At 37.2% G+C, this 119,543-nt stretch overlaps 2 protein-coding genes across 2 annotated transcripts; one reads left to right on the forward strand and one right to left on the reverse strand.

Moving 5' to 3' along the window:
- The first annotated feature begins 51,861 nt into the window (after positions 1–51,861).
- Positions 51,862–105,285, forward strand: SLC49A3 (solute carrier family 49 member 3). The gene is made up of 10 exons (XM_051964441.1): positions 51,862–52,297; positions 67,242–67,400; positions 68,138–68,351; positions 81,376–81,452; positions 82,723–82,860; positions 84,516–84,632; positions 91,863–92,015; positions 103,097–103,254; positions 103,910–104,028; positions 104,645–105,285. The coding sequence occupies exons 1-10, from the start codon at positions 52,145–52,147 to the stop codon at positions 104,800–104,802; spliced, it is 1,446 nt and encodes a 481-aa protein (XP_051820401.1). The 5' UTR covers positions 51,862–52,144; the 3' UTR covers positions 104,803–105,285.
- Positions 105,286–106,720: 1,435 nt separating this feature from the next.
- MYL5 (myosin light chain 5) lies at positions 106,721–118,833 on the reverse strand. Its single transcript, XM_051964442.1, has 5 exons — positions 118,766–118,833; positions 115,957–116,061; positions 115,282–115,360; positions 114,660–114,708; positions 106,721–106,829 (listed from the first exon to the last, which is right to left on the reverse strand). Exons 1-5 carry the CDS (start codon positions 118,827–118,829, stop codon positions 106,728–106,730), a joined length of 399 nt encoding a protein of 132 aa, XP_051820402.1. The 5' UTR covers positions 118,830–118,833; the 3' UTR covers positions 106,721–106,727.
- Between the last annotated feature and the right edge of the window lie 710 nt (positions 118,834–119,543).

Consider the following 119,543-nt stretch of genomic DNA (forward strand, 5'->3'; position numbering starts at 1 on the left):
TTTTGAAAATTTGCTTGTGATGTTAAACTTTTTTAAAGGAAAAGCCTACTAGAGTAAAGAGCAATAAAATTCAAGCTTAGCCTGGCCTGGGCAATAAAAAGCTCTGGAGATAAGATGCTAATACCTATTAGAAGAAATGTGGCAGAAAAGAAAAGAAAAAAAACCTTAAAAACAGCTGTATTAGTTTGATTCAGTTTGTTACTTTCTGAAATATATTGAGTTATTTGTTAACATAAATTATACCTTAAATCCAGCTCTGCTGGACATGTGTGGGTTTTGTGGAGGTTTGGACTATTCACTATAGTGTGAATCTTACATGTTTTTGAAGGAAAAAGGAAAGAGAAATGCAGGTGATTTGGGAAGGACTGATTTGTAGGGGCAATTAGAGGTTTGCATGGTTTTAGGAAGGTGAAAGAAAGACTTTTGGGAGTAGGTGAAGAGGTGGGGGAGGGAGCCACCCATACCCACTGCCTTCTGCTACTTTACCAAAGGAGCATCTGGTAGGAAAGTTCTTTAAGGAGACTGTTCAAGTATGTAGTCAGGGAGAAAGAGAAAGTTGGAAATGGGTGGATTTGGGAAGAAATCTGATGTTGGGAAACTGATGGGCTAAATCTTGAAAAGGATTCCCATGTAGGAAATTGAGTGGGGAACCTAAGGGAAGTTTTTTCTAGGGGGCACGAGTGGGGGAAGGGTGGCTATGTGGAATCCTCTCCTCCCCTCACCCCCCTGAGTATGTTCCTGCCATTTTTTTTTCTTATCTATTACGGCCAGTGCAGCAAACTGTGATTTTTTTTTTTAAGGACATGCTTACTTTTAGGTTAATTGATTGAATATTTGTTTCTTGATACAAATGTTTTCTTAAGAGATATGGTCATAAATGTGATCCATATGGTGGTATGAATATTTCTAAAAGTTTAATTGCTATGCTAAAAATCTTCTTGAATTCTTTTATGTGGAATTGGGTCTTTTGTATAAGTTTAAATTGATTGTATTGGGTCATCCTGAGGTTATTTAAAAGGCCTCTGAACATAATAGTTTTTTTCTTTGTCCTTTTGAAAATATTTCTGTTATGGACAATATGCAACTTGGAATATTTTCTATGTATTGGGTATTTTAAAAGCAACATGATTTGTATGTATAATGTTCACTTTTGTAACATCTACCTAGATATGATAATTGTTCTAAGTTGTGAACTTACTGAGACAAAATTTCTTTCTGTTATTACTGTAAAGTTATGATAAATCTTTGTTTAGGAGTTATCAGAAATTTGATTAATGGAATTTGTTATTGGGGGAAAATTTCTTGGGCTTAGAGTTAATTAGTTAATGCTATTTGGGAGTTTTAAAGCTCCACCCTCTGACAGTTACTGGGACAATTGATAAGCAGTTAAAACTCAACTGCTTATGTTATGTTATTATGTTCTTGCATTTTTCCTTCTGTAACTGATCTCTATGATCAGAGCAATGGTCAATAGAACTGTTAATGCAATTCAGTTATGTCATGCCTTGCTATTTCCAGTCTGTTCATATGTAGTCATTGTATCCTAAATGCTTGGGCAACTGAGTATTTCGCCTGGTCATCTGTCTGTTACTGGATATTTGTGTTTTGTTTCTTTAAGGTTTCTACATGATAAGTGGACAATTAACAGGGGCTGGACTGGAGCTGTTTGCTTGGCCTCTAAAGCAAACTCATCTCTTTTTATAGGAAACTGATGGCCAATTTATTTTGGCCTCATATTTTGCAACAGTTTGGTGAACTGAGTCTTTCTATCTGAGACTGATCTAATCTTTATGTGTTAGATTTGTGTTTTTGTTCTAGATTTTGGTCAAATTACCGATATTGACTTGCTTCTGGAACCTGGATCAGCTTTGATCAGCTTTGATTGTCACCACGGCACACACCCAATCTGCAAGGAATGAGAGCCTCCTCTCACTTCACAGCCTGAAGCAGCAGTTTTAAAATGAGACCATGAATTGGACCCTGCATCTAGTGTACTTTGGACTGATATGAGGGACTTTGGGAATGGTTGATGACTGACTGTTAAACCTTGCCTGCATCATCTATTACTGTGTGTTTAAGATTTGGGATGGGATTTGTTAAAATTGTGTAATCGTTGCTGTTCTGTTTGAGGGCTTTTTAGGAAATGCTATTGTATTAGTCTGTTATGTATAGGGATTTTGATTCACTCTTGGGATTTATATGGGGAATGGTCATTTGATAATTCCTTTCCGTGAGAAAAAACAGGGAGGAAGAGATAGAACACTGGGGAAACTGGTATATTTTTTTCAAAATACCTGAAAGAATGGGAACCCCTAGCACCTATTCATTTTGCCTTAAGTACTTCTGCCCCACCCCTTATCTCACTAGTTCAGATTGAATTTGGATGTTTTAGCTTTAGAATCCCTTATTTTGTTAAAATTGCCCTGGCAGACTCAGTTTTTGGGATTATTATTTTTTTAGAAAAGTTTTAGAAACCAGATACCTGTCCTGACACTGGCAGTCTCTCTGATCTGTTTTTCCAGTCTTGTAACCCCAGTTCATTAAGTACCTCAGCATTTCAAAGGACCTTGTTTAATATCAGGCACCTAAAAAGTTCGGGGTTTGCCTGCCTCGATGGTCTAACTGTGCATAATCTGCTCAGAAATCTGTATTCTAATAGTAGCACTGTTTCGCTGGGCGGGGACTGGTGGAGCTACTACAGCCTCACCCTTCTCCCCTGTAGAGATCTGCCTCTCTGAATGGGCTTGAGCCTTTGGCCCTGCTTCTCTTGTAAGCAGAGACAGAGTTAAGTGCACAAATGACCACAGATCTAACTGTCCATCTCAAACTGGATTCTCTGGCTGAGATGATGCTCCAGAACTGTAGAGGACCTGACATGCTTGCAACAAGAGAGCCTTTGTATAGCTATTAACTCTGGGGTTATCAGGGAGAGACTTGCTCTTGCCATATGAGTCCTTATATTTTTCTAGTTTTATTTTGGGTTGGTCAAAATCATGGTGCTAAGACCTCCTGGGTACCTAGAGGAAGGTGCTAAGATTCAAAGATTTGAATATTTAGGGGAGAGAGTGTGGAATGTTATGCCACAGTTTTCTTTAACTGTCCTGACTTAATTTCCCTGTATGAGTTTCCCTTGTCTCAGTTTCCTTAACTGTTCTGTCTCAATCTCTTTAGTTGTAAATCCCCCTCTGACCCAGTAAGACTGAGGACTATTTGTTCAAAGGTTATAAATTAGCAAGATAAACAAGAGAGTAGACCTCCTGACTTTGTTCTGTCCTCAAGGATTTACAATATCCCTCTAAAATATTGATATCTTTACTTCTTTGTATTCAGACATCCTGTCTCTGGGTTTTCTAGGATTTATGGCCTCCCTATCCTGATAGAGGCTTTCCCTCACTTCTTACCCCTTCCTTTGTTTAGAGAAAAGGTATTTAAGAAGTTGGGGTTCCTCCATTCATTGCTGGAGGCTGGCGGCTGGCGGCTATATGTTGGACGTTGGATTCTTTGGGATGACAGTCTCCTCCAGCCCTGGGACCAACATGGATTCCTTGGTCCCAGTATATCTTTATCTCTGTCTGACTGGATAATTTGAGACGAGAGTCCTGTCCAGTCAATTTTACTCTCCCATTAATAAAATATTAAAACTCTCTAATCTCTCTCCTGCCTCAGTTTCTCCGGCATTACAATACCTCTACAAATCACATAGTGACTGACTCTAAAAGAACAGTTATATGGCAAAACTGTAAAGAAGTGGCTTTACCACTAATTTTCCCTAAGCTGGTGGGTGGGGGAAAGGATAATAGAAGGAATTCCATGTTTGGAACTCACAGAGATAGAGTCTGAAAACAGCTGGAGAAAAAAGATGAGGAGTGAAGACCAGGGATTTTGATCTATCTCCTGCCCACTCTCACCACTGATCAGAGTTCAATGGCAGTACTTAGTCCTGTTCAGTCCCATTCTGATTTGGTTTCCATCTGAAGGTCTGCTCCTATGCTCCTGTTTCTTTGCTGCTATATGTTTCAAGCTCTAGTTCTTTCCCCTCTGATTAGAGGATCAGAGTAGAATACTAAACTCCTCCCAAGCTTTCCTTTATAAGGATAGCATTTGATTTATTCTACATTGTATCTACATGTAACAAATCATGTGTTCTCTTTCTCTTTCCAGTTTCCTTTTGTATATTGTTTTTGTTTTTTTCCCCCAGTAGATAGTAAGCATCTTGAAGGAAGAAATTGAAAAGAGCAGCATGAAAAAGCTTGAAGTTTAGGACATTGCCTTCTTATCCCTAGGTGAGCAGAGGCCAACTTTAACACAATATTCAAGAAATATGCTGGGAAAATGAACAAACAACAACAACAACAACAACAACAACAACAAAGAAAATTTTTAACAAAAAAGCTACCACATAAAGTGACAGGAAAAACCAAGAAATAAAATCAGAAGACAACAAAATGAAAATATCCTCAAACAAAGCCTCAAAGAAAAATGTTAATTGGATCCAAGCCAAACAAAAATTCCTAAAAGAGTTAACAAAAGCAATAAAAATGGGTAGAGGAAAAATTGGGGAAAGAAATAAGAATGACGTAAGAAAATCATGAAAAGATGAATAAACAACTTGGTAAATGAGGCACCAAAAAATCCACTGAAGAAAAGAACTCTTCAGAAAGCAGAATAGGCCTATGGAAAAGAAGATAACAAAAATTCCCTGAAGAAAATAATTCCTTAACAGTTAGAATTGGTCAAGTAGAAGCTCTAAAGGCTCCATGAAACATCAATGAACTTAAATGTTTTTAAAGATAAAAAAAAATCAAAGAAAATGTGAAATATCTCATTGAACAAAACAATTGGCATGGAAAATAGAATGAGGAGAGATAGTTTTTTTAAAAAATTATTAAGCATTATATATTTCTCTAGTTACATATAAAAACAAATTTTAACTTTCATTTTAAAATCTTTGAGTTCTAAATTGCCTCTTCACCTCTTCCCTGCCTTTCTATTTAGAAGGGAGGAAATTTGATGTAAATTATACATGTCAAATCATGCAAAACATTTCCATATGTGAAAGAAAACAAAGACAAAAACACTCAAGAATAATAAGGAAAAATTTTAAAATATTCTTTGATATGTATTGAGACACCATCAGTTTTTTATCTGGAGATGGCTATAATTTTTCATTTTCAGTCCTTCAGAGTTGGATAATTGTATTGTTGAAAATAACTCAGTAATTCACAGTTAATCATCTTACAATATTACTGTTACTTTGTACATACTATGTTTTATTTTGCATCAGTTCATGAAAGCCTTTGCAAGTTTTTCTGAGATGTTTGTTGTTGTTTTTTTTCTCAATAGAATTTTATTTTTCCAAATACATGTAAAAATAGTTTTCAACATTCATTTTGGTAAGAGCTTGTATTCCAAATTTTTTTCTCTTCCTTCTTTATCTCCTCCCTCCCCAAGATAGCAAACAATCTAATATAGGGTTAAATATGTTTAATCCTTTAAACTCATTGCCATATTTGTCATGTTGTGCAAAAAAAAAATCAGTCCAAAAGGGGAAAAAACAATGAAAAAAACAGACAAGCAATAAAACAAAAAGGTGAAAATATTATTCTTTGATTCACATTCAGTCTCCATATTTCTCTCTGGATGTGGCTAGCATTTTCCATTCCAAGTCTTCAGTATTTCTTATATACAATAGTATTCCATCACAATTCCCTCCATAGTACAATTTGTTCAGACATTTCCCAAATGATGGGCATCCTCCCAATTTTTCATTCCCTGCCACCAGAAGAGAGCTGCTATAAATATTTCTTACATAAAAGGAGGAGAGATAATTTAAGAGTTATTCAGATATCTGAAAGCCAGGATGAAAAAAAAGAACCTAGACATTTCATTTCAAGAAATTATTAAAGAAAACTGCCTCAAAATTTTAGGTCTATAATATACAATAGAAATTTAAAAATCCACAGATTACCTTCTTCAAAGTGATTCCAAAATGGAAATTCCCAGGAATATTATAGCCAAATTCCAGTGCTACAGGTCAAAGGGATAATATTGCTTAGAAAAAAGCAATTCATATACCATGGAGCCAGTCAGGACCTCACAAGATTTAGCAGCTTCCACATTTAAAAAAAAAAAATAGAGTAGAAAGCTTAGAATATGATAGTCTGGAAGGCCAAATAGTTAGGATTACAATCAAGAATCACTTACCCAACAAAAATAAATATAATCCTTCATGGGGAAACAGAATATTTAATGAAATAAAGGACTTTCAACCATTCTTAATGAAAAGACTGGCGCTGAATAGAAAAAAAAATCTGATCTTCAAAGACGACTCAAGAGAAGTATAAAAAGGTAAATGCAAAAAAAAATCATAAGAGAATCAATAATATTAAACTGTCAACAATCCTTTATATAGGAAGATGATACATGTAACTCTTAAGACTTTTATCATTACTAAAGCACTTAGAAAGAGGGCATGAGTGTGAATTGATTATGCTGGGATGATCTAAAAAAACACAAACAACAACAAAAAAAAAGGAGTGAAAAAGAAGGATGCATAGGGAGAAGGAGGAAGGAAGAAATAAAATGGGAAAAATTAAAAGTTTTTATAGTGGTGGGGGGATGGGTGGGACAATGTTTTCATCAGTTAGTTTCAAAAAGGGAAGAATAAATGTAAATACTTATTTGAATATAGAAATCTATTTTACCCAAAAGAGAAGAAGGGAATACATCATGAGGGAAAGGATGTTAAAAAGGATGGTGAATCAAGAGAGAACATGGACATAATCAAAATAGACTATTGAGAAGGAAAAGAATAAAAAAGAAACGGAAGCTAATGATAAATGGTCAAAAAATATGAACAGGCAGTTTTCAGATAGAGAAATCAGTTACCTATAGTCATATAAAAATGCTATAAATCACTATTGATTAGAGAAATACATACTAAAACAACTCTGAGTTATTTACTATCCATCAGACTGAGTAATGTGACAGCAAAGAAAAAAAAAAAAAACAAAGTTTAGAGAAAAGGTGGAATAATTGGGACACTAACGCCCTACTGGTAGAGTTGTAAACTGATCCAACCATTTTGGAAAGCAATTTGGAAGTATACTCAAAGGGCAAACTGTATGTCTTTTGATCCAACAGTACCATTAGTAGGTCTGAATTCCAAAGAGGTCATAAAAAGGGGGAAAGACCTATTTATACAAAAATATTTTATATCAGCTCTTTTCATAGTGGCAAAGAATTGGAAATTGAGGAGATGCCTATCAATTGGGGAACAACTGAACAATAGTATGTGAAAGTAATGGAATACTATTGAGTTATAAGAGAGGACAAAGGAATTTCAGCAAAACTTGGAAAGATTTATATGATATAAATTAAAGTCAGGTGAGAGAACCAATGAAACAGAGCCTTCTCATCTCCTTTTCTTCTCCATGTTATTTTTCCTGAACATTTTAATAGACCATCATCCCTTTCAGTACAAACTAATAAACTTTTTATGGAATTGTGAACTGGTCCAACCATTCTGGAGAATAATTTGGAACTATACCCAAGGAGTTATTAAAGTGTGTATATTTTTTGACCCAGCAATGCTAGGTCTATATCCCAAAGAAATCAAATAAAAAGGAAAATGATCTACATGTATAAAAAGATTTGTGGTAGAAAAATTGGAAATTGAGGAAATGCTCATCAGTGGGGAATGGCTGTACAAGGTGTGGCATATAATTGTGATGAAGTGATATTGTGATAAGAAATGATGGCTCTAATTTTAGAAAAAAATATGAACTATATGAACTGATGCAAAGTAAAGTAAGAAAAATCAGATCATTGTGCACAATAATAGCAATGTTGGATTGTAAAGGATTGTAGCTACTCTGGAAAACATGAATTGATGCTGAGTGAAGTGAGCAGAACCAGGAGAACATTGAACATCGTAACAGCAAAATTATGTGATGATAATAAATTTATCTCTTAGCTGTGATTCAAGATAACTCCAATAGATTTGGGATGGAAAATGCCATACACATCCAGAGAGAGAACTATAGAGATTGAAACATATTATTTTCTTTTTTAAAAATAATAGTTTTTATTTTTCAAAATAGATGCAAAGATAGTTTTCAACATCCACCTGTCCAAAACCTTGTGTTCCAATTTTTTCTCCCTTCCTCTCTACCTCCCTCCTCCCTTAGACAGCAAATAAGCCAATATCATTTACACAGAGGAAACATAGTATTTTCACCTTTTTTTATTAGATTATTTTTCTTTCCTGTTTTTTCCCTTTTGTATTGAACTTTCTTGTACTACATGAGAATTTGTTCAAAATGATTGTACATCTATAACCTGTATCAGTTTGCTTGCTGTCTTGGGGAGGAAAAATTTGGAACACAAAATCTTATAAAAACAAATATTGGAAATTATCTTTACATGTATTTGGAAAAAAAATGATTGGGGGGAAGCATCTATTGAAATAAAAAATGAATATTGAAAACATTTTTTACTATCTAATTCATACTTTAATATATTTAACATCTACTGGCCATCCTGCCATCTAGAGGAGGGGTTAGGGGGAAGGAAGGGAAAAATTGGAACAAAAGGTTTGGCAATTGTCAATGCTGTAAAATTACCCATACATATAACTTGTAAATAAAAAGCTATTAAAATTAAAAAAAAAACCACTCTTTACATGTATTGGAAAAATAAATACTATTGAGGGAAAAAAAGATGTGGCTATTTTGATTAATACCATAACCCAAGACAGTTCCAAAGAACTCAAAATGAAAAAATGCTATCCAATTTCAGAGAAAGAACAAATGACTTCTGAGTACAAATTGAAGTATAATTTCCTAAATTTTTTTCTATGTGAGTGTTTATTATTTATTTTGTATGATTTCACATGTGTAATTAATTGCTATAATGTAGTTTGCCTTCTCAAAGAGAGGGAAGGAGAAAAAGGAAAGAAAAAACTCAAAATGTGTTTATTCATTTACTTATTTTTTTTTCTTTTTGGAACTCAAAATTTAGAAAGAAAAGAATGTTTAAAATAAATAATCTTTTAAGAAAGCTTAAAATAAAATAAAAGCCAAAGAGTGGAGGTGAGGAAGGAGAGAATTCCAAATCTGAGGAACAGACATGAAAACACATAGAGTGTTGTTCAGAGAACAGCCTCTTGGTCATTATCCCTAGATAGAAGAGGAGGTAGAGGAGAGTAAAGTGGAAGGTGGGAAAGGCAGGACAAGGCCAGATTAAGAAGGGCTTTAAATGCCAACTAGAAGACTTTTATATTTGATCCTGGAAGTACAGGAAGCCATGGAAGTTGATTGAGTTTAATGGTACATGTAATAGGGCAGACCTCCTCTTTAGAACTATCACTTTGATTTTGAGAGAAGATGAATTGGAATGTGGAGATCTGAGGCAGGCAAAGGACCCAGCAGCTTATTGCAGTTGTCAAGTTGTGAGGTGATGGGGGTCTGTAAAACCTCCAAATAGAGCAGACCAAATACTTAAGCAAAACAAATTCAGGAAAGAGATCCTATACTAAGTATTGGAGATGAAAAAAAGAGTTATTTTCTTTTTTTCTTTTCTTTTCTTTTCTTTTTTTTTTGCTGAGGCAATTGGGATTAAGTGACTTGCCCAGGGTCCCACAGCTAGGAAGTATTAAGTATCTTGAAACTAGATTCGAACTCAGGTCATCCTAACTTTAAGACTGGTGCTCTATACATTGTGCCATCTAGCTGCCCCAAGAATTATTTTCTAATTTGCTACTTTTTTTGGTATTTTGAAAAAAAGAAAAGAAAATACATAACCCACCCACGCTCCCCAAGAAAAATAAAGTGAAAAAAATGCTTCAATTTTCAGTTAGAGTTCATCAATTCCCTCTCTGGAGACTGATCTAGGCAAACAGATCAATACTGTTGTGTAAGGAATTGCCATCATTGTGGAGAGAGGAGCAAGAGGGAGAAATTACCCCCCTTCTTCACTGGGAGTTCAGGGAACACAGAGAGACCCATCGTAAAGAAAGCTAGGTAACCAATTGGCAAAGTGTTTCTACCCATCCTATCTCATGAAATCAAGGATTAAATCAATCGCAACCTGTTAAAAGTATCTGTACAAACAAAACACAAGTTCCTTAAAGTATCCGGGTCAAGGAATGGCTTGTTGGGCAAATAGAAGGCTAGAGATCGAGCACACATTTATAACATAATGCCTTCCACTTGCTATGCAAAGTGTACCTTAATTCTAAGAGTGACTATGACTCAGAAAATTGATAAGTTCTTCGGACAGATGTCATATGTATAATGGCTCCTAGAGGATCCTTTTATAAATCTGTGAGTGATAGCAATGCTGAAGAGAAACGGGGACTGCTATAAGAGCCCTAACAAGGGAGGAGAGATGGCTTCTGTCCATTTGAGAGGCAGCGTCTTTGTTGGGACACAGACAGGGTCAGCTCTCCCCTGGACTCCCAGCGAAGGAGAACCTTTGAGGTCACTTATGTAAAGGGCATAAGAGAAAGATGCAGTAACGACTCCTGATCCTATAACTCTTGTAAGGTAACAAGATGTTTTCTCCACAACTGTGTTGTAGCCTGCATGGCACATATATTATCCCTTGTCACAGATAAGGAAACAGAAAGGTGGCAACTTTTCCAGGGTCAGGCAGATAATAAATGTCAGAACCTGTTTCTTGGGGAAGGAAACTAAGAAAGAATAATGAAGGCATAGGAGAAAGATCAAGAAATTCCAAAAGCAAGGGGGAAATAGGAAGGATCTTATCATTAGAAAGGACTTCAGAGGTCGTGGAGTCCCATCTATATCTGAAAGATAAATCCTAGAATGTTAGTTTCTTCAAGGATAAGGACTTTATTCTCTCTTTTCCCTATTTTTTAAAATCCCCAGCACTTAGAATAGTATCTAGCATATAATAAATGCTTAATATGAATATCTTACCTTGTGCCATACTTTATTTATAAAGTATTTTACATATTTAATTTTTTTTGCTTTTTACACAACACTATTAGATTAGTGCTATTATTATGCCGTTTTACAGAGGAGGAAACTGAGGCTGAGGGGTTAAATCACATATCGAGTAATTATTTCAAATAGGATTTGAATTTCGGTCTTTCTGATTAAAGCATTCTCTATTAACTTCACCTGATTATTTAATAAATGCTTGTTGAATATATTTTTACCATGTTTAACATATATTGGACTACTTGCCATCTAGGGGATGGCATGGGAGAAAGGGGAAAAATTGGAACACAAGTTTTTGCAAGGACTAATGTTGAAGGATTGTCCACATATATGTTTTGAAAAATAAAAAGCTTTAATAAAATAAAGAAATGCTTATTGACTGACCAAGAAGCATTGTGTATGGATCATTATAGTAATCATTGGGAAGTTACAATACTTAAATGAGATATGATTGTTCCTGCCTACAGGGAACTCAGTTTATTTGAGGGGAAAGACAAAAATGTAGATAATTGCTGTATATTCTGGGAATGTTTCTTGTGACTCCTTAATAGGCACTAAATTCCCACCTAGCTAAGTTCTCCTTTCATCCTTGATACTTGCATTTAGTGACCAGCAGGATGAATACAGTGAGGACTGGTGAGACTTACATGAACTGATGCTAAGTGAAATGAGCAGAATCAGGAGATCATTATATACCTCAACAAAGATACTGTATGAGGATGTATTCTGATGGAAGTGGATGTCTTCGATAAAGAGAGCTAATTCAGTTTCAATTGATCAAGGATGGACAGAAGCAGCTACACCCAAAGAAAGAACACTGGGAAATGAATATAAACTGCTTGCATTTTTGTTTTTCTTCCTGGGTTATTTCTACCTTCTGAATCCAATTCTCCCTGTGCTACAAGAGAACTGTTTGGTTCTCCACACATATATTGTATCTAGGATATACTGTAACCTATTGCTGTAAAAAATTACCCTGGCATGGGTTCTGTCAATAAAAAGTTATTTAAAATAAATAAATAAATTAATTAAAAAAAAAGATATTTGCATTTAGAATTTCCTAGAAGTCTATCTCAGTCTATCCCTAGAAGAGATGCACAGAGGCATGTTTTGCTCTGTTTTTAGTAAATATAATTTTATAGCCCATACCATCTAGTATAACTACAGGCTGACATTTTAAAAAATTAATTAGGTTAGAAATAATCAAGTGGAACTTCAAATATGGGCATTAATTAGAATATCTGAAGATTTAATGATGAAAGGAATGGGATATAACCCTGCCTTCCTAAACTAAGAGATAGGTGGAAGATGAGAATCTAATCCTAAAGCTTAAGAAGAAAGTTCTCCTGTCCAATTAACTTCTTGATTTATAGAGTTTAAGGTTAGTGAACTGAAGGTTTATGTGGAGGCCCTGGCTGGCTGAAAATGTGTTGAAAATGATTGACCAGTCAAGGCTTGGATTTCCTTTGAACTTTTAATGTCATTCATTTGTTCATTCATTCATTTTTGTTCTGGACCTATAATTTAATCATTGTAGAAATTCTATCCAATTATGCAGATTGGCAATACGCTGACAATTTATAGTTTTTAGAGAACTGCCTGAGAAAACTGGGAGATTAAGGGAGAAAATTAGATGGCTAGTATGTGTCAAACTCAAGACTTACACTTGGGTCTTTCTGATTCCAAGATTAGCCCACCATCCACCATTTCTTATTTCTTCTCTAGGTTAAGAGAAGCTATTGTTTAAAAACAGAAAACAATTGCAATAATAATAAGTGGCATTTTATAGCATATTGAGATTTATAAGGCAGTTGCATATGTGAATTCATTTTCACAACAATCTCATGAAGTGAGTGCTTTCATTATTGCCATTTTACAGAGGAAGAAACTGAGTCACAATGAGATTAAGTGGCTTGTCAAGTCCAGTGTCAAACATACTAGGAAAATGGCTGGTGCTAGATTTGAACTCAGGTCTTCTTAATTGAACGTTTTGTCCTCTATCTACTGAACCGCCTAGCTGCTCCACTCTTAAAATATGGGATCACATCAAAAGATATGATCTACGTCATGCATGTCCTTTGACCTAACAATACCACTACTTGGCATGAATACCAAAAGAAATTTAAAAAAAAAAGGGAAAATGACCCATATATACAAAAAATATTCACAATAGCTCTCTTCTCAAGGAAAAAAAAAATTGGAAATCGAGGAATGATTCAATAAAGTGTGATGTGTGCTTATGATGCATTATTGTTCTATGGAAAATAATGAGCAGGATGCTCTCAGGAAGGAAAAAAAAAAACTGGAAAGTCCTCCATGAACTCAAGCAAAGTGAAATATACTGTATACAAGTAACAGCAAGATTCTGGGACAAGCAGCTGTGAATACTTTGCTTTTCTCAGTAGTACAATCATTTATGACTACTTTGGAGGACTTATGATAAAAAATCCTATCTATACTCAGAGAAGAAATAATTGTATCTGAATACAGACTGAAGCATTTTTCTCTCTTTCTCTCTCCCTCTCTCTCTAACTTAATTTTTCTTGAGGGTTTTTATTTTCTTTAGGGTGGGAGATCTATTTTTTTCACAACTTGACTTTTATGGAAATGTTTTGCATAATTTCACAAATGATTTCTTAATTATGGATGGGGATAAGGGAGAGAACTTAGAACTCAAAAATTTTAGAAACAAATGAAAAAAATGTTATGAATATAACTGGGGAAAATATCAAATAAATAAAATAAAACAAAATGGGATCACAGAATTAAAAATTTAGAATTGAAAGGAATTTGAAATGTCACTGAATTCAAGCCTTCATTCTGCAGATGAGGAAATTGAGGCACAGAGAGAGCATGAAACAATGAAAAGAGCTTTTCAATTAAAGGACCTGAGTCTAAATATTATCCCTGGGGTTTATTATCTGAGTGCTTGGACAACTCAACTACTATGAGTTACTTCATCTGTAAATTTAGGGATTGGACTAAATGGTCTCTGAGTTTCCTTCCAGCCCTAGCTCTGTCATCCTGAGGATATTCTGAAAACAATGAGAAAAATGAAAGATCTTATCATTGAAAAGGATTTCAGAGGTCATGGAGTCCTATCTATAAACAATAACTTCTTAATATAAATATCTTACATTTATGCCATACTTTATTGGCAAAGTATTCTCTGTATGTGTGTGTGTGTGTATATATATGTATATCTATCTATCTATCTGTCTGTCTTTTTGCTTCTTACAATAATACTATCATATAATTAACAAGAAGCTGAGACAAGATTCAAACACAGGTTTCTTCCTTACTACATGTAGTGTTCTTGTTGGTTTTCTGGAGGTCTTGGGGCAGCCTTCCTTTCAGCAGATTAATCACCACAAGAATAGCCAGGGATAAAGTCCAAATCCTTTATTGTCTCCTTCACCAGATGCTCAGCTGCCTTTCTCGTGGCCTTCGGAGGGGTCTTGGTGGAGAAAATGCAGGAGGACAGGCAATCACAGTTGTATGAGATGAAGTGAATGAATCTGTCTCTCAGTCCCCCAGGGGAGCCACCAGGAGCCTGACTGAAGATGGAATGAATCTCATCCAATCCTTGTTGGCTGTTATATACTCCGTTATCATAGGTGTGAATCTTGTGGAACTAATTAAGAACTAAGTACATGTACTGAACTAGAGAACTATAAGCACCATCCCAAACTAGATAACCATTGTCTTTATCAATTCCACTGACTTAACACCTTGTAAGTATCCTTGTTTCAGAGTTCTGGCCCATAACTCTACAAGTCAGTGTTTGATTCATCACATCTTTCTGTAGATCAAACAGGATATAAAGCAAGCCATTAGGATTCTTTGGATTAGCTGCTTCTGCAATATACTTACCACAGTAAGCCAAAAGACTCCAAATCAAAAGACTTTGAATGAGTCATTTTCCAGCACTGAATCTCGGTTTCTTCATATCTTCTGCTTTGCCTGTGCTCTTCTATTCTGACTGAAATTTAATAGTTCAAAATATCAAATCTCATGCCAGTTGACCAATAGGGTAGAATTATATAGATTTTTTGGATTTTCCCTGCTCACACTATCTGGGACCATAAGCCAAATTAGCCAAGTGAAAAGAAATAAGAAAGTATGACTTGTGAGCTGTATATTATTTTAAAAAATGCTATCTATTAGCACTTCTTTTTTTTAAAATTTCAATAGCATTTTATTTTTCTAATTACATGTAGAGTTTTCAAAATTCATTTTTAAAATTTCAATAGCTGCTTCTATTTTTTTCCTTAATAGTATTTTATTTTTTCAAATACACATAAAGTTAATTTTCAACATTCATTTTAGTAAGATTTTGAGTTCCAAATTTTTTATCCCTCCCTTCTTACCTCTCCCAAAGACAGCAAACAATCTAATATAGGTTATAAAAATGTACCATCATTTTAAATGTATTTCCATAGTCACATTGTGAAAGAAAAATCACAACAAAAGGGAAAAAATAGGAGTAGAAAAAACACAAATTTTTTAAAAGGTGAAAATACTATGCCTTAATCCACATTCAGTCTCCATGATTCTCTCTTTGATGCGCAAGGCATTTTCTTTCTTTCTTTCTTTTTTTTTTTTAAATAACTTTTTATTGACAGAACCCATGCCAGGGTAATTTTTTACAACATTATCCCTTGCACTCACTTCTGTTCCGATTTTTCCCCTCCCTCCCTCCTCCTCCTCCCCCAGATGGCAAGCAGCAAGGCATTTTCTATCCCAAGTCTATTGGAATAGATATCTTATTTCTAATGCTTTCCTCCTAGTGTGTCCTCCATGGTTATGTGCTGAGTTCCTATACTTTGGACTATGGCTCATAGAAATTACTTCTCCAGCTCCTGCCTTCCTTCTTGGATTTAGTTACTTGTGACTTCTGGTTAGACTGACACAACATTCTATTTATCATCCTTCAGGATTTGGATGAGTACTTTTCACCCAAGAAGTTTGTTCCCTTTGTTCCTGTTAGTTGCTTCTTATCGATGCCTCGCATAGATATCAACTAAAGGCTTTCAAATTGACCAATTCTATAACATTTCTGTCAAAGAGACATATATATATATATATATATAGTTTGTATATAACTGTAGGAAGTTATCCTTTTCTATATGATCAACTTCATTGCTGCAAGGGCAGAAAACAATATTTGTGTAGAGAAAAATGATAAAAAAATCAACTTAATAATAAACAATTACTCAAATAAAATATTATAGGGAATCACTATTTTGAGGATTAGATGGAGGATTTTTCCTCAGGTATGAAGATATTGAATAAACCTATTTGAAGACAGAGCAATGGCTGAGGTATGGATACCTGTAAGGTATTGTGGCCTATCATTTGCAAGTGACCTTTTTAGAGTTTTGAAGTTTATAAATGAAAAAATTGTTTTAGAATTATGGCAAGATTATACATAAAGACTGTTGGGCTCCTACTTAACAGAAAAATGAATTTCTTGAGATTTTTTTTTTTTTTCATGACAGAGGGTTCTGAACCTGAATCTACAGATCTCATCCAGGGTTTCATTGATAGATTTTAGAGGTTCCTAAAGTTGAATGGGAAAAATTACACCTTCATTTTTACTAACTTTAACTGAAATTTAGCTTTTTCTTCCATTATGAATTTTTTAAAAATTATTCTGAGAAGAGATGCATGGAAGTTGCAGAAAAGGTCAAAAACCCTTGTCATAAAGTAAAGATGAGTCATTAACCATTAGGAACTTCTGATTTAAGGCACTAGAAACTGTTAAAAAGCTAGTAGAAGAAGCTACAGGCGAATAATCTGAGCTAAGTGCAGGAGTCACAGAAAGACATGGACAGAAGACAGAGAATGAAGGCTTCCAACTGAGACAGCTGACTCCTCAGCTGCTTTTCTGAGAACCTGCTCACTGGAAGTGCTTTGTAGGCTGAGTGGGAAAAGACTAGAGCAGCTGCTGGAAGTTTCTTGGAAGAGAGCTGATCTTGAAGACATGGGAAGAACTATTCAAACTTATTGCTCTATATTGCCATCTCCTGTATGAGAAAAGGGAAATCTCTCAGGGTCCCTGAGTTAGATTCTACTATCCTCTCTGGTTTGAGGAGAATCAGAGAAAAAAAAAAGACAGATTTTGCAGTTGTGTGGTAAACTGTGCTTTGCTGTGACAAGAAGATTGGAGCTGATAAGCCAAAACAAAAGTCCCCGTTGTTGGCAAATCTTAGAAATATGATAGTTTTCCAGCTTAATGGAACTATTTGTCACTGAAAAAGCATAATGCTTTTTTCAGTGCCCTATTAAGAGTTGTTGTGAGCAAAAAGAATGGTATACTCTTATCGCTTCATCAGTCACAGAGCAGCAGAGGAGTTTGCTTTGCCCATTGGAAGAGTGATGAGGACTAAAAGGAGAGCAGCTAGCAAAGAAATGGTGTAGATTGTCCTGAAGTGACTAAGGACATCACAACCTGAAGTATAGAGTTTGAATTGTCCAGGGCATATAGGTTATAATTTAAACTTTTTTCAATTAGCAAAAATAGTTCCCACTATGAAAAGAAAAATAAAAGGTAAACCCTTATAACAAAAACAAAACAGGACCAGTATTTGTCTTGTCTGGAAATGAGCATCTCATTCTGAATATTACTTTACCCCTCAGGAGATGGGTAGCATATTTCATCATCAGCTCTCTGGAATTATGATTGGTGACTACATTCAATAGAGTTCCAAATTCTTTTTTTTTCTTGTTTTGTTTTGGTTTTTAAATACATATGAAAATAGTTTTCAACATCCATTTTTCTAAAATTTTGTGTTCCAAATTTTTCTCATCCATTCTCATCCATCATCTCATCCTCCCTTAACTTTACCTTCCTTAAGAGAGCAAGCAATTTGATATAGGTTAAACATATACAATCCTTTTAAACAAATTTCCACATTTGTCATGTTACACAAGAAAAATCAGAACAAAAGGGAAAAAAATGTGAGAAAGAAGAAGAAAGCAAACAAAAGTGAAAATGCTATGCTTTGATCCACATTCAGTCTCCGTAGTTCTCCCTCTGGATGTGGATGGCACTTTCTATCCCTAGTTTATTGGAATTTGTGGTGATCTTCTTCTTTTAAAATAAGTAGAATAGTTCTCTCTGGGGGAGAAGGTAGGTTTCTCGGGGGAGGTTTTCTGGAGGCAGCTTTAGTATCAGGTCAGATCAATAATTACCCCAAATGCAGCCAGCTGGTCAAAATACAAATGTTTATTTCTCCTTCCAAATCTTGTCTCTTTCCTTGGGCCCAGATAGCTGGATTCTTAGAGGTCTATCTCTCTGCTTGGTTCCAAGAGCTCTTGCCGCTTTGTCCTTTGCTTCTGCCTCTGCTTTCTTCAGCCTTCAATCCAGCTCCACTCTTCATGTAATTCCGTTGAAATCCGTCAGAGAGCATCTGTCTGTTTCTTTTATACGAGAGAGAGGAATTGTGGGATCCTTCAGCCTCTGCCTCTGCTTTCTTCAGCCTCCAGAACCAGCACCAAGTTGAATCTGTCTTGCCTCTGAGAGAGCCTTCTCAATCTTCACTGAATTCTCGACTCATAGCTTCTTCCTCTGAAAACTCTTCTTCCGCCACCAGCCAGCCAAGTGGAAAATATTCTAATGAATCACTCTTCACTGGCTTATATATGACTCTTCTGAGAGAATGGGATTATGAGTTTTCTCCCATAATGCTCTCTGGCCCTAATAGCTTCAAGGGAGGTGTGAATTCAGACATCTCATACTACACCCTGAAATTTCCCAAACGTGTGAACTCCAACGTGTGTAAAGGTGCAAACACAAGAATTGTATCAATTAGTTCTACTTAGTACTTTGTTTCAGGTTCTGGCCCAAAACATCTTCTTGTAAGAGCAGATCAATAATCTATCAACTCTAATGAGTTAGCAGTTTGTAAAGATTCCAACAGGAATTGTTCTGAATCATTGCGTTGCTGAGAAGAGTCAAGTCTATCACAATTGAACATCAAATATTCTTGCTCTTCTATTGGTTCTGTTCACTTTACCTGGCATTAGTTCACATAAGTCTTTCTAGGTTTTTCTAAAAATCAGCCTGTTCATCATTTTTTTAATAGAACAATAATATTCCATCACATTCATATATCTTAACTTATTCAGCCATTCCCCAACTGATCAGAATCCACTCAATTTCCAGTTGCTTATCACTACAAAAATTGCTGATATAAACATCTTTGTGTTTTTTCTTCTTTTATGATATCTTTGGAATACAGACCTAGTAGTGAGACTGCTGGACAAGAGGGTATGAACAACTTTATAACCCTTTGGGCATAGTTCCCTAATCACAGTCCATATAACATAATTTGTTCAGCCATTCTCTAATCGTTGGACACTTTTTTAGGTTACAGTTTTCGCCAATAAAAAAGAACTGCTACAAATAATTTTACATGAGTACTTTCTTTGGGCTTAGTAAGCTTAACAGTGATGTTTATAGATCAAAGGATATGCACAATTTATTAATTTTCTGGACAATATTCTAGACAATAGTCATATGTCCAGCAGAACATCAGGGAGGATTCAAAATATATAGCAACAAATACCAGTTCATGAAAGTATATATATTTGTAGAAGAAATCATATTCATAAATGTCCATCTTTTCTTTACTTCCTTGTAAATTGTTCTTTTGTCCTCTGCTGTGCACTTTTAAAATTTTATTCTTTTTTCTCCCTTTCAACCCTCCCTCTCCCTCCCCCCAACCTCCAAGCAGGTTATAGTTATGAAAGGATACATTTATATACAAATTTATTTATATATACATACACACGAGTACACTCACATATTCTCACATATTCCTACACATAGACACACACATATCTTTTCTATTGCTGCTGCCCCTTTGCTTTAATTTTGCTACTAATTTGTCTTGTTATTACTTAATCTCCTCCATCTATGGATTCCTCCCTTTTCTTCTTCCCTGTCCCTGCCCATCTCTCCTCCTTTATTATTATTGTTTTTTAATAATTATAACTTTTTATTGACAGAACCATGCCTTGGTAATTTTTTACAACATTATCCCTTGCACTCACTTCTGTTCCAATTTTTCCCCTCTCTCCCTTCACTCCCTCCCCCAGATGGCAAGCAGTCCTATACATGTTAAATAGGTTACAGTATATCCTAGCTACAATATATGTGTGCAGAATCGAACAGTTCTCTTGTTGCACAGGGAAAATTGGATTCAGAAGGTATAAATAACCCGGGAAGAAAAACAAAAATGCAAGCAGTTTACATTCATTTCCCAGTATTCTTTCTTTGGGTGTAGCTGCTTCTGTCCATCCTTGATCAATTGAAACTGAGTTAAATCTTCTCTTTGTCTAAGAAATCCACTTCCATCAGAATACATCCTCATACAGTATCATTGTTGAAGTATATAAAATGCTCTCCTGGTTCTGCTCATTTCATTTAGCATCAGTTCATGTAAGTCTCACCAGTCCTCTCTGTATTCATCCTGCTGGTCATTTCTTACAGAACAATAATATTCCATAACGTTCATATACCACAATTTACCCAGCCATTCTCCAATTGATGGCATCCATTCATTTTCCAGCTTCTAGCCAGAACAAACAGGGCTGCCACAAACATTTTGTCACATACAGGTCCCTTTCCCTTTTTTAGTACCTCTTTGGGATATAAACCTAGTAGGTAGCACTGCTGGATCAAAGGGTATGCACAGTTTGATAACTTTTTGGGCATAATTCCAGATTGCTCTCCAGAATGGTTGGATTCGTTCACAACTCCACCAACAATGCATCAGTGTCCCAGTTTTCCCACATCCCCTCCAACATTCCCCATTATCTTTCCCTGTCATTCTAGCCAATCTGACAGGTGTGTAGTGGTATCTCAGAATTGTCTTAATTTGCATTTCTCTGATCAATAATGATTTGGAATACTCTTTCATGTGAGTGTTTCAATTTCATCATCTGAAAATTGTCTGTTCATATCCTTTGACCATTTATCAATTGGAGAATGGCTTGATTTTTTATAAATTAGAGTCAATTCTCGATATATTTTGGAAATGAGGCCTTTATCAGAACCTTTAACTGTGAAAATGTTTTCCCAGTTTGTTGCTTCCCTTCTAATCTTATTTGCATTAGTTTTGTTTGTACAAAGGCTTTTTAATTTGATATAATCCAAATTTTCTATTTTGTGATTAATAATGATCTCTAGTTCATCTTTGGTCACAAATTGCTTCTTCCTCCACAAGTCTGAGAGGTAAACTATCCTATGTTCCTCTAATTTATTTATAATCTCGTTCTTTATGCCTAAATCATGGATCCATTTTGATCTTATCTTGATGTATGGTGTTAAGTGTGGGTCCATGCCTAATTTCTGCCATTCTAATTTCCAGTTTTCCCAGCAGTTTTTGTCAAATAATGAATTCTTATTCCAAAAGTTGGGATCTTTGGGTTTGTCAAACATTAGATTGCTATAGTTGAGTATTTTGTCTTATGAACCTAACCTTTTCCACTGATCAACAAATCTATTATATTAGAAATGCTAGCCTCCACAATAAGAGTCCAGAAAGAGATTAAAGGAATTAGAGTAGGTAATGAGGAAACCAAACTATCACTCTTAGCAGATGATATAATGATATATTTAGAGAACCCCAGAAATTCTACTAAAAAGCTATTAGAAATAATTCATAACTTTAGCAAAGTTGCAGGATACAAAATAAATCCCAATAAATCCTCAACATTTTTATATATCACCAACAAAATCCAACAGCAAGAGATACAAAGAGAAATTCCATTCAAAATAACTGTCGATAGCATAAAATATTTGGGAATCTATTTATCAAAAGAAAGTCATAAACTATATGAAGATAATTACAAAACACTTTCCACACAAATAAAGTCAGATTTAAATAATTGGAAAAAAATTAAGTGCTCTTGGATAGGCTGAGTGAATATAATAAAGATGACAATACTCCCTAAACTAATTTATTTATTTAATGCTACACTAATCAGACTCCCAAGAAAATATTTTAATGACCTAGAAAAAATAACAACAAAATTCATATGGAAGAACAAAAGGTCGAGGATCTCAAGGGAATTAATGAAAAAAAAATCAAATGAAGGTGGCCTAGCTGTTCCTGATCTCTCTTACTTTTTTTAAATAGATTGTGGAGGGTGCTATATCCTTCATAGTATATATATATATGTATATATATAATAGTGCCTATTTAACCTATTCCTGATGAGTAAATTTTCAGAACTACTAGCTCTCCTCTCCCTTCTAATGCCTCTGTGTCTATTCTTCCTCTGCACCTCAATTCTATGACATAATTACTGTTTTTACCTTAACTCTGCCCCAGTCTTTCTTTTGAGCTGTCATATTGTTGATGTTAATCTTAAACATATGCTTTAAATTTCCTATGTAAAAAAAAAATCATCCATGTTAAATTCTTGAAGCTCTCATATGTTAAATTTTCTATTGGGTTCTAGTTTGATTGATAGAAAGTCCTGAAAATCTGCAAGTTCATTGAATGTCCATTTTTTCCCCCTCATTCAACATTATAGATAATTTTGCTGGATAGAATAACAATATTCTTTTAAAAAAATAATGATAACATAAATGTGAAGATCATTTTCAACATTCACACATGTGAAATCTTGTGTTCCAAATTTTTCTACTTCCCTCTCTTTCTCCCTCCTTCCCTAGAGAGCAAGTAATTTAAACAATGTTCTAAACTGCTTTCTGTACAGCCTTCTGACAGGAACATGAATTTTCTAATAAGTTTCCATAGCTATGTATTCATTCTTCTCCATGGAAACCATAGACTATGATGTTTTGACTTTGCTTTTATCTTCTGATAAACAAATGTTATGATTATTACTAGTTCTGTTTGATCCTTTAGCAAATATTTTACATATGAGTTAATATGGGAGGGGGAAGAGCCAAGATTGTAGTGAGAATTAAGCATTTTTGCTCAGCTCTCTCAACTCAACCCTTTAAACAACTTAAAAAAAACTCAAATCAAATTCTGAGTGGGATGACAAAAAAGTCACACATGTCATTTTTCTAGCTTTGGAAGACATAAAGAGAAATCTGTAAATAATGGGATGGGGATTGGCTTAGAGTATTATGTAAAGGATCAACATCTGCTGTATAATCTAGGAGAAGCAGAAATAATGATAGATAGCAGTTTTTTGTCCATTAGTCAATTCTGGGTCACACTTCCAGGGCAGGGAAGAACAGAAGCCATACCTGGAGAAGGGGCTAGAGCACAAACTAAGATCATAGGGACTAGAATTCTCTTGATTCACATCACTTTGGAAGCACTGAAAATCTACATGCCTAGTCACAGAAGCTTAGGCTAGAAGTAAGCAGAGACCAATTTCAGTAAAAAGTCCAAAGTCAAGAAATAGGCTGAAAAAATGAACAAACAGCTACAATAAAAGTATTTGACAATAAAAACTTCTGTGATGATAGAGAAACTCAATATGCAAACTCAGAAAACAATGACTTGAAAATATCTACAAGCAAAACCTAAAAGAAAAAATGCAAATCGAATGCAAGCACAACAAGAATTTCTAGGAGAGTTAAAGAGAGTTTTTAAAAGGGCAAAAAAATTATTTTAAAAATAAAATAAGAGAGGCAGAGGAAAAATTGGTGAAAGAAATTAGAGCAATGCAAGAATATTACAAAAAGAGAATCACAACCTTAGTTTTATTTTATTTATTTATTTTTAATAGCTTTTTATTTACAAATTATATGGATGGGTAATTTTACAGCATTGACAATTGCCAAACCTTTTGTTCCAATTTTTCCCCCCTTCCCCCCACCTCCTCCCCTAGATGGCAGGATCACCAATACATGTTAAATATGTTAAAGTATAAATTAAATACAACATAAGTATACATGTCCAAATCATTATTTTGCTGTACAAAAAGAATCGGACTCTGAAATAGTGTACAATTAGCCTGTGAAGAAAATCAAAAATGCAGGCAGGCAAAAATATAGGGATTGGGAATTCTATGTAATAGTTCTTAGTCATCTCCCAGAGTTCTTTTTCTGGGTGTAGCTGGTTCAGTTCATTACTGCTCCATTGTAACGGATTTGGTTCATCTCTTTGCTGAAGATGGCCAGGTCCATCAAAATTGATCATCATATAGTATTGTTGTTGAAGTATATAATGATCTCCTGGTCCTGTTCATTTCACTCAGCATCAGTTCATGTAAGTCTCTCCAGGCCTTTCTGAAATCATCCTGTTGGTCATTTCTTGCCGAATAATAATATTCCATAATATTCATTTACCACAATTATTCAGCCATTCTCCAATTGATGGGCATCTACTCAGTTTCCATTTTCTGGCCACTACAAAGAGGGCTGTCACAAACATTCTTGCGCATACAGGTCCCTTTCCCTTCTTTAAGATCTCTTTGGGATATAAGCCCAATAGTAGCACTGCTGGGTCAAAGGGTATGCACAGTTTGATAGCTTTTTGAGCATAGTTCCAAATTGTTCTCCAGAATGACAATCTTAGTTTTAAAAAAAGAAAGGTACAAAACTTTGTTTAAGAAAATAACTTTAAAAATGGATATTCATCAAATGGTAGCTAATGATTCCATGATTCATCAAGAAGCAATCAAACAAAGCCAAAAATCTGAAAAGAGAGGAAAATGTGAAATATCTCATCAGAAAAAATAATTTTCCTGGAAAACAGATAAAAGAGAGATAATTTAAGAATGACTAGGCTACTTGAAAACCATAATAAAAAAACCTAGACAAAATTTCCCAAGAAATAATTAAGGAAAACTTTCCAGACATCATAGCACTGAAGAACAAAGAGAAATTAAAAGAATTTATTAATCACTTCTTGAAAGAGAGCCCAAAATGAAAACTTCCAAGAATTCCACAAGACCCAGGTCAAGAAGGAAACATTAGAAGCATCCAGAAGAGAAAAATAATTAAAATATTTTATAGCCACAGTCAGGATCACATATGATTTAGCATGTACCAGTATAAAGAAGTGGAAGGCTTGAAATATGATACTCTGGAAGACCAAGGAGCTAAGATTACTTCTAAGAATAACCAATCCAGCAACACTGAGCAAAATTCTTCAAAGGGGAAAAGAAAGAATGTTTAATGAAATAGAGGACTTTCAAGCTCTCCTGGTAGAGCTGAATAGAAAATTTGACATGCAAACACAAGACTCTAGAGAAGCATAAAAAGCAAAGATAAAAAAAGTCATAAGGGACTTAATAAAATTAAACTGTTTACATTCCTCTATGGGAAGATAATAAATGTAACTCCCAAATCTTTATCATCAGTTAAAAGGAGTCTATTTAGATAGAAGATATGAAGATACTAGTTTGAAATGATTTTTTTTTTTTAAATAGAAGAATTAGAAAAGGAGATGCATTGAGAGAAGGAGAAAAAGAGATGAAAAATGGGACAATTATCTTACATAAAAGAGGTGCTCATGGAAAAGTTTTTACGATAGAGGGGAAAAAGAGAAGGGAGAAAGTAACCCTTGAACTTCATTTTCATCTGAACTGATTCAAAAAGAGAACAAAACATAATATACACACAATACAGAAATGTATCTTGTCCTACAGATAACTAGGAGTGAGAAAAGCAAAGAGAAAGGGGCCCGGGAGAAAAGGTGGGTAGTAAGAGGGAAAGGACATTAAGGGAAATAGTGATCAAAAGGTAAATTAATTTTGGATGAAGTACAGGGTTTTTTTTTTTTTTAAAGAGGATAAATAGAAAAGAATAGGATAGAGGGAAATATACAATTAGAAGTCCTAATTGTGAATGTAAATGTAACCAATTTATTTGTAAAATGGAAGCAGAATGGATTAGAAAGCAAAATGCAATATGTTGTATACAATAGAAACACTCAAAACAGAAAAACACATATACAGTTTTAAATTTTAAAAAGGAGAAGAATATAGTATGCTTCAGCTGAAGCAAAAAAAAAAAAAAAAAAAAAAGGCACGAGTAGCAATAGTGATCTCAGACCAAACAAAAGCCAAAATAGACCTAATTTAAAATTTATTCAAAGAAACTACATTTTGCTAAATATAATATAGAAAATGAAATAATATTAATACTGAACATATAAGCACCAAATGACATAGTGTGCAAATTCTTTTGTTCTTTAAATGTTTGGTAGAATTCACATGTAAATTCATCTGGCTCTGGGGATTTTTTCTTAGGGAGTTGATTAATAGCTTGTTCTATTTCTTTTTCTAAAATGGGACTATATAAACAATTTATTTCTTCCTCTATTGATCTGGGCAAGCTATATTTTTGAAGGTATTCATCCATTTCATTTAAGTTATCAAATTTATTGGCATAAAGTTGGGCAAAGTAACTCCTAATTATTGCTCTAATTTCCTCTTCATTAGTGGAAACCTCTCCCTTTTCATTTTTAAGACTACCAATTTGATTTTCTTCTTTCTTTTTTCTAATCAAATGTACTAAGGGTTTATCTATTTTGTTGGGATTTTTTTAGTTTTATTTATTAATTCAATAGTTTTTTTTTTTTTACTTTCAATTTTATTAATCTCTCCTTTTATTTTTAGAATTTCAAATTTAGTGTTTGACTGGGGGTTTTTAATTTGCTCTTTTTCTAGCTTTTTTAGTTGCAAGCCTGATTCATTCATTTTCTCTTTTTCTATTTTATGCAATTAGGCCTCGAGAGATATAAAATTTCCCCTTATTACCGCTTTGGCTGTATCCCACACATTTTGATATGACATCTATTTACTGTCATTATCTTGGATGAAATTATTAATTGTGTCTATGATTTGCTGTTTCACCCAATCATTCTTTAGGATGAGTTTAATTAGTTTCCAATTATTTTTTGGTCTATTTTCCCCTGGCTTTTTATTGAATATAATTTTTATTGTGTCATGATCTGAAAAGGATGCATTTACTATTTCTGCCTTTCTACACTTGAATTTGAGGTCTTTATATCCTAATATATGGTCAATTTTTGTATAGGTTCCATGAACTGCCAAAAAGAAAGTGTACTCCTTTCTGTCTCCATTTAGTTTTCTCCGAAGATCTATCATACCTAACTTTTCTAGTGTGCTATTTACTTCTTTAACTTCTTTCTTATTTATTTTGTGGTTTGATTCATCTAGTTCTGATAGTGAAAGGTTGAGATCTCCCACTATTATAGTTTTGCTGTCTATTTCTTCTTGCAGCTCTCTTAACTTCTCCTTTAAGAATTTAAATGTTACACTACTTGGTGCATTTATGTTTAATATTGATATTGCTTCATTATCTATGCTATCCTTTAGCAAGATATAGTGCCCTTCCTTATCTCTTTTAATTAGATCAATTTTTGCTTTTGTTTGATCTGAGATCAGGATGGCTACCCCTACTTTTTTGACTTCACCTGAAGCACAGTAGATTCTGCTCCAACCTTTTACCTTTACTCTGTATGTATCGCCCTAATTCAAGTGTGTTTCCTGTAAACAACATATTGTAGGACTCTGACTTTTAATCCAGTCTGCTATATAGCATGCAAATTCTTGAAGGAAAAGTTAAATTATTTACAGAAGGAAATAGAGAGTAAAACTATATCGGTGGGGAATCTCAATTTACCCCCTCAGACCTAAATTTATCTAACAATAAAATAAATAAGAAAGAAGTCAAGGAGATGAGTAGCATTTTAGAAAAATTAGATACAATAGATCTCTAGAGAATAGTGAATGGTATAGAAAGGAGTATACTTTTTTCTCAGCTATATATGGCACCATCACAAAAATTGATGACATTTTAGGGCAGAAAAACCTTATAAACAAATACAAAAAAGCAGAAATATAAAATTCGCTTTTTTATATGATAATGTAATAAAACTTATGTTCAAAATAGATCCTTTCAAATTAATTGGAAACTAAATAATATAACCTAAAGAATGAATGGAGTAAAGACAAATCATAGAAAACAATTAAGAATCCCATCAAAGATAATGATAAAAGTGAAACAACATGCCCCCAAAATATTGGAATTTAGTCAAAGTAGTATATAGAAGAAAATGTATCTCTTTAAATGATGACATCAATTACAAAAAGAAAGACATGATCAATAAGTCTGGTATGCAAAAATAAATAGAAAAAGAACAAATTAAAATTTTCTAATTAAAATACCAAATTAGAAATCCTGAAAATCAAAGGAAAGGTTAATAAAATTGAAAATGAACAAATAAATAAATTTTAAAAAGAAGGATCTGGTTTAATAGAGAGGAAACCACGATAAAATAGATAAACCATTGGCTAACTTGATTTTTTTTTAAGAAAAAAAAAAACCAAATTAATAGTATCAGAAACAAAAAAGTTAAGTGTATAACCAATACAGATGAAATTAAATTTTTAAAAATTTATTTAGTTATTTATTTTAGTTATATATGTACATTTTTTTTTACACGTTTCCTTATGAATCATGCTGGGAGACAAAAATCAGGACAAAAGGGAAAAAAACACAAGAGAAAAATAAAACAGAAAAAAAGAAAAAAATGAATATAGCATGTGTTGATTTACTTTCAGTCTCCATAGTTCTCTTTCTGGATGAGGATGGCATTTTCTATCCAAAGCTTATCAGACTGCTTTGGATCATTAAATTGCTGAGAAGAATCAAGTCTATCATAGGTGATCATCACACAATGTTGCTGTTACCCTGTAATGACCGCATATTTAAAATCAGCCGGAGTCAGGAATTCAGGTTAAGGGAAAAATCTTCAATATTTATTGAAGTGAAGAGATGAATAAAGATTGCTATAGCAAATATAGGCAAGAAAGGTTGAGATAGCAATATGGACAGTTGCAACAGGAAGCCAGCTAACAGAGAGAGATGTGAGCTGAGCAAACCGTGGCAAGGCAATCCTCAAAAGTCTCTCCTTCCCCTTCCTTTTCCACTCCCCTGCCTCCACCCACCAAAATCGTCATTTCCTATACAACACATCAGGACTTGCACAAAGAGTGGGCAGGGGCCATTCTTTCTCCAAGCTTATATATTAATAGAGTATGGTCCAATTACTATTTAGCCTCATGTGCTTGGGACCTCAGTGCATCAACTCAAGCCTCAGCCCATTACATCTCCCGCTTTCTTTTGTTTTAGAACACAGGTGATCATGCCATCCCTGACTCCTCAGGGAGGTCAGAGCCCCCAAGGGGAGGTGATCACATCCTCCCTGATTTCTCAGGAAAGGAGGTGAAAGCACCGAAAAGGAGGTGATCATGACCCCCCTGACTTCTCAGGAAGGGAGGTGAAAGCACTAAAAAGGAGATAATCACGCCCTCCCTGACATCTCAGGAAGGGAGATGAAAAGCACCAGAGGGAAGTGGGGGTTGCTAGCAGGTTTCTGGGCTCAAGGGTCTTATTATGCACAAACCCATCAGCATGGGAACACATAGCACATAGCACATAGCAACAACGCAGGGGCTATTAATGATGACTCTCCCCACAGTCAGTGCATGCTTGATGTGGTGTAACAAACATGAATTATACACCCAAGTAACAGTATAACAAACAATATGAATCAACATTGTGTTGTAAAAGATTGCCAGAAGTCCTAGAAGGAGAGTATGTAAATAGCAGTCAACACATACACCTTCTTCAGCAGCCAAGAGATAGTCCAAAACCAATCTATTCTCCATTGCTTCACATATCAGGGAATCCAATCATCCCCCCAAGTTTTTGAAGTCCAGCAAAAGTCTTTTTATGTCCTAGGGAATCCAATGATTACAGCGGATTTTGAAGTCCTGTAACAGTCTTATCATTTCTCAGAAAATCCAATGATTCCTGAGGACTTTCAATTCTTATGTCTCAAAGAATCCGATGATTCCTGAGGGATTCAAAGTCCTACAACAATCTAATGTCTCAGAGAATCCAATGATTTCTGAGGGTTTTGAAGTCCAATGATTTTCTATGTCCATGAGTCAAACGCCATAACTGCCACACACTTTCAATGGTGAGCACAATCAGCAACAGAACCACCCGATGTTTCTTGGGTCTTCTCCTTCGTTTCAAGGGTCTGCTCCGTCTCTCTGTGATGGACAAGGCGAATACGGCTCGTTGGCACCCATCTGATTCCTTCTCCACCTGTAGAGATACAAGCAAACCCTCTTCCCCAAGCAGTTAGCCTATCTGGTCCCTTCCATTCACCACTTTCTGGGTCTCTCCATATCACCTGGCGATTATCTAAAAATAGTGGAGCTGCTCGCACTGGACATTGCCCTTCCGCTGGGTTATAAAACCTGTCTGCCGGAGCCAGTGCATCTTTGTCAAAAATCAAGAAGTTAATAGTATAAAGTGCTAGATTTAGTAGTTCTCTAAGGTTACCTGTGGTGGGGGGTTTGGGGTGGGGGATGGAGAATCTTTACCTAGGATCTGTCCCATTTCAGCCAAAAAGTTACTGCTTTAGTCTTTAAGAAAATAAGTTCCCTGTTTGTCTTATACTCACCTAAGTTCCTGGTCACTGGAGACTTCTTCAGTGAAAGTAGGGTCCTTGGGCCCCACATTGGATGCCAAATATAATGACCACATATTTAAAATCAGCCGGAGTCAGGAATTCAGGTTAAGGGAAAAATCTTCAATATTTATTGAAGTGAAGAGGTGAATAAAGATTGTGATAGCAAATATAGGCAAGAAAGGTTGAGATAGCAATATGGACAGTTGCGACAGGAAGCCAGCTAACAGAGAGAGATGTGAGCTGAGCAAACCGTGGCAAGGCAATCCCCAAAAGTCTCTCCTTCCCATTCCTTTTCCACTCCCCTGCCTCCACCCACCAAAATCGTCATTTCCTATACAACACATCAGGACTTGCACAAAGAGTGGGCAGGGGCCATTCTTTCTCCAAGCTTATATATTAATAGAGTATGGTCCAATTACTATTTAGCCTCATGTGCTTGGGACCTCAGTGCATCAACTCAAGCCTCAACCCATTACATCACCCTGTACAATGGTTTTCTGATTTTACTTGTTTTGTTCAGCATCAGTTTGTGTAAATCTTTCCAGGTCTTTCTAAAATCAAATTCTAAATCTAAATTCAAATTTAAAATTTAAATCAAATTCTAAAATCTAAAATTGTCCCATCATATAAACTAGAAGCATTCCCAGTAAGATCACTATTATCCACTAGTTTTCACTATAACCATTAGTATTCAACATTGTATTAGAAATGTTAATTTTAGCAATAAAAGAAGAAAAAGAATTTAAAAGAATTAGAGTAGGTAAAGAGGAAACAAAATTATCACTTTTTGCAGATAATAATGATAGTATATTTAGAGAAACCTAAAGAATCAATTAAAAACCAACTAGAAACAATTAACACCTTTAACAAAATTGCAGAATACAAAATAAATCCATATAAACCACCATAATTTCTATATGTTACCATCAAAGTCCAGCAACAAGAAATACAAAGAGAAATTCCATTTACAATAACTGTAGGTAATATAAAATATTTGGGAGTCTACCTGCCAAGATAAAGCCACAAACATATGAACATAATTACAAAATACTTTTCACACAATTAAAATTAGATCTAAACACCTGGAAGAATAATAAATGCTCATGGATAAGCTAATATAAAAATTACAATTCTATCTAAATTAATTTACTTATTCAGTGCCATACCAATCAAACTTCCAAGAAAATTTTACAGAACTAGAAAAAAATAATAAAATTCTTCTGGAAGAACAAAAGGTGAGGAATTTCCAGGGAATTATTGAAAAAGAAAAGAATGCAAATGAAGATGGCCTAGCTTACTAGACCTAAAACTATATTATAAAGCAGCAGTCATCAAAACCATTTGATACTGGTTAAGAAATAAAGTAGTTGATCAATGAAATAGGTTAGTTTCACAAGACACAATGATCAATGAATATAATAACCTAGTATTTGATAAACCTAAAGACTCTAACTTTTAGGATAAGAACTCACTTTTTGACAAAAATTGCTGGAAAAATTGGAAAATAGTATAGCAGAAACTAGGAATTGATCAACACCTAACACTCTATACCAAGATAAAGTTGAAATGGGTTTATGATGTAGACATAAAGGATGATACTATAAACAAATTAGAAAAACAAGGGATAGTCTACCTCTCAGATGTGTGGAGAAGAAAGGAATTTATGGCCAAAAAAGAACTAGAGAACATTATGAAATGCAAAACAGGCAACTTTGAATATATTAAATTAAAAAGATTGTGTACAAACAAAATCAATGCAGACAAGATTAAAAGGGAAACAGAACACTGGGCAGAAATTTTTTATATTCAAGAGTTCTGATAAAAACCTTATTTCTAAAATATATAGAGAATTGACTCAAATTTATAATTATACAAGCCATTCTCCAATTGATAAATGGTCAAAGGATATGAATAGACAATTTTCAGATAAAGAAATTAAAGCCATCTATAATATATGAAAAAAATTCTCTCAATCACTATTGATCAGAGAAATGCAAATTAAGACAACTCTCAGGTACCACTGCATATTTCTTATATTGGCTAAGATGACAGGAAAAGATAACAAATGTTGGAGGGAGTATAGGATAACTGGGACATTAATATATTGTTGATGAAGTTGTGAACTGATCCAACCATTCTGCAGAGCGATTTGCAACTACCTAAAGGGCTATCAAAATATGCATACTGTAATTCAGTAGTCTTTCTAGTGGACCTATATTATAAAGAGATCATAAAAAAGGAAAAGAACACACATGTGCAAAAATGTTTGTAGTAGCTCTTTTTATAGCAGCAAGGAATTGGAAACTGAGTGGATGTCCGTTATTTGGGGAATAGTTGAATAAGTTATGAATGCGATGGAATTATTATTGTTCTATAAGAAATGATCAGCAACAAGATGGCGGAGAGGAGGCTCACAGTTGCATAAGCTCCGCGCTTTCTCTCACTATCCACTTCATTACAAGCCTCTGAATCAATGCTTGACTGAAAAAAACCCACAAATAGTTACCAAGAGAAGCCATCCTTGAGATCCGCCAAGAAAGGTCTGTCTTTACTGGAGGGCTGGGGCGGTTTTAGATCGGGCGCAGGCGGCGGGCAGTGGCAGTGAGAGCACGGGAGCAGACTGGAGAGGGGGTGGGGAGTGATCGCAGCTGTCTCTGCGGGGAGAGCTTCGCTACAGGCTTGGAACCTGCAGCAAGTCAACAGCCCAGCAGAGAAGCTAAAAACACGGGGCTGAAGAACACAACCGCAAACAGCTGGAGTCTCTCAGGACCTGGCCGCCCCCCCCCTTCCCCCCCCTCAGTGACTCAGCACGCTCTGGGATCTCAGAGCGCAGGCGCAGCACAGTCCTGCTAGTGCCTCACTGCTGCCACCTGCAGTCTGTAGAGGAAGCTCGATAACACACCCAGCCCCCCCCCAAAGAAAGACTCCAGTTTTTTCTGTTTTTCTTTGGTAGTTTGTCTCTGATTAATAGACAGAATGAGCAAGAAGCTGAAGAGGACTTTAACCCTAGACAGCTTCTACACAGATAGAGAGCAGACTCTAAATCCTGAGGAGACTAAAAACAGGCAGTCCCCAGGTGATTCCCCAAAGGAGGAGATCGTCTGTTCCTCAGCACAGATGAACCTCATAGAAGTGATTAAAAAGGCTCTCACAAGGGAGCTAGAAGAAAAATGGGGAAAGCAGAGTGAGGCTTGGCAAAAGGAGAAGGAAGCTTGGGAAAAGGAGAGGGAGGCTTGGCAAAAGAGCCTGGAGAAGTCAGTTAAAGAGAGAGTGGATAAAGAAGTAAAACCCTTGAAAAATAGGATTAGTGAACTGGAAAACAAAATTGGCGAAATGGAAAAAAATTCCACAGAACAAAAGAACTCAATTGGACAATTAGAGAAAGATTTTAAAAAAGTGAGTGAAGAGAATACTTCACTGAAAATCAGAATTGAACAAGTGGAATTGAATGACTCGAGGAGACAAGAAGAATCAGTCAAGCAAATCCAAAAAAATCAAACAATGGAGAAAAATGTGAAATACCTTCTGGGGAAGACAACAGACCTGGAAAACAGATCCAGGAGAGACAATCTGAGAATCATTGGACTCCCAGAAAAACATGATGAAAAAAAGAGCCTGGACACTGTCTTCCAGGAAATTATCAAAGAGAACTGCCCAGAAGTCATAGGAACAGAGGAAAAAATAAACATTGAAAGGATTCATCGATCACCCACTGAAAGGGATCCTAAAATCAAAACACCAAGGAATATAGTGGCCAAATGCCAGAACCCTCAGATGAAAGAAAAAATATTGCAAGCGGCTAGAAAAACCCAATTCAAGTATCAAGGAGCCACAATAAGGATCACCCAGGATCTGGCAGCATCCACATTAAAAGATCGAAGGGCCTGGAATATGATATTCCGAAAGGCTAAGGAACTTGGTATGCAACCAAAAATAACTTACCCAGCGAGAATGAGCATCTTTTTCCAGGGAAGAAGATGGACATTCAACGAAGTAAGCGAATTTCATCTATTTCTGATGAAAAAACCAGAACTTAACAAAAAGTTTGATCTACAAATATAGAACTCAAGAGAAATCTAAAAAGGTAAAGATTAATCTTGGGAACTATATTTTGACTATATAGATGCATAAAGAATACATGTATACCTTGTTCTAGAAATTGATGTGGAAAGGACATTGTACCAGAAAAAGGGTAAAGTGGGGGTAGTACATCTCATGAAGAGGCATAGGAAACCTATTATATCTGAGAGAAAGAATGGAGGGGGATGAATATAGTGGGTATCTTACTGCCTTCAGAATTGGCTTTAAGTGAAAAATCTTAAGACATATTCAATCTATGGTGAAACTTCTCCCATCTCATTGAAAAGTGAGAAGGGAAAAGTGGAAAGGGAAGGAATAAGCTAAGCGGAAGGGAATACGGGAACTGGGAGGGAAAGGGGTAAGATAGGGGGAGGAACTCTAAGGCGGGGGGAGGGACACTAAAAAGGGAGGGCTGTGAGAAACAAGGGGTGCTCACAAGCTTAATACTTGGAAGGGGGGGAAAGGGGAAAGAAGGGAGGAAAGCATAAACCGGGGTTAACAAGATGGCAAGTAATACAGAATTGGTCATTCTAACCATAAATGTGAACGGGGTAAACTCCCCCATAAAGAGGAAGCGGTTAGCAGAATGGATTAAAAGCCAGAATCCTACAATATGTTGTTTACAGGAAACACACCTGAAGCGGGGAGATACATGCAGGTTAAAGGTAAAAGGTTGGAGCAAAATCTACTATGCTTCAGGTGAAGTCAAAAAAGCAGGGGTAGCCATCCTGATCTCAGATCAAGCTAAAGCAAAAATTGACCTAATTATAAGAGATAAGGAAGGACACTATATCTTGCTAAAGGGTAGCATGGATAATGAAGCACTATCTATATTAAACATATATGCACCAAGTGGGGTAGCATCTAAATTCTTAAAAGAGAAACTAAGAGAGCTGCAAGAAGAAATAGACAGTAAAACTATAATAGTGGGAGATCTTAACCTTGCACTCTCAGAATTAGATAAATCAAACCAGAAAATAAATAAGAAAGAAGTTAAAGAGGTAAACAGAATACTAGAAAAGCTAGATATGATAGATCTCTGGAGAAAATGTAATGGAGACAGAAAGGAATACACTTTCTTTTCAGCAGTTCATGGAACCTATACAAAAATTGACCATATATTAGGACATAAAAACCTCAAACTCAAATGTAGTAAGGCAGAAATAGTAAATGCATCCTTTTCAGACCACGATGCAATGAAAATTACATTCAACAAAAAAGCAGGGGAAGTAGACCAAAAAATAATTGGAAACTAAATAATCTCATACTAAAGAATGATTGGGTAAAACAGCAAATCATAGACATAATTAATAACTTCACCCAAGAAAACGATAATAATGAGACATCATACCAAAATGTATGGGATGCAGCCAAAGCGGTAATAAGGGGAAATTTCATATCTCTAGAGGCCTATTTGTATAAAATAGAGAAAGAGAAGGTCAATGAATTGGGTTTGCAATTAAAAATGCTAGAAAAGGAACAAATTAAAAACCCCCAGTCAAACACTAAACTTGAAATTCTAAAAGTAAAAGGTGAGATCAATAAAATTGAAAGTAAAAAAACTATTGAATTGATTAATAAAACTAAGAGTTGGTTCTATGAAAAAACCAACAAAATAGACAAACCCTTAGTAAATCTGATTAAAAAAAGGAAAGAGGAAAATCAAATTGTTAGTCTTAAAAATGAAAAGGGAGAACTCACCACTAACGAAGAGGAAATTAGAGCAATAATTAGGAGTTACTTTGCCCAACTTTATGCCAATAAATTCGACAACTTAAATGAAATAGAAAAATACCTCCAAAAATACAGCTTGCCCAAACTAACAGAGGAAGAAGTAAATATCCTAAACAGCCCCATCTCAGAAAAAGAAATAGAACAAACTATCAATCAACTCCCTAAGAAAAAATCCCCAGGACCAGATGGATTTACATGTGAATTCTACCAAACATTTAAAGAACAATTAACTCCAATGTTATATAAACTATTTGAAAAAATAGGGATTGAAGGAGTCCTACCAAACTCCTTTTATGACACAGATATGGTACTGATACCTAAACCAGGTAGGCTGAAAACAGAGAAAGAAAATTATAGACCAATCTCCCTAATGAATATTGATGCTAAAATCTTAAATAAAATATTAGCAAAAAGATTACAGAAAATTGTCACCAGGATAATACACTATGACCAAGTAGGATTTATACCAGGAATGCAGGGCTGGTTCAATATTAGGAAAACTATTAGCATAATTGACTATATCAATAACCAAACAAACAAAAACCACATGATCATCTCAATAGATGCAGAAAAAGCATTTGATAAAATCCAACATCCATTCCTAATAAAAACACTTGAGAGCATAGGAATAAATGGACTTTTCCTTAAAATAGTCAGGAGCATATATTTAAAACCATCAGTAAGCATCATATGCAATGGGGAAAAACTGGAACCTTTCCCAGTAAGATCTGGAGTGAAGCAAGGTTGCCCACTATCACCATTATTATTTAATATCGTATTAGAAACACTAGCCTCGGCAATAAGAGTCGAGAAAGATATAAAAGGAATTAGAGTAGGCAATGAGGAAACCAAACTATCACTCTTTGCAGATGATATGATGGTATACCTAGAGAACCCCAGAGATTCTACCAAAAAGCTATTGGAAATAATTCATAATTTTAGCAAAGTAGCTGGCTACAAAATAAATCCCCATAAATCCTCAGCATTTTTATACATCACCAACAAAACCCAACAGCAAGAGATACAAAGAGAAATTCCATTCAGAATAACTGTTGATACCATAAAATATTTGGGAATCTATCTACCAAAGGAAAGTCAGGAATTATATGAGCAAAATTATAAAAAAGTCTCCACACAAATAAAGTCAGACTTAAATAATTGGAAAAATATTAAGTGCTCTTGGATCGGCCGAGCGAACATAATAAAGATGACAATACTCCCTAAACTAATCTATTTATTTAGTGCTATACCAATCAGACTTCCAAGAAAATATTTTATTGATCTAGAAAAAATAACAACAAAATTCATATGGAACAATAAAAAGTCGAGAATCTCAAGGGAACTAATGAAAAAAAAATCAAATGAAGGTGGCCTAGCTGTACCTGATCTAAAATTATATTATAAAGCAGCAGTCACCAAAACCATTTGGTATTGGCTAAGAAATAGATTAGTGGATCAGTGGAAAAGGCTAGGCTCACAAGACAGAATAGTCAATTATAGCAATCTAGTGTTTGACAAACCCAAAGCCCCTAACTTCTGGGAAAAGAATTCAATATTTGATAAAAACTGCTGGGATAATTGGAAATTAGTATGGCAGAAATTAGGCATGGACCCACACTTAACACCATATACCAAGATAAGATCAAAATGGGTCTATGACCTAGGCATAAAGAACGAGATTATAAATAAATTAGAGGAACATAGAATAGTTTATCTCTCAGACTTGTGGAGGAGAAAGAAATTTGTGACCAAAGATGAACTAGAGACCATTACTGATCACAGAATAGAAAATTTCGATTACATCAAATTAAAAAGCCTTTGTACAAATAAAACTAATGCAAACAAGATTAGAAGGGAAGCAACAAACTGGGAAAACATTTTCACAGTTAAAGGTTCTGATAAAGGCCTCATTTCCAAAATATATAGAGAACTGACTCAAATTTATAAGAAATCAAGCCATTCTCCAATTGATAAATGGTCAAAGGATATGAACAGACAATTTTCAGAGGATGAGATTGAAACTATTACCACTCATATGAAAGAGTGTTCCAAATCATTATTGATCAGAGAAATGCAAATTAAGACAACTCTGAGATACCACTACACACCTGTCAGATTGGCTAAGATGACAGGAAAAAATAATGATGAATGTTGGAGGGGATGCGGGAAAACTGGGACACTAATGCATTGTTGGTGGAGTTGTGAACGAATCCAACCATTCTGGAGAGCAATCTGGAATTATGCCCAAAAAATTATCAAAATGTGCATATCCTTTGATCCAGCAGTGTTTCTATTGGGCTTATATCCCAAAGAAATACTAAAGAAGGGAAAGGGACCTGTATGTGCCAAAATGTTTGTAGCAGCCCTGTTTGTAGTGGCTAGAAACTGGAAAATGAATGGATGCCCATCCATTGGAGAATGGCTGGGTAAATTGTGGTATATGAATGTTATGGAATATTATTATTCTGTAAGAAATGACCAGCAGGATGAATACAGAGAGGCTTGGAGAGACCTTCATGAACTGATGCTAAGTGAAATGAGCAGAACCAGGAGATCATTATACACTTCGACAACGATATTGTATGAGGACATATTTTGATGGAAGTGGATTTCTTTGACAAAGAGACCTGAGTTTCAATTGATAAATGACGGACAAAAGCAGCTACACCCAAAGAAAGAACACTGGGAAACGAATGTGAACTATCTGCATTTTTGTTTTCCTTCCCGGATTATTTATACCTTCTGAATCCAATTCTCCCTACGCAACAAGAGAACTGTTCGGTTCTGCAAACATATATTGTATCTAGGATATACTGCAACATATCCAACATATAAAGGACTGCTTGCCATCTAGGGGAGGGGGTGGAGGGAGGGAGGGGAAAAAAATCGGAACAGAAATGAGTGTCAATATAATGTAATTATTAAATAAAAAAACTTAAAAAAAAAAAAAAAAAAAAAAAAAAGGAATTGCCTATCTGAATTAAACCAAAAAAAAAAAAAAGAAATGATCAGCAAGATGATTTCAGAGAGGCCTGGAGAGACTTATGTAAACTGATGCTAAATGAAGTGAGTAGGACTAAGAGAGGACTAATTGTACATGACAACAACAAGATTATGTGATGATCAATTCAGATTTTTAACAATGAAGTGATTCAGGGCAATTCCAATAGTTTTGTGATGGAGAGAGACATCTAAATCCAGAGAGAGGATTGGGGGATTGAATGTACATCACAACATAGTCTTTTCACCTTTTTTGTTGTTGTTTGTTTGTTTTTTTTCTTTCTCACTTCTTTTTCTTTTTGATCTGATTTTTTTCCTTTTTGATATGATTTTTCTTGTGCAATATGATAAATGTGGAATAGAAGAATTACACATGTTTAACATATATTTAAAATTATTTGCTGTCTAGGGGAAGGAGTGGGAGAAGGGAGGGAGAAAAATTTGGAACACAAAGTTTTGCAGACTATCTTTGCATGTATTTTGAAAACAAAAAAGTTATAATTGAAAGAGTAAAATAAAATGCAGATAACAATAAAAATAAAATTAGCTTATTCATAATTTTTTACAAAATAGAAATATTCCATTACATTCATATACCATAACTTATTTAGTCATTCCCCAACTGAAGAACATCTAATCATTTTCCAATTCTTTGTCACTACAAAAAGAGGTGCTTTAAACATTTTTGTATATGTGGGTCCTTTTTCCTCCTTTATGATTTCTTTGGGATACAGATCTAGTAATGGCACTGCTAGATCAAAGAGTATATACAGTTTTGATAGCCCTTTGAACATAGTTCCAAATTGCTCTCCAGAATAGTAGGATCATTTCACAACTCCATCAACAATGTATTAGTTTCCCCAAATTCCCTCCAACATTTTTCATTATCTTTTCTTGTCAAATTACCTAATATGAGAAATGTGAGTTTTAATTTGTATTTCTCTAATTAATAGTGATTTAGAGTACTTTTCATATGATTATAGATGGCTTTAATTTCAACTGAAAATTATCTGTTCATATCCTTTGACCATTTATTAATTGAGGAATGACTTGTATTCTCATAAATTTGACATCATTCTTTATATATTTTAGAAATGAAGCCTTTATAAGAAATATTGGCTGCAAAATTTTTTTGCCAATCGTCTAATCTTAGCTATGTTGGTTTTGTTTGTGCAAAAATAAGGATGAATTTTTTAAATTAATATTTTATTTTATTTATTTAATAATAACTTTATATTGACAGAATCCATGCCAGGGTAATTTTTTTTACAACATTATCCCTTGCACTCGTTTCTGTTCCGATTTTTCCCCTCCCTTCCTCCACCCCCTCCCCTAGATGGCAAGCAGTCCTATATATGTTAGATATGTTGCAGTATATAATAAGGATGAAATTTAAACAATTATTAGAAACTCTTTGCCCAATTACATAACAATAAAACTAATTATCTAAATGAAAATTTCTCAAATTAACAGTAGAGAAAATAGAATGTTTAATAACTCTATCCTGAAATTGAACCCCAACAGCAAGAGATAGAAAAAGAAACTCTATTTAAAATAATTTTCAGCAACATGAAATACTTGGAAGTCTACCTGCCAAAACCAATCCAGGAACTATATGAATACAATTACAAAACACTTCACACAAATAAAGTCAGATGTAAACAACAACAACAAACAATCAATTGCTTATGAGTAGATGGAGCCAATATAAGAAAAATTATGATTCTATTATTTAGTTCCATATCAATCAAACCACTAAAAATTTATTTGCTAGAGCATGAAAAATAATAATAAAATTCATTTGGAAGAACAAAAGGCCAAGGATATAAAGGAAATTTATGGGAAAAAATTTATGGGAAGGAAAGCAGCCTAGCTATACCAGATCTTAAACTGTTTTATAAAGAAGTAATCATTAAGACAATTTGGTACTGATTAAGAAACAGAGTGTATAATCAGGTGAATAGATTAGGTACACAATATACAATATTGACCATAAATGACCATAGTAATCTAGTGTTTGATAAACCTAAAGGCCTAAGCTTTTAATAATAATATTTTTATAATAATAATAAGTCACTATTTGACAAAAACTGCTGGGGAAATTTAATGGGGAAAACCACAATAAAATAGATGAACCATTGGCTAACGATTTTTTAAAAAACAAATTACCAGTCTCAAAAACAAAAGACATAAATGTATAACCAATAAGGATGAAATTTAAACAATTATTAGAGGTTCTTTGTCCAACTATATGCCAATAAAACTGATGATCTAAATGAAATGGAGGAATATTTTCCAAAAATAACAATAATTTATCATATCAATCACAAAAACCAACAAAAATCATTATTATAGCAATAGATGCAGAAATAGCTTTTGACAAAATGTTAACACTAATTCCTTTTTAAAAACCCCACTAGAAAGTATAGGAATAATTAAAGCTTTTCTAAAAATGGTAATTTGTATTTAACATCAAGAACAAGCATTATCTGTAATGGAAAGAAAGCAGAAATTTTTTCAATAAGATTAGGAATGAAATAAGGATGTACACTATCAGTGTTGCTCATTCAGTATTGTACCACAAATACTAGCTATAGCAATAAGACAAGAAAAGACACTGAAAGAATAAGTTTCAGCAACGAGAAAACAAAACTATCACTTATTGTAGATGATATGATCTGGTTACAGAATGCTAGAAAGTCAGCTAAAAATTAATTGAAATAAAACTTCAAGATATAAAATAAATCCACACAAATTATCAGAATTTTAGCATTCTTCCAGCAGAATCCAGCTGGAAGAGACAGAAAAAAAAATTCCATTTAAAATAATTGTAAACAGTATAAAACACATAAAAAGCTACCTGACAATTCATCACAGGATGAACACAATTACAAAATACTTTTCACACAAATAAAGACCAATCTAAATAAATGGAGAAATATTAAGTGTTCATGGGTAAGCCAAGCTAATATAATAAAAATGACCATATTATTTAAATTAATTTACTTATTCAATGACATACTAATTAAACTACCAAAGAATTATTGTACAGAGCTACAATGAATAATAACAAAATTGATCTGGAGGAACGAAAGGTCAAGAACATCAAGGGAATCAATGGGGGGAGTGGAGGCATAAATGAAAAAAAGACATTCTAGCAGTAGCATATTTCAAGCTCTTTTACAAAGCAGTAATCATGAAAACAATCTGGTACTAGATAAGAAATAGAATGGGTGAGCAATGGAATAGATTAGGCAAACAATATATCAAAATAAATGACTTATATTAACTTAGTATTTGATAAACCCAAAGATCCAAGACATTAGGGTAAGAATTCACTAATTGACAAAAACAGCCTTGGAAAGTAGAAAGTAGTCTTGCAGAAATTAGGCATAGACTAACTTCTCATACCATATACCAACACATAACCTTAAAATAGGTACATTATTTAGACACAAAAGGTAATATCATAAGTAGATTTGAGGAGCATGGAAAAAATTACCTGTCAGAGCAGTGGGCAAAGGAAGAGTTTACGACCAAATAAGAGCTAGAGAGAATCATGGGAGGTAAAAATGAATAATTTTTATTGTAGTAAATTAAAAGCTGTTTTCATACTACAAACTGAATAGATTCCCATCAATTGGAGAATGGCTGAATAAATTGTGGTATGTGAATATTATGGAATATTATTGTTCTATAAGAAATGACCAACAGGATGATTTCAGAAAGGCCTGAAGAGACTTACACAAACTGATGCTGAGTGAAACGAGCAGGGCCAGGAGATCATTATATACTTCAACAACAATACTATATGATGATCAATTCTGATGGACCTGGCCATCTTCAGCAGTGAGATGAACCAATAAGTTCCAATGGAGCAGTAATGAACTGAACCAGCTACACCCAGGGAAAGAACTCTGGGAGATGACTAAGAACCATTACATTGAATTCCCAATCCCTATATTTTTGCTTCCCGGCATTTTGAATTTCCTTCACAGGCTAATTGTACAATATTTCAGAGTCCGATTCTTTTTGTAAAGCAAAACAACGGTTTGGTCATGTATACTTATTTTGTATTTAATTTATACTTTAATATATTTAACATCTACTGGTCATCCTGCCATCTAAGGGAGGGGATGGGAGGAAAGAGGGGGAAAATTGGAACAAAAGGTTTGGCAATTGTCAATGCTATAAAATTACCCATGCATATAACTTGTAAATAAAAAGCTATTAAAAAAAAAAAGATGTTTTCATAAACAAAAACAGTGGAGGCAAAACCAAAAGGAAATCAGGAAACTGGAGGAGGGGAATTTTACAATAAGTTTCTATATAAAGGTTTCATTTCTCAAATATATAGGGAACTAAGCCAATTTTCTAAAAAAAATCAGTCACCATCCAATTCACAAATGGTTAAAGAATATGAACAGAAAGCTGTGAGATGAAGATGTCAAAATTATCAAGTCATGTGAAAAAATTGCTCTACATGACAAAAATTAGAGAAATGAAAATTAAAACAACTTTTGAGGTTCCATCTCACTTATCAGATTGGCTAACATGACAGAAAAAGAAAATGACAAACATTGGAGGAGAGGTGAAATAATAGATACATTAATGCATCGTTGATTGATCTGTGAACTGATTCAACCATTCTGAAGAACATTTTGGAACTATGCCCAAAGGATTGTAAAACTATGAATAATCTTTTAAAAACATTTTTAAAATTTATTTTTACTTTTATAAGCTTTTTATATACAAAACATATATGTATGATTTTTGACTCAGGAATCCTGCTATTAGGTTTGTCCCCTAGATCAAACATAAGGAAAGGGCCTCATATGTAGGGAAAAAAAATTATAGCAGCTCTTTTTTGTGGTGGCACAGAATTGGGAACTGAGGGAATGCCTATCAATCGAGAAATGACTAAAGAACAAGTTGTGGTATATGATTGTGATGGAATACTATTGTGCTGTAAGAAATGACAAAGGGGATAGTTTTAGAAAAACCTAGGAAGTTTTATGTGAGTTGATGCAAAGTAAAATGGACAGAAATAAAAGAACATTGCGTACAACGGCAATGTTATGACAATCAACTCTGAAAAGCTTAACTTCTCAGATCAATACAATGATCAATGACAATTCCAAAGGATTTGTCCTTAGTATGAGGAAAAATGCTATTCATCTACAAAGAGAGAACTGGTGAATTCTGAGTGCAGATTGAATCATTTTTTTTACTTTCTTTATTTTGAGGAGGAACATGACCAATGTGGCAATATATTTCGCATGACTTTATATGTATCTCTCTTTTTTTGCCTTCTTAATGGGTGGAAAGAGTTTGGAGGGAGAGAAAGAATTTGAAACTGAAAATAAAAATGTAAAAATTTAAGAAAATTATTGTGGAATGTGTTTTATTTTTAAATGCTTTTTATTTTCAAAATATATGCATAGTTTTCAACATTAATCCTTGAAAAACCTTGTGTTCCAATATTTTTTTCTCTCTCTTCTCCCCACCCCTCCCTTAAAAAATACTCCCAATGTGTGTTAGATATGTGTAATTCTTTATATATTACCACAATTATCATGCTGAACAAGAAAAATCAGATCAAAAAGGAAAAAAAAGAGAAAGAAAACAAAATGCAAGCAAACAACAACAAAAAGTGCAAATACCATGTTGTGATCCACACTCAGTTCCCATAGTCCTCTCTCTGGGTGTAGATGGCTCTTTGCATCACAAGTCTATTGGAAATGGCCTGAATCATCTTACTATTGAAGAGAGCCACACCCGTCAGAGTTGATTATTGGATAATCTTGTTACTGTGTGCAATGTTCTCTTGGTTCTATTCACTTCACTTAGTATCAGTTCATGTAAGTCTCTCCAGATCTCTCTGAAATCATCCTGCTGATCATTTCTTATAGAACAATAATATTCCATTATATTCATATATCATGATTTAGTCAGCCATTCTCCAATTGTATTCAACCATTCTCCAACTGAAGGGCATCTATTCAGTTTCCAATTCTTTGCCATTACAAAAAGGGCTGCTACAAACATTTTTGCACATATCTTTTTTATGATCTCTTTGGAATACAGACTCAATAGAAACACTCCTGGATCAAAGGGTATGTATATTTTGATAGCCCTTTGGGCACAGTTCCATATTGCTCTCCAGAATAGTTGTATCAGTTCACAACTCCACCAATAATGTATTAGTGTCTCAGTTTTTCTATATCTCCTCTAACACTCATCATTATCTTTTCCTGTCATCTTAGCCAATCTGAGAGCTATATAATGGACTTTCAGCATTGTTTTAATTTGCATTTTTCTGTTCAATAGTGATTTTAATTTCTTCATCTGAAACTTGTCTCTTAATATCCTTTGACTATTTATCAATTGGAGAATGGCTTGTATTTTTATAAATTTGAGTCGATTCTTTATATATTTTAGAAATGAGGCCTTTATCAAAGTCTTAGGATATAAAAAATTTCCCCCAGTGAAAATTTTGCTTCTCTTCTCTTCTGATCTGCTTCTCTTCTGATCTTGCCTGCATTGGTTTTGTTTGTACAAAAACTTTTTAACTTAATATAATCAAAATTACACATTTTTCATTTCATAATATACTCTAGTTCTTTTTTGGCCATTTCTCCACACATCTGAGAGGTAGACTATCCCTTGTTTTTTGAATTTGTTTATAGTATCACTTTTTATGTCTAGATCATGAACCCATTTCAACCTTGTCTTGGTATAGGGTATTAGGTGTTGGTCATTGCCTAGTTTCTGCCATACTAATTTCCAGTTTTTCTTGTAATTTTTGTCAAACAGTGAGTTCTTATCCCAGAAGCTGGGATCTTTGGATTTATCAAACACTAGATTACCATAGTCATTAACTATTGTCTCTTATGAACCTAATCTATTCCACTGAACCTAACCTATTATCTACTGATCAACTACTTTATTTCTTAGGCAGTACCAAATGGTTTTGATGGCTGCTGCTTTATTATATAGTTTTAGGTCTGGTACAGCTAGGTGTCATGGTGTTCAATCATGATGTCACCAGGGAGAGATTAGGAAATAATGATGAGTAATAGCAGTGTATCCCATTTTCCCCATTCTCTGCTGTCCTTCAGAGCTGTAACAATGTGATTTCCTCTTTGGGAAATGCCAGACACCCCAGCATAAATGTAGTTAGATCAGCAAAACAGTCTACAGTGAAAGTGGGAATTCCTGCAAAGTCTGGGCTATATGAGAATAACCTTGAACACAGTACCCATTATTCATTAAAGAAATGTTATATAAATATATATATTATTCGTTGCAAATTATAATAACTCTGAGGTACCACTTCATATCTATCAGATTGACTGAGAGGACAAGAAAGATAATGATAAATGTAGGAGGGGATTAGAAAAACTGGGACACTAATGCATTGTTGGTAGAGTTGTTAACTCATTCAACCATTCTGGAGAGCAATTTGGAACTATGTCTAAAGGGCCTTTGATCCATCAGTATCATTGCTGGGTCTGTATCCCAAAGAGATCATAAAAAGAAAAGGATCCACTATGTGCAAAAACGTTTGTAGCAGCTCTCTTTTTGTGGTAGCAAAGAATTTGAAAATTAGTAGATGCCTATCAATTGGGGAATGGCTGAATAAGCTGTGGTTTATAAAGATAACAGAATATTATTGTTCTATTAAAAAATGATGAACAAAGCTGACTTTAGAAAGCCTGGAAAGATTTACATGAACTGATTGTGAGAAACAAGCAGAACCAGGAAAACATTAATAGCAAGATTGTACAATGATCAACTATGAAAGATTTGTTTTTTTCTCAGTGCTTCAGTGATCAAAGGCAGTGTCAATAAATTTTGGATAGAAATGATCATCTACATCCAGAAGAAGAATTATGGAGATTGAATGAAAATCAACACATTTTTTGTTTTTTGTTTTTCCTCTGTCATGGTTTTTCCCTTTTGTTCTGATTTTTCTCTCTCAACATGAGTCATAAAGAAATATGTATTTTAAAAAGTTAATGTACATGTATAATAAGAAAAAAATAAAACAAACAATTAAAAAACAAATTATAGTATGTGAATGTAATATAATATTATTTTTCTGTAAGTAATGATGAGCAGGCTAATTTTAGAAAAGACTGGAAAGATTTATATGAACCGATGCTAAGTGAACGGAATCAGGAAAACTTTATACAAAGTACCAGCAAGATTATGTGATGTTCAATTATGATGGACCTGGTTCTTCTTAGCAAAGCGGTGATTCAAGACAATTCCAGTAGATGGAATGGAAAGTGCCATCCACAGCCAATTATGGGGATTGAATGTAGATCGAAGTATACTATTTTCATCTTTGTTGTTGTTTTTTTCTTTCTCATGATTTTTCCCTTTTGTTCTGATTTTTCTTTCACAACATGACTAATATGGAAATATGTTTTAAATGATTGTACATATGTAACCTATATCAGATCGCTTGCTGTCTTGGGGAGGAGAAACTGTTTTGAACATGAAAACTTTTTTTAATCACAAAAATAGAGACCATTTGCATAATTTTCAAGAGTGCCTTTCAAATACATAATTACTTCAGAAGGGTCAAAATTTCAAGTTTCAGATCTCATATCTGGGAATTGAAGGAGAGTAATAATTGACAATGGATCAAAAAAAAAAGGCCATTGAATTTAGTGAGTAGGTTGTTCATAATTTTGCAGAGACATCTCCCCAGAATGGGGCGGGGAGGTGCAATTCCCTTTATTTAAAACCTTTCTTGCTCCCCCTTGCATCTCTCATTTTCAGGAGAACTTGAGACATCTTTAGCCTTAGATGACATTGCCTCGAAGACATGACCTTGAGGTTCCTTTTTTTTCTCCCCCCCCCCTTCCTTCCTTCCTTCTTTTCTTTCTTCCTTTCTCTCTCTCTCTCCCTTCCTTCCTTTTTTCCTTTCTCCCTCGCTCCCTTCCTTCCTTCCTTAACTTTTTAAATATACACATCTTTATGAATCATGTTGAGAGAGAAAAATCAGAATAAAAGAAAAAACTACAGGAGAGAAAAATAAACAGAAAAAAGTGAAGATAGCATGTGTTGATTTACATTCAATCTCCATAATTCTTTTTCTGGATGCTCATGGCATTTTCTATCCAAAATCTATTGGGATAGTATTCGGTAACTGAATCACTGAGAAGAACCAAGTCTTTTCATAGTTGATCATCACATAATCTTGCTGATATACAATGTTATTTCTGGTTTTGCTTGTTTCACTCAGCATCAGTTTATGTAAATCTTTCCAGGCCTTTCTAAAATCAGTTTATTCATCATTTTTTATAGAACAATAATATTCCATTGCCTTCATATACCACAGCTTATTCAGCCATTCCCCAATTGATGGGCATCTACTCATTTTCCAATTCTTTGCTACCACAAAAAGAGCTGCTACAAACATTTTTGCACATGTGGGTCCTTTTCCCTCCTTTATGATTTCCTTGGGATACAGACCCAATAATGGCACTGCTGGGTTAAAAGATATGCACAATTTTATAGTCCTTTAGGCCTAGTTCCAAATTGCTCTCCAGAATGGTTGGATTAGTTCAAAACCTTGAGATTCTTTTTCAAGTAGGATGGAGGTAGCAGGGATCAGTGGGATAAAAGGAAGGGTTACTGGCTTCCCGGGCTTCCTGAAAGGATGAAATAATTTCCTTGCCCTCCTGTACTCAAATGTTTATATACTTTTCCAAAGGAACTTTCCCTAGATTCCCAGACATTTGGTCACTAGCTGAAGTTGGAACCAATGCTCTGCAACTACATGCTATTTTTTTTCTTTTGAAAGTTGAAATATTAACCCAGTTCTGATGCCTGGGGGATGGAAAGGTAGCTTTCTGAGCCAAAACACATTTGTTGAATCCTGCTCTGAAGTGCCTTCCAGCTCTGGGAGCCTGAGTCTGTGTCTCTGGAATTTCAAGCCTCAGTGACTCAGAAGTGAACAGCAGCTGATTTCCAGGTTGTTTCAGCAGGAAAACAACTCTATTTCTTAATGAAGCTGTATGATGGGGACAGTATTTGTTAGAAAAGGCCTGTAGGATCATGGTTTCACCTTCATTTGACCTTGAAGGATTCTTAGAAAAACTCTGCACTTTGCAGGTGACTTACACTGGTTTTAGTTCAGATCTGTGAGAAGTTAGAACTATCCATCTTTCCATTGTATTTTCCCCTAACATGTTAAAATTCACTTTTTAAAAGATTTTAAGTTTCTTTTTTTTTTTCCCTCCCTCTCTACCCTTTTCCCAGGACAGAAAGCAATCTGATATAGATTTTACATATACAATCTTATTAACCATATTTCTATCCATCTTTCCACTGCTTGGTGTGTTTTGGTTTTTCCCCTGAAGACCTGCTCAGCTTGCTCATTGTCTGGACTCACTGTGGGGAGGAAGGAACCCCAACTGACTTCCAGGCCAGGTAAATTAATCACTTGGGGTCAGGCCACCTGGACTCACTCCTCTCTGCATCCTGCCATTCTGGAGCTTGCTAGGCTCTTCCTTTTCACCCAAATCTGCACCTCTTGCAACATTATGCTTATAACTGTTTTCACTTCTCAACGCTTGGTGGGGGTAAGGGACTAGTCAATAAGTCAAGTCAACAGCCCTTACTAAGCACTTAACTCTGCTGGGTACAATGCTAAATGTTGGGGCTATAAAGAAAGGCAAAAAAAAAAAAAAAGTGCTTCTTGAAAGGAGACTGAATTCTAATGGGGGAGACAAAATGCAAATGACTATGTATGTATAAGGTCTCTCTCTTTGTGTGTCTGTGTCTGTAGCTGTTGTTTGCATTTTATGTGGTCTCTATCTCTGTCTCTCTCCAGGGTAAACTCAAGGAACCTCAGAGGGAAAGTACCAGCATGGGGATTGAGACTAGGGAAAGGCAAAGGCATATTATGTATACAGTCAGTGGAATTGATTACTACCTGCTTACCATCACCTCCACCACCACCATGGAGGTATTTAGCTTGGAGAAGAGAAAGCTTGGGAGAAGGGGAGAGGGAACTATACTTACCTTCATATCTCTGAAGACATCTCAGGGAAGAAGAAATAAGATTTCTTCTGCTTGTTCCCAAAATGTAGGACTGGGAACAGTAGACATAAGTGGCAATGGAGCCAATTTGGGACTTGCATGAGGGAAAACCCCCTTATTGTCTAAAAGTGAAATAGGTTGTTTTCTAAAAGTGGGTTTCCCCTCCCGCATTTGAAATCTGGAGGTCGGATGATGGATAGCCAGGTATGCTTAGAGGGAATTCCTTTTTCAATACAGTTTGGGCTAGACAGCCTCTAAGGTCCCTTCCAACTTGAGGGTTTTGATTCTGTGATTCATGGGTCAGAAACACAGGTGATCGGAACCAATCTGAACTGGCCGAGTACAAGGCAGTCTGTCTACTGTGCTGGCCCCTCTCAGTTGTACAGATCTGAATTTGAACAGATAGGAATCCCCAAGTAGCTTTCTTTCTCAAGTCAGCAATCAGTTCATAAGTGATCCAGAGGGTTTTGGAGGAAAGGCACAATTCCAACATCATCTCCTCATTTTAAATCTAAAAAATAAAGATGAACTGCAGAGAGATTCTCATCCTAAATCACAAAGGGTTAAGATTACTCAATGCGGGTATCTAAAATCCGGTGTGACTCTTGTCCCAAAGCCAATGATATGGAACCATGGAATCTTTGTGTGTTCCGGTGATCGAGCTAGAGGTGAGAGAGCTCCAGTTTTTGCCAGTCCCCTTCGAATGCTTCCGCTAAAGACTTCCAATAGGAGTCTATCCTCTGGACTCTGGAAAGAGCATAGAGTCCAATGAGTGTCACAAATCAAACTGCTTTGGGACGAGGTTACAGCTGTTTGCCTTTTAAAGCTTTCCATAACCTGGCCCCTTTCTGCCTTTCCAATCTTCTTACCCGAGCGCTGCGATCCAGCTGGCCTCCTTTGCTACGGCTGGCCCTCCACACCCCCACTCCACGAGTTTCCACCCACTGCCTCCAGTTCCCGGAATGCTCTTCCTCCTCATCTTCGCCTTCTGGCTTCCCTCCCTACTTCGTGTCTCAATTAAAGTACTATTTCTACAAGACGCGGCTCCTGACCTTTTCTCGGAGATTATTCACAGTTTATTCTTTAACATACAGATGTATTTATATGTTGTCTTTTCCATTATATTACGAGCTCTTTGAGAAAAGGGACTTCTTTTGGCTTTTCGTTGTAAGCCCAGTATTCAGCACACTACGTGCATGGCCCATAGTAGGCGCTTAATAAATACTGGTTGACCGATAAACCACTTTAATCCCAAATCCCAAATTACAAAGTGTCCCTCCCCGTGTTTATAAACTATCTCTCACAGTGAAGCTCTAGTTACAAAATAACCTTCCCCGGGGCGCCCTATCGCTGGGCAGAGACCCTAGAAGGAAATGGGATTCACGCACAGCCAGATATCTGGAAGGCTCAAGATCTGCGACCCCAAATGGCTTTTCCGAAGCGCTCCAGGTGCGGCGGCCCTCGGCATCGGACCTCTTCTCACCCCCCCCGCCCCTCCCCCCAGTCCCGCCTCCTCCCGTCTCCCTTCCATATGCACACCCACTTCCCCGCTCCTCCTTTCCAGATCCCCGCCTCCCCACTCGGAGTGGGCTGGGTTGGGTCGGTGCCGGCCGGGTGGCGTCACGCTGTGAAGGAGACACCCACGTGCGGCATGGAGGCGGGAGGCTGGGGCCGGGAGGTGGACGCTGGCAAAGTGATAAGCTGGGGACCCCGGGTGGAGCCCAAGACCGCGCCTGGGCTGTGACGTGGACTCCTCCGGCCGATCGGTCCCGCGCCGCAGCCGACTTCGAGCCACAAGGCATCGGGGGGAGTCTTCCTGCCAAGTCCCTTCTTCCCGCGGGGATGCCGGACGTCGGCCCTGGTAACCCGGAGACCCCTCCGGCGGTGGGGAGCGCCGAACCCAGCGCTCTGAGCCAGCTGCCCCACTACCAGACCTACAAGCGGCGATGGTTCTTCCTTGTGGTCGTCTCTTTGCTCAACTGCTCCAATGCTATGGTGCGGAGCCGGGGACGCGGGGGGCGGGAGCAGGGGAGCCGATACCCCAGGATCGGGAGCTGGCTGTCCGGGCCTCTCCTCACGGGAACCCCAGAGCTGGGCGGCGGGCGGGGCGGAGGCACCCAGAGACTTAGTCCGATCGGAAACCAGCCACTTTTGTCTCATTCTATTCTGTGGGCTCTGCAAGGAAGCAGGAACTGAAGGGAGTCGTCAGGCTCAGACGAGGAGAGGGGGAAACCGAGGCCCAGAGAGGGGAAGGAACGTGCTTGCTGGACTGGGATCCAGGCTCTCTGTCTCCCAGCTGTGGGATGGAGGAGCGGAGGTAGTCAGTCATCTGCTGAGCATGCTAGGATGTGGGAGAGGGCAGGAAGCCCCCGGAAAGACTTAGATGTGGGACTTGAATGTATCTTTGTTAAGTTTCCTTCTGAAGGGCAGCTAGTTAGTTGGTGCAGTGGATAGAGCACCAGCCCTGAATTCTTGTCTCAAACACTTAACACTTCCTAGCTGGTGACTCTGGGTAAGTCATTAATCCCAAGCAAAATAATAATAATAATAATAATAATAATAATAAATTCCTTCTGGATCTAATCTGGACCTGTGAGGAAGCTCCCAGTGCTATTGCTGATCCCCTAACTATCTTGCAATTAGAAATGAAACTCTTATTGAGTTGCCTAAGGACAACTTATCTTTATCTTAAGGAGATTGAGAGGCTACTACTACCTTCTTTCTCAGGGTCACGTAATCACCAACTATCAGAAACAAGCCTTGAGTCCAGGTCTTGCTGACTCCAAAGCCATCTCTCTGTCCACTATACTATGAGGCTTGTGTAGTCTGAACCAACAGTTCTTCTTTCTAAAAACCCAACTTAGATTATTGGCCATCTAGGAAACCTCCTGTTTCCCTGGTGGTTATGACCTTTTGCTTCGGGTCTAACACAGGTCTTTGTCTTGTACTTCTCTAATGCAGTGAGGCAGCTGGGTGGCTTTAGACACTTACTAGCTATGTGACCCTCAACTAGTCACTTGAACCCTATTTGCCTCAGTTTCCCTGATTGTCAAATGTCAGTTTGTCAAATCATAAGATTACCTATCCCTTGTGGTTGTTTAGAGGATCAAATGACAATATTTGTAAAACAATAAGGTAGTACAAAGGATGGAGCCCCGGGCCTGGAGTCAAGAAGACTTATTATCTTCCTGAGTTTAAATTTGGCCTTATTATTAGCTGTGACATTGTTTGCCTCAGTTTCTTTGTCTATAAAATGTAAAGAAAGAAATGGCAAAACACCCTGGTATTGTTGCCTAGAAAACCCGAAATAGGGTCATGGGGAGTCAGACATGACTGAACAACAACAAAATGTACTAATCTTGTGATAGTATGACAGTTCTCCTTTTGTCTTTTTTTACTAGAATCCATGAGAGTAGAGGCCTAGGCTTATTTATACACCCACCCAGCACCATGTTAGCTATATATTAGGCATTTAATGGATATTTGTTGTGGGCTTGGGGAACCTTTATAGTCAACCTTTAGCACAAGTGAGGAAAGTTTCCTTCTCTCCCCAGTCTTGCCATAACTTTACTGGATGAAATTTTAAAAGGATCTAATGCATCAGAATCCACCCAGCAGGGCTTCTTCCAGTGGGGATGTGTGTATGAGGGGTGGGGGATATGTTGATTTTTTCCTGAGCACTGTGGGCATTGTATGCTGGGGAGTATATCAGAAGGCTGTCAGTGCCTGGATCTTGCACATGTTCTATTTCCAGAGGAATTTCACCCTAACAATAGAGCTTTGTCATATCTTGGACGGTCTCAACTTTTTCTCTCTAGGACAAGGATCCTTTCCTCTTATAGGATAGAGCAATGCAATATACTAATAGAGCAAACATTTTTATCAATCACATACCAGCTGTGCAAAAGATATGCTAAATCACATCGGGAGTTTAGATGAGATATGGCTGTTGCTCTTAGATGAGATACTAATAGAGTGATAAGACACCACCTCAGTATACATACAGCTTAGAGAGTTGTAAAAGTGCCAAAAGGGCGGTATTGAATTGGAGCTGGGGTGCTGAGAAGAATCCAAAAAAAAAGAAAAAGAAAAACTATCTGGAAAAAAAACAACTGGGTTTTAAAAGGCAATTAGCAGCGGCTAGAAGAAGTGGATAGAACACTGGCCCTGGAATCAGGAAGACTTGAATTCAAATGGCCTCAAACACAGCACAGTTATTAACTGTGTGATCCTGAGCAAGTCACTTAACTCCAAATTGCCTGTGGGTTTCTCCTGCTCCCCCCCCCCCAAAAAAAAAAGGAGCAATTAAGAACTGAATTGATAAAATGGAAGTGGTTAGGGAAAGGTGAAGAGAAGAAATTCTAAGACTAAGGAACAGGATAAGCACAGCACAAAGCCATATGGTAAATTTGCTTGGGGAACAGGGTGCAGTAGATGGTCAGAAGTTGTCCATTACTAGGAATCTGCAATTAAAAAGGTAAGGGGAGAGACCACTAATCAACACTAGCATTTCCTACTTAAGCACTTCTACTCTGGTCTCAGAATCTCCCAAGCATAAACTGACTAGGGTGTCAGGAAGTTTTCCATCTGTGTGTGAACAATATACAATAACTAAGAAAAGAGAGGACATTCTTTCATTCAGGTCATCTACCTCTGTGACGCTAAACTAGTCACTTGACCTAGATAGTAAGGTAGGCTTTTACTAGGGTTTGGCATTTAGCAAAGAGAGCTGATAGAAATGAGAGATGTACAGTTAAATAGTCAGGGTTCTTGGTAAGTGGTTTGCATATCAGAGAGAGTGAGGAGACAATGAGCCATAGGCAGAAATGGGGTGAAGTTAGAAGAGCATATTGGGGGGAAAGACAATAAGCTAATTTTTGGACATGTTGACTTTAGGATGCTGATGGTATAGCCAGGTGGAGATGGATTAGAGTAGGTCTATTATATGCACTGTTAATTCCCTTGTTCTAAACCTTGGGACTCCTGGTCCAAATCCTGTTCTACCCACTCTGTGCTAGCAGATTTTATCAAATGCTTTTATTGAGATGATCATATGGTTTTTGTTTGTTTGGTTATTGATATAGTCGATTATGCTAATAGTTTTCCTAATATTGAACCAGCCCTGAATTCCTGGTATAAATCCTACTTGGTCATAGTGTATTATCCTGGGGATGATTTTCTGTGATCTTTTTGCTAATATATTTTTTAAGATTTTAGCATCAATATTCATTAGGGAGATTGGTCTATAATTTTCTTTCTCTGTTTTTAGCCTACCTGGTGTAGGTATCAGTACCATGTCTGTGTCGTAAAAGAAGTTTGGTAGGACTCCTTCAATCCCTATTTTTTTCAAATAGTTTATATAGCACTAGAGTTATATGTTTGATAGAATTCTCTGTGCTAGCAGATAATCCTTGCTCTCCCCTGTGCCCACCTTTTCCCCTGGCCTTGGCACATCTCTTGCCCTGCCCCATTCCCTGTTCCCACCTTATTTGGGATTCTGTGGAATTGACTGATTCCATTGCTGTTATTTACAAAGAGGCATCCAACTCTCCAAGATTTATTTCCTCCACACCTGGCCCTCACTGATACTATCAACTTGGCTTCCACATGGATTAATCAACTAGGAGTGGTGCCAGAGTAACTAGGGCCATTCCACCTGCTGCCCAATTGTCTTCGCCCTGGATAATAACAAGGGTGTGGGGACAGAATTTCATCACTGAGAGTTCATGAATCATTAATCCTTTTGGAGTGTTTGGCTAGGCAGTGCTACTTATTCTTTCTAAGACTTTGTTAGTTTGCTACTCAGAGTCAGAGAATGTGTCTAACTGTGACTGGCTTTCTCCTCTTTGCATAACATAAACTCCAAGCTAATCTATCATTACTTTTTCTCCCAAAAGGTTTCTATTTTGTCCTAAGACTGATTTTGGAGCTAAAGGACCTGGATTCATATGCTGACTTTGCTGCTTTTTCTTGAGTCACTTAACCACCCTAGACCTAAGTTTCATCATCTGTCAAATAAGTGGCTCAGATCTCCAAAGTTCCTTCTAGCTAACTGCTTGAACTATGAGTCCATTCGTCTTCAGGACAGAAATATATTGTTGTGTCATGCAATGTTTTCATTGGCTGTTCACCATTTTTGGAACTCTTCCTCCGCATTTCCATTTCCTAGTTTCTCTGACTTCTTTTAGGTTTCAGCAAAAGTCCTGCCCAAAGTCTTTCCCAGTTCTTAATACCTTCCTTCTGAGATTATCTCCTCTTTATATCTGATTTATACAAAGTTGTTTGTATATTGCCCCTTTCCCATGAGATTATGAGTTCCTTGATTGACATAACTTCATGTACTTATCTAAGTAGTATATGTCAGGCACATGGTGTTATTCATTTGTTTGAGTCATGTCTGACATTTCATAACCCGCTTTGAGGTTTTCTTGGCAGGGAAACTGGAATGGTTCGCCATTTCTTTCTTCAGCCCATTTACAGATTAGGAAATTGAGGCATATAATGGCTTGCACAGAATCACATAGCCAGCAGAGGCCAGGTTTTTCTGACTCCATGCTCAGTGCCACCTCGCTGCCCATTGCCTGACACATAGTCAGTGCCTAATAAATGCTAGATGACTGGCAGGCTGTATACACCTTTGATTCTGCCCCTAGGATATTCTTTCTTCTTTGAGTCTTGGGTCAAGTACTTTGTCCTTCATTTCTCTGCAGTGGGAATCTCATTCATTTGCTCCACTTTGTCACTTTTACACGGATGACTCAGTTCTGAGTCTGCCTCTCCAGTTCCCTTAGAAGATTTTCCTACATGATGTAAAGAGTGTAAGATTCGAATACTTCTGATCCTTACTTGCTACTGTGTCTACGAGTAGTTAGTTATTCATTAGACCGCGGTTTTCTCATGTATAAAATGAAGGGCTTGGAATAGATTACCTATAAGGCCCTTTCTAGTTCTGAATCTATCTTATGTTTTCTACCTTAATTTGCCAGATTTGCCAGATGGAAGAAAGCTTAATGGTACTGGAGAATGTTTAACCTAGAGAAAAGAAGACTTAGTTGGGGATGGAGTGGGGAAGACACAGTAGCTGTCTTTCAAATGTCTGAAAGGCTGTTATGTGAATTGCATGGAGGCACATTTTGGTTCAACATAAAGAAAATGTTTCTAACATTTAGAAGCAGCAAAGGCTGCTTCTAAATATGGGAGTTAACCCTCAGCCCTTTAAGGGCTGAATGGCCTTTGCTCAGAATGTCATGGAAGGATTCCTATTTAGGGAATGACTCAGAATTTTTTCTCTCTCCAAATCAGTTGTCCTCTTAACTTCCTTGTTTCTTTTGATGGCACTACCAACCTTCCAGGCTCATTACCTCAAAATCACCTTTGACTCTTCCTTCTTCCTCTCTTCTCACACTCCGTTGGTTTCTAAGTCCAGTTGTTTTCATCACCACAATTTATCTCATATCTATCCCTTCCGTTCCCCTCGGTTGCTCTGTTTCAGGCCTATCACCTCACATCTGGACAACAGTCATCATGTTAGTCTCTCCCTCTTCAAACTTTCCCTCTCATGATGCCAGTTGGAAAAGTCAGTTCCCTGGCACTCTCAAAAACCTTTAAGTTGCTTCCCACTGACTAGAATAGAATTTAGCTTGGCATCCAAAGCCCTCCATGATCTATTTCTAACCTCCCACTTTGTCAGCCTGCTCTCCCACTGTTTCCCTACAGAAACCTTTCAGCCATATTAAGCTCCTCATTTCTCTTTACCTTCCAGGGTTGTTTTCTCTCCTTATGTTTCTCCTCCTTCAGAATCCTTGATTGGAGTGCCTTCACCCTCTGCTTTCCCTCTCTGAATCCTGTTTATTCTTCAGGAGCCAGATTGTCCCACCATTTCCACGATGCCTTCCATGGCCCAGCCACTGAACCTAAAACAGAGGCAGATTGGCCACTCAATAGGTAGGCTATAGTAGCATACTACCATGTGGTTGTTAAGGACCCTTTCAATGGTCAGGTTGTATTACGCTGTAATTCATAAACAGCTGTCACTGATTTCCATTAAGCCTTTGCTATGTTTCAGACCCACATTGACACTGAAACAGGAATAAACCACATTATACAGGCAACAAGAATTTTGGATTTGAAGTCATGGAACCCGTGTTAAAGTTTGAATTCTTCTGTTTTCTGTGTGACCTTACTTTTGGTTAGTTACTCTCTCTGGCCCACAGTATCCTCATCTACAAGATGAGGAGGCTTTGATCTCTGAGGTAAAACCTGGATCTAAATATGTGATTCCATGTCTGTCTGGCCTGTGGTTATTTTCCCTTTTTGAGGAAGATATGTCTTTGACCCTGGATGTATTATTGGTCCATTCATAATCTTCCTGGGCTCTGCCTCCTTTTCAATTTCTCCCATCCCTCCCTCTCTCCCATGTACACCAGCCTCCCAGGAACAGGACCTCATGGCTAAACAGGATGAAAGTTTTCTTGGAAAATCGAACTTCTAAGGCTCTTTTCTCTTTATGTTATATTTTTTAATTTTCCTTTTGTATTTTTTTAAATTTTAAACTTAAATACAAAATGAGAAAAGAAAAAATAAACATTGCCATGTACACAGCAGATCATAAAAGAGGATTCAATGTAAAACAATGAATTTCCATTTGAAGAAAATGTATGTAATAAACATTATACCTTGTTTTCAAAGCTACCTAGCTTTTCTTTGCTTTCTTGTTGGTTTTCTTTTGTTCTTTGCTGTGCACTTTTAACTTTATTTTTTTTTCGTCCTTCCTCCCACCCAATTAAGCTTGGAAATATATATGTATGGGTAAATATATGTAAATATATACATATATGTATATATACTCATATATATATATATATATGTAAGACCAATGCTTATTTCTTCCTATCATTTGAAGGTAGATTGTATCTCCCTTTATAAGTCCAAGTCTTTTTATGTTTTTTAAAATCATGCAACATTTCATTTCTTACATCACAGCAAAATTCCAACCCAATCACATCTTATCTGAGAGATTATCTGTGAAGGTTCCCTGCCACCAATTTTCTGCATTTCTTCTATTCCTGGCTACATAGGTTTTATTTATACAAGAATTTTTAAATTTAAAATAATTAAAATTATCCTTTTTATATTTCAACAATGTTCTCACCTTATAATATAATTTAGAGTCTGATACTGATGAATCTACTTCCTTTATATCGTTTTTTTCCTGGTTTCTTTGACCTTTTTCTAACTTAGTGAAATAATTTTTGTAATATACTTGGAATGGCTTTCAATAATTAGATTAAATAGGTAAAGTTGTCATTTTAAAAATTATATTAGTTTTATCTTAACCACGAACAGTAAATATTATGCCAATTATTTATACCTGAGTTGATTTGTATAAAACATATTTTATCTTTATGTTCATATAGTTCCTGTCTCTATTTTAGGAGATATATGCTCAGGTATTTTATACTGTCTAAGTATTTGGTAAGTAAATGGTCTGAAATAATATTGAATAATATTGCTGATACATAGGGTAGTTTTTAAATTTTTCACTTTTGATTAAATCTAATTTAACTTTGTCTGAAATCATGATTACCATTCCTGCTTTTCTACACACTAAATTCTACTCCTGCCTTTTATTTTATCTTTGTGTATATCTTTTGCTTTAATAATATTTCCTGAAAGCAACATATTGTTAAATTCAATTTTTTAATCTATCTGTTTTATCTGTTTTTTTAATCTGTTTTATCTATCTGTTTTTTTAATCTATCTGTTTTATCTATCTGTTTTTTTAAATCTATCTGTTTTATTGGGAAATTCATCACATTCACATTCTAAGATACAATTATATGTTGTAGATTTTTTCCTTCCTTTTCCCCCCTCACCATCCTAATTTATTACTCCATTTATCCAATCCCTCCTCATGTCTTTGCTTTTACTTCTATTAATGTAATTAAGTTGTAGTCCCAAGATATGGGGAATAATGCCCCATGCTGCAGGTCCTTCTTACTGTTACTTTCTGAAGTCTGTCTTGGACCCAACTTTGGGCTTTCCTTTCCACTCCTAAGCCCCAACCACAGTGTCCAGCATATGATCTTGCCCCTGCCTTGCCCTTTTATTCTTTAACCTAAGAGCCCTTCCTTACTCCCAACCCCAGTCTCCTTGCCATCTTCTTTCTTGCTGAATTTAGAAGCTTTTATATCCTTCTAGATATGTATGATGTTCTCTCTTTAACCCATTCCCCCTGAAAGTAAGGTTCTAGCACTACCCACTCTCCTCTCTATAGCTTCTTGTATATCAATTTTTCCTTTTATGCTCCATTTGTATGAGACATGTATTCCTTTTGTTTTCTCCCTACACATTTTTTAAAATTCACTTTATCATACTTAGTTCAGTCTAAGCATTTCTTTCAGACTACCCAAATGATGATGACAATCATAAAAGTACTGCTAATATTGTCACATATACGAAGTAAATAATTTGACTTTATTAAGTCCCATATAACTGGTCTTTGATGTTTACCTTATATTTTTCCTGAATGTTATGTGTCGAATTTTCCATTAAGTTTTGCTTTATTTTGTGTCACAAATACCTATAAATCTTTCAATTTGTTGAATTTTTTTTTTCATTCAGGATTATACTTAACTATTCTGGATAATATAACCCCAGCTCTTTTACTGTACAGAATATAGTATGCTAAGATTTCTGATCCTTCAACATGGTAGCTGATAGATAATTCTTATTGTAGTGCTATGATATTAAAAAGAAAAAATTTCCAGTTCTTTCTCCTTAACCTGAGAACTTTGAAACTTGACTATGATATTCCTGTAATTTTTCCTTTTGGGATCTCTTTCAGGTAGTAATTGGTAATTTTAAAAAAATTTCTGCTTTGCCTTCTTGTTCTAGAACTTTAGGGGAATTTTCTTGATAATTTTTTATCATATTGTTTCAAGATTCTTTTTTTTAATCATAATTTTCAGGTAGTCCAACTATTTTTATATTATTTCTCCTGGATCTGTTTTCTAGATCCAGAAAGTGAAACAGTTGTTTCACTTTCTCTTCTATTTTTTCATTTTTTAAATTTTGCTTTGTGATTTCTTGGTATCTTAGAATGTCATTTGCTTCCCCTTGCCCAATTCCAATTCTCAAGGAATTATTTTCTTCTTGATTTTTTGATTTTTCCATTTCCATTTGATTTATTTTCTTTTCATTTCCTTGGATTGCTCTTATTTTTTTCCCCTTCAGTCTCTCTTCTTTGATTTTTAAAGTCCTTTTTAAATTATTCCAATAACTCTTTTTGTGTTTGGTTCCATTTGGTTTTTCTCATTGAAAAAGGACAGACTTTTTTTTTTTTTTTTTTTAGCTCCATCATCTTTCTCTAAATATGAACCCAGGTCTTCTCTATCCCCATAGAAACTCTCTGTGGTTGGATTCTTTCTCCTTTGCTAATCATATTTATTTACTTATTATTTTATTTTCTTTTTAGCCAATATTAATGTAATTAAGTTGTAGTCCCAAGGTATGGGGAATAATGCCCCATGCTGCAGGTCCTTCTTACTGTTACTTTCTGAAGTCTGTCCTGGGCCCAACTTTGGGCTCTCCTTTCCACTCTTAAGCCCCAACTAGTGTCCAGCACATGATCTTGCCCCTGTAGTCCCTCCTGTGATTGAAGCTACAGCTGTCCTCCCTGGCCCAGAACTGAAACCAGAGATTCTCTTCTCCTTCGAGTGCCCACATCCACCCGGGTTATTGCCTTTACCAGGTGTGTGTTAGCTTCTTCTCCCTGCAGCCACAACCCAGCATGCATTTGTTCAGTACAGCTGTGCTTGGCAGTGGAAACAGTGGAAAGCCCTTCAGTCTTCTCCTATTCAGACATCAGACCCCCACACTATTAGGAGAAAGTGTTTAAGGCTGAGGGTCTTTCTTGACTCAGCTGCCCCTAAGGCTTGTTGCCTGTTGATTTTGCACAATTGGCCAGGAAGTTTTTGCACCAGACCTCAACTCCTGGTCTTTGCTGGACATATTGACTCTGGAGAACAGCTGCTGTACCCCTTGTTTATTTCTGCTGCTCTGATGCAATATTCTGTCTCTTTTAATGGAGGAAATTTGAAGAGCCAAGAGTTTTCTGATCTCCTCCAACATCTTTCCAGCTATATTATGTTTTGTTAAGATTCTAATACCTAGTTGTCACCAAGAAATAAAGTTAGCTTTGATGTTAAAAAAAAAAAAAAAGAACAAATAGTTATCCAAAAGTAGAACTGGATGGGAGGTAGTGAGCTCTCTAATCCTGAGTCTCTTTAAGTGAATTTCTGTTTGGTTTTGGATGGGTTTAGATGAATTCTGTGGTCCTTTGTGGTTTGAGACCATGTGATCTGATTCCATATATAGCATTATTGGCGGCTATTAGCATAAACATGTTAGTCCTCTCTGGAGAAGATGAATTTTAATGGGAACCTGGACTAGATTGTGCCTTAACCTGAAGTAATGAAGTACACATGGAAGCGTTTCAGGCACAATGACAGGAGAGGAGAGCATATGATCTTTCTCCTGTGGCCACTTGGATTTTTCTGGTGCAATTCTAGTTCCTGTGTTGCTCTCTGTCTCTAACAAGAGAATAGAGATTTAAAAAAAAAATTAGTTAGTTGACATATTTTTACTGAGTTCCTCTCTTTCACGTCCTGCTCTTTGCAAGGTTAAGCAGTGGGGAAAACAGGAAAAGGAGTACATTTTGTTATTTTTGCCTTTATGGGTCTCTAACTTTCCTTGTATGGGAAAGATGGGATCCATTGTGAACATGGGCTTACCTGTTGGATATGGACAGATGTCATGTAAAGGAGGAGAAATCAATTTGAATTGGCTGCCTCTTTCCCTCCAACCAATGCTATCTCTTACTTTCCTCAGCTCCCTTCACTTGCTCAAGTGCAACTTCCTATGGGAGATCTTTCCTAGATTCCTCTGTTCCTCAAATTGTTAGGGTTTCTTTCTTCTAGATCCCAGCTTCTTAATCCCCATATGGGATCACCTAATTGAATGTAGGAGGTCTCAAAATTATGATTTATTATGTATTGATGTTTTATACCTATTTTATTTATCTATATACTCAGGGACACAAAATTTTCTTGGGCAAAAAGGGGTCACAAGAGGCAAAGTTTAAGAAGCCCTGCTTTAGATAACTTGATATTTGCTTTGTATAAATTTTGTATTTACTTATCTATCTCTGATGGAATCTATCAACCAATAAACATTACTAAGTGCCTACTATGTGTCAAGAACTGTGCTAAACATTGGATTACAAACAGAGACAAAAGGCAAACTTTTTAAATAGGGGGCCAGTTCACTGTCCCTCAGACTGTTGGAGGGCCGGACTACAGTAAAAACAAAAACTTTGTTTTGTGGGCCTTTAAATAAAGAAACTTCATGGCCCTGGGTGAGGGGAATAAACATCCTCAGCTGCCACATCTGGCCCGTGGGCCGTAGTTTGAGGACCCCTGCTCTAAGGTATAAGGTAGGAGATTGCATGCAAACAAAATATATACAGAGTGAATGATGTACAGGATAAAAAGGAAATAATTAAAAGAGGGAAGGCACTGGAATTAAAAGGGGATACTCTATTTACTCGAGGGCAGGAATTTTTTCCTTTTGGTTTTATTTCTTCAGAGCCTTCACAATACCTGGCACCTAGTAAACATTTGCTAAATGCTTGTTGGAGTGAGTTGGGATGGAATTGATAGGAAGGATTCATGAAAGTAGGTGTTGAAAAATATATAGGGCAGGAGCAGAAGAAAGAGGAGGACTGTATTCTAGGTTGGGATGGGGCAGTGAAGTGCCAGTGGGCAGTGAAACCAGTGAGACTGGATTGGAGGGAACATGTTGGGGAATACAGGGAAGCAAGTTTGGATAGCCAAGAAGAACAGCTAACATTTATGTGGCTCTTTCAGGTTTTCAAAGTCTGCTACAGATACTGTCTCATTTGATCCTCACAACTGCCCTGAGTTAAGATATTATTATCTTTTTATTAAAGACAAGGAAACAGGTTCAGAGAGGTAAAATGATTTTCTATGGGCTCCCAGCTAACAGGTGTTCAAGGCTGGATTTGAATAGAAGTCTTCCTGACTTCAAATCAAAGCTCTTTCTACTAAATAGTAGTGTCTCCTTAAAGGTAAGGTAAGGCTAAGTTGTTGAGTGTCTTAAATGTTTTTCTTCTGCTCATAGATTGACATAATTTCATGTAATTATACAAGTATTTTTTAATTGCAAAGAGGAAATCACATGCCTCGAGGGATGTTACCAGGCAACAAGACTGGTCTCAGAATCACAGACTATCAGAACGGGAAGGGACCTTAGTGACATCTAGTCCATTCATCTGATTTTATAGATGGGGAAACTGACCCTAGAGAGGAACTTTGTTTGCCCACAGTCATGTAGCCCCCCAATGGTAGCCCTGGGATAATACCCAGGTTTCCTGTCTCTCAGATCAGTGTTCAGGAAATGACTTCATTCCTCAGAGCAGAAGGAAGCTAGCGAGGCAGCCATCACCTCCAAAGGGGCTCGAGAGAAACTGATGCTTTGAGTTTTGTTTATTTTTGACATACTGCCAATAAGCAACACTTCCCCCTTTCACTTCACTTGTCAGGAATACATGCCCCACCACTTCTCTGCTCTCCTTATCATTCAACAGCAAAAAAGGGAAGTAACTTTCTTCCACCTTTTCCTTCCTTTCCACTTAAGGTCTTTTGTAGAGCTAAAATCTGATGGCTCTGCTACTTCTCTAATCTAACCTTTCCCTAATAAGCTCATTATTGAGGCAAGGCAGTAGGGTGAGCAGTGTCCTGCAAAAGGGAGATTGAAAACCTGAATTCTTGGTGCCAGTAAGTCACTGTGTAACGTTAACTTTTTTCCACCCTGAGGCAATTGGGATTAAGTGACTTGCCCAGGGTCACACAGCTAGGAAATGTTAAGTGTCTGGGACCAGATTTGAACTCAGGTCCTCCTGACTTCAGGGCTGGTGCTCTATCCCCTGAACCACCTAGCTACCCCACTGTGTAACTTTGACCAGGAACTGACCATCCCTGTCTCTGTCTTTGCTCATCGATTGCTTGCTTGGCTGAAGAATGGCCAAGCTTCCTAATACTTAGATTCTATTCACTAATCACTAATCACACATCTTGTGACGATAGGTGAAGAGAAGGAAGCTGAAAGCCTTGGAGATTTATAAAGTCACCCCTATGTGTGAAAGATCTTTAATTTAAATTTTAAATTAAATTTAATTTAATTAAAATTAATTTTTTAATAAAAAATAAATTTAATCAAAAATAAAATTAAAATAAATTTAAAATTTAATTTAATTTAAATCTTGCTTTCAGGGACAACAAGATAACTCCCGGAGGAGAGGAGTTCAGATCAAGGGTGATAATGTGGACTCAGGGCCAGCCCTTTCTCCCCTATGGATTCATTTGATCTCTGTGCTGATCCCTGGGTCTGCAAGGTCTGGCTCTCTGAACTTCTCTGGGAAGTCCCATCTCCTTCTCTCTGCCTAGAATGTCCTCCTCCCATCTGTCCCTCTATATCTTTGGAGTCCCCAAGCTTCACCTGTTCTAACATTTCTTTGGGCTTTGAATTTATAATCCCAGGATGAGAGTGCCAGCTCTTTCAAAAGGCCTTTCCCAGTTACTCTGCTTATTAGGTATGCCCTTCCCTGTACCCCTGCCCTCAGTCCTACACACACACTCCATGGGTGACTCAGCCCTGAGGGAAGGGCGTAGGCTTTGAGATGATGAACCAGTTCTCTTTGGGTCTGCTGAGTCATCAGCTTTTCCTGCTGGTTTGTCATCTCCAAGCTTGAGCTCTTTAGGACTTACACCAGTTATTTTCAGTGTGTCCTACTCTTTGTGACCCCATTTGGGGTTTTCTCAGCAAAGATACTGGAATGGCTTGCCTTTTCCTTCTCCAGTTCATTTTACAGTTGGGGAAACTGAGGCAAACAGGGTTAAATGAGTTGCCCAGAGTTGCATGGACAATAAGTGTCTGAGGATAGATTTGAACTGAGGAAGATGAGTCTTCTTGATTCCAGGCCTAGTGCTCTATCTACTGTACCACCCAAAACCAACCAAATAAAAAATAACTGTGCTGTTTAGGTCTGGAAGCCTTCCAGTTGTATGTATCCTGTATTTGCTTGTTTTTGAATTGCTATTCTTCCCTTCCACCAGCAGAATGTAAGAACCTTGAGAGACCTGTCTCATTTTTTGTATTTATGTCTCCAGTATCTACCCACAAATGCCCCGTACAGAAGGTGGCCATAACATGCTGCTGATTGAGTGGCTTCCAACATTTCCTGGGTCAGATCCTAACTCTGACACCGATTGTGTAATGAGGGGCGAATGGCAACTTCTGAGCCCTAGTTTCTTCATGGTAGACTAGGTATAATTACACCTATATCATCTCATATGAGATAATGTATGTAAAGTGCTTTGCAGACCTCAAAGAACCAGAGAGATGCTGACTATGACTGTATTGCACGAAGCCTTCCTGCTGTGCCAGTTCTCGGGAATCTCTGCCCTCCTAAATTACATAGTCTGGAGGCCAGCCCAGGAAGGCCTCTTTCTCTGTGCTTTTCTGCTTTTCCTCCCTGCTTCTCTTTTATCCCCAGACTGGGAGCTTCTTGGGGGCTCAGACTTTTTTAGTGTCTCCCAGGGGGAGATGCTTTTCCTAAGTGCAGGTGATCCCAGAGCCTTTCCAGATCAGTGGCCAGTGATGATTTCTGGCCTTGGTTTGGCAGTTGTGTTTGACTCTAGCACCCCCAAACCTTGGATGCTGTTTAGTGTGCAGTAGACATTGCTTTTTGACTCTAGTCTTCTTCTTGGGGTATCCCTCACAGGCATGGACACCTGCTCTTGAGCTCAATCTGCATTTCTCCCTCACCCAGGCTCATGAGGCTCTCCTTACTTTGCAGCTTTGGCTGAGTTTTGCCCCAGTGGCCGACAAAATTGCTCACTACTTCCAACTATCCATTTCGGAGATTAATTGGCTGTCGCTTATCTACCTGGTGATGTCCATCCCCTTTGGATTAGTTGCTACATGGATCCTGGATTCTTTTGGACTCAGGTTTTCAGTGAGTACCCCTTTTTTCCTTCTACAATTTTCCATTCTAATGGTTCTGATGTGTGAGTCCCTCCGACCCCTTTCACTGTGAGCTCCTAGGGGCAAGGGCCATTATTATAGTCCCTCTTCCCCTTCTTTCAGGGTCAAGTGTATAGATGGGTGGAGGAGCCAGGAGAGAAAATGGATAAATATGGCATACTTGTGTATCCCCCTGAAACTTCTATTTGGGTTTTTCTTTACTCAGGGATTGTAAAGATATTAACCTTGGTTTAATGAAAAGATTTGGAATCAGAAGGCTTGGGTTCAAATTTGACCTCTGACATTATTTGTCTTATTTAACTTGAAGTTGTTGGACTAAACTAAGTCTCTTTTAAATTCTTAGCTCCTAAGAAAACAATGGCATTTTTGTTCCCTCTACTCAAAGTCCTCGCCAAGTCCAGGGCCTCTTCCAAAGTCACAAACTTACCTATATGTGGAAGATGTAAGAATACTCAGTTTCCGAGGAGTTTGATGACTTGCCTTGCCCAAGTAGCTGGTAAATATCTCAAGTGTGATTTGAATCCAGCTTTTCCTGATTCCATATACAGCATTCTATCATTGGGTCAGGTTCTCTCCTTAAATGTTACAAGACTTGGGAAAGATGGATCTGTGTGCTTAGGTCCAGAGCATCCCGGGCTTCCTAGTCTAGATAGAACTTGGATCAAACTAAAGAAGGTCCCTGTTGTACGTTGTCTCTCTTTCTTACAGACGATCCTGTGTGCTTGGTTGAATGCCATTGGGAGTGCCATCCGGATTTTCCCCTGCCTAAGCATTTTGAACAATTACTATTTCATATTCTTTATGGTTGGCCAGAGCTTGTGCGCCGTGGCCCAGGTCTTGGTCATCTTCTCTCCAGCCAAACTTGCAGCCTTGTGGTTCCCAGAACATCAGCGAGCTACGGCCAACATGATCGCCACCATGTGTGAGTATGCTCCTGGGCTGGACAGGAAGGTGCACTGAGAAGGGATGTCAGTCAGTGCATGAGCAGTTGTTAAGAGCCTACCTTGTGCCAGGGACTGTATTAGCCATTTTAGCAAAATTCAGTCCCTGCCCCCGAGGAGCTCACAATCTAGGGGAGGGAAGGAGGAGGGACAGGAAGCAATAAGTAAATATGTTCAAATGACATCCTGTATACAAAATAAATGGGAAGCACTAGAATTAGGAGGAATGGGGAAAAGCTTCCTGCAGAAGATGCGATTCTAGGTGAGTGAGCAGGATCAAAGGGTCAGCTATTGCTATTCCTTAAGGTCTATACTGAGGGTGAAGGCTCATGATCTCTTAAATAGGACATTCTAACCACCAAGAAGAAAATATCTAAAACGTCAAATTAAAAAAAAAAAAAAACACTTTACAATTGAGCTTCTTGGTATCTGTCTCTCTCCTAGCTACCTTGGACATTACAAGGCCATGTTGTTGAAATTACATCTTTCATCCCGATGTTTTTGCACAAGCTGGATCTTATGCTTATCTTTGTATATATATTATACTATATATATATACACACATATATATATAGTATCTATTTCTATATATTGTATATATTTTTAAACTTTTTTCTTTTTGTTGAGGCAATTGGGGTTAAGTTACTTGCCCAGAGTCACACAGTTATATTGTATATATTTTTAATAAACACATAGATACTTCTTGTTTTTCTTCATAGAATGTAAGCTTTCTGAGGGCAGGAGCTGTTCATTTTTGTCTTTATGTATCTCCCTGAATTTTCTGTTTGGATTTTTATTTACTGAGGGATTGTAAATATGTCAACCATGGTTTAGTGAAAAGATTTGAAATCAGAGGGCATGTGCTCAAATTAGACCTCTGACATTACCTGTGTTATATAACCTGAGGTTGTTGGATTAAATGGTCTTTAAAGTCCCTTCTAAATTCTTGGTCCCCAAGAAAACAATACCATATCTTTGTACCCTCTATTCCAAGTTCTGTCAAGTCCAGGGCCTAACCTAGCACAATGCTGGGCACATAGGTGCTCAATAAATGCTTATCCTTAATTAGGTATAATTATAGTCATGTTTCCTCCCTCAGTGCTCCAACATTGTTTGGCAAGTGTGTTGCCTTCCCTACCCTTAGGGACCAGGATTGGCCAAGACCAGTAAGGGAGCTCCCTTGCCCGTCAGAAAGGAGCGTGCAAAGGAGAGGAGACCCTGGCAGAGCTCAGAACCCTAAGAGTGCATCATGAGAGGCAACATGATACGGTAGATAGAGATAGCATTGAAATCAATGAGCCTCTGGGTCCTGGCTCTGAGCAAACAATTGCACTACTCAGTGCTCTCTAGGCAGCTTTCTAAGAATGTAACGTAAAGAAAAGCAGCCAGACTACATTGGTAGAGGGGTTTCCTCCTTTGAGAGTTCCCTCCACCAGTGAACCCCCACTGTACCTGTCTGTACAATTGTGTATATATGAAAACTAAGATATCCTGTGGTTATAATTTTCCTCATGGTTTCTATTTTTAATCTTGTCTCTTCTGCTGCAGTTATGAACCATTAAAGGTCTTAGAAAATCTCATGAACTGTGTAGGAGTGAAATGCAGGTGTTGACAGATGGTGGACTTGTATCTTAGCAGGCGTGGGAGGAGACACCTTGCTCAGGAACAGTAGGTGGAACAGCTGGAAGGGAGTAGGTGGCCAGTCTCGGGGGGTTGTGGAAGAGAAGGGTGATTGATGGGGACTCGCATGGGCCGGCGATAGACCTCCGGAGAGCGAATCTGGCAGGCTGCCCCATCCTGCAGTGGCGTTTATCTGGTGGCTGTGAGATAAAGTAGTTTCATTTCTGTCTTGAGGTTGAAAGCACAAGTGTAATGAGAATCTGACTCATGTAATGGGGGAAGGAAGGAGGTCTTGGTGCTAGAAAGTTGGGAAGTTAAGCTCTCGTTTAGGAGTTCTTTCTCTACTTTCATGAGGAAAACAGTCACATATAAACTTCAACTGATAATTTTTATTCTATTTTTCACTTATAGATGTTTACATCCATTGTTTCATTCATCATCCATTCCTTCTTGTTAGTCTGTCAAGTGGCATAGTAGACAGAGCTCTGGCCCTGGCCCCGAGTTAAAATCTAGTCTTATATACTTCTTAACTATGTGGCCCTGGGTGAGTAATTTAACCACTCTCTGCTTCAGTTTCCCCATCTCTAAAATAGGGGTAATAATAACTTCCCAGGTTTCTCATGAGGCTCTAATGAGATAACTTTTGCACTTTAAAAAATGTTAGCCATTATTCACAAAGTAGCCACCCTAGTCTAAATCGTCTTTTGCTTCCCATCTGAACTACAGCAATTGGATCCTATTCTATGTCTGGAACAACAGTATCTTCTTTCTGATCCATCAACATGTCATGATTAGCAGATAAATTTGCCTGATGAAAATTTCCACAAATCTGATCTTTGCATAGCTCTACTCAAAAACCTTCCACTTCTCTACTGCTTAGTGAATTAAGTTCAAACATCTTGCCTTGGCTTCTATGTTGTGGCCCCAAGCTACCTTCTGCCCTTACCCTCTCATCTTCCCCTTTTTAAAATCCAGGCTGTGTTATATTTTCTGAATATATCCTGAGCACATCACCTTCCCTTTGTCTAGAATGCCCTGTGAAGGTTCTAGACCTGAGTCTTAGACCACAGTTTCCCTGAACATCAGTTCCTCCTTCAAATAAATGAAGGGACTTCTAATCTTTGCTCCTTGCCCCTGAACTTGCTTAGTCACTTGAATTTGAGATCTGCTCTTTTCCTTTGCCTCCGCTGATCCCCTACTCTCAGCCCATCACTAATAACCTGTTTTCTGCTAAGGCTACCATGTCTTGTGACTTTTTCTAGCCCCCTCCTCCGGTTCCCCTTTCCCTGTCTCCACACATGATAGACTGAATGAATTTCTTTCTTTTTTTCACTTTTTTTTTTTTTTTGTGCTGAGGCAATTGGGGTTAAGTGACTTGGCCAGGGTCACACAGCTAAGAAGTAATGTGTCTGGGGCCAGATTTGAAGTGAGGGCCTTCTGACTTCAGGGTCGGTGCTCTATCCACTGTGCCATCTAGCTGCCCCATGAATTTATTTCTAAACTTTGTCTACAAAGGGGAAAAGAAAACATGGCTCTGATTATGATGTGCTGTTAGACATGCCAGAAAAAAGAAAACTTGTTTCCCAGACTGAATGCTTCTTAAAATTATGATTTTATCCTTGATGTTAAAATTTTTTTCTAGTTTAAGGGACATGGGGTTACAAAAGTTACTTTAATGTATATTTCTTTGATAACTTTGATGTGGTTGATTGTTTTTGTAAGCATTATAATGACTTCTCTTTTGAAAATTGTTCATATCCTTTGATTATTTATTTGTTACAGATGGGGATCTTTGACAAGAGTTCTTTAGGTGTCTTAGGAGAGTTAGTGGCTTCAGAGCCTAACTTGGAGGCAAGTTCAACACTTCCTGACTGTGTGATTCTGGGCAAATCACATAACTTCTCTCAGTGTTTTAGGCAATTCTCTAAAACTATAAGTTGCAGAAAGGGTGCTAACCTATATTGGTTTTTTTTTTTTTTTTGACTTTTTTATTTTTAATTATTATAGCTTTTTATTTACAAGATATATGCATAGGTAATTTTTCAGCATTGATAATTGCAAATCCTTTTGTTCCAACTTTTTCTCTCCTTTCCCCACCCCTTCCTCCAGATGGCAGGTTGACCAATACATGTTAAATTTGTTAAAGTATAAGTTAAATACAATATATGTATACATGTCCATACAGTTATTTTGCTGTACAAAAGGAATCAGACTTTGAAATAGTGTACAATTAGCCTGTGAAGGAAATCCAAAATGCAGGCGGACAAAAATAAAGGGATTGGGAATTCTATGTAATGGTTCATAGTCATCTCCCAGAATTCTTTTTCTGGGTGTTAACCTGCATTGTTAAAGGAAGTTTCCTCATTTGGAATTCCTTATCTTGATTTAAAAACAAAAACAAAAACAAAAAATAAATCACAGATCCAGTGTGTCTATCCCTATCTGTTTTAGATATAAATGTTTTATCTATCGTGAATCTTTTCTATTTTTCTGTTATTTTCTATTATTTAACTTAAAACTTTTTCATTTAGTTATTGACATTGATCTTGAGAGTTCCTTTTATGGAACCTTTCCTTCATGATTATGATAAATATTTCATTCCACTTAAAACATTTTTAAATGTTTATGTTTCTCATTTGGCTAGAATACAAGGAAGCATGTGGTGTAAGTTGCCACTCAGAATCTTGTGCCTGTCAAGTTTTTAACTTGTTTTCCAGGTCTATTGGTGAAATAATGAATCTTTTGTCCAGTTTTTGCTATTTCTGGGTTTATCAGATGCTGATCTGTTGTCGACATTTGGGTGGATATTCTGGCCAAGCCCCAGGTGGAACCTGTTCTCTCTTGGTTCATTAAGTGTGGGGGCAGCTACAAAGCTATTTGGTCCCAGTTAAGAAAAGTAGTATAAATAGCTAGGTGGTGCCATAGTGCAGAGAGAACCAGTCCTGGAATCAGGAAGACTCATCCTTTCAAGTTCAAAACCATCCTCAGACACTTATTAGCTTTGTGATCCTGGGCAAGACCCTTAATCCTTTCTGCCTCAATTTCCTCATCTATAAAATAAGCTGGAGAAAGAAATGGCACACCACTATAATACCTCTGCCAAGAAAATCCCAAAGGGACTCACAAAGAGTTGGACTCAACTGAATGATGAAATACACAATAAAAAAGTATTTTTATAACAAACTATACCTCTGCACTGCTTTCAGGATTTGTCTCTCTAGGTTTCTTGGGCTAAGTTCATTTTCTAGTCTGGCTTCTCTGTTGCAACCCATCCAGGAAGATGAGGGCATTTGGGCGTCTTGGTGTTCCAACAGTTTTTCTATAGAGACACTTAGCTAATTAATTTTTCTCCTTTAATAAGAGACAAACAAGTAAATAGGACCTCAAATAGAATAATTCCACTTGATTCACAAATAACCCTAAGTGTTTGTAAGAAGTAACCCTTTTGTTTTTTAAAAAGTTCAGATCTACATTTGCTCACCTACTCATTTCTCCTACCCCATCTCTAGTTGAGAAAATAAGAAAAAACAAACACCAGTAGTTGGACAAAACATATTTCCCACATTGGCCACGTTAGGAAAACAACAACGTTAATAGTGAATGACTCAGGGTGCCCCAAGTCCATTTAACAGAAGGTGGGTAGAATGTTTCATCTTGGGGTCTCTGCAATTATGGCTAGTAATTGTGTTGTTCGGAATTCCTAAGTCTTTTAAACTTTTTGTCTTTACAAGATTGCTATTATTTTATAAAAAACTTTTTCATTGTATACTCTCCGATTCTCACCATGGGTCAAAATTTCTTCTGTCCTTCAAAAGCCTTCTTAAATTTCTTGAATTTACAGCTAGATCATGTCTCTGCAATTGGAAAGAACCTCAAATGTCTCTAGTCCAACCCCCTCAACTTAATAAGGAAACCAAAAGCCTAGAGAGGTGGAGGTACTAGCCCAAGATGATCCAGGTTGTAAGTGGTAGAATTCAGATTCAGCCCTTTCCATTCTTTCCCTGCCTTCAACACTCATAATCCTCCATATACCGAACATATACTTGTGCTGTTTTGCTTTGTAAGTACCTTTTATCCCCTGTGAGTACTTCAAGGACAGAGTTTGAAACATATTAATTGCTGTCTCCCATTCAGAGCCCATGTAGTAGGCATTCAATAGATATTGATTTGAGTTGAATTACTTTATACCTACTATGTGCAGGACCTTGGAATGGGCTACTTTTTAGGAGTCTCAGTTGAATAAGACATGATTATTGCTCTAAGGCATTTTACAGATTTTTAAATTTAAGGATTATAATCAGAGCATAATTATACTCCAAAGGAGAAAATGAGTTCACTTATTTGTTCAATGCATTTTTTGCATGCTTTTTAAATACAGGTCATTGTCCTAGGTGCTGAAGGAAGTACAAAGTTGCCCAAACAGTGACCAAGTGGGACTTGGCCTGAACCTGTTGTTGACCAGTCCATGAGAGCCAGAGTGATTTAGGTTTAAGAGATGGTCCTGAAGAAAGAAGAGAATGGTTAATAATATCAAATACTTCAGACAGATCAAGGAAAATGAGAACTTAGCAAAGTCTACTACTAGCTCATCTCTGACTTTTTTTTTTAATAGGAAAGTAGAAATCCCTGGTCAGGGATCTGTTCATATTTTCTGTGTTCATTAGGCAGAGAGAACAATTTTGAGGAATAACCCAGTTTTTACAGGGCACGAGGGGAATTGACTTTTGAAGAGTTCTGGCCATTAGTTTTGTTATTCTGTGTTTAATGGACAGTGTTGAATAGCAAAATTATTAAATTCCTGTTCCTGGTGGTTCACATCTGTCATTCCAGTCATCTGGGAAGCTAAAGATGGTGGCTCTTTTTTTATTATAGCTTTTTATTTACAAGATCTATGCATGGGTAATTTTTCAGCATTGAAGTTGCAAATCCTTTTGTTCCAACTTTTCCCCTCTTTTCCCCCACTCCTTCCCCCAGATGACAGATTGACCAATACATGTTAAATATGTTAAAGTATAAGTTAAATATAATATATGTATACATGTCCATACAGTTATTTTGCTGTACAAAAAGAATCGGACTTTGAAATAGTATACAATTAGCCTGTGAAGGAGATCAAAAATGCAGGCGGACAAAAATAGAGGGATTGGGAATTCTATGTAATGGTTCATAGTCATCTCCCAGAGTTCTTTCCCTGGGTATAGCTGGTTCAATTCATTACTGCTCTATTGGAACTGGTTTGAATCAGCTCATTGTTGAAAAGGACCACATCCATCAGAATTGATCAACAAACAGTATCGTTGTTGAAGTATATAATGATCTCCTGGTCCTGCTCATTTCACTCAGCCACAATTCGTGTAAGTCTCTTCAAGCCTTTCTGAAATCCTCCCGCTGGTCATTTCTTACTGAACAATAATACTCCATAATATTCATATACCACAATTTATTCAGCCTTTCTCCAATTGATGGGCATCCACTCAGTTTCCGGTTTCTGGCCACTACAAAGAGACTGCCACAAACATTCTTGCACATACAGGTGATGGTGGCTCTTTTGAACTCGGGAGTTCTGAGTTGCAGAGGTTAGCTTATCAGACATCTACATGAAGTTCAGCATTAATAATAGAAGGGCCACCAGGCTACCTAAGGGCAGAAGTGGAGGACTTGGGGTGAGAGGAGGAGAAGGGACTTTGAATCAGGCTATGTTAGAAGCAGAGGGATTTGGAACTTCCTACAGATCAGCAGTGAGATCAGGCTCTAGGCTGGCTCTCTACATCCAGGCTGAACGAGATTGGGAGACCCAACCTTAAAAAAAAAAAAGAGTGAGAAGATTGAAAATTAAATCCTGGCTTTGCTTTTTATTGCCCATATGACTTCAGACAAGACACTTCACTCTTAGCTAGGTCTGTAAAATGTGATCATTGGAGCATATTAGTACACGACCTTAATCTGGAACACAGGAACTTTATTTTTTCTTTAATTTTTTTCCGATTAAAAAAAAAAAAAACTACATTCAGTTTGTACTCCTAGGTGGTTTATTGTATGCATCTAAAAAGATTATTTTGTTGGAACAGAAGTGAATGCAAGGGGTAATGCTGTAAAAAATTACCCTGGCATGCGTTCTATCAATAAAAAGTTATTTTAAAAAAAAAAGATTATTTTGAGATTAGTCTACAGACTTTGTCAGAATGTCCAAGGGGATTGTGATAAAAAAAGTCAAGAAATCCTTGATAAGATGACTTGTGAGCATCTTGCTTTTCTAAATCTCATGATTTTTTGGTTTTACCTTTTGGATTTCACAAGGTATTTTGTTCGAGCACTTTGTTATTTCTTCCTTTTCTTTCTTTCTTTTTTTTTTTTTTTTATTTCTACCTTTTCAAAAAAATTTTTACCTTTATCTATTTTCCCCTAATATAAACCACCCTTTCTACTCTTAGAGAACTATACCCAAAGAAGAAAAATGAGAAGGGGAAAAAAAACCAGTTCAGCAAAACTAAGCAATATTTTGGAACAAATCTGACATTATATGCAGCGTTCCACCCCTACCCTTTCACTTCTGCCAAGATTGGGGATCAGGGAGAAGATACCTTCTCATATCTCTTCTTAGGGGCCAAGTTTAGTCATTATAATTTTGCAAGCATTCTGCCTTGGTCACTGTTATCTGTTTTCTCCTTTGACATTATCATAGCAGCTGTGAAGATTGTTTTCATGGTTCAGGTCACATAAATCATCTCAGGCTCCCCTGTTTTCATTATTTTAATGCCGTTTGTATGTTCTATTCTGTAGTTATCTATTTTGGTGACTTATCATTCCCCTAGATTTTAAATTCATTAAAGACAGGGAGTAGATCTTAGCTAAAATTTGTGTCTTTTCTAGCATCTATTAGATGCTTAATAAGTATTCAACAGTGGCTTCCTCTGAGTTTTGCTTGTTGTCTGAATGCAGTTAGGGTTTCTTTTCAAAAGAAGGTCCCATGGTAAGAGCTGGGGGAGATCCTAGATTCACTCATTTTCTGGGGGCCCTCCTAAGGATAAAACTCACCCATTTTTTATTTTATAGTTCCAAGGCTGACATCTGCTGACCTCATTTTCCACCTCTAGGGTAGCTTTCTTTTATAGACTGTTACTCCTTCTATACAGATTATGTGTAAGATTGCTTCCTAGTCCATTTCTATGTGTGAGACTCTGGGGATGCATGACTGTTTGTGTATTTGTTTGTGTGTTTTATATATATACATATATATACATATATGTATACATTTATCTCCCATGATAATATATTATGCATATATCATAATATAATGTACTATATGCAAATACATATAAACTAAGACTTCTTAAACTCTTCCCACTCATAACCCCTTTTCATCTGAGAAATTTTTGCACAATCCTAAGTATGTAGGTACATAAAATAGGTATACAAATCAAACATTTACTGATAATAAATCATAATTTTGTGATTTATTCCACATTCAATTATATAACCCCACATGGAGTTGGAACCCACAGTTTAAGAAGCTTTGATCTAGACATTATAGTTTGTGAATATTTTATTCTGTCTGGATATAAATACATGCCCAGGATAGACTTCCTCCTCATGCCCCATCACAGAGTTCACATTAGCCTGGCTTTAAGAACACTGTGTTAGTGGAGCATAAAATTCTTATGGCCCTTACAGAAAAAAGCTAGAAAGGTTTCCTGTATGGACTGGGTGGAAGACTGTATAGTCTGTCCTAAGAAAACTAGTCTGTTTTAATTTAGAGAGGTTCAGATTGGCCACAGGTAGCTGAACTTGACCCAGTCAGGTCAATTCTCACTGACTTGTAAAAAGCTGCAAACTGTCCCTGATCCAGTGGAAGGAGAACCTACATCAAGAGAATCATGTCTCCTTGTCCTATTGACTCAAAAATATGGTCATTTTTGCCTTAAACATATTTGCTGACTTCTAATGGGGAAAAATAGAAAAATTAATGTATATATTTGCAACCTTTGAAAATTGTTAAGTTGCTTTAGGGGGACCTAGATGACATAGTAAATATAGCATTGAACCTGGAATCAAAAAATTCAGATTCAGCCACAGACACTCATTTAACTGTGTGACTTAACCTCTGTTTGCCTAGTTTCTTCAACTGTAAAATAGAACTAATAATATATACCTCTCAATATTGCTGAGGATTAAGTGAAATAATATTTGTGAAGAACTTAGCATGATTTCTGGCATATAGTTGGAACTTAATTTTTTTATTATAGCTTTTTAATTATAAAACAAATACATGGGTAATTTTTCAACAATGACCCTTCTGTTCCAACTTTTCCCCTTCTTCCCCCAATCCCCTCCCCTAGATGGCAAATAGTCCAATACATGTGGAACTTAATTTTATGTGTTTTTATTTCCTTCCTTTCTTCATTCCAAGGGAAAATGACTAAATATTTTTGTAATTGTGAAAGTAGTCCTTTTAGACAAAAAGTATAATGCAACCTGTCCAAATATAACAAATAATTGTAACCACAATGGATAAGACTATCTGTTTTACTGTGTTCTTGTATAGTTTGCTCTTTTTGATTTTTTCTTTCAGTAGGGGCTACTATTAGATCACTAAGGATTTGAAGGATTAGTCCAGAGCTTCTTAAACTTTTTCTACTTGTGACTCCTTTTCACCAGAGAAATTTTTATATGACCCCGACATATAGGTATATAAGATAGGTTTATAAATCAAATCGTAATTTCATGACTCCCATATTCAATTATGAGACCTTATATGGGGTGGTAAATGAAGTTTAAGAAGCTGGGGATTAGTCTACCATATGAAAATTATGGAATATTATTGTTCTATAAGAAATGATCAATAGGATAATTTCAGAGAGGTTTGGAGAGACTTACATGAATTGATGTTAAGTGAAGTGAGCAAAACAAAAGATCATTGTATCCGGCAATAAGATTATATGATGATCAATTCTGATGGACATAGCTCTCCTCAAAATGAGATGATTCAAGGAATTTTGTGATGAAGAGAGAAGACTGTAGGAACTGAGGGTGGATCACAACATAGTATTTTCACTCTTTTTATTTGTTGTTTGCTTGCATTTTGTTTTCTTTTTGATCTGATTTTTCTTGTGTGACATGATATTTATGGAAACTTATAGAAGAATTGCACATGTTTAACATATATTGGATTACTAGAGAAGAGAGAAAGAGAGGGGAAAAGTTTAGAACACAAGGTTTTGCAAGGATGAATGTTGAAAATTATCTATGCATATGTTTTGAAAATAAAAAGTTTTAATAATTAAAAAAGAGAAATTTTGAGCAAAAAAACCTAATTTAGAATAGTTGAATAAAGTAGAGAAACTGATATTAGACTATATAATGGAATTTGGAAATTCATTAGAAATGAATTTGACATCTGTATATGGCTAGAGAGAAAGTTGTGAGCTATAAGAACAGCAGATTACTAAGAGAGCAGAATATTATCTCTGCAGAGCAAGGAATCAGTGAGCATCTTGACAAGGAAACATGCCTTTGAAGAAGGTAGATCGTGATTAATTTGGAAAGGGCTTTAAATGCCAAACAGATCAATTTATATTGTTATTCTAATGGCAATAGGGAATCACTGGAGTTTATTGAATTAGCATGTGATATAACTGGTCCTAATCTCCAAATCATTATTCTGGATCTCCCTTAATAAATCCAAAGATTGATGGGTTTTTTAAAAAGTCCTTTACTTAACATATATTTTAGTGCAATATAAAAGCAGTTCAGAAGATAAGAACACATAAAAGCCAGCAAGAGTGTTCCCTGGACTCTCGGGGGCTTTCTGTTAGAATCCTAGAATGCCTTTTTACTCTTTTTGCCACAGCTGAGTCCCAAACGGATCCACCAGGAGCAAAGTTAATCCGAACCCTTCCAGTTCACACCACAACTTTCTTTTATGTCCCAGCAGGGTTTGGGAGAGGAGTTAACTAGTTCCACTAGTATCCTGGTCCACTTCACCTGTGCTAAAGGAAAAATCACTCGGGATTATATTGGAGAAGGGAAAAGGCTGAGAGATCAGTTAGTAGACCATTCTAATAGTAACTCAGAGCTAAAGGGATGTGGCCATGGGAATGGGAGGAGGGGACAGGGAAAGACTTTGTGGAGGAAGAAACAAGATTTGGCCATTGAATGGATATATGGGGGTGAGGAAGAGTGAGGAGAAAAAGCTCAGAGTTCACAAAGCCGTGGAATATTGGAAGGATGGTGGTAACTTGGACAGAAAGGGGGTGGATTTAAGGTAAAATATAAGGAATTTGGGGCAGCTAGGTGGCACAGTGGATAGAGCAGCAGCCCTGAAGTCAGGAGGAGCTGAGTTCAAATCCGGCCTACGACATTTAATACTTCCTAGCTGTGTGACCCTGGACAAGTCACTTAACCCCAATTGCCTCAGCAAATATATATATGGAATTCTGTTTTCAATGTCTGAAGTGTCTATGGGACATCTAATTTGAAATATTTAATTAAGTAGGTGCTGAAAGCATGGGACTCAAGAGGGAGGTGAAGGCTGAATGGGAGACATTTGACAAATTTGCCTAGAAGTATTAGTTGTTTAGGGACTTACACATCAACTGGGGCTTGCTCAGGAGAGAGACAATCTGCCTAAGTTTATGTATTATATGTGTAGAGATGTATATAATGTATCTTTCCAGCCTGAAGAGAGTTTGTGGGCCCGACAATCCTGGAAGTATGAGGAGATAATTCAAATTTGTACTTAGGGGTTTACACAGGCACCAAATTAGCTACTTTTCCATCCATTCTTTCCTCCTTCCAGCCATCCTGACTACAGGTTCAGGAATCTGTACATCTGAATTTAGTCCAGCTTTGGTCTTCTGGGCTCCTTATTACAGACAGATAAGTTTATTTAGAGGTTGCCAGGCTGAGAGCCCCAGCATCTGGGCCCCTAGCCAGGGTTGGGCCTTGGGGGCTGTCACTGATCAACTGATTCTCTGAGAGCCACGGGCAACTTGCTATAACTTCAGGGAGACTGTAAAAATGGCTCCTTGGCTACTAGGAGAGCAGGAAGCAGGCGAGATCCCGGGGTAAAGTTTTGCATATTTTTGAATGTTTGTTTGAGGTTTCAGTCCCACTCCTCCCTACCCTGAATTCCCTTGGAGCAGGACTCAGGTCCGTCCCTTTTAAAAAAAGGGCTTGGGTCTCCCTCTGGTCAGAGAGTCTTGCGGGAGGGCTTGGGTCAATCTCAGATCACCCATTTTTGTTGGCACTGTCCAGCTTGGGGTGGGAGACAGAGGGCAGAATATAAGGCTGGGGGATGCATGGTGGCCACTGGGCATGGAATGATGGCGTATTTCAGTCCTGAACAGAGAACTAAATACCCTCCTTCTGATTTTGTATTTAATCCAGCAAACCCTCTGGGCGTCCTCCTGGCTAATATGGGGTCTCCTGCACTTGTGAGAAAAAAGGAAGATGTTCCATTAATGGTAAACCACAGTAGCTGAATCCTGCCCCTCTCCCTTCAGTCTCAGACTCTCTGTGACTGGTGACTTAGGTCCAGCTCTTCTAACCTTTCTCTTGACTTCCAGTCTCACATCACCAATTGTATTGTAGACAATGGGATGGGCTGTCTCAAAGGCATCTTAAACTCAGCAGGTCCCATCACTTTCCTCTTCCTTTTTTTTTTTTTTTTTTTTAAATAAAGATTTTTATTTTTAAAACATACACACGGATAATTTGACAACATTGACCCTTGCATAGCCTTGTGTTTCAGATTTTCCTCTCCTTCCTCCCACCCCCTCCTATATGTTAAACATGTTAAAATATATGTTAAATCCAATATGTATATACATATTTATACAATTCTCTTGCTGCACAAGAAAAATCAGATTTAAAAAAAGAAAGTAAATGAGTAAGAAAACAAAATGCAAGTGAACAACAACAAAAAGAACACTCTCCTCTTTCTAACTTCCTAGATACAGAGTATCTCCCAGTCAGCCTTTGGTATCAAGTCTTTTACCAACACCTGTCATTTTTGACTTCACAATATCTCTTTCAACTTCCCTTTTCTTTGCTATGACCCACCACCATCTTCATGTAGTTCATCACCCTTTTACCCCTGGACTCCTGGGCCACAAATTTCTCCTCACTCCAACCATCCTGTATTCAGATAACAGACTGATCCTCCTAAAATACAGGACTGATCATATTATATCCTTCCCTCCCCATTCGATAAACTCCAATACTTCCCTATTATCTATAGGATGAAATTAGAAAATCCTTTGGCTTTCAAAGCCCTTCATGGTCTGGACCCTTTCTATCTTTCTAGCCTTCAGACTCTGTTGTCCAGCAATACTGAGCAATCCTGTTCCATTTCCCAGTTCCTATTTTCTGTTTCTACTGGCTCTCCCCCATGCCTGGGACATTCTCCCTCGCCATCTCTTCTTCCAACTTCTTGGCTTCTTTTCAGTTTGAGTTGACATCAGATCTTCCAGGAACCTTTGCCAATTCTCCCTAATCTTACGGCCTTCTCTCTGAGATTACTCACAGTTTATCCTACTCACGTAACCTTAGTGATGTGTTCTCTCTATTAGCTGAGCTCCTTGAGAACAAAGATTGTCTTTTGGCTTTCATTGTACCCAGCACTTAGGAGATACTTGATATATGCTAGTTGACTGACTGACCATGACCTTCTATGTTTGTGAACTTCTCTCCATCAAGCCCATGTGTGCATTTCTGTGTGTGTTTTTTTACCAGCTTGGAGTCTACATCATCCCGGCTGGGATTGCCTGCTTCCTCTCCAGTGCCTTCATTTGGGAAAGCGTCCCTCCAACTCCTCCGTCTGCAGGAGCTGCCACCTCCACCTCAGAACCTTTTTTTTCAGGGATGTGGATTGTAAGTGCTTCACAGGGGAGATAAACCTGGAGCCCGGAAGCCAGAACCCCCATCATTTTTCCTCTTGTAATATGCAGTTCAGGGAGGATCCCCAAACTCCCGATTGGCCACTTACTTCATTAAATCATGTTGGCTCTATTTGGGGACAGGGAGACACTGAAGAATCAGTCCTGTCTCAGAGTCTAAGAGAGAGAGGAGGACGGGGGAGATATGTGTCCAGGCTTGGCTCTAGGAAGCTCACAGTTGGGGTAAGAAGAAAGGAGCTAGAGAAGGAAGAATAGACTTGAGCCCTGCCACAGCTCACGGTCTGTAGGGAAGAAAAAATTCCTACAAAATCATTAATTAAAAAAGAATATTAGGGGCAGCTAGAAGTTGCAGTGGATGGAGCACTAGCCCTGAAGTCAGGAGGACCTGAGTTCAAATATGGCTTCAGACACTTACTACTTCCTGGCTGTGTGACCTTGGGCAAGTCACTTAACCCCAATTGTCTCAGCCAAAAAAAAAAAAAAAAGACTATAGAATTCAAGACTGAAGTCTGTAGTTCTGTATTAGTAATTCAGGGAAGGAAAATATCAATGTATGCTGGAGCAATCAGAAAAAGCCACACGGAAAGGGCCTCTTTGTTAATTTATGACAGAGTATGGATTGTTAATAGGGGGGAGAGAAGCTTCCTCATATTATCTTACCCAGTGGTTCAACTTTCCTTCTACAGAGCATTTAAGGAGAGCTTGGCAAGTACAAGAATGAATTGGTTTTGATTTTGTCTCTCTCCCTGGTCAGCCCTGGGTTGTTAGAATGGAATAAAAGGTGGACACTAGTCACCCAAAAGTTGTCCTGTGGGTAAGGGGGAAGCCTGACAACCAGACTATCACTAATTCTCTTAGCAAAGTGGTAGCTCAACTTACTCCTCTGTAACACGAGGGGCCTGGGCTAATGCAGAGCCTTTTTTGTGTGCTGGTCTCTGGGAAGTCTGGTGAATCCTATAGATTCCTACATATTGTAGCCTACATTCACAACTGAAGGAAATGCTGAATTTTAGTGATTAATGAAAATAAAGATGTAATTTGTTGTTTCATCTAAGTTCATGGACCCTCTGAAAGCTACATGGAGCTGGGTTTAGAACCTGTGAGAGATGTTCCTGGGAACCCAAGGGGTAGGTTGGGGGAATGTGGGGTCCCTACCAGAAGTCATCCCTAGTTCCATCCTTCCCTCCCCGTTATCCTTAAGCCAGGAAGCCAGTGAGGATTTTTTCATGGGCCTTGTTCTGGATGAGAACTGTGAGAGATATGAATCAAGCAGCTTTCATGTTCTACATTATGGATCATCGGGAGTTGTCCTTGTATTACCTATCACACATACCATGATCCGTGAAGCCCCTTTTTTGTACAGGCTGCATGGGTTTGGAAAAGTCATCCGGGAGACTTGCATGTGTCATGAATTGCACACAAATCACCAACGGCATGTTGCATGCATGTCAGAGAGAACGTCACGGCTAACCAGCAGGTTTGGGTTGCCTTATGAATGGAGCTATACCGTCTCTTACTTAGCACAGGCTGAACAGGGATGTTTTGGGGTGCAGAGTCTTAGGAGAAAGTGCTCATTGTGGTGCCTCGGTCACTAACTGTAGGTCTCCCCTGCCTCTTGGTCTCCTTCAGCTCCTCCGGAACAAGGCGTATGTCATCCTGGCTCTGTGCTTTGGGGGTGGAATTGGTGCCTTCTCAGCCTTCTCTGCCTTGCTGGAACAGATCCTGTGTGTGAAAGGCTATTCCAATGTGAGTTGGGGGTGAAGATTTGGGGAGGGGGGGGAAGAAGGAACTTGATGAAGCTGGGTGGGTAAATGGAAGATCTGGGAGTATGATAGCTGGGGAAGATTCCGGGGGCAAGAGGTACTAAGGAAGTATGAGTTTCAGTGTTGGCTTATATCGCAGAATGGCAAATTTCTGGAGATTGTGAACTTCAGGAGAACAGCCAAGTGGGAAACAATGGACCTTAGAGCTAGAAGTGATCTCAAATTTTCTTTTATTTGTTATGTAAAGATATTTTTTTATGTCCCCATTACACTGAACTTTAACTTAAGCTATTTGAAGGCAGGATGTCATTTTTTTCATTTTTTGTGTTCTTATGTAGTTTGGACATGTTAGACCACTGACTATTGTGGAATTGGATAGTTGTTTTTAGACCTTTTCTTTTTTCAGATGGGAAAATAGGGACTTGGAGCAATGGATCAATCAATAAACATTTATTAAATTATGTATCAGGATCTATGCTAAATCCTGAGGATACAAAGAAAAAGCAAAAACAGTTCCTTTCTCTCAAGGAGTTTACATTCTAAGGGATGAATGAATGGGGACAACATACGCAAGCCAGAATATACAAGATAAATAGGGAATGGATGGTAGGGAAGGCACTAGCAGGTTGGGTTTGGGGGAACAGAGAAGGACCAGGAAAGACGTCCTCAAGGATGTGGCATTTAAACTGAACTGCCATAAAGGTGCAGAAACAGAAAATGAGAATATTATGTAGAAAAGCAAGGAGGCCTGTGTCATTGGATCAGAGTGTGTGTGGAAGGGAATTTTAGAACTTTAGAAAGGAAGAACTTTAAATGAGGAAAGATTTTCTATTTGCTCCTGGAGGTAATTGGGAGCCTTTGGAGTTTATCAAATGTGGGTAGTGGGAGGGCTGATATGCTCAGACTTATATTAGGGAAAATGTCTTTGAGGGTTGAATTAGAGGATGAACTGGAGTGGAGAGAAACTTAAGGTTTGAGGAAAAGGTAGGAGGTTATTGTAGTAGTCCGTCAAAGATAGGATGGAGGTCCACACTATCGTGGTGGCTGTGAGAGTGGAGGAAAGAGCACAAATAAGGGAAAAGAAGAGAGAGAAGTGACAATATATAGCAGTTGTTTGGATATGTGGAGTGAATAAGAGAGGTGACAATGCTTTAGACAGCAAAAGGGAAGTTCAGAAGAGGTGAGAGTTTTAGAGGAAAGATAATGAGTTTTGATTTGGACTTGTTGACACATATTCTCTTAGCCAGTCCTGGTACCCAGGTCTTTTCACTTCTCTACCCCAATAATCCACTGCCTGGAACTGCCTTGGAGGGTGGGTCCATCTTGCATCCTCATGTCTCTTGCACAATCACTTGGACTTTGTAAGATTCAGTCCAATTCAACAAATATCGAGTTGGCACTTATTGTTTGCAAAGGTCTGTAAAATCTGGTTTCAGGAGTTCACAGCCTAGTGAGGATGGGACAGAGGATGTGGGATTTGGACTGACTTGACTAATACAGAGCAGAAAGTGTAAAGATGGTTAAGAGAGCTAGGAAGATGGACTTCAGTTTGCATGGGTACCACCCTGAGTCACAATCATACTAGGATTTATGCTCTGTCGTATTCAGATTTTATACAATTCAGCAAATATTTATTGACCACTCCTGAGTACCCAAGACTGTGCCATTCTTTGTGAGACTATTCTTTGCAGAGAAGGAATCAGCTTGTATAGATGCAAGGAACTTCCTTTTCTGAAAGCTCCCTATCACAGGTCCAATTTTTATCTTTACTTTGTGTCAACCATAATTTCATTACATTATTTTTGGATTAGAAGTTGGTGATGAAATCTTTGAAATAGACAACTCATGGCAATAAACCCAAACAGTCCCAGCTCTATACCAGAGCTTCCTCCCTTATAACAGTCCTAGCAGATGTGTGGGAGTGGGGGATGACATAGAGACAAAAATGACAAAATAACCCTCAGTGTTATGTAATCCCTTCTGTTTTTTGAGTGATGGCGGTAGACTGGTAGAAAAAGAGGCAGAAAATGTGAAGAATTTCAGTTTTAATTTTGATCTTGGTATTCTAAATACTTATGAGATACTTGTTTAACGACCAGGATGTGTGTCTGTACAATTATAGGAACATTCTTGCTGTAAATGACACCAGAAAACATAAGAAAGTTGCAGCTAAAATAAAAGATCCTCAGTTTTTCTTGGAGAAGCAAATAAAGAAGTGAGCAGGTTTGGTGCCATTATGTGCTATAAGTCAGCAAGAAATTTCATTTCCATTTCAACATACATTTATTGAATGTCTATTATTATATGTAAGGTGTTTGGGATTCAAAGCTCAAAATGAAGAATCCCTTGCCTTTAAGAAACTTCCATTCTAATGTGGGTAGGACTAGTGTTAGGGGTGGTGCATTGTGGATGGGACTTAGAATGTACACAGGTTCCAGCTGATGAGAAAAGAGAAGGTTCTAGGGAACTACTAGAAATAAAGGTATATTTCTTTTCTTTTTTACAAAAATTATTCTTTATTATAGCTTTTTATTTACAAGATATATGCATGGGTAATTTTTCAGCATTGACCCTCGCAAAACTTTCTGTTTAAGGGAAGATTTCTTGTAGGAAGTAGCATCTGCTCTTCCTTGAAGGATTTTAGGGATTCTGAGAGATAAAAAAAAGAGTCAATTCCAGGCATGGGGAACAAACAGCCTTTGAAGAGACACAGAGATAATCCAGGGAGTGTCAGCTTCAGGAACCAGATAATAAGTAAATTGGGCTGGGACTGTAGACTTTAGGAAGAATAGCTCCTGGAATATTCTGTTGTTGATTAGTTTCTGTCATGACCCATGCTTCACGATTCCATTTAAGATTTTATTGGCAAAGATACTAGAGTGGTTTGCCATTTCCTTCTCCAGTTCACTTTATAGATGAGGAAACTGAGGCAAACAGGATAAAGTGACTTGCCTAGATTCTCCTGACTCCAAGGCTGGCACTCTTTCCACTTTTTTTTTTTATTATAGCTTTTTATTTACAAGATATATGCATGGGTAATTTTACAGCATTGACAGTTGCCAAACCTTTTGTTCCAATTTTTCCCCTCCTTTCCCCCATTCTCTCCCCCAGATGGCAGGTTGACCAATACATGTTAAATATGTTAAAGTATAGTCAATATATGTATACATGTCCATACAGTTATTTTGCTGTATAAAAAGAATTGGACTTTGAAATAGTATACAATTATCCTGTGAAGAAAATCAAAAGTGGCACTCTTTCTACTATGCCACCTAGATGCTTTGTCTGGCATATAGAAAGCACTTAATAAATTCTAGTTGGCTGACTGATTAATATAAAATTCCTGGAAAGGTAGATGAGCTAGATTCATTGGGTTAAGGTGGTTTTATATTACCCTGGAAGTAAGAGGAAGATTAAAAAAAAATTATTTATGGATTTAATGTAAACACAATCAAAATTCATGCTGATTTCTACATATTATTCAATAAAATTATAAGAACATTTAAATGAAAATAATAGATAATTGTGCTAAGGGGTACTCATGATAAAATTTTTATAGGATAAATATATTATTAGTCCATAAATGTGTTTATAGAATATCTGATAGTAAGTTATTGAAAAGGATCAAGAAAATAAAAATAATCAACAGAATAAATACATAAAAAGATTAATCTTTTCTTAAACATATCTTTTACAGTAAGACTCACATCAGAACTCACATTGAGTAATATAAGAACTTCATAACATCTTAAGTCAGATCCTTTCTCAATCCAGTCATTCTCCATATAATACCTAAAGCAGAGGTTACTAAGAGGAAGATTTTTTTTTTTTAAATAAGGTGATATGACAACACCTCTCTCTTTAGAATATTGGTTTGGGAGATGAATGAAGGAGGATAATTTGGAAAAGGGAGCGATTGTTGGACAGGAAGGAAGTAGGAAGAACAGGAAAAGTCAGCCTCTGTGGGTTCTGAAAGTGCCAGAAGTACTTATAGAGGATAATCATTGGGTCCCCGGGGACTTTTCCAGGAGCATAAGGAAGATCTGCAGAAAGTGGAAAACGGTGTTTGCAAAGATAAGAAGCATGGTCCTTGAACACAGAATTCTTTATCCAGAGAACCTTAGCATGATCAATGAAGACAAGAAATGAATATTTGAGAAGCAAGTAGCCTTTGAAAAGTTTATAGAAAAATATCCACTTCAAAGAGGTCTTTGAACTCGAAAGCTTCTTATCCCAAAAGATAGACATTTAAAGTAATCAAGATAAAGCAGTTGCTTAAAAAAAGACGGAATCATTGAAGGTTCAGAATTGTGTTGCAGAGAAATGAATTAATCTAAGATAGTAAAGAGAAAAAGTCCCCAGCAAACCAAGAGAGAGAAGAGAGTGCAAAGAAGGCTAAACCCCAAATGAAGCCCTGATCTTGATAAAGGGAAAGGATAAAAACCTTATCCTTTTTGTGGCCCGATTTGGGGTTTCCTTAGCAAAGATGTGTTTGCCATTTCATTCTCCAGCTCATTTTACAGATGGGAAAACTGTGGCTTCTCCAGGGACACAGCTAAGAAGTGTCTGAAGTTAGATTTGAACTCAGGAAGATGAGTCTCGTTGATTCTAAGCCCAGTGCTTTATCCCTGTACCATCCAATTGCTTCAAGCAAAAATAGTTTTGTTTTTTTTTTTAATATCTGTGGTTTTATTTAAAACACCTCTTTAAAAAATTTTAATAATATTTTATTTTTTTCAAATATATGCAAAAGTAGTTTACAACAAATTCACTTTTGCAAAACTTTGTGTTCCAAATTTTTCTCTCTCTTCTCCCCCCTACCCCTCCACAAAACAGCAAGCAATCTAATATAGTTTAAACATGTCACACAACATATAGCAATGCAATTGAATAAAATAAAAAAATTTTAAAGTGTATTATGCTGCTCTAAAAGGTCAGGGAATTGCACATCTATTTTGAAAGTCTGAGATTTAATCAAATCTCTATTTCCAGCTTGCACACACCTCCTTGATCCTGAATAAATAAGATTTGCTAAAAGTCCAGAACTGTGGTATATAGTAAATGGAATCTACAGAAATTGGTGTTTTTTTTTTTGTTTTGTTTTTTTAGTGCTTCTGAATCAGAGCCAAAGAACAGCCAGATAAGTTTTTTAATGGATATTTTCCATATCTTTCCATTTGTGTGTAATCTTACCCTCTGCTGATGTTCTACTTGACTGAAAGATGGCATGATGTAGTGGAAAGAGCCTTGAGCTTAAATTTAGGAAAGGCATGGATTCAAATCCTGCCTTTGATGTTAGTTATTTAGCCAAACACAGTATCCAAGGGCTGGTGGATGGAAGACAGAAACTCAGAGAGGCAGGCCGAACAAGACAAAGTCCTCCTCTCCCAACAGGCAGAGGTTCCAAGGCAAGCGCAGATTCCTTGTCTCTTATTCTTTTGCGGAGAGTTTTTTTGGGGTGGGGATACCTCAGGAGCCCCAGCATAGTACTGTACAGTAACAACCTGTTGAAACAGCTTAGATGTTTTTTGGGAATTTGAATCCCTTTCAAAATTCTTTAACCTAAAGTCAAATTTGCAATGCAGATTTATATAAAATCAGAATTATCTGTACATATTTCATTCTTCCCTATAATTCACCTACCAGGAGTGTGTTTCATTATTAGTCATCATCGGTCCATCATTAGCCATTCTGAATTGTCTTTACAATATTGTTGTCATTCCATAGAAATTGTTCTTCTGGTTCTGCTCACTCCACTCTGAAACTGACTCTTTCACCATTTCTTAAAGCACAATAGTATTCCATCACATTCATGAACCCTGACTTGTTTGGCTTGTTTGACTATTCCCAAACTGATGGGCAACCTCTTGGATTTCACATCCTCGCCCTCTCAAAAAGAGCTGCCAGAAATATTGTTGCACATCCTTAAGAGTATGCTTTCCTCAGTTTTAATCTCTCCTTTAACTGACTCTCCTTCTAATTTCATCTTTCCCATTCTTGAGGGAAATGAATTTCTGTACCCAACTGTGTGTGTATATATTCTTTCTCCTCTATTTGTTCTTCCTCTACTCATATAGTCTGCTCACATCCCTTTCCATCCACCTTTTCTCCCTAGCCTCCTCCTCCCATCCCCATCATTGAGAATGAAAAAAAAAATCACAAATATATATAGTCAAGCAAAGCAAATTTTTGCATTGGTCATTGTATCCATATATACACATATATGTATATTAAGTGTATGTGTCCAGGCAAAAGAAGCTACCTAAAGTTTCTTTAACATAATGCTTAGATTTGGCCACTAACTTTCTGTGTAATCCTGAGCTAGTCATTTAATTCAGTTTCTGACAAATGTCTATTAAGTAGTCAATATGTGCAAGGAATTTAATCTTTCCAGAGCTCAGTTTTCCTCATCTTTATAATGGTGAATGGATATTGACCGAATGAATATCCACAATAGAAAGAGATGAGTTTTGTCCAGATCCCACTCTTCACAGACGCTCTGTCTGCTTCTTGGTACTGTTAAGAGTAGGTGAAACAGTAATGGGGATACTGAGTCTATTTTTGTACTTTTGGTCCTTAACAGAATGCCTGCATACAGTCAGTATTTACTAAATGCTTATTGGACTGAGGAACTGTGACTGATGGTCATCATGTTGATGGTGCCATGAGTGGCAGAAAATTATATGGAAATTACTGTTTTTCTGATTATCCTCTTTTGGAGGGGGGAAGCAGGGGAAGGTAATTGAGGTTAGTATCTTGTCCAGCTAGTAATTATCCTCTAAATTCTTTTTAAAAGAAGATATCAGGGGCAGCTAGATTCTGTAGTGGATAGAGTACCAGCCCTGGAGTCAGGAGGATCTGAGTTCAAATCTGACCTCAGACACTTAACACTTCTTAGCTGTGACCTGGGCAAGTCACTTAACCCCACTTGCCTCAGCAAAAAAAGAAAAAAAAAAGAGGGCATCATAAAACATCTGACTGATAATTGCATAGAGAATCATCCAGATGAGGTTGGATCAATATTTTTTGAATTGAATTGTCCCAGAAGTGATATCTGCAGTTCTCCATTGAGAGATGTGTTGATGTGTCCTAGGGACAAAACCCTCCCCACCATGTTTTTCTTGGCTATGACATGCCCCATGTTGACAACAAATGGCTGGTGATAGTCTTCCCTATGACCCAATGACAATGTGACCTTTTTTCTTTTTTTTAGGAATTTTCTGGCCTCTGTGGGGCCCTCTTCATTGTGTTTGGGATCTTCGGTGCTCTAGTCCTTGGCCTCTACGTGGACAAGACCAAACAGTTCATTGAAGCCACAAAGATTGGTTTTTGTCTGACCACGTTAGCGGCCATCGCTTTTGCTGTGGTAAGTGTCTTTCCTATAGTTTTTACATGATTTCATATGTCCAATGGGTGCCATATTACTTGAATTCTCAATGGGTAGGATGGGGTAAGAAGGAGGGAGAGAATTTGGAACTCTGTTGTGGGGATCAAGCAAGGTTATAGATTTTCATGATTTTCTCTAGATAAAAATACCAGCTTCTATTATTCTCTTATTAATTATTATCGTTATTATGGTAGGGGAGTTGCCACCTCTCTAGCTAAACTTTTAGGTAGCTGCAGTTTTAGGAAGTTCTTCCTAATTTAAATCTGCCTTTCCCCAATTGATTAAAGATTTTGAATTCTAATTTTCAAGTGGTGATTAATAGTCTGTGTTTCCTCTTTTAGAAATTATCCATATTCTTTGTTATTTGTCCACTGAGAGGCATGAAAGTACCTGGACAAGAAGAGGGAATGTTTGTTTATTCCATTGGTATATTTGTGTCAGAGCAATATGTTCTTGCGTCATGTTAGATCTCTTAGAGATATTTAACCAGAAGGACTTTTCTTTCTTTCTTTCTTTCTTTTTAAAAAAAGATTTTCTTGGTATTTAAAAAAATTGAATTCACTTTCTCATGACTCTTTATTTCCTGCAACATTCCTACTCATTCATCTTTTTCATTTCTCTGTGGACACTGCTCTCTCGAAGGTTAGATCAGAGACCTTTTGATCAGCAAACGTAATGACTGCTTCTCTGTCCTTGTCCTTCTTGACTTCTCCTAACATTTGAAAAGATTGATCATCTTGTTGAAAACCATCTTTGCTTGTATTTGGAAAAATCAAATACTATTAGAAGGTTTTAAAAAAAAGATTGATCACCTCCCTTTCTCAGGATCTCGCTCTCCTTCCTTGGCGCTCAGTGTTCTACTTTTAAGGTCATTTCTCCCTCCTTACCTCCCCCCCACCCCTTTTGCTATCCACAAAAATTTCTCCCTAATCTGTTTTATTTTTTTAAATTTTGGATATCTTTGTTTTTTTGTGGTTGTTTTGCAAAATTCCTTTATTCTTACATAATTGAGTCAGTTATTAATATTACAATTAATTATGTAAATGTAAAGCATATTACATAATTATTTACATAATTGAGTCCATTAATTTTGGTTCCAGGACAGTTAGATGGTGCAGTGTACAAACCGTTGGGCCTGGATTCAGGAAGATTCATCCTCCTGAATTCAAATCCAGCCTTAGGCACTTAGCTGGAGACCAGCGAGTCACTTAATCCTGTTTGCCTCAGTTTCCTCAAATGTAAAATGAACTGGAGAAGGAAATGGCCAACCCCTCCAATCTCTTTGCCAAGAAAACCCCAATAGAGTCACAAAGAATTGGACACAACTAAACATCAACAATAAATTTTGTTTCCAAAATAAAATCCTTCCATTTGTTCAGTAAACCTTTTTCTTTTCCTTTGAACTCAGTTCAATTTCTTTTAGTTTCTTATAACTCTTCAACTTTGAAAAATATTTAAATAATTGATCCATTTGGAATTTATTGTTGTGAAGGGCAGGTCAGTCAATAAACACTTAATACTGTTTCATATTATGCTATATTATAGAATGATACATAATATAACATATTATACTATGTTCCAGACACTGTACTAAGCACTGGGAATACTAATATGAAAAAAGAAGACAGTTCCTGCCCTCAAGGAATTTAAAATCTAATGGGGGAAGAGAAGCACCCAAAAGGAAGCTGAAAAGGCATAGGGGGAATTTAATTCTTTATTTTTTGTTATATTAATATCTAGTTATTCCAAAAGTTGCTATCAGTTCTGATTCCTTTCCTCGGTGTTTTATAATGTTGAATTTAGCAAACATTAAAATTTTTTCATATATTTTGTTCTATTTCTGGATTTTCTATTTAGCTCCATTGATTGTTTTTTCTCTTTTTAGTATTCATTATTGGATAGTTTTCTTTATTTTTACTTTAGAATCTATTTTGAAATCTGCTTGAGCAATTCTACAATTTTTTTATGCTTTACTTTTATCTTCCTGTAACTTGGTTTTTTCACATAAATTTTGCTATCATTTTATCTATATCTATAAAGCAATACATTGGTATTATGATTAGTATTGTACTAAATTGACTTTGTGAGTGGAAAGAATAATCATAGATGCCATCATGCTGATTATGTGAAGTCTCAGAATATGGGTAGGGAAAATTTTCAACTTGAGGTCCAGAGTCATACAAAAAGATTGGTTCAGCCTTCTACATGGGCAAAAAAAAAGGGAAAAAAGACTATCTATTCCCCAGATGATGAAAGTTTACATAATCCTCACAACAGTTCTGGGAAGGAGTTGCTACTATTATCCCCATTTTACAAATATTAATAATAATAACCAACATGACAGGAACTGTACTTACTGTGTATCAAGCACTGTGCTAAACCCTTTACAATTCTCATCACATTTAGTCCTTATAACAATCCTAGGAGGAAGATACTATTACCATTTTACAGATAAGGAAACTGAGGCACAGATATATGTTTATATATACACATATGTTTTATATATTTACAAAATATAAAAACATATTATAAATATAAAATATTATATACACATATGTATATTTATTTTAAATGGCTTGCCCAGAATCACTCAGCTAGTGTCTGAAACAAGAGTTGAAAGTGAGTCTTCCTGACTAAAGTCCAATGCTTATCTACTTTGCTGCTCATTTTGGATTTATAAAAAAGTGAATTCTTTTTCTTTTTCGATCAATCTACTCAACAAACATTTATCTTCAGATAAAGATTGGATTTTGTGGCCACTGAGGTCCCTTTCAACTCAGAAATTCTGTGATTCTGCATCCAAGCGTATCTCCACTATCTTTTAAGTCATCAACAATTTTGATTTTTTTGGAGATTGTGGTGTTCTATGATTTGTAGCCATATGGCAGTCCTGAAAAATATAGGAATTAAATAGACAGGGTTTATGTGTCAGGAGGTGGCTTAGGATCATTGAAAATACTGCATAAATTCTCAAATGTTATCCAGCCCATTTTCTTTCCACTGTGCTATTCTTTGCCTAGTTTTATTATCTTGTGCACATTATATCTTCTTCGCAGGTTAAGAATTAAACTCAATTCTTTCTTAAACTTTCTCAAAGATGAAAGTTAATTCATTCTTTCTCTCAGGAAAGAAATTCTCTTAGTCCTTTCTTTTTGTCCCTCCCACAGTCTGTCTTCAGCCATAATTGTTTAATCTTTCCAGATTAAACTATAACTTTCTGCCTGAAGATACAGTAACAATATCCAGAGTCTGTATGAGAAAGAATCTTGCCGAACTAGAGTAGTATAGTATTAACCCCTTGGAGTCTACTCCAATGTCAGTTCCAAAGGCCGACTTTGAAGAATAACATTTTTTTTCTCCACATGAGTTCTTTGACCTTGTGGTTTTCAACTACAATGCTTAAATGTGCTGGAAAACTGATTCTGGGATTTAAGACTTAGTTCCTATAACTTTTCTAGATACTTTGCTCCAACTGTTTTGGACATTTCTGTTTCCTGGAGGAAAACCCCATTGAGACCACAAGAGATGTTTTTGTTCCTTCTGGCAACTTCAAGGACTTTTTCTTTGTTGTTTTGAAGTCTGATGATGAACAGACTAGGCTGGTTGAATTTTGAATTTCTCTGTTGGAATGCCATAGATTTGATTTGGAGAGTGTTGCTTTAGGGGGAAAAATAGTTTGGGGAAACATACTTGTGCAAGTCTCTAGAAACTTTTTTTCCCTTTTATATTTTTCCAGGGCCTTCAGATCACTTCCCAATCTTTTTCCAAGTAGGTGCTTTTCTGAACTTGTTTTGTCTTTCTAGCTCTTTCTGTATCACTGTGTCTTCTACTATTTTAATCTTATTTTTAATGCCCAAATTATCTGTACTGTTTTCCATTTAACTGAATTTTGTAATCTCTTCTTGAGACTTTTTTTTTGGGGGGGGGGGCACTACATTCACTTCTTTTAATGTCTCTCTGGGTTTTTATTTGCTGGTTTTAGCACTTCCTTCAAAACCTTAAGTACATCTATGATCCCTTTGGTCAGTGCTTAACAGTGTTTGGTACATAATAAGAATTTCAGAAATCAAATTATCATTAGTTGCTTGATTGTGTTTCTCAGGATTGTTGTTGTTGTTCAGTCCCTTCAATTATTTCCAATTCTTTTTTTGGAGTTTTCTTGACAGAGATACTGGAGTGGTCCTTCTCCAGCTCCTTTTACAGATAAGGAAATGGTTAAATGACTTATTTAGGGAACACAGCTAATAAGTGTCTGAGGATAGATTTGAACTCTGGTTCAACTGGTAGAACTGATAGATGAATGTTCCTGAGTCTAGCCCACATATCCTATCCAACATTATGTTTTATACTGGAGTTTGTTTGTTTGTTTGTTTTTTGGTAGGTAACAGGGGTTAAGTGATTTGCTTAGAATTACACAGCTAGTAAGTGTCTGAAGCCAGATTTGAACTCAGGTTCTCCTGACTGCAGGACCACTGTGCCCCCTAACTGCCCCTGTTTTATGCTATTTCTGCAATTTCTACTTGCCTTTCTCTTTCATTTAATTAATTCCATAATATGCAAATGTAGCAGAAAAATCCTTTAAATTTAGATTTTTCATTGTTCCTTTAGTTAGTTTTAATATTCTTGTGTGAATCTCTAACCATTTTGTTTCATTTTGGAGTTTTTGTTTTTATTTTTGAAGGGAATTGTGAGGTGCAGGTTCCCCTGTGATCTTTGATTTACATACTTCTAAAAGGCCATTCATTATTATATTAAGAAGAAATCTACTTAAGGGGTACTTTTCCCCTACTACTTTCCTCTTCAATGTATATAGGACCATAAATACTTGAAAAATTATTTTGTTGCTTTGAAATGTTGTCCTCAGGCTAAACTACAGACTCCATTTCTTTTAACTGATATTCCTGTGGTACACAATCAAGTCCCCTTGCCATCCTCTGGATGTATCCCACATTATCAGTCTCCTTACCAAAATGTTTTGCTCAGAATTAGACAACAGTCCAAAGACTGGCTGGCTGGGGGCAAGAGTTTGGCAGGGGGCTAGATAGCATAAATAGGATATAAGTTTCTTGAGGGGAAAGATTGTTTCATTTCTCTTTGTCTCCCCAGCACCAGCATCCAGCACAATGTTTAATACATGTTTGTTGGTTAATTTTTTGACTCTCTCTCCCTTTCACTCTGGATATCATACTTCTATTAATAGAGCTTGCTTTGAGTCTCTATTAATAGACACGGGCTACTGTGGCACACTTTGGACATATTAAGGATCCAATTCATTAAAGCCCCTGGTTCTTTAATTTTTGAATTATCATCTAACTCATTATCTTATTTATGCCACTTTTTAAAAGAACTCTTCATTTATCTAATAATTTCATTTTATTAAATTAGGTTCACATTTTAGCCTCAAGATCTTTTAAAAACTATTTAATAAAATAAGTATTATTGAAGCATCTCTTGAGAAGTGCAAGCATTTAGACATATCAACAGCAAGAAAAGATTTTATTTTTCCAAATACATGTAAAGATAGTTCTTAATATTAATTTTTATAAAACTAACAAAAGATTTTTAAAAGAGCAAAGTAAAACCAAGGAGAGATTAATTGGATATATGTCTATCATTTTCTGTTATTTGCTGATTCTTTATCCCAAACTCCAAGATATATATATATATAATATATATATGTGTGTGTGTGTGTGTGTGTGTGTGTGTGTATATATATATATATATATACACACACACACACACACACACACACACACACACACACACACATATATATATATATATATATATATATATATTTACTTTAGCATAGTAAAAACCAAGCCAGTTCTCCCATTTTTGAAATCCTTAAAAAAATCTTTTTTTGTCTATTCACTGTGGATTTGTGTGTGGTTCTTACCATGCTTAATTACCTATTTATTCTTAGTTTATTTCTTCCCTTCATATAAGTTAATTACTTCATACGAGTTATGTGCATCTCTTTTTATAGCAATGTTCTCATGTTTCTTTGAATTTTTGACATTTGTTATTTTCTATGACACAGTAATCTACAATATATAGTTTTTGTTTATAGCTTTGGGAGTTCAGGAGACATATTACAAATAGTGCTGCTAGGAATATTTTTATATCCATAGTTCTTTTTTCTTCATCTGGGATCTCCTTTCTCTATAGTCCCAGGAGCGATTCCATTGGGTCAAAGGGTAGGACATTTGAATAATTCTTATTGTATAATTCCATACAGCTTTGCAGTAGTGAAATAGCATTCCTGTTTTACCACAGATACTGTAGTACATTTCTTTTTTCTCTCTTCTCTTCTCTTCTCTTCTCTTCTCTTCTCTTCTCTTCTCTTCTCTTCTCTCCTCTCCTCTCCTCTCCTCTCCTCTCCTCTCCTCTCCTCTCCTCTCCTCTCCTCTCCTCTCCTCTCTCTCCTCTCCTCTTCTCTTCTCTCTCTTCTCTCTTCTCTTCTCTTCTCTTCTCTTCTCTTCTCTTCTCTTCTCTTCTCTTCTCTTCTCTTCTCTTCTCTTCTCTCTCTTTTTTTGGCTGAAGCAATTGGGGTTAAGTGACTTGCCCAGGGTAACACAGCTAGGAAGTGTTAAGTGTCAAAGGTCAGATTTGAACTCAGGTCCTCCTGATTTCAGGGCTGGTGCTCTATCCATTGCACCACCTAGCTGCTCCCTTCATAACATTTCTTTGGTTTATCAACCCAATAACTTAGCCAAAAGATTAGGTCTAGAATGGCATGTTTTCCCAGGATGGGAATCACAAAATCTCAGTATAAAATATTATAAGATCATTGAGTCCAACCTGACCAAGAATGAATGTCCTATGGCATATTCTGTGGGCCTTGCTTCAAGATTGCTAAGGAGAGGGAGTACATTTCTGATATCTGAAGATGGGGCAAATATAGGAGATGCTTGCAAAAAAAAATCCCACTACCTCCTCAAAAAAGAGAAAATACTACATATATTGTATTTAAGATATACTTTAACATGTTTAACATATACGGGACTACCTGCCATTTAGGGAAGGGAGTGGAGGGATGGAAGGGAAAAGTTGGAACAGAAGTATTTGAAATGCTCAATGTTGAAAAATTACCCAGGCATATGTTTTGTCAATAAAAAGCTATAATAATAAAAAAAATTAAAAAAGAGAAAATACTCATAACTATTATGTCTGTTTTCCAATTTATTTGAAATCATTATCTATTTACTAATATATCCTAGAATTTTTCTAGAAATAAGCAAGTTTCACTAGTATGACATTTAAAAACTGTATCTTCTCCCTTTTGAAAATCAGGACAATATTTGCCCATCTTTGATTCTGTAGGACATTATTGTTATTATTGTTATTACTGACAATGATGCAACAATCACATCTATAGACTTTTTCTGCACCTTTGGGTGGACTTTGTATGGATCTGGTGACAGGAACTCATTGTAGGAATCATTGTGAGTAGATCATCTCCACCTCTCAGCTTCTGTGGTATCCTTCAAGTCCCCAGCTAAGATTTTCCTAACAGGAAGCCTTTCCCAAGCCTTCTTAATTCTAGAATTCAGAATTCTAGAATTCTGTTGATTATTTCCGTAGATAGCTTCTCTGTACATATTTGTCTCTTACATTAGACTGTAAGCTTCTTAAGAGCAGGGACTATCTTTTTTGTTCTTTGAATCCTCAGAACTTAGTGCGTTGCCATGGGCGCATAGTAGGCCTCTAATAAATGCTCATTGACTGTATTTCCTTATCATTTCTTCATTTTATTTTCACATTTTTGAGCTGTCTCAGTATGAAGAGTAGTCTTAATTATGAAGCAGAAGTAAAGTAGTTTAGTAGGCTATAGAATATAATAAAATATAGAATTTGTCAAGATGCCAACATTTATTCTTGAGAATCCCTTAACTTTTTTCTTTTTTAATCTAAATTTTACTTTTAAATTTTTTCAATTAGTAAAAGTATTTATTTTTTCTCTCCACTTAAGTCTGCAAATTGAGTTGGGGGGGGACAGGAAGAGAAAAGAATATGTATAGTCAAATAAAACAAATTCCCATATTTTCCATATCCCAAAATGTATGTTTCATTCTGCATCTTGATTCTGCCTCTTCTCCATCAGGAGATGGGGATTGTATGTTTCATTATTAATCCCTTGGAGTAATAGTTGATCATCTCTCACTGATCAGATGTCTTTCAAAATTGTTTGTCTTTAAAATGTTATTTTATCATTAAATTGTTCTTCTAGCTTTCCTTACTTCACTCTGTATCAGTTCAGACAAGTTTTCCCAGGTTTCTCTGAAATCATGTTGTTTTGGATTTTTAAAATCAATTCTTTTGGCATAATGATATTCTATTATATTCATGTGTCATGATTTGTCCAGCCATTCCTGAATTCAGGAGCATCTACTTCTGTAATCTTAGGCCAGCTGAGCCTACACATTCTTCCTTAATTCTTTGGAATTTGTTCTCCTAAAAGTTTAGGATGCACATCAATCTAACATTCCCTAACTTATGTCTCATGAATTTCAAAATGACATCACTCCTTACTAAGATTCTGACCAGTCCAGAGATATTAACTTTTTTGAACAGCCATTTTCTTTCTTTCTTTCTTTCTTTCTTTCTTTCTTTCTTTCTTTCTTTCTTTCTTTCTTTCTTTCTTTCTTTTTTCTTTCTTTCTTTCTTTCTTTCTTTCTTTCTTTCTTTCTTTCTTTCTTTCTTTCCTTCCTTCCTTCCTTCCTTCCTTCCTTCTTCCTTCCTTCTTCCTTCCTTCCTTCCTTCCTTCCTTCCTTCCTTCCTTCCTTCCTTCCTTTCTTTCCTTCTGCTGAGGCAATTGGGGTTAAGTGACTTGCCCAGGGTCACACAGCCAGGAAGTTAAGTGTCTGAGACCAGATTTGAACTCAGGTCCTCCTGACTTCAGGGCTGGTGCTCTAACCACTGCACCACCTAGCTGCCCCCTTTGCGTTTTTCAAGAATGAAATTGTCAAATCAAGTAAGAAATCTCAATTGCTCAATGATTAGCAAGTTTGCAGTAAATTTGACGAATAACTGGAAGGGAGATTGTGGGGGAACCTTAATGCTTGGGCAAGAAATTTGAGGACTTGTGGGAGATCATAACAAAATTTGGTGAACTGGAAAAATTATCAGTTTGAATGCTAGTTTCATGATGGCCTGCCTGTGTGGATTCTGGGTAAAGGATTAAGCTTTCACTCTTTTCTGGTCATTAGTAAAGTAAAGCAGGGCTATTTGTTTTCCCCCATGCTTTTTAGCATGTTTTCTGCATTATAGTCAGATGCCTTCATTGAGGACAAAAATGGCATTAAGGTCAGCTACCACACTGAAGAGAAACTATTTCACTCGAAAAGGCTACAAGCCAAGACTAAAGTGGAAGGAGAGTTGGTGCAGGACTTTTGTTCCCAGATGACCATGCACTTAATGCAACTTCTGAGGCTGAGATGCAACAACGTATGGATCAATTCTCTTCTACTTGTGCTAATTTTGGTCTGGCAATCAAAAAGGAAAACAAAGATTTTCTACCAGTCATCCCCATGCCATTCATATATGCAATCACCAGTTATAGCAAATAGAAAATTCTGAATGCTGTGGATGAATTCATTTAACTTGATAGTACATTCTCCAGGGATGAATACATAGATGATGAGATTGGTTTACACTTTGCCAGAGCCAGCTTATGTTTTGGAGACTCTGAAGGAAATTTTGGGAGAAAAGAGCTACCAGACAGTTTATCAGACTAAAGTCTAGAGCCATTGTGTTGTCATCATTGTTGTATGAGTTACCATCACCATGCCAGAAAATTAAACCATCTCTCTAGTGAAAGGTGGAACACTTTCTTTTAATTCTCTGAAGTCATAATTGGTTGTTGTCTTGTTTGGAGAGCTGAAGTTTTTCAGTGATTCTTTCCTTCATTAAAAAAGAAATTGATCAATTGGGGAATGGCTGGATAAATTATGATATATAAATGTAATGGGATACTATTATTCTATAAGAAATTATGAGCAGGCTGATTTCAGAAAAGCCTGGAAAACATTTACTTTTCTAAGATTTTGATTCCTAATTTTTTTTCTTTTCCCCCTTCCCTTTCCTTCTCGCCAAGACAGGAGGTGTTCTAATATAGGTTAGATATGGACAATCATATTAAACACATTTCCACATTAGTCACATTGTGGAATAAGTATCAGAACAAAAGGGAAAAACCACAAGAAAAGAAAAAAGCAAAATGAAAATAATATGCATTGATCTACATTCAGCCTCCATAATTTTTTCCCTGGATGTAGATAGCCTTTTCCATCATGAGACTTTTGGACTTTATGACAATAATATTCCTTTACACTCATGGAGGACATTTTGTTTAACCATTTCTTAATTGGTTAGTCCACAATAAGCATAAAAAAAGTATGGCTTTAAGTATTTTTGTGTATCTTTCCCTCTTTTTTTGACCGAGGAAGTGGATCTCTTTCCTCATTTCCCTACCACCATATCAGTAGAAATGGGGAACAGATCTGATAGTGCTTCAGAGCTAGAGAAAACAAGAGCTACATTTTCAAATTTAAATGGCTATAAAATAGCTTAGGCTATTTAATGTAATAGTAATAGTAATAGAATCCAAGCTTAACTGCTAAAGGAAGCAGCACTCAGGAATATGGGCACAACAGTCCACTTTTGGGGAAGCCATAAAATTTGGCCAATTGGACTGAAAATCTTAGTGAATGGTATTTAGCATTTAACAGTATTTAGCAAGCATTGGCAATGCCCAGCAACGTGTATAAAACTTTCTCCCTTGATCTGAGGCTCCTGTGTCCAAAGGCACATGTGTCTATGGATGATGGTCAGATTTGGGGATCAGGTTAAGGTTAGAGGTCAGTCTGTAACCAGGAACAGAAGCTAGTCTGGTTGAAGAAATCTTTCTGTTGCTAAATCCTGAAATATCCCCTGTTGAAAAGGAATTTTGCCCATCTTGGTTCAGCTGCTCATTCCAGCCATAGACCTTGTGTGTGTGTAGGGAGAAGATTGGGGATGGGACAGTGCTCCCAAGAATTCTGCTTTTTTTGTTCCAGGTGTCTCAGCTCCAGGACCAGAAGGCATGGGTAGCTGTGGTCTGCTCTCTGTTTGGATTCTTTGGTTTTTCCATTTGCCCAATTTCCTTTGAGTTAGCTGTTGAATGTTCCTATCCGGTGGGAGAAGCTACCTCCACGGGTTTGATCTTTGTCATAGGGTAAGTACTGTCCTGGTCCTCCGCTAACCTCCTGTACATACATCCTTCCCTAGTATTCCAAACCTGCCTCTGCTCATGTTGTCATCCATATATTCTGTTTTCTGCCAACCCTGTATGATTCTCCTTTTAGCCTCCCATCCATCTACTGCCCCTGTGTGACCATTACACAGCTTCCCAGGTGCTTCATTCTTGTCTTTCTCTCTGTCAACCCTGTTTGGTCTCCCCTGTTGTCTTCCAGTTTCCCTGGCAGCTCTACAACCACCCAAATGTCCTATTCCAATCTTCCTTCTTCTAACAAATCCTGCATAGCTAACCCTACATCCTCCCCAAATGTTGTCTCCTTATATCAAGAATCCTTGACCTCTTCCAGAACTCTGTAGCCATGGCTGTGCCCTTCCCAAGTGCCTCACCTCTGCCCACGATCCCTCTCCTGATCCTGATTCTTTGATCATTCTCCCCCATACCCCCTACCAGAGGGACCCTAAAACAGTTAGCTCAGAAGGCTGAGAGAAAGAACAGCCATGACTGAGGGCCTTGTGGGTCCTAGAAAGTGAGGGCCTAGTTCTGTGCCACGATGCCAGGGGGTGGGAAAGTGCCTTTAGAACTGTATGTCAGGAGTCCAAGGACTCAGGCTTTGGCTGTATTTGTGCCGCAGACAAATTGAAGGTGTGATCATCATGGTTCTGTTAGAAGCCCTGACAATACAGCGCAGTGGCCCCGGCCCGGGCCCCACCATGTGCCAGCTGCAGGCAGACACCAGTGTGGACTGGACAAGTGAGTAAATGGCGCCTCTGTGGGTGGGCTAGATCCTATCAATTCTTAAGACATTTATTGGTTTCCATCTTTTCCTGCTTGCCCCAAGCCAAGCCACATCGTTTCAGTGGAACAAACATTTATAAAGGGCATACTATGTGCAAGGAATTCTCTTAGGCATTAGGGATACAGAGATTAAATGATACAGTTCCTGCTTTCAAGAATCTTACATTCTAAATGCCATCCTTTTCCCATCCTATCCTATCCCATTCTGTTCCATCCTATTTCAAACCATCACATTTGGTCTCCTTTTCTTCCAGCCAATCTCACTGTCTTTTATTGTCGGGCCATTATCAGAGCTCAGGAACAATTTGGGATTGAAGTCATGGGAAGGGGCTCCTGTTTGACTATTTGGCTAAGTCATAAGAAGAAGCTTCATTCAGTGGACTCCATATGAATCTACTGGTCCATTAGTCCATCAGGTGCCCTGGGTTGGCTTGTGAAGAAGGGTTGGGGGTAAGATGGGATGGGGCAGTCAAGGTCAAGGCTTCATTCCACCATTTCTTCCCGTTCCAGATGCCGTAATCCAGGGTAGGTTTACATAGCCCGACTTAGCTTTTTTTATTTTGGGTTTCAGACTCCATGTTGTTCCTGGCTGCACTATTCTGTATCTTCAGCTGCATCTTCGTTATTTTTTTCCATTCACCATATAAGCGGCTTCAGGCAGAAGCTAACACTACCTACAAGCTCCACGAGGCAGGAAGGGATGAGGAAGATGGAGCTTCGATTCAGTGACCCAGATATACCACAGTCTGAACTTCCTATCACTTCCCAACACATGTCAAATTTCTGTTTTAAAATTTATTTTTCAACAACAACTTAGGAGAAAGTTTTGACAGAAAACATTTTCTGGAAACTTTTATTTTGATCCGTTTCTTTCCATGCCCCCGATATTCTCTGACAAAGCAGATGCTGAGCTGGAGAGGCGTTGCCAAGGGTGTGATTCTTGATCTCAAAGCAGCGAATGGTCTCCATACCAAAAGGCATTGGGGAGACCCTCTATCCAGGCACTTAGGGAAAGACCTCAAGTCATCAATGAGAATTGGGGAACAGATTTTTTAAAAAAACTATTTGGAGAGACTTCACACTGGATACTGAGGAGAGTTCAGTTCAAACACCTGGAAGAGAGTTTATAACAAGTAGCAGATGAGAATCCATATTGAGAACTGGAAAGACTCATCACCTTTGGCAAAAGGGGAAGGATTTCTTCATATAGAAGATGGGGAAGAGAAAAGGGAGTGAGAAAGAAGAGGAAAAGAGAGAATTCATTTCATGTACTAAGTAGAGTCTTCGCCCAAGGAACTAGATAGATTCTAAACGTGGGAGGAGCCCCATGCTAGAGTTCTTGGAGGAATGAATTGTAGATAGAATGAGCCCGTGGCAGAAATCTGGGACCAAGCTTTTATGTGACTGTGACAGACTGAAACAGCTCTGGTGATAAGATCAATCAGGTTCAAGATCTCAGCATGGAAACACTCTTCACCGCATTCATCCCGGTCTGGGAAACATAGTAAGCCTCTCCCAAGTAAGATCCTGTCCTGGAAGGTCCTATGACCAGCTAGCAAACCAGGAAGTTGAAGGGTTTTTGACCAACCCTCGTTTGGTGACCAGGAACCTCAGGTTTTAGGTAAATCCCAGTTTGTGAGGGATATGTATCAGACAATAGAGGGAAGGGAACAAGCATTTATAAAGTGCCTATTAAATGCTAGTCACTGGGCTAAGTATTTTCAAATATTTTCTCATTTGAAATCCTGCAAGGTAGGTGCTATTATTATCCTCATTTTACAGTTAGGGATACTGAGGTAGACAGACTAGATTTGAATTTGGGTTTTCCTGACTTCAAGGCCAGAGCTCTATCTAGAATGCTACACAGCTGTCTTGTTAGGACTGGATCACAAAGGTGTGTTCCATCCCTTATGTGATAGTATGGCAAGAGTGGGCAGTTCGGTGGTACCATAGTGCACAGAGTGAGGGTTCTGGAGTTACAAGGACTCATCTTCCTGAATTCAAATCTCGCTTTAGACAGCTGTGTGACCCTGGTCAAGTCACTTAATTCTGTCTCAGTTTCCTTATCTGGAAAAAGATTTGGAGAAGGAAATCTGCCAAGAAAACCCCAAATGGGGTCATGAAAAGTTGAATATGACTGAAATGACTAAATAACAATGGAAAGAATATTAGATTTAAGATCAAAGAACATGGGTTCAAATTCTGGTTCGACTGTTATTATCTATGTAAACTTAGATAAGCCTCATAACTTCTCTGGGTCTCAGTTTACTTATCTGTAAAATAAGAGGGTTATAATAGAGGATCTCTAATGTTCCTTCCAGTTCCCCAAATCTATAAAACCAGAGTCCTTTGCTCCTCCAGATTAGAAGGGTTTTGAAACCTTTAGCATTGCCATGCTCTGTAGGGAATTCCTGAAGTCCGGGACCTTAAGAATAAGGCTCTGTTGAGATAAGATTCTTAGGGAAGTTCAGGAGCAGCTTGATCTCTTCTCCCCAGACTTGGGGCACCCAGGATTAACTAGGAGACTGACCATGTCTCAGAAGGAGGCCTGGTGGGGCTTATTTGGGGGCCAGATATGGGCAGTCAGGTCTAGACCATGTTTGCTGAATAACTTTTATTAAATGCACAGTGTTTATTCCCAGGCCCAAGTCTTGCTATTCTTCCTTCTCCTCCCCATGGGTGATGACATAACTCAAAGCTTTATAGTCCAGGTTTCCAGCTGCATCAATGGAAGCAAACTGGAACATTTGGTCAACCTGTGGAAGATTTGAAAACAGAGTCAGGTTAGGACATTGTAATAAATAGGGTCACGCCAGCTCTGTGATGATGTAGCAGGGATGACAAGGATAGATTGTAGCACATTTGGGTCCAGTTAGATCTTGTTAGCTATCATGATAGAGCAGAGCTCACCACAGTGTGACAGGGAGAGGGGCGCCTCCATTCTAGCAGCCTCCTGGGATGGAAGAAACCCAAGGGAAGCATTTTCCAAAGTCATTCGTAGGCTCACTAGGACTGATAGGCAGAAATGCTAGTGGTTGATAATGACTAACCTGAGCATGCAAGCATAGGCTTTGTTCACTGTCTTGTGGGTCCAGACCTGTGATTTCATCAGTATGGGAAATTGTTGTGTAGAAATACACTCTATCGATGGAGCTCTGCAGCTTGCAGTTTTAGAGACTTGCCTGGGGCCCTTAGAGTCTCAGGGGTTTGGTGGGATCCCACTGCTAGGAGGTGCCAGAGGCAGGGCTTGAACCCAGTTCGTCCTAATGTCAGCATCCAGTAGGCTGGGTTGTCTCTGTTTAACTCACATAGGACTAGGAAAAGGCAAGTAATTGCTATTCTATGAGCAAGTAAACAGGCTGAGAATAGAAGCAATTCAAGAAGGATTTAGACAGGCTCTAGTATAGCAACATCACAGCAGATTAATAAGGGAAAAGACAGCGCATTTGAGGGAGGGATCCTTGTCCTATAAAGACACCAGAATTAAAAGCATAGTCATGATCTGTCCCCACTAAAGACAACTCCTGAACTGGGGAGTGAGGATACAGGTTTGGGCTTGGGCTAAATCTTTTTTTAGCAAAATATTAGCTTTCTCAGGTTCTCAGAAACTCTTTGAAAACCACATCTTTGCCTTAATTGTATGCAAAGAAACAGGATCTTCTTAAGTCCTTAAAAAGTTTGCTCTTCCAAGAAATATGGCCTCGTACATTCTAGTTTACTCAGTGAACACTTCCCACTCAGACAGATGGAAGACTGAACTCAGGCCCACACTCTGGATTATTTTTCAGCCAGGGTTCACTAAAGGATCACTTTTTGAAAACAGTAAGTCTGATTTCCTTGCCATGATTTTGGTCTCCTCCCCCCACTCTCCCCAGACATTCTATGAATAGAAATAAATAAAGTTCTAGATTCACCTCCTTGCCCCAGTTATTAACTCTGGTTATTTTTATTAATAAAAAAATGCTGTTTATGTATTTTAGTGGCCTTAATTCTTTTAAGTGTGAATGGTTTTTTAAGAAAGCTGATAAGGTTGCATGTGTTTATATAAATAGCTTTAACTGTTAAGCATGTTTTATCTAACTTTTAGGAAAATCAAAGAAGAGGATGGGGGAATACAGAGCACTCAGGTTGGGGGGGTGTGGTGTGCCATAAGTATTCAAGGGGAAAAATTCGAAGAAAAAGGCAAAGCCCTAAAGTGGAACAGTAAAGGACCCAAGCTCCAGACCCAATTACTGGAAATTGACAAAGAGCTATGGCTCCATAGCAGAAGTCTATGTTTATATTAGGAGAATCAGCCATTTAAATTTTATAGTAAGTCACGGAATATGAGGATTGGAAGTAATTTCAGAAGCCATCAAGTCCAAATCCTATGTGACTCCCTCTATGTCCCTTGATGAATTGCCAGAGCCTCTGCTTAAACACTCCCACTAAGAGAATTTACTATTTACTAAGGTCATTTACTACACTTTGGGACAGCTCATAATTGTTAGGAAGCTCCTCCTTATAGCAAGTTAAAAATCTGCAACTTCCATCCATTTCTTCTAGTTCTGCTCTTTAGGGCTAAGTAGAAATCTTAGAAACTCCTCGACAAATCTTCTACTAAATCCTGCTTTGATGCCTCCCAGTTTTTCAGAGGTCACCCTGTATTATAGAGGCAATGACAATATGATGCAATCTCTTTGGAAGGCTCTAAGACCAAGCTGGAAAGCGTCTTGAGTACAGACCTGGAGATACCCTATTTGATATCTAAGGACTTTAGATAAGTTTGTAAGTGCTCATCGCCAGAAGGTTATCCACCATGGTAACTCATGAAACAGATAAAAATAGAAAATGGCTGTTAGTCCTGTAGAACTTCCTGTTTCTGTTTCAGCAAGTGGGAAAGGGAGTATCAGATCATAAAAATAACCGTTTTCGACTTGTCTGTGAATAGTTTAACTTTGTATTTTTAATATGAAGTCTTTCATGACTAATGAATGAATATGCATTTGGAATAGCTGAACCATATCCATAATGAATTCACACTATAAAAGAAACTAAAGGACATAAACAAGTTGTAGCTAAATGGAAAAATGGCTTACAGAAACTCCTCAGGAATGCAAATAACAGTTAATCTTGTTTCACTACGTAATCTTGAGCAAAAAAAAACCTCACATTTTCATGGTCATCTTGGTCGTCCTGCCTTGCATTGCCTGTGCCGAGCATAATCAAATAACCACCAAAAAGATAATTGGAATTTATGGGCTAACATCCATTACCAAGGATAAAGTAGAGAAATGCTATAAAGAACTTGATAAAATTCTTCAAGTTATCACATTCCTTGATACTTAGAAGCTTCTGTACAGAAATGGGCTTGGGACAAAAATGGTGAAGAGTTGCAAGATAATGAAAAATATAAAAAAATAATGATTCAGGGGCAGCTGAATGGTGTAATGGATAGAGAATGGACCCTGGAGTAAGGAGGTCTGAGTTCAAATTTGGTCTTACACACTTGACACTTATTAGTTGTGTGATCCTGGGCAAGTCACTACATCTAGCTGCCCCCTGACTTAAAGAAGTTTAATATAAAAATAAAATTACATAGAAAGTGCCTAGAAAACATTTGTCTTCTTGCTAAGTGGAGATACAAGGCACTCTAAGGCAACTTCAATTTAAAATTCATAATTTGCAAAATACTGGGGAGGGAGATGATTATTGTGAGCAAAACTACCACAAAAAAAACAATGAAAAGCAATTGAGAAGGCAAAAACCTGCAGAAAACTTGGTAGGTGACAAAAACTATGAGAACATCTGTAAATGAAACCAAGACAACAAATTTGCCAGTATTTCTATAGCTGTTCAGTATCCTCAATAACTGAACCTCCTTGTTAATCAATTAGCCAAAAAGCATTTAGTAAATGCTTACTGTATGCCTGGTCCTATGACTTGGATTTCTTAGAATACTGCCTTCCTCCCTAAACCATAAGAACTCTTATCTATTTAATAAGATTATCCTTGAAAACAAGAAAAGAGATTGCTTTTCAGATATGATTTTCTGTAGAATTCATTTGTATAATCACTAAACTGATAGAGAGGTGTACATAATAAAAGATCCTTCTGCATGAATTGCTGATTTTTTCTTTTAAAAACAATTTACTTTGTAAAATAAAATGCAACTTTAAATTCCTCCTTTGTATGTTAAAATTGCACAAATTTCTAATGTGAAACAGATGTTTTTGTTCTTAACACAGTTTCTAGCACATAGTAGGCACCTAATAATTGCTTCTTGGTTGATTCAAGAACTCACTGGTTGTTCACTTGAATGAATGCAAAACATAGTAAGGAGTTAAGAGAACAATGTTGTACAAGTGCACTTATTCTTAGATGTTATCAAACTAACTGACAACATTTCTGAAACATTACAAATTTTCTTTAGTGGAATCCATGGTAATGCAAAAGAAATTAGCTTAATTGTTGCCACAAGAATAATAGAACTGATGAAAAGCATATTTTTACCCAGATTAATATGGAACTGAAGGAATAGCCCATTAAGTGTATCTATATATCTATCTATTTATCTTGCTATCTGTCTCTCTATTCTATTTACCTATCTACCTCTCATCTACCTATGCATTTATCCCTATATCCATCTATGTATCCCTCTGCCTGTCATCTATCTAATCCAGGGGTCCTCAAACTTTTTAAATAGGGAGCCAGTTCACTGTCCCTCAGACTGTTGGAGGGCCGGACTATAGTAAAAACAAAAACTTTGTTTTTTGGGCCTTTAAATAAAGAAACTTCATAGCCCCAGGTGAGGGGGATAAATGTCCTCAGCTGCCGCATCTGGCCCGCGGGCTGTAGTTTAAGGACCCCGATTCATCTATCGCTCCATCATCTTTCTATTCATCTCTTCATCCATCTATCCATCTATCTATCTATCAATTATCTATCTCTGTCATTATAGAAAGATAATGGGCTGGGCCTAGCATTGAACAGGAAAGTATATATGAATTACATTTGGGAAACTATATAGAACTGTTAGTGATCCCAAATTGCTTGCTACCATAGAGACCCATTTTATAGCACCAACATTTTCTTGATAAGGTTACATGTCTGTGAATTATGGAGCATCATGATCTCAGAAAAATCAAAATGACAAGTAATCCTACAGGTAATGGAAAGAGCATTGGTGGGTATAAGTAAGCTAAAGCATATTACCAACAACTTGAACATAAAAGTGGTATAAAAAGCCTTTCCAAGGACATATATGATCTCTCGTTGGATGGTCACATAGCAGATGAATAGAGGAGCAGGGCAGAAGGAGTAAGATGAACAAGAGACAACCTGTGTGCTACACTGATAATGTAAAGATATTAAAAGAGCCTGGGGTCACTAGGTAGTAGAGGATGTTTTATGAAGGATTTGTGGGAGGGCATCAAAAGTAAGAATCAAACAGGCTAAAATACATACTATCAAGTACATGGCACTGTGCTAAACACTTTACAATTATTTCTCATTGAATTCTCTAATCCTGGGAAGTAGATGCCATAGTGATCCCTGTTTTATTGATGAAACTGAGAAGAAATTAAATGCCTTGACCACCATCACCCAGCTAGTATCTAAGGCCATATTTGAACTCAGATTTTTCTGGCTATAGGCACAGTGCCACCATCTACATTGCATATGTCCAAAGTATATGCGCTGAAGGAAACAAATACACATTTACTAAGAATCATTGCCAAATATTCTGCTAAATGCTTTATAAATATATTATTTAATTCTCACAACCTTGGAAGATAGATGTTATTATTATCTCCATTTCATAGCTAAGGAAACTGGGGCAGACAGAAGTTGAGTGACTTGCCCAATACCATACATCTAGTAAATGTCTGAGACTGGATTTGAATCCAGGGATTCTTGAAACCGGAGAACTCAGTCCACTATCCACTAGGTATCCTCAATCAAGAACCAGCTGAATGGACTACCTACTTAATTGAATTTCTAAAACAAATTTTTCAAAAGTTTTAAAGATGAATTATGCATCAACTTTTTAACTTAGTAAAATCATATAATTTGGAAAATCATATAATTTACATATGATGGAATTTTAAGAATCTAAACAACATTTAAACAATCCAAGCAACTTCATCCGCTTGTTTCTATTTCTGAGGCTAGTCAGGGTAAACTTTTAAGTCTTTTTTAAAAACACATTTATAAATCTCCGACTCATTCAGAGATCTGATTATTTCAATACAAGGCCATTTGAAATGAGACTCACTAGGATTTCACTATCTCTAGGGAATTCCTCTTTCATTTGGATTCTGTCCTAGATATCTTCCATGATAATTGTAAACATCTTTAGTGAGCCCATGTGTCTCCGTTTTATACCCCATTTGTTACAAATAATCAAAAGATAATCAACTAAACAAGCAAAATCTTGTTATTTTCCCCAACAGATTTAGTATTATTTTAACACAGGCAAAGAAAACACCTGGTTGGAGAAGAGCCTTTACAACTTTCATTTTGTTCTTCCAAGTAATTTTTTTTGGTAGTGAGATCTTACTTCCTTAAAATAATTTACCAAAATTCAGTCTACTCTAGAATTTATTTATAAAAGTCTTCCTATTCCTTCTCATATTTTCATCAAATAAATCTCTGATAATTATGTAGATTCCCTTCATAAAATTTTTTTTCAGAGATGACAAAGTAAGGCTATAACTCAATAGACACTACTTTTCTCTTGAATGACATTTTTCTATAGGGATACTATGCAAATAATATCTATGATTTCCCCCTAGTTTTTCCAGTGTTTTTGCTGCCATTGGGTATCATGAGACTTATTTTCTTCTATCTTCAAAATGGTGTGGCCTTCACTATGGCCCTTTTCTGTATATACCTGGTTTGTTCCAATTGTTCCTTTTTAGCTTTATATGATTTAATGATATATCAAATTCTTTCTGCAGCATAATGCCAATAGAAATGCTTGAATCCAAGTAAAGTGGCTCTACTGTGATTTGAGGGAAGATTCATTATAGAAATATTAACAGTTCTTTCCCAAATTTTTGTTTGTTTGTTGTCCTATTCTAGTTTCATTTATAAATTTCTTGGGATGATCTGGCCTAAATGGATCTCATTCCAAACTTTCTCCTGTTTTCCCTTTGTGACTTCTTGCTGTTTTATGAGGAGATATAACTAAGAACTTCCACCAATCCTCTATATGGTTTTACAAAGGAGTTTATATTCAAAACCCATGTTCCTTCATAAATCTCTAATTAGCCACCATGATGGCAGAAGTGGAACCATGCCTTTGAGAACCCATGGCTACCATCACACCACAGTATATATTTCTAGTGGGAATTTTGTGGAAGAACTTGTCACTGTCCTTCCTAAAATGCGTTATACTGAATTGAACACAATAATCCAAATGTGGTCTTAACCAGGATAGGTGACAGAACTATCACTTCTTTCAATCTGGTTGTTATGCTTCTCTTCCTATGTTCTCATTAAATTAGACCTTTTAACTATCATGTCACTTTGTTAACTCATATTTAGCCCATTAATGTTCCAAGATTATGTTCTGCTCATGACTTCATCCTACAGTACCCAGGAGTAAACCTCTATCATACAACAATCACTATAGTCATACTAATGAACCTGCTATTTAATAGGAATTTCTTAATATTTTTTGTGTTGTGGATTCCTTTGAAAATTTGGTGAATCCCATGAACCTCTTCTTGGGGTCATATTTTTAAATTTGTAAAATATATAGGATTATAAATAAAGCCAATTATGTCAAAATAAGAATGCAATTTTTTTTTTTCTCACCCAAGTTTATGGAATCCCTGAAGTCTATAGACCCCAGATTAAAAACCTCTGCTGCAGGTAATCTCAAGAAGAGCTGGTCATTAGTGTCATAAGGGAGAAAGTTTATACAAGAAATTCAGTTGCTCTCCTGTTCTTCCCATTCCCCATCCTTGGACAGACTAGCTCTGTAGACACACATATTCATATCAGTCTTGGTCTCCCTCTAGTGGAGGGAGGGATTAACCATAGCTTAAGGGCATCAGTAACACACCCAAGATCTTATCTTAAGAGAACATTGTGTATACTACCTTTGGACTCGGGGACAACTCAACAGCCTCTGAGTGCCCAGGACAGAGTATCTAGCTGAAGCTCAAGACATAGTAAACTATTAGAGTAATAATAAATCCAAGGAGAAGATTAATGGAGCATTATAGTAATCCAGAAGCCACTGTAGCTGTGTAACTAAAAGAACTCTCAACACTAAATAAAGTAGGTTTTATTGACTCAACAGTATGAATTTAATCTACCAGGGAAAGCTGCATTTAAGAATTAGAATTGGGTAAAGTGATTCTTGTTGGGACCTTTTCCTACTTCTCTCTTATGTTAGACCAATATATCTCTTTGGGAACCCCATATTCAGGAGATCCCTCAGAAAAGACTTGTCTGTTCCAAATAAACTTTAAGATTTCAGCCTCTGCTAAACAAAATGCAGCCCTACTTGCTAACATAGGGATGACATACACAGTCTTTAAGCATGCTCCCTGGAGGAAGGATAATAAGAGCAAAAGCAACAGGAAAAAGCAAACCTCTTCTGCAGTCATCTTGTCAGCCTGGGACATCAGCAGCCGCTTTATACTAATAAAAACAGAAGGGAAAATCATCCTGGTTAGTTCAACCTTTTTTAAGCTAAACATCACAGTATCCCAATGAACAATCAGATTCAAACCCAGAACTTTGGCTTCCAAGGGATGAATTTTTCAGCCACTTATGTGAGTTACAGAAAGGGAACCATTAAGAAATTAAGTCTCTTTTAGAATTGTTTTGTAGCGAGTGAGCAGATTACCTCTCTCTCTCTCTCTCTCTCTCTCTCTCTCTCTCTCTCTCTCTCTCTCACACACACACACACACACACACACACACACACACACACTATGCCCAGAATCCATATGAAGAAAGATGCCATGTCCTTCCAACATTTTGGCTAAACTCTGGCTCTCAGCAGGGTTATCTCTCACTCCTGAGGACCTGGCTTTTTAAGTCTGATCCCTCTCTTAATTCCTCTGGCCCCCACTCTTGACCTTTTTTTTTTTTTTTTTTTCCATTTTCTGTGACCAGGAACCTTTCACAATCCCTTAATCCATCCTGCCACATTCCTTATCCCTCCATCCCTGCATCCCCACATCCTCAAAACAAATTGAAGAGATTTACTAATCCTTGTTGATGCTCCCTTTGGCATCTGGGTCCAGCATCTTAAAGGCATTCAGTATCGTCTCCTCTGCATCCGTCCCTGCAGGAACAACCAGAAAGATGAAATTCGCTCAGACCTTGTGAAGATTCTAACTGAGTCTTCCTTCCCTCCAGAGTCTTCAGGTCTGGGACTGCCAGAGTTGAGACCCCAGGTGCATCCGCTCTAGCCCCCTCATTTAAAAAAGAAGAAACCTAATGGAAGGGACTTGTTTAAAGGAACACAGAAGAATGGTCACAGGTTTAGGACCAGAGAACCATGGCTGCTGAGGTCCACTTTCCTACAGTGGAGAGACATCTGGGCTTGAAATCAGGTGAAATCTAGCTTTTTGCTTGATCCTGGGAAAGCCATAGCCCCTTTGAGTCTCAGTTCCCTCATTTATAAAATGGCAGTACCATGTTTGCACTCACTACCTCATAGGGTTGCTGTGAAGCAAGTGCTCAGCTAACTTTAAATGTTAATAAAGAAATATCAATTAAAATATTATTGATGCTATTCTGTCTAATTACTGCTGTTTTGTGGAAGAGACAGAAGAAGCAGATGGTTTGATGGGGGCCAAGGAGACCCCCAGCAGGAGCCCATGCCCGAGGCCAGCAGGCCATCTGCCCTCTACCTCAGCTACAGCTTAGGGCACTCACCATTCAGCTTCTCTCCAAACAGGTTCAGGAACATTGTGAAGTTGATGGGGCCTGAGGCCTCCTTCAGCATAGCATCCAGCTCATCATCTTTAACATTAGTCTTGCCTGTTATTAGAGAGGCAAGGAAGGAGGGAGGGAGTGGGGAAGGATAGAGATAGGGAAAGAAAGTGAAAAGATGTGAGACAAGGGGAAAGGGGAACAGGGGAACACAAAGAAAAAGAGAGGGAGGGGAAGAGGAAAGGACAGAGAGGGGGAGAGGAGTGAAGGAGAAAGGAAAAGAGAGGGAGAAAGAAGAGAGGGGGGGAGGGGAAGAGAAAGAAAAAAGGAGGTATGGGGACAGAAGAGGGAGGAAGGAAAAAAAGAAAAAAAAAAGATTAGGGAGGAAGGGAGTGAAATTGGCAGGAAGAGACAAAGAGGGAAGAGGAGAGGAGGGACAGAGAAATGGGGGTGGTTTGGGGTTGGAGTAGAGAGTCCAGGACAAAAGGAATAAAGAAACAGAAACCAGGAAAAGGAGAGATGGGGAGGGAAAGATAGGAGAGAGAAGGAGAGGGCAGAGCCAGGGATAAAGAGAAGCAAAGATAGATAAGTTGAGAAAGAGGGACAAAGGCAAAAAAGTGGAGATACATAAGTTTTCTTCCTGCACGTGAATTATAAGGGGGAAAAATGTCACTAGTATCAGAATCCTCTAAGGCTGTGTCCAAGCCCCCATACTCTTAAATGGCCAAACCTCATCCCTGAAACTTCTAGACTATTTGGGTAACAATAACTAGTAAGAGCAGCATGATGTAGTAGACAGTATTCTGGGCATGGAGCCAGGAAGGCCGGGGATCAGATCCCACTCCTGACACTTATTAGGTCTGTAATTCTGGGCAATCATTTATCACATAAATTCATAATTCAGATATGACTTAGGTAGCATGTAGTCTAAGCCCCTCATTTTACTGATAAGAAAATGGAGCTCGAGAAATATTAAAACCTGCCCAGGACCATGCATCTTGGCTATTAAGTGTCAGAGACAGGTTTGGAGGCCGGGTCGGTCTTCAGTCCAGGGCTCTGTGCCTTATGCCATCTGCCTTTCTGAATTAACTTCTCTAAGTTAAGCACTGGCTTGTTCTAAGTCACACAGGCTGACATTACAGGTGCTGCCAGTATTTGAGTAAATGATTCTCCCCTCAACAAATTATCTTGGGTAGAAGGGCAATGAGCAGAGCCCAGAAGTGAATAAGCAGGACAGAACAGGATGGAGTAGATTTGGAAAATGGTAAAGGATTTTTAGTGACCCTGAGCTCTTCCCTGACACAAAAGCCTGTTTTTAAATATTATTATTCTCCCAGTGATGAATCCCACTGGTTGTGAATCATGGAATTCCATACCAAGGGAAGCAAACAAACTTCAAGGAGCCCCAAAGGATGATGAAGAACTCCATGGTGGGTGTGAGTGGGTTGCAGCACATTATCGCTGATGGCTTCTATAGGAAAAGTGATGTAAAAAATGTCATCAAAGAAATTTATGTCCATAAATGGAAGTGGGCTAGTTGTGCAGTGAAAATAAGGGCCTGGGTGCTCTAATGGTATTCACAGAATGCTAAAAGATCTCAAGGAAGGCCTTGGGGCTGGATCCCCTGGCAGATTTATGAGAGGGCAGGGCAAGAATTATACAGGATGAGAAGACGTGAATGGATTGAGCTCTAGGCCAGCTGAGTGCTCACATCAATGAGATAATGGACCCACTGATGGATGAGGGTACAATAATAAGAAGGATCATCATAAATATAACAGCTCACCCTTGTTTGGTGCTTTGAACCTTTCCAAGAGCAGAATCACATCACTGGATCCTCACATCAATCATGGGACAGAAGCAAGACAGGGAAAATTACCTCCTCAAATCTCCTATCTCCTCTCATTCAGCAGCTATCAGTATTCTTCTTGCTTGTTTGTTTTTAGGACTGGGTATTCTTTAGCAACCAGGCTAAAAATGTGGCAGCCAGTCTGTAGGCCTGAATCCAATAGTGGTGAGCAGGGAAGCTTTGTCCTGCTCCATTTTCCTGATTTGGACTGAAATGCCCCTCCTTAAGCAGCCTCTACTTCAGGCTCCCTGTTCCTTTAATACCTTTTTGGACTCTGTTTCAATGACCAGACTCTGCCCATTTCACCTCATCTGCTCCTTCCCTTTTATATTGTGGAGCCTAGAATTAGATATGGGGATTTTTAACCAATTGTGATCAAAGGAAGCCTCCATGCCATCTTCTTCCTTATGCTGTGAGATTTCCAGTTCTTTACCCATTGGGACTTTCGTTTTTTCACCTTGTGCCAAAGCCCTGGATTTTCTCCCTAGAACTGTATATTCTGCCCAGGACCCAAGTGAATTTCCCTTCAGGTTTTGGCTAAATCTGGCCAGAATTCACTCCCTGCCTCCCCTTTCTAATTCTCATTTGTCCCCATAACCCTTAACACCCACATCCAAGAATTAAATGTTAGTCCCAAAATACGTAGTTTATGTTATGTTACTGTTCCCTCATTTTATTTTCACACAAAAAGAACAGAAAGGCAAGAAGTGTATGGCAGTAAAACAAGACCCTGGCCTTGATTCAGGACCCATGGGCTCCTCCATTTCTTACTCCCTGTTCAGCCTTCCTGGAAGGTTGAGATGATAGAAGGGAAAAGACTTTGTAACTGTAGAGTGCTGTACACATGAGGGATTATTAATATGATTAATTTTTATGATATCCTGATAATGAAATGTTCTTGAAAATCATTCATATAATTTAAAAAATCAGTTTAGGATGGATTTTCCATCTGAGAATACATACCTAGGGAGGCGTAGGTATCTTTCAAGTCCTCCTTGTCGATAAATCCATCCCTATTCTGATCCATGAGTGTGAACGCCTGAAAACAAATGGGGCAAATCAGAGATGAGGGGGATGGAAGGAGAAGGGGAGAAGAGATCTTTTTGGGTGTCAGTGGGGCATATACTATTAGCTAGCTGTGCTGACTCATTCCTCATGCTTATGTTCACAGAGAGAGACTATGTTGTGTGTGTGTGTGTGTGTTTTAAATAAAATGAAGAATCTGCATAGACCCAGGTATTACCCCAATTCCTTCTCAAGGCGATAGGCTTGTGTTACTTTAAATCAATCCCAAATAGGGAAATCAAAATAGATACAGATGCTAACATAAGGGGAACAAGAGGGTATGCTTTGGGTTTCCTGAAAGGAAAAGTTCTTAGGAGCACTTGGGGCTGGTCAGAGGAGAGGGAGAAAAAGGGTAGAGATAAAATGGGAAGGAAACTTACTTCTTTAAATTCCTGAATCTGTGTCTGTTCAAAGTTGGAAAAGACATTGGATGAGGCCCTCTGAGCACGAAGAGCACCACCTTCCTTCTTCTTGGTCTTCCTACTGGCCTAAAATGGAAGCAAATAATTCAGAGGTAACCAAAGGGTCTCTGAAAATCATTAAGGATTCCTCCCCCTCCCCCACATCCAGGCTAGGAGGCCCAGGGAATAGTATCATTATCAATTCTCCCCTCCTTCCCTCTATCCCAAGAAGGAAAAGTATTATAAGGCTCACTAATTCAAACCAATTATTCTTT

Source organism: Antechinus flavipes, chromosome 6 (genome assembly GCF_016432865.1).
Source record: "Antechinus flavipes isolate AdamAnt ecotype Samford, QLD, Australia chromosome 6, AdamAnt_v2, whole genome shotgun sequence".
In the NCBI taxonomy this organism is placed as follows: domain Eukaryota; kingdom Metazoa; phylum Chordata; class Mammalia; order Dasyuromorphia; family Dasyuridae; genus Antechinus; species Antechinus flavipes.

Excerpts from the sequence above, each read along its gene's own strand:
- SLC49A3 (XM_051964441.1), top strand. The coding sequence starts at position 52,145 with ATGCCGGACGTCGGCCCTGGTAACCCGGAGACCCCTCCGGCGGTGGGG. Across the intron at positions 52,298-67,241 it reads TCAACTGCTCCAATGCTATG|CTTTGGCTGAGTTTTGCCCC; the intron begins GTGCGGAGCCGG and ends CTTACTTTGCAG. Across the intron at positions 104,029-104,644 it reads CACCAGTGTGGACTGGACAA|ACTCCATGTTGTTCCTGGCT; the intron begins GTGAGTAAATGG and ends TTTGGGTTTCAG.
- MYL5 (XM_051964442.1), bottom strand. The coding sequence starts at position 118,829 with ATGGATCAGAATAGGGATGGATTTATCGACAAGGAGGACTTGAAAGAT. Across the intron at positions 115,361-115,956 it reads GTTTGGAGAGAAGCTGAATG|GGACGGATGCAGAGGAGACG; the intron begins GTGAGTGCCCTA and ends TTGTTCCTGCAG. Across the intron at positions 106,830-114,659 it reads ACAAGATGACTGCAGAAGAG|GTTGACCAAATGTTCCAGTT; the intron begins GTTTGCTTTTTC and ends AATCTTCCACAG.